This window comes from Amia ocellicauda, chromosome 10, assembly GCF_036373705.1.
Source record: "Amia ocellicauda isolate fAmiCal2 chromosome 10, fAmiCal2.hap1, whole genome shotgun sequence".
Taxonomy (NCBI): Eukaryota; Metazoa; Chordata; class Actinopteri; order Amiiformes; family Amiidae; genus Amia; species Amia ocellicauda.
In genome coordinates, this window is record NC_089859.1 from 40,741,423 (window position 1) to 40,879,591 (window position 138,169).

Here is a 138,169-nt window from a genome sequence, read left to right on the forward strand (position 1 = left end):
ACTATCCCCCGCTGCCTCGACCCCGTCCCCCAGCTGTGCGTCATCGCCTCCGGGCAGCTCTTCCCCCGTCACGGCATCAGTGGTACCATCGGTCCGACCGGCGACTGTCTCCTCCGCCGGGGCTCGATCTCTGTCTGCCCGCTGCATCTGTGGCTGCGGGCCGGTGTCTCTATTCCTCCCCGCGTCGCCCCGCTCCTCCTCCCACTCCCTGTCCTGCTCGGGACAGTTCCTCATGACATGCCCCTCGCTCCCACACCTGAAACACTTCATGGACTCCGAAGTAGCGAACACGACGTAGTCGGTATTGTCGATCTTAAATTTAAAAATGACATTAAGATCCTCATTGATGTTATTGAGGATCATATACAGCTGCCTTCGGAAGGACACGACGTGTTTCAGTTGCGGGGCTTTGCAGCCCAGCGGGACCCTCTTAATGCCGGACATCAGCTGCCCGAGCCGGTGCGGATGAACGGAGGGACGTTAGACAGCGTTACCTTCCGGGCAGGAGCAGCGAGCGGCAACACCGGGGTGAAAGTGTCGTCTAACACTGTGCCATTAGCCACTAGCTGATTGACCAGATCAGTGGTTTTTAAGAAGATAACAATGGCAGCAGACTTGATATTTTCACACCCTGCTACCTCCCCAACCGCTAACACACACTGCTCTAGGGGGCAGAACTGCACCGGAGCGATCTTGACTCCATGGCGTCGGGTCAGTTTTTCAAAAGACGCATTCAGGGGGTCCGACCCCCCGACCCGGGAAGAACTACCGGTACTCCCCCCTCCCCTCCCCTGTTCCCCCACAATAAGAAAAGCACTGAAAACAGAAGACAAAATAAACAAACTGAAAAAAGTAAAGCAACAAAAAAAACGCAGCCAAAGGACAGAGCTCTCAGCAGCACTCCCGCTCACTGCAGACCCCTCCCACACACTCCCAGCTGAGAGAGAGAGAGAGAGAGAGAGAGAGAGTTAGTGTCTGTCTGTCTCTCTCTCTCTCTCTCTGTAGATGCATCATAGGGAACATATGTAACAATCTCTCTTTTTGTTTACCAAAAATGAGAATGAACGTATTTCAAGTGGGTGTTGCCTTGGTTGGAAACGTTTTAAGATTATTTATGAAGTGTAAAGTGGATTTGTCTCAGTTCTCCGTAGTTTTCAATGTATGTGCCATTCAGTAGCGTTCATGTTACAGATGTGCCCTATGCAGTGGTAGGGTCAATAAAATGTCAGTAAAACTTTATTTTAGCAATTATGGAGGGGAAGAACTGCAAATAGCGGGTCCCCACTAATTATCTAACTTACCAACAACGTTTAAAATTAGGTCTTGCGAAGCTGCCAAATAATGCTGTATAATCGTATGTGTCTTCATACACCGGCTGCTATAGTCTGATAGCTTTGATTGTATATATATATATATATATATATATATTTTCTCGTGAACCACAAATGCTATTTGCTTGATTTTTACAGAGTATGTTATAAATACCATTCTTATGAAGCCTGACAAATTGTATGCTGTAATTATGAATATTTTCAAATCATTTGTTTGTTTTTCCTAACATGTTACAAATGTTCCCTATGTGAAAGATGCATTATATCTTAATGACGTCTAAACAATTAAAGATATACAGATTATTATTTTTGGTAAAGTTATAATACATTGCTATTAACTATGTGTGTCAGTAAAAGTTTAAATTTCCTAAAGGATTTTTATTGATCTTGCAAAATAAGTGTTTAGGGAACATTTGTAACATAGAGGTGGGTTAGCCACCGGCTAAGGGCAGCGGCTCCGGCTCCAGCACCGTCACCATGTCGCTGGAAAAGCGCTAAGTGAGCTCACAGTGAGCTCAGTGTAATGTCTGCTCTGGTGAGCTCACAGTGTGACCTAGTCGTGAGTTCACGTCTTCACTGGGTAGTCCTTGACAACTTAATTGACTCAAATCTTGGGCTTAATTGGTCAAAATGACCATTGGTTGAAGGTACTCAGGGACTGATGTGTAGAGAGACTTATTAAACCTGCAGGATTGTGGTTTTCCCAGATCAGAATTAACCAGATCACCACAAAGGAACATGGTAGGTGCTATTGCAACACAGATTACACAAATACATTGAAATCCAAGTTTGCAGTGGTCCTTGGGCCATTGTGTGGTGATCCAGATCACTTCAGCAGGAATTTTGCAGTGGTCTGGACTACAACTCTCTCTCTCTCTCTCTCTCAATTCAGTGCATTTGAATTGTCAAAGCAATTGGACATGCATACATACATACATACATATACACTCACCTAAAGGATTATTAGGAACACCTGTTCAATTTCTCATTAATGCAATTATCTAACCAACCAATCACATGGCAGTTGCTTCAATGCATTTAGGGGTGTGGTCCTGGTCAAGACAATCTCCTGAACTCCAAACTGAATGTCTGAATGGGAATGAAAGGTGATTTAAGCAATTTTGAGCGTGGCATGGTTGTTGGTGCCAGACGGGCCGGTCTGAGTATTTCACAATCTGCTCAATTACTGGGATTTTCACGCACAACCATTTCTAGGGTTTACAAAGAATGGTGTGAAAAGGGAAAAACATCCAGTATGCGGCAGTCCTGTGGGCGAAAATGCCTTGTTGATGCTAGAGCTCAGAGGAGAATGGGCCGACTCGATTCAAGCTGATAGAAGAGCAACTTTGACTGAAATAACCACTCGCTACAACCGAGGTATGCAGCAAGGCATTTGTGATGCCACAACACGTACAACCTTGAGGCGGATGGGCTACAACAGCAGAAGACCCCACTGGGTACCACTCATCTCCACTACAAATAGGAAAAAGAGGCTACAATTTGCACAAGCTCACCAAAATTGGACAGTTGAAGACTGGAAAAATGTTGCCTGGTCTGATGAGTCTCGATTTCAGAGTCAGAATTTGGCGTAAACAGAATGAGAACATGGATCCATCATGCCTTGTTACCACTGTGCAGGCTGGTGGTGGTGGTGTAATGGTGTGGGGGATGTTTTCTTGGCACACTTTAGGCCCCTTAGTGCCAATTGGCCATCGTTTAAATGCCACGGCCCGTTGTTTCTGACCATGTCCATCCCTTTATGACCACCATGTACCCATCCTCTGATGGCTACTTCCAGCAGGATAATGCACCATGTCACAAAGGTCGAATCATTTCAAATTGGTTTCTTGAACATGACAATGAGTTCACTGTACTAAACTGGCCCCCACAGTCACCAGATCTCAACCCAATAGAGCATCTTTGGGATGTGGTGTGTAACGTTATGTTGGGTGTATTTGGATAAGAGTATTTGGGCTCTGAGCTGAAGCACGGATCTAAAGAAGACCTCTCCCCCCCAAAGTTATCAGATTTCCTTAGCTCATCAGCTTGGAACTGGTTTGCATCAAAGTGACAGTTTTGGGGAGGATGGCACCGAGAAGAGGCCAAATAGTTTGTTATTCTGCTATGAGATGTCTGGAGAAAGGGGCCTGTGGGTGATAAAAACTCTTTGAAGTGGATGAGAGCCGAAATCCCGACATAGAGCTACGAACCCAGGCCAACCGGCATTTCCAAAAGATGGCATGGATTGACATCAGTCATAAATCCAAAGTCACAAAAGATTAAGTCTGTTTTAGTTACTTGTGATAAATTGTTGATATCCTATGCGTTGGCATTAGAGTCATTAGGTGATTAATCGAGTACTGTTCTGTTGGGTTGTTACTGAATAGCCAAAACAATGATTACCCAAATGTCCCCATGTGAAGCATTGATTGTTAAGGTACCAGGAACAGAGATTCCTGAATTCCTTGGACGCCTAGGCAGTTTGGACTTTGAAGTAGAGTCGCGTCGAACTCAGTTGGCAAACGACACTACGACGCAACTCGAAAAAGAGTCGATAGAGGTGATGAAAGTTATGGCTAGCTTAGCACTTGCGAGCTCAAGGGTAGTGAACTGGATCATAAGCAAGTTTGAAAAACTGAAAAAGCTAGGAGAAAAGTATGCTAAAGCGAAAGAAGAAAGAGCCAAACGGCATGGAATGGTTTTAGAATTTGAAGGAAAGCTAGATACTTGTGGAAAACAAGTCATTGTGTTGAATGCTGAAAAAGAGGACTTAATTGAACAGAGAGAGCAATTAGGAAATGATTTAAGACAATGTCAAGTTGAATTGGAAACAACTCTGATCCAAGTAAAAGGTCTGCAAAATGACAGATGTAAAGCGGTTGAAAATGAAAGGATAGTTTTGAAGGACCGGGATGTTTTGGAAATGCGTCTTTGCAAAACAGTCAGGGAGAAAGATTTGGGCACTGTAAAAATGGAGATACTCGAAGGCGAGGTCATACATTTAAAAAGGGACAGTGAAGAAATGAGGAGAGTAAATCAGGTGCTTAGGGGAGAACTCAAATCAACTGAAGTTGAAAATGAGCGTCTCAAGCAACAAATAGGGGCCCTGAAAGCTGCCTCTTGGTGGGCTGCAAAGCTGACACCTGACAGCATAAAGGAACAGCCGGAACCGGCCAATGCACGGAGTCGCACACCGTCTCCACATTTAGGCCCCGGGTTGCCTCGTCCTGATCGTACCCCTCCCTGTAGTCTTTCTCCACCCAGGGTAAGAAGCTCGTCGCACAGACGAACTTCCTCTCCCGAGAGTCCAGACCGAAAGGTTAACATGCGCCAGTTGAGAGAACTGGCTAAAGATTGTGAAACCTTTAACCCAGCAGACAAGGAAGGAAATGTGGAAGCGTATATTAAGGACATTAAGTATGCTTTGAGTTTCTATCCTGAGGCTACGGAGAAGGAAAAGGTTCTCCTAATCCGCAAAACTACCTCTCGCCAAGTCCATTCTTGGATGGAGAGGCAAGGGTCCATGGTCTGCGATAGGTTTCAACGCTTGTGCAGAGCATTAGTTAGGGACTATTCCAGGTTCATTGATCCAGTGGCAGCAGTGACTGCCGCACAGCAGATCAAACAGGGTAAGCATGAGTGCCCCCGTGATTACTATGAAAAGCTTAGGAAAACCTATTTTGCGGGTCAAGATCGACCCGGGGCCGAGGAAGAGGTGAGCTTTAAAGGGTTGTTTGTTGCTAATTTGTTCCCAGCGATTAAGGAAATGATCATATTACATGCAGACGCAATGTATATGAACATAGCTGAAATTCGAAAAAATGGCACAGAAAGCTTGTGAAAGCAAGTACAATAGCACTTCTGATCGTAAAGATTCAAGCACCCAAGTACTGGCAAGGCGCTCTGAGAGCCCTATTTCTCCACTGGAGTTAGAGGGGACAGAGATTCAAAGAAGGAAAGAACCTCCCAAGGATGGAATCCAAGACACCCAGGCTTACAATAAAAAAAAGAAATCTGCTCCTAGCCTAGGTGGGTTAACTCAGTCTCTGAGCAATGTTGCAGTTTCTGAGCTACTGCTACGCTTAGCTCTGCTCCCTTTGCCCCCTCTTCCCAAACTGGAAGTTAGTAGCCAGGGTAAAGGGCCGGACTCGCCACCTAAGGAATGACTAGCTCTGGAACCACCCCCTGTCCCCGCCTCTGTGTTTTTGATTGGATGTGAGGAACAGCAGGGGGGTTTCTCTGACACATCAGCCCACTGGGACCTCCCAGTGGGGGAAGTTGCCTGCAGGCAAGCTGAACCTTTGGTGATGTTACTGGGTGATCTGACACAGAGAGGCAGAGCCAAGCAAGTTTACATAGAAGTGACCATTGAGAATGTGTGGGAGTGAGGAGCCTTGTTGGACACTGGGGCTGAAATTTGTTTAATGTCTGCCACCACAATGGGCAACCTGAAACAAATTATGGAAACCTCAGACCAACGACTGAAAGTGGAAGCTTGTAGTGTGAACATTACAAGTTACACAGAGACTAAGGCACAGCTCACTCAAAAGGCATTGTTAGAGTTCACCTTTGGGAAGATTAAGTTGGTTCATCCAGTTTATATTTCCAAATTTGAAACAGAGAAGTTGATCATTGGTCAGAATCTATTGAACAGGTTGTGGGCTCAAGTTGAATCACCAAAGCCGGTGGAATTGAATGACAGATATGATACAGCCACCAAGGTACAACTTCCCAATGAGACCATTTTTTGTGCATGTCCCTAAAGGGGGCACCGGCTTACCATGTAAGCCAACCATTCGAACCCAGGTCCCTACCAACTATTATAGACATAGTGAAGGTCAGGTGCCTGAATAACACCTGAATTCCCAGTCACCTCCCTCTGTTAATCAACTTCCACCTATTGGTTACCGTCAGTAACCATACTCAATACTGAGTAATACCAATTGTTTTTTTGTTTTAATGTACTAGTGTTATAATATGTAACCTGTATATGTGCTAGTATAGGATTGTCAATTTGATTGGAATACATTCTGCTTAAATAATGAACTATTAGTTTGTTTTCTTTGATTTCTCGGGGTCATGAATGGTGAAGTCCACTGTTGAATTCTGTTACATAACTTTGAGATAAATGCTTAACGTCTTATTTTGTCTTGAAGGGGATAACGTCCTAGTCGACCTCAGTCCCATTCAAGAAAGGGGGTATGTAGCGTTATGTTGGGTGTATTTGGATAAGAGTATTTGGGCTCTGAGCTGAAGCACGGATCTAAAGAAGACCTGTCCCCCCCAAAGTTATCAGATTTCCTTAGCTCATCAGCTTGGAACTGGTTTGCATCAAAGTGACAGTTTTGGGGAGGATGGCACCGAGAAGAGGCCAAATAGTTTGTTATTCTGCTATGAGATGTCTGGAGAAAGGGGCCTGTAGGTGATAAAAACTCTTTGAAGTGGATGAGAGCCGAAATCCCGACATAAAGCTACGAACCCAGGCCAACCGGCATTTCCAAAAGATGGCATGGATTGACATCAGTCATAAATCAAGCCCCCCTCCAATAGGACACTGGGGGCTGAAACCGAAATCCAATCTCAAGAACTCAGGAACCAATCACCTATTGATCTGACAGACTATAAAGGACAAACACGGCCTTTCTTTCTCTCTCTCTCTCACCTGAACCAGTAACTCGCTGCCACAGCTCAACCTGTAGCTCTGTTGCCCGAACCGGAACCAGAAACCAACCAAGTCTTTGCCGGCAACAGAAGAGTTAAACTGGGAGAAGGAGATTGAGCCGTACAAAGAATTCTTTTAAAGGACTTTATTAAATAAAGAACTTTACAGACTGCGCTGCCCGCCTGTGCCCACCTGATCAGTGGAGTTTTACAGCTGGACAAATGACTAAGTCGACTGAATACGAAAGTGTCAGTCATTTAAATAGCTATTTGAGTTTTAAGAAACTTGACCCTTGGAACAAACAGGGCCCTGCTTTCCTCAAAGACTTTGTCTTCAAGTAACTACGGTGGAAACCTGCTTACAAAGAAGATTTTGTGCACAACCTTGGAGCCTTCAAACCAGTGGAAAATCTGTTTGGAAACGACTCTACTTTCGCGAAACCCCAACTTCCAGGTGCATCGACTGAGTGGAAGTTCTTGGACAAAGCCGAACCGGACTGCCTTTGTTCCAAACCACACGGACCTCGTGCCGTGTGCTGTTATCTGAGCCCGAAGGCAGAGAGGCATCTCTGCGACGAAGTTCAGATAAGTTTAACAGTTTGGAGTTCATGATTCATGACATTTGAGAAATCAATTAGAAATGTTAATCTGTGATTCATAACTCTAGAATGTGTAATATCATTTAGTTTTCTTAAATATAAATGTGTGTTGCATTAAACTGTTTTGTTGATAATTTTAGAAATAAAATCTGTCAACGCCGAGAAATATCTTCTCATTCCTGTTTAACTGTTTAGTCTGAAATTGACACAAGTTAATAGACATTAGATTATTGGTGGCCCTGCCTATCCTTAATCATTGAATAATAATCAGTTAAGGGAAATTGTGGTAACAAGTAATGATAGGATCTTTCTCTGTACCTAAACGTTAATGAGACTGATATATATATAACGAGAAGTTACCTGACATAAATACTAACCTGCGTAGTTATTTAATGTCTGACTAATAATACTAACAAGAGACTCACCTTCATCTTACTAACTGGTATTGTAGTCAATGTGTTTATAACCTCTTTTGTTTAACGATTTGTGTTATCATATGCGATCCCATGGTCTTTGATTTGGTCACGGAAGTGATTTGTCTTTGATTTGTTGATCTAGAGTTGAATTTTAATTAGTTTTTCCCTTTTGTATAATTAGTGTAGTGCTACATTTAGTCTTTGTTTTGAATAAATTTGACAATTTATATCTTTGGAATTGGTGTCTGCGTCCAATTATTACAGAAATTGAGTTCTACAAGATTCCAGGATTCGTGATAAGGTGATACTATAAATTCACTTCTTTAATTGAAATTTATAAGTGTACCTTACGCTACAGGTGGAACGGGAGCTTCGTGCCCTGGATGTGCATCCCACAAATCTCCATCAACTGCAAGATGCTATCCTATCAATATGGGCCAACATTTCTAAAGAATGCTTTCAGCACCTTGTTGAATCAATGCCACGTAGAATTAAGGCAGTTCTGAAGGCGAAAGGGGGTCAAACACAGTATTAGTATGGTGTTCCTAATAATCCTTTAGGTGAGTGTATATGGAAAAGGAACAATATGTGTACATCTCTGCATATGGTGCCCTAACAGATGTGCAAGTTACATGACAGACAGACACTCACACACACTTTCAAAGACAGACAGACAGACAGACACTCACACACACTTTCACACACTCACTTTCACAGACAGACAGACACAGACACAGACACACTCACTTTCACACAGAGACAGGCACATTTTCACACAGAGACAGACACACAAACACACACAAACAGACACAGACACACATACTTTGACAGACAGACAGACAGACACATGCATATTATGGGTCTTTGTTGGGTAGTGAAATGGGTAGCATCAGTCGCAGTGTGGGTAATGTCAGGGAGCCAATCATAGTCCCCGTTATTTGCATATCGTGGCGCAAAGCATTCTGGGAAAAGCAACTAAACACGTTTAGTCATGTATTTGTCCATAGTTTACACATGAGATGAAAGAGACAGTATGACGTATTGAGCACCTGGGATTCCTCATGTGAATGTGAGGGGCAGAGGAACCGGATCCCAAGTGTGCGTCCCAGGTGCTATAGGTTTCAAAGCATGCAGGGGAATAGGCACCCCACCCTGACACCTATAGAAGACTGGATAGGGAGATATAAATAGCAATGGGGAGACTCTTGTACTTGGTGTGGCTCTATCCATATAGTGGGGCCAGCAGCCACTTAGCAGGTGTAGCAATAGAAGCTCAGCCTGGGGAGACTGGATTTAGCATTTCCTCTCCATTTTGATAACTATCCATAATCATTTCTGCAAAATACTTCTATGATACCTATGTATGTTTTTTACTTGTACTATATTATACTATCAAGTATCAGTGTACACATACAATGTGACCTGTTACATTAATACAGAGGCCACGGAAGGCCAGATCACTAATAGCCACTGTCCCCTGATATTACACTTTTTTACAATCACTTTGGCACTCATTTCAGAACCTTGATGTCATTTTTCAAAACTCTAGACACTAAACTCACACCCGATGATCAAAATGCACATTTTTCAAAACTCTAACACTTTTTTACAATTGCTTGGATACAATACACATCAACCTCAGATCATTTGTTCATTGAACTAAAATGACACAACTTAACATCAAAGTATTATCATTTCAAAATGCAATTCACACATTACATCTGAGATCACTGTCTATTCATTTCATTACAAAGATCTAACTATCAATTGATACAGCTGCTCAAAATGATAAGTGACTGTTGCATTACTCTTAATGCATAGTTTTATGGAAACTGACAAACAGTATTCCATGTTTCGATCATGAAAGTTTCAGGATAATGAGATCCATTGACACCAATAACCGAGGAGCATGGTTTCTTAGGGTTACCATAGACTTGACTGTGTCTTCTTGTTTGTGAAGGAACAGGACTGTGTTTTCCTGTCTGGGTTCCCGCAGGCTTAAGTGTGTTTGTAAACTGCAGCGTAGGTTTGACCTACTATTAGAAAAAAAAAAAAAAAGGAGCGCTAATTAATTGTTCAATATCTGATACGCCGGTGATAATATAAAATAACGTGTTTATAGTTTATAGAAGTTTATAGTGTTTATGGTAAATGAAGAAAAGTCATTAAGTTATATACAAGTTCTATAAATGCAAACATTGAAAAGCATGTTTGTTGTTATTCCTATATAGGATTTAGTATTATTTGTGTTTTCTTGTTTTTTGCTATGTTTTCTCCCCTGTCGTTTATTGTTATTTTGCGGGCTTGCACGCCTTGGTTGTTGTGTACAAAACGATACATAGAAAATGGGAAAACGTGTTACTGTGTGGGAACAGCTCTAGTAAGACGGGCGACCCGCCACTTAAAGGTACACATGTAAGGTACATGTATGATAACTATGGAGTGAAGCGGTGCGTTTGACTGGACAATAGGTGACAGAAAATTAAGGTTTCCAGAAGATGGGACTTTTGATTCAGATAGACTTGAGCACCTAAAAACGGTTTTGCAAAATAGGAATACAAAGCATTAAGAAATGAGAAACCAAAGCTAGCTATCTTAAAACATTTGTTAGAGAAAAGAAAGAAAAGACAACAGGCATAATTCAATCTGAATGCCCCGAAGACAAATTAAAAATATATATATATGTTTTTCAGTATAAATGACAGTCCTCAAGATACTGAAGGAAAATTACTAGATAAGTAATAAATAAGGGTAGTTTGAGACACTGCAGGTCAATATAACATGCCAACCAAAACCATGGTATCTGAATTTACTATGGATATAAATTAATATGTGTCTCTTTGTATGTTTGTACGTTTTCAGTTTGCGCAAGGTAAATGTCCATATTTTGACTTTTTCATGTACTGTATAGTCCAGAATATGACTAAGAGAGTCATAAGTCACAAATAGTTACAGAATGATAGCTAAAAAACGCCAGTTAAATATGTTGTAATAACAGACCTACAAGAAAGTCAGCATTTAACTGTACACAGAATGCTATTGCAAACAGAAATAATAATACAAAATTAAGTTATTTAAATAGGTCTTACGAATACAGAAGTTAAAAGTAACATGTTAGAAATGGAATTAGAGCCAAATTTAGAAATAGGAATCCGAGGCAACCACAAACATTCGGTGAAGGTTTCTTACATATTGATAAATAGATAACCAGATACTCCAGGAAATTAACGATGTGCTCATTTGGAAGCTATGAGTTCCACAATGAAGAGTTTTTAAATCCCTAGAAATAGATCCCTAAATACAATGTGTAGGTAAGAAATTAACTATTGATCAGTTCAATCTGGATTCGGGAACAGTTCTTCTGAACCTGTACTGGTGTAGATTGGACTTCAATAGGAGGAAGTGACACAATAAAGACATGAGCCGCGCAGGAGGACAGTCTTAGTGCCCACGCAGGTTCTTAGTTGGGGAAATCATTGACTGGACACATTTTTTGAAAATGTGCTTTCCTGAAGTACCTGGACATCATTATTGAGATCAATGAAAAGGCTTATTTTCCAAAGATTAAATACATTCATTAACTACAATAATGTAGTGAAATGTATATAAATAGTAATAATACAAATCGATCAAATATAACTTGCATTTTCTTGTAAGAAATTAGGAATAGGAGAAAGAACAGCTGTTGGGATGCAGTGCGATGTTATCCAAAATTGAAAGCGGTTGAGAAAGGAGAGTTTGTTCTGTGTGAGACAAATGTACTGCCACGAGAGACTCTGATGGTGATTGACTGGAATATGAGGGAAAATAATGAAGTTACTACAGGTATAACTAAAGGTGTAACATAACTAATTTAATGAAACATAGTCATGGCAAGTTATAAAACTGTTTGGAAATAGTCCTTTCACAAACAGAAATACCCTATCAATTAGGAAGAGGGGGGCAGGGGGCAAGGGCCGTATGTGCTCCTCTGCTCCCCCTGTTCGCCTGAGCAGACAAGCAGCCTGAGAGAGAGAGAGAGAGAGAGAGAGAGAGAGAGAGAGAGAGAGAGAGAGAGAGAGAGAGAGAGAGAGAGAGAGAGAGAGAGAGTCAGAGACAAGGCCGAGACTGTAAGTACGTGTAAGGGTTCATAACTTATTACAAACAGAGCAAGAGTGTAATGAATGGTAATTTACACTGCTTGTATTAATAATGATAATAATATTGATGTTGATACAGACGAATACATCACATACTAGATGACAACCGCATAAAACTAATAATAATGAAAATAGGAATAATAGGAGTATGGAAATAATTTCAAATTATGGTTTATTGGTAAAAAATGAATTGAGAAACAAAGATTAATAACTGCCATCATTTACCCAACTACTATTAACTATGGTGTTGAAGGAGCTGCTGTAATAGTTATTGTAATGTTCTCAGGTATTTAAGTTAGATAAAAGGACAAAGATAAGCACATTGTTTTGAAACTTTGACAACTCCACACAAAAAGAGTATCTACACTAGGAAGTAAAGCTGATTCAATAAACACAGGAGATATGATGCTGCTGACGACAGCTGAGTGCTGTACTGAAATAATTTGATAAATGAGATAAATTGGAATCAAGATTATTATTATTTTGAATTGTCCCTTTACTAGAAACCTTATAGATTGTGCGAATGTCAACTAATGTGATAGAGATGCATTTTATAAGGACGATTTCTGATGTTGTGTGAACCACACATTGTGTCTTCAGACTGATTTATTCCACATGGCAGATATGCATAATATGAATCGTGTCCTGAAGGAACCGATGTCTGACCCATATGAAGAAGATGCTGGTGTTCTTGTTGAGACACAGTAGGCCGAGGGCGCGGCTTTAAAGACAGCCTCACAGCAACTTGAACAGACCAATGCTGAGGTCCACTACGCTGAAGTGATGCTTGACTCAGTGGAGAAATAAGTTAAAATACTATAATTAAAGGTTTTCCAGATTATAGGAATCTACAATATATTGTGAAACTGCTCAGATGACGTCCGCAGTAGCACATATTCTTCTATTGATAGTTTAATTTATAATGTACTATTAGTGGAGATGTCACATTATTCAAATGAATAGAATGACAGCCATGAAGTCAGAATCAGTCCATTGCCCTTCACTTAAGATTTGTACAATGTATAATGTTTATAAATCAAAACGCAACAAATATATGTACAATACAGTTTACAAACTGAATTTGTAAAAAAGAATGTTTTGCTGACTTTTGTATTCTCTTTGAAGCAACAAAATGTATGTGTTATGTATGTCGTAACTAGGGTTTGACTTTTATGACCTGGGGCTGGATGAAATTTAATTTGAGATGCACTGTAAAAGCTCCAGGAAATTGCAACTGGCCACTGCACCTTCCATAAGAGAGCTCAAACATTTGCTAATGCATTGGTTGCCTCACAGGCACTCTTTCCCTGGTTTGCCCATGTGGCGCATGGTGTTGGCCACACGGGCAAAGGGGGGATGTGTGCATCAGTCTTTTAAATTGGTTTGCCCCAGGTTTTATAGTAACAGCTTAGCAATATTGTAGAACTTGCCACATTTGTCAAGCTCATAATCCTGCAATATGCAAATAGATTGTGTTCAAAAGCTTAAATGTTGTGGATATGAATATATACTTGTAATAATATATAGGTGTTCTAAATGGGTTGAAGCCTATCCCGTAGGAAGGCTGAAGTAGTAAAAGTAGCAAAAATACAGTTAAGGGATGTTATATGTAGATTTCGCATTCCAGGGAAATTTCCAGTGATAGGAACACTCACTTCACTGGGACAATAGTGCAGGAACTATGCAAAGCCCTGCGAGGTAAACAACATTTTCACTGCCCCATCAGGCTCAGTCAGCTGGAGCAGTGGAGAAACAAAATGGGATATTAAAGAATAAGCTGTCTAATATATGCAAACAAACAGGACTCAAACGTCCAGATCCCCTTCCTATAGTCCTAATGACAATGAAATCGTCAGCAAATTGAGAAAAACAGGTCTTTCTCTGTGTGAGATTATTATGGGATGACTTATGAGACTCTCCATCACTCCTCCATTGTCTGTAAGGGAAATGGACATCCACTTGATGGATGATGCTATGTTGTCTTTTTGTATGGGACTAACACGTGCTTTCGAAGCTGTCCATTCACAGATGAAAGCCGCCCAGACTGAACCATCCCAGCAGGTTTACCACCCCTTCCAGCAAGGTGACTGTGTATATCAAAGCACACAAGAGAAAGTCCTCCCAACAGCCCAGGTGGACAGGGCCCTACCAGGTGCTCCTGACCACCCACACAGCTGTGAAGTGCCTAGGAACGACGACATGGATCCACTCCTCACACTGCAAACTTGCCAATCGAGGCGAACAGCACAACCCTGGTGGAGAACAGAGGGATAAAGGAATTGTTCTTCCACATCAGATTTGACATTACTGTATGTATGCAGGCCCTTGTAATTGCTTTTCCAATACTGCCAACTGGTTATTGATGATTGATTTCACATTGTGGTACGAGTATCGAGTGAAATGAGTGCTATCCACCTCAACAACACAGCGATAACATGGAGCCGGCAGGTGATCCAGGTCACAATAGAGGTCAAGCAGTGGGAGGAGGAAGACGTGGTGGTCAAAGGTGTAGCGTAAGGTACACATATAAAATTCAATTAAAGAAGTGAATTTATAGTATCACCTTATCACGAATCCTGGAATCTTGTAGAACTCAATTTCTGTAATAATTGGACGCAGACACCAATTCCAAAGATATAAATTGTCAAATTTATTCAAAAACAAAGACTAAATGTAGCACTACACTAATTATACAAAAGGGAAAAACTAATTAAAATTCAACTCTAGATCAACAAATCAAAGACAAATCACTTCCGTGACCAAATCAAAGACCATGGGATCGCATATGATAACACACAAATCATTAAACAAAAAAGGTTATAAACACATTGACTACAATACCGGTTAGTAAGACGAAGGTGAGTCTCTCATTAGTATTGTTAGTCAGACATTCAATAACTATGCAGGTTAGTATTTATGTCAGGTAACTTCTCGTTATATATATATCAGTCTCATTAACGTTTAGGTGGAGAGAAAGATCCTATCATTACTTGTTACCACAATTTCCCTTAACTGATTATTATTCAATGATTAAGGATAGGCAGGGCCACCTATAATCTGGTGTCTATTAACTTGTGTCAATTTCAGACTAAACAGTTAAACAGGAATGAGAAGATATTTCTCGGCGTTGACAGATTTTATTTCTAAAATTATCAACAAAACAGTTGAATGCAACACACATTTATATTTAAGAAAACTAAATGATATTACACATTCTAGAGTTATGAATCACAGATTAACATTTCTAATTGATTTCTCAAATGTCATGAATCACAAACTCCAAACTGTTAAACTTATGTGAACTTCGTCGCAGAGAGGCCTCTCTGGCTTCGGGCTCAGATAACAGCACACGGCACGAGGTCCGTGTGGTTTGGAACAAAGGCAGTCCGGTTCGGCTTTGTCCAAGAACTTCCACTCAGTCGATGCACCTGGAAGTTGGGGGTTTCGCGAATGTAGAGTCTTTTCCAAACAGATTTTCCACTGGTTTGAAGGCTCCAAGGTTGTGCACAAAATCTTCTTTGTAAGCAGGGTTCCACCGTAGTTACTTGAAGACAAAGTCTTTGAGGAAAGCAGGGCCCTGTTCGTTCCAAGGGTCAAGTTTCTTAAGACTCAAATAGCTATTTAAATGACTTTCGTATTCAGTCGACTTAGTCAATTGTCCAGCTGGATGGCTGGGCACAGGCGGGCAGCGCAGTCTGTAAAGTTCTTTATTTAATAAAGTCCTTTAAAAGAATTCTTCGTACGGCTCAATCTCCTTCTCCCAGTTTAACCCTTCTGTTGCTGGTAAAGACTTAGTTGGTTTCTGGTTCCGGTTCTGGCAACAGAGATACAAGTTGAGCTGTGGCAGCGAGTTACTGGTTTAGGTGAGAGAGAGAGAGAGATGCCGTGCGTTACCCTTTATACGCCTGTCAGATCAATAGGTGATTGGTTCTTTAGTTTGTGAGATTGGATTTCGGCTTCAGCCCCCAGTGTCCTATTGGAGGGGGGCTTGATGTATGACTGATGTCAATCCATGCCATCTTTTGGAAATGCCGGTTGGCACGGGTTCGTAGCTCTGTGTCGGGATTTCGGCTCTCGTCCATTTCAAAGAGTTTTTATTTCCTACAGGCCCCCTTCCCCAGACATCTCACAGCAGGGATTCCAAGCTATTTGGCCCATTCTTGGTGCCATCCTCCCAAGACTGTCACTTTGATGTAAACCAGTTCACATGCTGATGAGTTAAGGAAATCTGATAAATTTGGGGGGGAGAGGTCTTCTTTAGATCAGTGCTTCAGCTCAGAGCTAAAATGCTCTTATCAGAATACACCCAACATAACGCTACACTGGTTAATTCTGTTCTGGGAAAACCACAATCCTGCAGGTTTAATAAGTCTCTCTACACATCAGTCCCTGAGTACCTTCAACCAATGGTCATTTTGACCAATTAAGCCCCAGAATTGAGTCAATTAAGTTGTCATGGACTACCCAGTGAAGACGTGAACTAACGACTAGGTCACACTGTGAGCTCACCAGAGCAGACATTACACTGAGCTCACTGTGAGCTCACTTAGCGCTTTTCCAGCGACATGGTGCCGGTGCTGGAGCCGGAGCTGCTGCTCGGCCTGGGATCCAGCTGATCTTTTTTGAACCGGCCCGCTTTTCCACCGGTTTTGACGTCACTGGATGTGGGCGTTCCCAAGCATGGAGTAGAAGTGGAGAAACACAGCAATAGTAATCAGCACCGAGGCGACTGCGTCTTTAAACCCCATTTAACATCACAATCAAACTCATTCCGCGTCTATGGCAAATCGTAACCCTAATGTTACAAATGTTCCCTAAACACCTATTTTGCAGGATCAATAAAAAATTATTAGGATTTTTTAAACTTTTACTGACACACATAGTTAATAGCAATGTGTTATAACTTTACCGAAAATAATAATCTGTATATCTTTAATTGTTTAGACGTTATTAAGATATAATGCATCTTTCACATAGGGAACATTTGTAACATGTTAGGAAAAACAAACAAATTATTTGAAAATATTCATAATTACAGCATACAATTTGTCAGGCTTCATAACAATGGTATTTATAACATACTCTGTAAAAATCAAGCAAATAGCATTTGTGGTTCACGAGAAAATATGTATATATAATCAAAGCTATCAGACTATAGCAGCCGGTGTATGAAGACACATACGATTATACAGCATTATTTGGCAGCTTCGCAAGACCTAATTTTAAACGTTGTTGGTAAGTTAGATAATTAGTGGGGACCCGCTATTTGCAGTTCTTCCCCTCCATAATTGCTAAAATAAAGTTTTACTGACATTTTATTGACCCTACCACTGCATAGGGCACATCTGTAACATGAACGCTACTGAATGGCACATACATTGAAAACTACGGAGAACTGAGACAAATCCACTTTACACTTCATAAATAATCTTAAAACGTTTCCAACCAAGGCAACACCCACTTGAAATACGTTCATTCTCATTTTTGGTAAACAAAAAGAGAGATTGTTACATATGTTCCCTATGATGCATCTACAGAGAGAGAGAGACAGACAGACACTAACTCTCTCTCTCTCTCAGCTGGGAGTGTGTGGGAGGGGTCTGCAGTGAGCGGGAGTGCTGCTGAGAGCTCTGTCCTTTGGCTGCGTTTTTTTGTTGCTTTACTTTTTTCAGTTTGTTTATTTTGTCTTCTGTTTTCAGTGCTTTTCTTATTGTGGGGGAACAGGGGAGGGGAGGGGGGAGTACCGGTAGTTCTTCCCGGGTCGGGGGGTCGGACCCCCTGAATGCGTCTTTTGAAAAACTGACCCGACGCCATGGAGTCAAGATCGCTCCGGTGCAGTTCTGCCCCCTAGAGCAGTGTGTGTTAGCGGTTGGGGAGGTAGCAGGGTGTGAAAATATCAAGTCTGCTGCCATTGTTATCTTCTTAAAAACCACTGATCTGCTCAATCAGCTAGTGGCTAATGGCACAGTGTTAGACGACACTTTCACCCCGGTGTTGCCGCTCGCTGCTCCTGCCCGGAAGGTAACGCTGTCTAACGTCCCTCCGTTCATCCGCACCGGCTCGGGCAGCTGATGTCCGGCATTAAGAGGGTCCCGCTGGGCTGCAAAACCCCGCAACTGAAACACGTCGTGTCCTTCCGAAGGCAGCTGTATATGATCCTCAATAACATCAATGAGGATCTTAATGTCTCCGAAGTTGGATCTCTCTTGCTGCCACCACCACGAAGATTGCTCTTTAGTAATGTTGGAAAGTCAAAGACAGCAACCGTCAGGGTTCTTGCATATGACGTATTCGTGCTGCACCTCTCTGCAAGGATCCAGGACAGTTTGTCAATGTAAACTCCAGTGCCTGGGAACTTTTCCACCTAAAAGACAATGGTAAATAAAAAACAAGTTTATCCCCAAACTATTCTTATATTATGTTAAGTGGAATACATTATCAGTAAGGCTGTGATTTTGTTACAGAAATGTGTTATTAAAGACCACAGTATGTCTCAATTCTAAGTTTATTAATTTACAGACATAATAAAGTCAGTGAATCTGTGACACCCATAATTCAATTACATTCTTATTATCAACTATAACTATGAATATAACTGATAATGTAGCATCATTAGATTGTTTACAACCAATATTTGTTTTCAATATATATATTTTTACCTTGTCTTTGTAATATTGTAGACCAAGAGTGTTATACCTGTTTTGGTGATTCTTTGTCAGATTCAGAACAATTTGCTGTGGGGCTGTCAGAACCACTTGATGGTGACACACTTTTGTCTTCATTGCTGATAAATGTGGCTTTTGTTACAATTTTTTTCAGATTGTCCAAAAGGTCTGGAATCTCTGGAGAAAAAAACCTTAGTATTAAATGATAATCATTTCTAGTAATATATTTAATGCAAAGTGAAAACAAAACCATCAATGCCTGCAATTATACTTGAGAGACTTGCTCTATGTTATTGGCAAACTGACCTTTTTGTGGGTCATTAACATTAGCTACGAAAAAAATAAAAAAGATAAAATACAAGAATTTCCAGGTCTAATGTAATGCATATAGTCATTAATGTAGGATTATGAAGTTATGTTGAAAAACTTTATTTAATAATCAGTATTATTAAACTATTAGACAGTGCACATTAAGAGTCTGTATTGTGGTTCTAGATTACTTCAGTATGATCAACTATAATACATTACTCTGGAATCTAAATTACTGAAGAATAACATTTATCAAGGTAAGGAATTATTTGCTATAAATAAAAAAACTTACCATCAACCATACGGTTTCGAAGACATTGGTTTTCATTTTTAAGTCTTGTGTTTTCCTTTTCGAGCTGCTTAACGTTTTGCTGTAGCTCAACTTCACTGGACTCTTTAAATGTCTGTAGAATATGACGGGATCTAATTCTTGAAGCTCCATCGGTTTTCTTTCTTATTTTGTGCTGTATTCAGAGAGGAAAAGAGTTTAAAATGAAAATATATATATATATATGAATATGATTAAAAAAAAACAATCCTGCAATACATTTATTTAATATTTGCAGTAATTATCTCACCGGTAACTGTGGTTCATCAAGGTCACTATCATCTGAAATTTGAAGTTTTTTGTTTGGTTTAGGTACTCTCTTCATTTTAGGACAGGGCATTTTTGTTAGGTCATTAAGTTTTCTTCTTAGTTCGCCTTCTTTTCCTAAAATAAAAATAAAATAAATAAAACCCTGCATTATGTCCACAGATATTTGGGGATTATATTTATTTGTCATAAAAATACTGTGCTTTGACCATACAAATTAAGATGAACAGCCAACACTGAATCAAAACTGAAGTTAAATTATATCTGGTTTAATTTATTTTGTGATTTGGGGGATTTTATTGTAAAGCACAACACACAATAAATCGTTCTTACAAATGCCAGTCAAGTATGACGAGTTTTTAGCGCCCTCACCACCACCTACCATGTTATAAGAGTATGTTAGACGTACAACACATTAATAACTTAAACATTCATTTCAAATATACTGTGATTGTATATATCATATAGCATGTAAAGACTTTAATGTTTTTTTTTTTTTAAATAAACATTGTTACCAGTCATAATGATCTGCGCTTCATGGACAGGCCATCCACCTTTTGGAGGTTTGTTCGTGTCTCTCCACTCTGCTCTGAAGTTTCGAGTCGTCTCTTCGTCATCATCAGCAATGCTGAATAAATCAAAATTGCGAAAGCAAGCAGTGGGAATCACGCTGTAAGAGTCTTTGTCGACCCCGCTTTCCCACTTCACCAACGCGTGCATCACCGCCATACTACCTTCACCTTCTCGTCCGTTTTTTCTGCGCGTTTTTCCCCCGACAAGTCACGGCACAAAAAACAGTCCCGCTCTGCATTCTGGTACTTGGCGTTCTTAATAACACCAACAGGGTGTAATCGCATAGACCACTCGAGTATAAAGTACTACATATCCCATCTGTTACAGTTTTTTTTCTTCTTCTGAAACTGCAAGCGCACTACATAAAGTTTGGCAAATGAAGAAATTTGGATGATGAGTTTACAATCTTATAAACAGTATTTAAGTAAACCTAGATATGCAATTCCAAAAAGAACAGCATCGAGATGGAGAAACAGGATACAAAAATAATAATACAATGTTTATACTTTTTGTATTTTAATTACAGTATGTAATTATTGCCTTTTGATTTACATTTACAGAAAAAGAACGGCGGCAAACGTGGACTACCCAACAAGAAGCAACAAAGTTACTAAAATATCAGATTCTCAGGTAAGCTTCATGCAGCCATACATGTATAATTATAAAATCAATCCAAAAAATAGACCTTGTTTACCCTACAACTGATTTGAGTGTTAATTCTATTTAAGATATAAAAAAATATTTTATTTTCTGAACTAATAATCTGTGAACATTCTATTATCTCTATAATTTTAATTAATACATTTATTTTATTATTGGTGGAACATTATATTTTTCAGCTCAGATGATTTCACGTACCATCAATTTTTCTGTTAATAAATGTGCAAAAACAAATCAGATGGATAGGCCCCTACATATGAACATTAAGTTAAAGGCCTAGAGTGAGTGTTCTTCACTTCCAGTCATGGCGGGCCACAATCCAGCTCTTTGTAACTCATCAACAACCAAAGACCTGGGAAAAGGGTTAAATGGCTTCAGTTAAGCCAATTAGGTAATTAAGAGCTCAACTGGAAAAAAAACAGCAGGCATAGGGGTACTTTAGGACCACAGTCACTGATATAACCTACAATGTTGTTGTAATGAAAATCAGCAGACAGTGGGCCTCCTCCAGGACTAAGGTTGAGAAGCACTGGTCTTGAAGACCACAATAACAATCGACCTCAAGGGCTAGGGATATTCGAGGTGATGCTAAACCAGTCCTGAATGTTTAAATATAATGTTATTTTCTTGTAGTGTGCCGTTGCTGTTAATGCAACCAGTTATATTGAGCCATCAAATACAGAAGCTGACGAAAGACATCAACATGTAAATTTAGTTGTAAATTTAAAGTGTGTGTGAAAAGTATTTTGTATATGGAGATTAACCCATAGTTTCACAGATAAATTGTGGACCAGTGATATTCAGGATCTTCAAAACAAGTCCTGAATGCTCAAACTTAACACTTCTTTTTTTAGAGTGTCGTTGCTGTCAATCCAGCCAGTGATGTGGAGCCATCAGATACAGAAGCTGATGAAAAACAACATGTACATTTCCTAAATTAATATGGTGCATCAAAATACTTATTTAGCACTTTCAACTGTTTCTTTGTGATTCCTAAAATTACTTTACAGGCTGGGGCTGGGGGAAGACACTGCGCCCGCCTGGAGAAGCCTGTACAAGCCCCCCTCAATAAGAGAGCTGGCAATCTGCAGTGGAGGGTGTTACACACCATTATTGCTGTCAATTCTTTTATTACTGTTCTTAACCCTGCTGTGTCCGACGCCTGCCCATTCTGTGCTCAGAGAGAGACCGTGTTTCACTGTTTCAGCACTTGCTCTCGGTTGTCACCCATTTTTAGTCTTTTAACTCGTCTTTTTACTGATCTTAACCTGATTTTTAACACAAAGGTTTTTATTTTAGGGGCGCGATACACCAGAAAGACCAAACATGTGGACCAGCAGGTAAACTTCTTGCTGGGCCAGGCTAAAATGGCCGTCTATAAGACTAGGAAGAACAGAGTGTGTGGGGAGGGCAGTGAGGATGCAGTGAGAGTGTTTGCCATGCTGGTCAAGTGCAGAGTCAGACTAGAGTTTAACTATTACAGGCTGATGAATGATTTGGAGAGTTTTGAACAGGTCTGGTGTATTAATGATGCCCTTTGTGAATTGTATGATGGGGAGTTGGTTTTTATTATGTAATTCATTTATAGGGTTTAGTATTTGATGGTTGTTTTGTTGTGTGTATTGGGTTGCTTTCTTTAAAAGTGTACAGATCAGTGGCGGAGTTAATGCGTGTTGGGGGGAGACAAACAAAGGGGAACACTATTTTTTATTTATTTATTTATTTTCTTTTGTATGAATTATTGCGTGTTGCAAACAGGCAATGAAGTCTGATAAAAGTCAAAAAGTCTCTCTCTCTCTCACACACACACACACAGCCAGCAAGACACACAGAGCCAGCCAGCTCAGCGATGACATCACAAACATCTCTCTCAGGTGACTCCTATGACATCACAGAGCACGTACATTCCGTTGCTTGCCGTCTGTCAACCACTCAGTCACTGCCAGCCAGACTGGCTGGCTGACTGGATGGTGGGGCTGCTTGCTGCTGCTGCGTACCTTAGCAAGCTTATTTGCTTGACCGGCCTTCCTCCTCCGCCCACATGCCCACCTATGTCCGATCTGCTGTTCACCTGGATCACAGCTCCGCCCCAACAAGGCAGAGCCTCCCAAGAATGGTACAAACTCACCCACGATCCCCTCCACGGAAAGCTATAGCAAAAGGCAAAAGCATTATACGTAATGAAGAGGAACCCGAGTCCAAGACGCATCCGACCAGCCATACATATTTGTGTGTATTAAAGATCACATTTTATTACATTTAGATTTTCTGTACTTTATTACATATTTTTGTGATTTTTAAATGTATTGTTTCTTTTCCTTATATATGTATGTATGTATGTATGTATGTGTGTGTGTGTCTGTGTGAAAGTGTATGTGTTTGTGTGTCTCTGTGTGAAAGTGATTGTGTGTGTGTCTGTCTCTGTGTTTGTGTGTCTGTCTCTGTGTGAAAGTGAGTGTGTGTGCGTGTGTCTGTCTGTGAAAGTGTGTGTGTGTGTGTGGGTGTGACAGTGTGTATGAGTGTCTGTCTGTCATGTAACTCGCACATCTGTGAGGGCACCATTTTTGCAGAAAGAGATGTACACATTTTGGAGCAACATATGCTGCCATCCAGACATCGTCTTTTCCAGGGACATCCCTGCATTTTTCAGCAGGATAACGCCAAACCACATTCTGCCCAGATTACAAGCGCATGGTTGCGTAGGCAGAGAGTGCGGGTGCTAGCATGGCCTGCCTGCAGTCCTGACCTGTCTCCGAATTGAGAATGTGTGGCGCACTATGAAGTGCAAATTAAGACAACGAAGGCCCTGTGCAGTTGCGCAGCTGAGGAAATGCATAATGGATGAATGGGGGGAAATCCCACTTGCTAAACTTAACCAAGTGGTGTCTTCAGTGCCCAAGTGCTTAATAAGTGTTATTAAAAGAAAAGGTGATGTTACATAGTGGTAAACAGTCGACTGTCCCAACTTTCTTGGTTTCTTTTCACTGCTAATGAGATGCTGTAGAGTGAGTTAGTTATATTGCTTTCAGGAGCTCTAATCGTATTGATGAGTTCATGCAGCATTTGTAATTGAATTTCAAAAAGAAATCCTTGCTGTCTGGCCTGTGTGTATGAGATGTACTCTGTCAATCTTTGGCTAACAACTGAAACATTGGTAGAACAGAAATGGCAACATAAAAAAGAAAAGTACATTTTAAAAGAGCACATTAAATAGGATGAATATACAGTTTTTTACAATCACTTTGTCACTAATTTCAGAACCTTGATGTCATTTTTCAAAACTCTAGACACAAAACTCAAAACGGTCATCACTTGTAACACAGGCTGTCCAATGTTCAAAACATTGCATTGTGCATTCATATCTTTAAAGAAACCTTGCACTTGCAGACTTGTTGGTTCAAATAATTCATTTATCATGAAATACCATAGTAACATTTATTTAGATCACCCACACAGAAGATACCGATAGTTTCACTGTGTAGTTGTTCGTACAATCATTAAATATTGTAGTACAAAATATGTGATACATGTTTCATTATGGTACTACACATAAATACATCACTGTAAAAGGACTAGTAGAGAGAATACTACAGACACAGTGGAATCATTGAACAAAATCTGAAATGTATTGATGCAATACAATCAAATCACACCATAGGTTTCTTTGAAGCCATGCAACAATAATTAGCTACAAAAAAGAACAAAACTACAGTAAAATGTCAACTGCAGTGTTCCTCACCTGGCTTAGTGTAAAACAAAGGATTGATTACTGTACTTCTGAATTTCCATCAGCCCTGTGTTCAGGTTCAGGTTCTCACAACCATTTTTCACAAGAGGCATCTTGAAACTGAACATACCTGAACATACTCAGTCATCAGCTGCTTCACTCTGTCTGCATTTCTTTCAAAAGGCACACTATACTCTGTGCTACACATTGGTATGCAGTATACAGTCATTTGACAATTGAGAGTAGCCTAATGTTTAGTGCATGCTGAAGACTTGCCGCTTCTCAGTACGGAAATTTCTGATGATTGAGGCCACAGTTGATCCTGAGTTGATTCTGAGGTTTGATTGAATCATTGTAGCTGCCTCAGTCATGGTCATGCCATGATTTACAACATGCTCTACAACTATTTCTCGGATTTCACTGGACACTATTTGCTGTTGCTGCCGCTGTCTGGTCCGTGGCCTTGTCCTCTACCACGTTCCCCCAACACCTCTCAAATGAGGCCCATGGCTGCCTCTCTGGTGAGGCCTAAGCCCTCCTCTATGACGAGGCCCACGACCACCTCTCAGAAGGGGTGCATGTCCCCTTCCATTCCTTTGACCACCACGTCTTCCTCCTCCCACTGCTTGACCTCTATTGTGACCTGGATGACTTGCCGGCTCCATGTTATCACTGTGTTGCTGGGGTGGATAGCACTCATTTCACTCGATACTCGTACCACAATGTGAAATCAATCATCAATAACCAGTTGGCAGTATTGGAAAAGCAATTACAAGGGCCTGCATACATACAGTAATGTCAAATCTGATGTGGAAGAACAATCATCTTCAACCAGGTTGGAGCGTTAGTTGCAATGCCTTTAATACACGCAGCGTGGAGAGAAACAGTGACTCAAGTAGATCCCAAAGTCGCTCTGCCTTCATTTTAACAGTCAGAGCTTTTATACACAAAAATCAAAGAGCTGGTTATAATCAGAAAGTCATTACTATGTTATCTTAAAAGTTAGCTAAGCAGAATTTATATCATTATAGGACAGAGTTCATAGATCAACACATGGATTAGGGAGCAGGCACTTCAATCATACTGTTTGACATTGTCTCCAAGATTCTCATCGTAAATAACAAACAGAAATCAAACTACCTTCTGGCCTGACCTTCTAGCTTGACCTTATCTTTCTTAAGTATACAAGAGAGAAAAACAGGTATTAGAGAAAGAATTTCTAACTTTCCTTCCACACTGCAAACATGGTATGGAAAAGTGCTACATGATGATGAATGATGATGAAATATTACATCCATAGATAATGTAGTCCAACTGGTTCATGCTCCTCGTTTATTGATGTCAATGGATCTCATTATCCTGAAACTTTCATGATCGAAACATGGAATATTGTTTGTCAGTTTCCATAAAATTATGCATTAAGAGTAATGCAACAGTCACTTATCATTTTGAGCAGCTGTATCAATTGATAGTTAGATCTTTGTAATGAAATGAATAGACAGTGATCTCAGATGTAATGTGTGAATTGCATTTTGAAATGGTAATACTTTGATGTTAAGTTGTGTCATTTTAGTTCAATGAACAAATGATCTGAGGTTGATGTGTATTGTATCCAAGCAATTGTAAAAAAGTGTTAGAGTTTTGAAAAATGTGCATTTTGATCATCGGGTGTGAGTTTAGTGTCTAGAGTTTTGAAAAATGACATCAAGGTTCTGAAATGAGTGCCAAAGTGATTGTAAAAAAGTGTAATATCAGGGGACAGTGGCTATTAGTGATCTGGCCTTCCGTGGCCTCTGTATTAATGTAACAGGTCACATTGTATGTGTACACTGATACTTGATAGTATAATATAGTACAAGTAAAAAACATACATAGGTATCATAGAAGTATTTTGCAGAAATGATTATGGATAGTTATCAAAATGGAGAGGAAATGCTAAATCCAGTCTCCCCAGGCTGAGCTTCTATTGCTGCACCTGCTGGCCCCACTATATGGATAGAGCCACACCAAGTACAAGAGTCTCCCCATTGCTATTTATATCTCCCTATCCAGTCTTCTATAGGTGTCAGGGTGGGGTGCCTATTCCCCTGCATGCTTTGAAACCTATAGCACCTGGGACGCACACTTGGGATCCGGTTCCTCTGCCCCTCACATACACATGAGGAATCCCAGGTGCTCAATACGTCATACTGTCTCTTTCATCTCATGTGTAAACTATGGACAAATACATGACTAAACGTGTTTAGTTGCTTTTCCCAGAATGCTTTGCGCCACGATATGCAAATAACGGGGACTATGATTGGCTCCCTGACATTACCCACACTGCGACTGATGCTACCCATTTCACTACCCAACAAAGACCCATAATATGCATGTGTCTGTCTGTCTGTCTGTCAAAGTATGTGTGTGTGTTTCTGTGTGTGTCTGAGGCTGAGGAGACACTGTGAGATCCTGTCTGAAAGCAGGAGAGTTAATGATGAGGATGGGGTCTGGACCAGTGCTCGGCGGTGGCAGGTGCGCCTGCAGGTGGAAGTGGCCGCCATCGTCGGAGTACGCCATCTACCAAGCACCGTGGTTTTAGGAGCAAATAGGGGGCTTGTCTTTTATCATGGCATGCCCAAATTATGTAGGAACTGCGGGGCCCTGGGTCATTTAGCCGCAGCCTGTACCGTTGTTAAGTGCAAGGTCTGCGGCGGGGAACATCAGACCAGGGCCTGCAAGCAGGAGAGGGCCTGCAACCTGTGCGGTGGGGGAGGGCACCTCTTTAGGAATTGTCCCTCCTCCTATGCAAATAGGGCGCGGGCCCTCGGGGGTGGTGGAGAGAGAGAAAATCAAGCGGAGGCTCCTCCAAAGGTGATACCCCAAGATGGGGGTAGAGAGGAAACAATCCTCAGGAGCCTCATAGGCTCCCTCTCTGACTCTGGGTCAGAAGTGGAGGCAGAGGGAGAGTGGACAGTGGTAGCGGGGAAGAGAAGGAGGGCTGAGAAGAGGAGCATGGGTAGGGGGGGTATGATGAAAAAAAGGATTCATTCTGCAGATTCTCCCCCCCCTGCCGGCTCCTCCCCCGCTCCAGAGTCCCCTCCCTCAAATTTTTATACGCCCCACTCTGACTCCGGAGAGGAGAGTGGTGGGCCTTCTCCACTGCCCCGAGTGGGCAGCCTGGTAGAGGAGAGGCCCCCTAGAAATAACATTCCTCCTGCCCCACAACTGAGACTCTCCCAGGGGAGGGGTCAGGTATGCCCTCCCGGCAGTAGTGGGAGAGCCGCAGGTCCTCAGGAGACGAGAGTCGGCGCCAGTGTCCTTTCCCAGAAAGACATCAGGGACGTGATGGCAAGGTCACTGGCGCTGGGGGAGGAGGCCTGCGGCGGCAGACAGCCGGGAAGGGAGAGACCACCCCCTCCCCCACCATTAGTTAAAAGAACAACTAGCGGGGTCTACACAGTTTTCTCCCCAGTTGTACATAAAGCCTCTGCCCTGCCATCTGTTCGTCGGGCCTCGGCCGCAAAGGAACCAGGGAGAACCTCCAGCACCACGGGCCCTGAGCCCAGTGGAGTTTTGCCCGCCTTACCGGGTGGCGGGAGCCGAGCCCCCCCCATAGTCTTCCTAGAGGATCAAGCGGTGAGGCAAATGATTGAAATGATGGGTGCTAGCGCTAAGCTAGGTGAGGGAGAAGAGAGGAGTGGGGAAGAGAAAGGTTTCTTTACATGATTGTTACGGAGCGGGTAATTGCCCTCACAGCCATTATGGCATTAACCATTATTTCAATCAATGTGAGGAGCATTGCTGAGGTGAAAAAGAGGACCGATGTTTTAAACTCTCTGGCTGGAATGAAGGCAGACATTATTTGTTTACAGGAGTGCGGCATCCCGTTCCAACAAGAATATAAAGATCTCCGGGACACTTGGACCCTTGGAGAATCCTTCTGGTCGGGGTCCAATGTGTCCCGAGCGGACGGGATTGCCGTACTCCTGAAAAACCCCTTCTTAACAGTTAAAACATTTAAGGTAATAGAGGCGGGCAGACTGGCCAGCCTCGATTTTAAATACAAGGGGGCTGTATTGAGGCTGGTCAATGTCTATGCCCCCACCAGCCAGAGAGAGAGAGTCCTCTTTCTCCCTCAGCTACGCCCGCTCCTGATCGGCACCTTGCCAGTTATCATTTCAGGTGATTTCAACTGTGCTCTGAGGGATGTAGACCGGAGTAAGCCCCGCAACGATAGATCCAGCAGGGACCTCGCTGCGTTCGTGGAGGACTTTGAACTCTGCGACGCAGGTCGGGACCTGGTCCCCTTGTTCACCTGGGTGAGTTCTTCTGGCTCCTCCTTCTCCAGGATAGATCTCGTCCTCCTCAGCAAGCCACTGGAGAGGACCGCCATGTCTTCGGAGGCGGTCTTCTTTTCAGACCACAGGCTCCTGACGACAGAGGTGCTCATTCCGAGCACACGGGAGTCGGGGCCTGGGGTCTGGAAGCTCAACACCTCTCTGCTCGATGACCCTCGTGTGATTAAGACCTTTAGCAGACGCCTCGAGGAGTGGAGGACCCTGAAGGACCTTTTTGATTCTCCCATAGAGTGGTGGGAGATGATGAAGAAAAGAACCAAGGGCTACTTCATTCAGCTGGGGAAACGGAAAGCTCGCGAGAGGCGGGCGAGATATTCCCATCTAAACGCCCGCCTCCAGCGCCTGAGTCTTTTACAGCTCAGAGGCTTCGACCTAGCTGAGGAGGTGGCCCGGGTCAAACTGAGTCTCTCCGCCCTCTATCGGGAGGAGCAAGAAAAGATCAAGGTCCTTTCCAGGGTCCGCATCATGGAGGACGATGAGAAATGCAGCCGCTTCTTCTTCAAGAAAACGAAGGAGAGGCGGCCTGCAATGTCCTCCATGATCGACTCCTCGGGGCAAGAGGTGGAGGGCAGAGAGGCTGTTGAGACAGTGGTGCGGGATTTCTACAGGGAGTTGTACGACCAGAGGGTGGTGGATCAAAATCTGATCCATCACTTTCTGTCCCTGTTGGAGTCCCGCAATGAGGGGGACGAGGAGGAGGAGGAGGATCCAGAGATCACCACCACTGAACTCTCCCAGGTGATAAAGAGTCTTAACTCTGGAAGGACACCGGGTCCCGATGGGATCCCTGCTGAGTTCTATAAGATCTTTTGGGAGGTGCTTAAGGAAGATCTGGGCCAGGTCCTGGGGTCGATGTACAGAGAGGGCAGATTGGCCCCTTCGATGAAGAAAAGTATCCTCTCCCTTCTTCACAAGAAGGGAGACCCAAAAGATCTGAGGAACTGGCGGCCAGTCAGCCTCCTGTGCACCGACTACAAGATACTGGCCAAAGCACTGACGCTCCGGCTGCAGCGGCCACTCCCTCAAGTCGTGGGTCCCGACCAGGTCTGTGGTGCCCGGGGGAGATCGGCGGCCGACAACGCCATGCTGCTCAGGGATGTCGTGGCCTACTCGAACGAGAGAGGGCTTCCCCTGGTCCTAATCAGCTTGGACCAGGAGAAAGCCTTCGACAGAGTGGGCCACGAATACCTGCAGCTCGTTATGGAGAGGAAGGGTCTCGCTCTTGGCCTGAGGAAGTGGGTGAAGATCATCTACAGCGGCCTAAGCAGCAGGGTCCTTGTGAACCGCCACCTGACCGAACCATTTCCGGTCAGGTCGGGGGTCCGGCAGGGTTGTCCCCTGTCGGCCCTGCTGTACGTCCTCTGCTTGGAGCCGTTCATGCAGGCGATCCGCCGGGACGTCCGGGTGACAGGTTTCCATCTCCCGGGTTCCGGCGGAGAGCAACTGAAGGCCCTGGCCTATATGGACGACGTGGCCGTGGTCTGCACGGACGCTCCGTCCGTGTCCAGGGTCGAGGAACTGCTGGACGGCTTCTGCAGGGCGACGGGGGCCGCTGTGAACAAGGCCAAGAGCGAGGTCTACCTCTCCAGGGCATGGCCTGTCGGCCGGGGCCCGCCGACCGTGTTCCCTGTGAAGCCGTTTATCAAGGTTCTGGGGATCACGATCGACGGGACCAACACGGGCACCCGGAGCTGGGAGGAGGCCATAGCAAAGGTCCAAAGGAAGATCCACGGCTGGAGCACAAGGACCTTGACGATGGCTGGTAAGGTGCTGGTCGTAAAGGCCATCCTCTTCCCGATACTCCTCTACGTAGGAATGATCTTCCCCCCAGACAAGGTTATCGCAAAACTAGTGACCCGAATTATATTTCGGTTTGTCTGGGGGAGCAAAATGGAGAGGCTGAAAAGAGTGCAGATGGTGAAGGGTACCCTGGATGGAGGCAGGGGGGTCCCGGACGTTGTGCGGCTGATAAAGGCGCAGGGGCTTGCCTATGTGGTCAAGAACATCCAGGCTGCTGGCAAGAAAGTGAGTTTCATGAACCGCTTTTATTTTGCCAGCAGCCTGAGACCATTCGGCCTCTGCGCCATGGACAACACCAGGCCGCACTCGTGGGATCCCCCGCCGTTCTACAGGGCGCTCCGAGCCTTCGCGCTCGAAGTAGGCCTCCACAAAGTCGTGCTGGCCTCCTGGGATTATAAGACCATCTGTAGTCAGATGAGATCTGCCCAGGAGACCAGCCGGATAGAAGATTTCCCTCCCGAAACCTGCCGGTTTATCTGGGCTAACGCTACGCACGTTTGCCTCACGAACACGCAGAAAGATGTCTCCTGGATGGCTGTGAGTCGGTGTCTCCCCACCCGAGTGTTCATGCACAGAAGGGGCATAGCTCCTTATGACACCTGCCCCTATAAGGGTTGCTTGGGGAAGGAGACGGAGGCTCACATCTTTAGTGAGTGCCCCTCCGCCCACAGGGTCTGGCTCCTGTTTTCTCCGTTCCTCCACAGGTTCGCCGTTCCTGCGCGGGCGACCGCCCAGCAGATCCTATACGGTCCGGCAAGGGGAATTTCAACATCAACCCTGAGGTGCTGGTGGCGTGTCGTCTGCGCAGTGAAGCAGGCACTGTGGGAGGGACGGAACATCTGTTTGTTCAATAAGCAGGAGCTGGACCCGATCGTCATCGCGCGGAGGGGCATGGTGTTTGTAAAAGACTACGTCAATCTGGAGGTCCATCAGAGGGGCAAGGAGGAAGCCTTTAAGAACTGGCGCATACAAGATCTGGGGGAGCTCAGGATCCCATGATGGGACCCACCTCCGGGGACGGTTAGTTCCCCCTGCTGGAGCCCGAGTCCAAGATCTTTTAAAGATCTTTTAAAGATTTTATGAATGATTGTTTTTAAAAGAAGATTTTAAATAATGAATCTTAATTGTTTTTAAAGATTTAGTTGTTTTTAAATCACACTGTTTAGGGTTTTTTAGGTATAGTTTTGTTATATTTTGTTGTCAGATACATTGACCGTTTTGGGTTTAATTTAAAATGCATTGGACCTTTTTTGTTTGTTTTTTATTTTTTCCTTTTTAATTGTTTTTTTAATTTGTTCAATGCATTTTCAGTTATTTTCAATGTATCTGACTCTTTTGTTGGTGTGCAATTTTTTGCTTTTATCACGTTTTGTTTATTTGATTTGAGCACGTTTATTTTAAAGTTAATTGTTTTAGTTTGGTTAAAAATCACAAGATTTTAAAATTTTTAAGTGATTTTAAGAACTGATATTTTAAACGATTTTAATCATAAGTATTAAAATTGGAATTGTTTTTATTTATGTAAAATGTGAAATACTCAACCTAATAAACAGTATCCAGTCTTCTATAGGTGTCAGGGTGGGGTGCCTATTCCCCTGCATGCTTTGAAACCTATAGCACCTGGGACGCACACTTGGGATCCGGTTCCTCTGCCCCTCACATACACATGAGGAATCCCAGGTGCTCAATACGTCATACTGTCTCTTTCATGTCATGTGTAAACTATGGACAAATACATGACTAAACGTGTTTAGTTGCTTTTCCCAGAATGCTTTGCGCCACGATATGCAAATAACGGGGACTATGATTGGCTCCCTGACATTACCCACACTGCGACTGATGCTACCCATTTCACTACCCAACAAAGACCCATAATATGCGTGTGTCTGTCTGTCTGTCTGTCAAAGTATGTGTGTGTGTTTCTGTGTGTGTCTGTGTCTGTCTGTCTGTGTGTGAAAGTGTGTGTGTGTCTGTCTGTCTGTCTGTCATGTAACTTGCACATCTGTGAGGGCACCACTAATGCAGAAAGAGATGTACACATATTGTTTATTTTCCATATATATGTATGTATGTATGTATGCATGTCCAATTGCTTTGACAATACAAATGAATTGAATTGAGAGGGAGAGAGAGAGAGTAAGAGAGAGAGAGAGAGACAGACAGACAGACAGACAGAGAGACACACACACACACACACACACACACACACACACAGAGAGCCAGCCAGCCAGCTCAGCGATGACATGACGAGCCTCTCTCAGCTTACTGCTATGACATCACAGAGCACGTACATTCCGTTTAACAAATCGTTAAACAAAAAAGGTTATAAACACATTGACTACAATACCGGTTAGTAAGACGAAGGTGAGTCTCTCGTTAGTATTATTAGTCAGACATTAAATAACTACGCAGGTTAGTATTTATGTCAGGTAACTTCTCGTTATATATATATCAGTCTCATTTACATTTAGGTGCCGAGAAAGATCCTATTTGTTACCACAATTTCCCTTAACTGATTATTATTCAATGATTAAGGATAGGCAGGGCCACCAATAATCTAATGTCTATTAACTTGTGTCAATTTCAGACTAAACAGTTAAACAGGAATGAGAAGATATTTCTCGGCGTTGACAGATTTTATTTCTAAAATTATCAACAAAACAGTTTAATGCAACTCACATTTATATTTAAGAAAACTAAATGATATTACACATTCTAGAGTTATGAATCACAGATTAACATTTCTAATTGATTTCTCAAATGTCATGAATCACAAACTCCAAACTGTTAAAGTTATGTGAACTTCATCGCAGAGAGGCCTCTCTGGCTTCGGGCTCAGATAACAGCACACGGCACGAGGTCCGTGTGGTTTGGAACAAAGGCAGTCCGGTTCGGCTTTGTCCAAGAACTTCCACTCAGTCGATGCACCTGGAAGTTGGGGTTTCGCGAATGTAGAGTCTTTTCCAAACAGATTTTCCATTGGTTTGAAGGCTCCAAGGTTGTGCACAAAATCTTCTTTGTAAGCATGGTTCCACCGTAGTTACTTGAAGACGAAGTCTTTGAGGAAAGCAGGGCCCTGTTTGTTCCAAGGGTCAAGTTTCTTAAGACTCAAATAGCTATTTAAGTGACTGACACTTTCGTATTCAGTCGACTTAGTCAATTGTCCAGCTGTAAAACTCCACTGATCAGGTGGGTCTGTGAAGTTATTTATTTAATAAAGTCCTTTAAAATAATTCTTCGCTCAATCTCCTTCTCATAGTTTAACTCTTCTGTTGCCGGCAAAGACTTGGTTGGTTTCTGATTCCGGTTCTGGCAACAGAGCTACAGGTTGAGCTGTGGCAGCGAGTTTCTGGTTCAGGTGAGAGAGAGAGAGAGAGAAAGACTGTCCGCTGTTCCTTATAGTCTGTCAGATCAGTAGGTGATTGGTCCCTGAGTTCTTGAGATTGGATTTCGGTTTCAGCCCCCAGTGTCCTATTGGAGGGAGGCTTTATTTATGACTGATGTCAATCCATGCCATCTTTTGGAAATGCCGGTTGGCCTGGGTTCGTAGCTCTATGTCGGGATTTCGGCTCTCATCCACTTCAAAGAGTTTTTATCACCTACAGGCCCCTTTCTCCAGACATCTCATAGCAGAATTCCAAACTATTTGGCCTCTTCTCGGTGCCATCCTCCCCAAAACTGTCACTTTGATGCAAACCAGTTCCAAGCTGATGAGCTAAGGAAATCTGATAACTTTGGGGGGGGAGAGGTCTTCTTTAGATCAGTGCTTCAGCTCAGAGCCCAAATGCTCTTATCCAAATACACCCAACATAACGCTACATATGTATGTATGTATGTATATATGTGTAGAAGGAAAATTAGAAATTATTTTCTTACACCTGTTTTTCTCTCTTGTATACTTAAGAAAGATACGGTCAAGCTAGAAGGTCAGCCCAGAAGATAGTTTGATTTCTGTTTGTTATTTACGATGAGAACCTTGGAGACATTGTCAAACGGTATGACCTACGTGCCTGTTCCCTAAAACCATGTGTTGACCTATGAACTCTGTTCTATAATGATATATGTTCTGCTTAGTTAGCCTTTAAGATAACATAGTAATGACTTTCTAGCATGTATGGATGTATGTATGTATGTATATATATATATATATATATATATATATGTATGTATGTCCAATTGCTTTGACAATACAAATGAATTGAATTCAGAGGAAGAGAGAGAGAGAGAGAGAGAGACAGACAGACAGACAGACAGCTCAGCGATGACATCACGAGCCTCTCTCAGCTGACTGCTATGACATCACAGTGCACGTACATTCCATTGCTTGTCGTCTGTCAACCACTCAGTCACTGCTAGCCAGACTGTCCCTAAGACAAAGTGTACAATACTTCAATTATATCTCCTCCAGACAGATAAAGAGTATTAAGAGCTACGATGAAGTTACCCAGGAGACGTAAAAAGCTTGCATCACCTTGTATTTCCTGGAGGTCACCCATCCAAGTACTAACCAGGCCCTGGCCCGTTTAGTTTCCAAGGTCTGACGAGATCGGGCACGTTCAGGACGGTGTGGCCGCAAGCCGAGATGCCTGGCTGCATGATGTCTCTTAAAGGCTGGCGGGTATTGACGGAATTTCCAGCAAAAAATAAAAAATAAAAAAATAAAAAAATGGAGGGAAAAATAACAGTGCAGGAAAGGGTGTTGAAAGTAGCCGGGAACGTGTACAATTCTTCAATTATATCTCCTCCAGACAGAAAGAGAGTATTAAGAGCTACGATGAAGTTACCCAGGAGACGTAAAAAGCTTGCAGCACCTGGTATTTCTAGGAGATCTCCCATCCAAGTACTGACCAGGCCATGCCCCGTTTAGCTTCCGAGATCTGACGAGACGGGGTGCGTCCAGGACAGTGTAGCCGCAAGCCGAGAGGCCTGGCTGCATGATGTCTCTTAAAGGCTGACGGGTGTTGACGGAACTTCCAGCAAATAAAAAAAGAAAAATGGAGGGAAAAATATCAGTGCAGCAAAGGGTGTTGAAAGTTGCCGGGTACGTGTACATTTCTTCAATTGTATCTTCTCCTGACAGAAAGAGAGTATTAAGAGCTACGATGAAGTTACCCAGGAGACGTAAAAAGTTTGCAGTACCTAGTTTTTCCAGGAGGTCACCAATCCAAATACTGACCAGGTCCTGCCACGTTTTGCTTCCTAGATCTGACAAGATCGGGCGCGTTCAGGACGGTGTGGCCGCAAGCCAAAAAGCCTGGCTGCATGATGTCTCTTAAAGGCTGGCGGGTATTGACGGAACTTCCAGCAAAAAAAAGAAAAATGGAGGGAAAAATACCAGTGCAGCAAATGGTGTTGAAAGTAGCCGGGTACGTGTACAAATCCTCAATTATAACACCTCCAGACAGAAAGAGAGTATTAAGAGCTACAATGAAGTTACTCAGGAGACTAAAAAGCTTGCAGCACCAGGTATTTCCTGGAGGTCTCCCATCCAAGTACTGACCAGGTCTTGCCCCGTTTAGCTTCCAAGATCTGATGAGATCGGGCGCGTTCAGGACGGTGTGGCCGCAAACCTAGAGGCCTGGCTGCATGATGTCTCTAAAAGGCTGGCGGGTATTGACGGAACATCCAAGAAATTTTTTTAAAAAAAAAATAGAAAAATGGAGGGAAAAATATCAGTGCAGGAAAGGGTGTTGAATGTAGCCGGGTACGTGTACAATACTTCAATTATATCTCCTCCAGACAGAAAGAGAGTATTAAGAGCTACGATGAAGTTACCCAAGTGACGAAAAAAGCTTGCAGCACCTGGTATTTCCAGGAGGTCACCCATCCAAGTACTGACCAGGCTCTGCCCCGTTCAGCTTCCGAGATCTGACGAGATCGGGCGCGTTCAGGACGGTGTGGCCGCAAGCCAAGAGGCCTGGATGTATGAAGTCTCTTAAAGGCTGGCGGGTATTGACGGAAGTTCCAGCAAAAAAAAAAGAAATAAGAAAAATGGAGGGAAAAATATCAGTGCAGCAAAGGGTGTTAAATGTAGCCGGGTACGTGTACAATTCTTCAATTATATCTCCTCCAGACAGAAAGAGAGTATTAAGAGCTATGATGAAGTTACCCAGGAGACGTAAGAAGCTTGTAGCACCTGGTATTTCCAGGAGGTCTCCCATCCAAGTACAGAATAGACACTGCCCCGTTTAGCTTCCGAGATCTGATGAGATTGGGCGCGTTCAGGACGGTGTGGCCGCAAACCAAGAGGCCTGGCTGCATGATGTCTCTTAAAGGCTGGCGGGTATTGACGGAACTGCCAGCAAAAAAAAAAGAAATAAGAAAAATGGAGTGAAAAATTTCAGTGCAGCAAAGGGAGTTGAAAGAAGCCGGGTACGTGTACAATTCTTCAATTATATCTCCTGCAGACAGAAAGAGAGTATTAAGAGCTACGATGAAGTTACCCAGGAGACGTAAAAAGCTTGCAGCACCTGGTATTTCTAGGAGGTCAGCCATCCAAGTACTGACCAGGCCCTGCCCCGTTTAGCTTCCGAGATCTTACGAGATCGGGCGCATTCAGGACGGTGTGGCCACAAGCCGAGAGGCCTGGCTGCATGATGTCTCTTAAAGGTTGGCGGGTATTGACGGAACTTCCAGCAAAAAAAAAAAAAAAAAAAAAAAAAAGAAAAATGGATGGAAAAATATCAGTGCAGCAAAGGGTGTTGACAGTAGCTGGGTACGTGTACAATACTTCAATTATGTCTCCTCCAGACAGAAAGAGAGTATTAAGAGCTACGATGAAGTTACCCAGGAGACGTAAAAAGCTTGCAGCACCTGGTATTTCTAGGAGGTCAGCCATCCAAGTACTGACCAGGCCCTGCCCCGTTTAGCTTCCGAGATCTTACGAGATCGGGCGCATTCAGGACGGTGTGGCCACAAGCCGAGAGGCCTGGCTGCATGATGTCTCTTAAAGGTTGGCGGATATTGACGAACTTCCAGCAAAAAAAAAAAAGAAAAATGGAGGGAAAAATATCAGTGCAGCAAAGGCTGTTGAAAGTAGCCGGGTACGTGTACAATTCTTCAATAATATCTCCTCCAGACTGAAAGAGAGTATTAAGAGCTACGATGAAGTTACCCAGGAGACGTAAAAAGCTTGCAGCACCTGGTATTTCCAGGAGGTCACCCAACCAAGTACTGACCAGACCCTGCCCCGTTTAGCTTCCGAGATATGATGAGATCAGGCGCGTTCAGGACGGTGTGGCCGCAAGCCAAGAGGACTGGCTGCATGATGTCTCTTAAAGGCTGGCAAGTATTGACGGAACTTCCAGCAAAAAAAAAAAAAAAAAAAATAGAAAAAGGGAGGGAAAAATATCAGTGCAGCAAAGGGTGTTGAAAGTAGCCGGGTACGTGTACAATTCTTCAATTATATCTCCTCCAGACAGAAAGAGAGAATTAAGAGCTACGATAAAGTTACCCAGGAGACGTAAAAGCTTGCTGCACCAGGTATTTCCAGGAGGTCTCCCATCCAAGTACTGACCAGGTCCTGGCCCGTTTAGCTTCCGAGATCTTACGAGATCGGGCGCGTTCAGGACGGTGTGGCCACAAGCCGAGAGGCCTGGCTGCATGATGTCTCTTAAAGGTTGGCGGGTATTGACGGAACTTCCAGCACAAAAAAAAAAAAAAAAAAGAAAAATGGATGGAAAAATATCAGTGCAAGAAAGGATGTTGACAGTAGCTGGGTACGTGTACAATACTTCAATTATATCTCCTCCAGACAGAAAGAGAGTACTAAGAGCTACGATGAAGTTACGCAGGAGACAAAAAAGCTTGCAGCACCAGGTATTTCCAGGAGGTCACCCATCCAAGTACTGACCAGGCCGTGCCCCTTTTACCTTCCGAGATCTGACGAGATCAGGCGCGTTCAGGACGGTGTGACCGCAAGCCAAGAGGCCTGGCTGCATGATGTCTCTTAAAGGCTGGCGGGTATTGACGGAACTGCCAGCGAAAAAAAAAAAGAAAAATAGAGGGAAAAATACCAGTGCAGCAAAGGGTGTTGAAAGTAGCCGGGTACGTGTACAATACTTCAATTATATCTCCTCCAGACAGATAGAGAGTATTAAGAGCTACGATGAAGTTACCCAGGAGACGTAAAAGCTAGCAGCACCAGGTATTTCCAGGAGGTCTCACATTCATGTACTGTCCAGGTCCTGCCCCATTTAGCTTCCGAGATCTGACGAGATCGGGCGCGTTCAGGATGGTGTGGCCGCAAGCCGAGATGCCTGGCTGCATGATGTCTCTTAAAGGCTGGCGGGTATTGACGGAACTGCCAGCAAAAAAAAAAAAGAAAAGTAGAGGGAAAATAACCAGTGCAGCAAAGGGTGTTGAAAGTAGCTGGGTACGTGTACAATTCTTCAATTATATCTCCTGGAGACAGAAAGAGAGTATTAAGAGCTACGATGAAGTTACCCAGGAGACGTAAAAAGCTTGCAGCACCTGGTATATCTAGGAGGTCTCCCATCCAAGTACTGACCAGGCCCTGCCCCGTTTAGCTTCCGAGATCTGACGAGATCGGGCGCATTCAGGACGGTGTGGCCACAAGCCGAAAGGCCTGGCTGCATGATGTCTCTTAAAGGTTGGCGGGTATTGACGGAACTTCCAGCAAAAAAAAAAAAAAAAAAAAAAAGAAAAATGGAGGGAAAAATATCAGTGCAGGAAAGGGTGTTGAAAGTAGCCGGGTACGTGTACAATTCTTCAATTATATCTCCTGCAGACTGAAAGAGAGTATTAAGAGCTACGACAAAGTTACCCAGGAGACGTAAAAGCTTGCAGCACCTGGTATTTCCAGGAGGTCTCACATTCAAGTACTGACCAGGTCCTGCCCCGTTTAGCTTCCGAGATCTGACGATATCATGCGCATTCAGGACGGTGTGGCCGAAAGCCGAGAGGCCCGGCTGCATGATGTCTCTTTAAGGCTGGCGGGTATTGACAGAACTTCCAGCCAAAAAAAAAAAAAAAAAGAAAAATGGAGGGAAAAATATCAGTGCAGCAAAGGGTTTTGAAAGTAGCCGGGTACGTGTACAATTCTTCAATAATATCTCCTACAGACTGAAAGAGAGTATTAAGAGCTATGATGAAGTTACACAGGAGACGTAAAAAGCTTGCAGCACCTGGTATTTCCAGGAGGTCACCCATCCAAGTACTGACCAGGCCCTGCACCGTTAGCTTCCGAGATCTGATGAGATCGGGCGCGTTCAGGACGGTGTGGCCGCAAGCCAAAAGGCCTGGCTGCATGATGTCTCTTAAAGGCTGGCGGGTATTGACGGAACTTCCAGCAAAAAAAAAAAAATGGAAAATGGAGGGAAAAATATCAGTGCAGCAATGGCTGTTGAAAGTAGCCGGGTACGTGTACAATACTTCAATTATATCTCCTCCAGACAGATAGAGAGTATTAAGAGCTACGATGAAGTTTCCCAGGAGACGTAAAAAGCTTGCAGCACCAGGTATTTCCAGGAGGTCTCCCATCCAAGTACTGACGAGGCCCTGCCCCGTTTAGCTTCCGAGATCTGACGAGATCGGGCGTGATCAGGACGGTGTGGCCGCAAGACAAGAGGCCGGGCTGCATGATGTCTCTTAAAGGCTGGCGGGTATTGACGGAACTTCCAGCAAAAAATAAAAAATAAATAAATAGAAAAATGGAGGGAAAAATATCAGTGCAGCAAAGGGTGTTGACAGTAGCCGGGTACATGTACAATTCTTCAATTATATCTCCTCCAGACTGAATGAGAGTATTAAGAGCTATGCTGAAGTTACCCAGGAGATGTAAAAAGCTTTCAGCACCTGATACTTATAGGAGGTCTCCCACCCAAGTACTGACCAGGCCCTGCCCCGTTTAGCTTCCGAGATCTGACGAGATCGGGCGCATTCAGGACGGTGTGGCCGCAAGCCAAGAGGCCTGCCTGCATGATGTCTCTTAAAGGTTGGCGGGTATTGACGGAACTTCCAGCAAAAAAAAAAAAAAAAAAAGAAAAAAGAAAAATGGATGGAAAAATATCAGTGCAGCAAAGGGTGTTGACAGTAGCTGGATACGTGTATAATACTTCAATTATATCTCCTGGAGACAGAAAGAGAGTATTAAGAGCTACGATGAAGTTACCCAGGAGACGTAAAAAGCTTGCAGCACCTGGTATTTCTAGGAGGTCTCCCATCCAAGTACTGACCAGGCCCTGCCCCGTTAAGCTTCCGAGATCTGACGAGATTGGGCGCATTCAGGACGGTGTGGCCACAAGCCTAAAGGCCTGGCTGCATGATGTCTCTTAAAGGTTGGCGGGTATTGACGGAACTTCCAGCAAAAAAAAAAAAAAAAAAGAAAAATGGATGGAAAAATATCAGTGCAGCAAAGGGTGTTGACAGTAGCTGGGTACGTGTACAATACTTCAATTATATCTCCTCCAGACAGATAGAGAGTATTAAGAGCTACGATAAAGTTACCCAGGAGACGTAAAAGCTTGCAGCACCAGGTATTTCCAGGAGGTCTCGCATTCATGTACTGACCAGGTCCTGCCCTGTTTAGCTTCCAAGATCTGACGAGATCGGGCGAGTTCAGGATGGTGTGGCCGCAAGCCGAGATTCCTGGCTGCATGATGTCTCTTAAAGGTTGGCGGGTATTGACGGAACTTCCAGCAAAAAAAAAAAAAAAAATGGATGGAAAAATATCAGTGCAGCAAAGCGTGTTGACAGTAGCTGGGTACGTGTACAATACTTCAATTATATCTCCTCCAGACAGAGAGAGAGTATTAAGAGCTACGATAAAGTTACCCAGGAGACGTAAAAGCTTGCAGCACTAGGTATTTCCAGGAGGTCTCACTTTCATGTACTGACCAGGTCCTGCCCCGTTTAGCTTCCGAGATCTGACGAGATCGGGCGCGTTCAGGATGGTGTGGCCGCAAGCCGAGATGCCTGGCTGCATGATGTCTCTTAAAGGCTGGCAGGTATTGACGGAACTGCCAGCAAAAAAAAAAAGAAAAATAGAGGGAAATATACCAGTGCAGCAAAGGGTGTTGAAAGTAGCCGGGTATGTGTACAATTCTTCAATTATATCTCCTGGAGACAGAAAGAGAGTATTAAGAGCTACGATGAAGTTACCCAGGAGACGTAAAAAGCTTGCAGCACCTGGTATTTCTAGGAGGTCTCCCATCCAAGTACTGACCAGGCCCTGCCCCGTTTAGCTTCCGAGATCTGACGAGATCGGGCGCGTTCAGGATGGTGTGGCCGCAAGCCAAGATGCCTGGCTGCATCATGTCTCTTAAAGGCTGGCGGGTATTGACGGAACTGCCAGCAAAAAAAAAAAGAAAAATAGAGGGAAATATACCAGTGCAGCAAAGGGTGTTGAAAGTAGCCGGGTACGTGTACAATTCTTCAATTATATCTCCTGGAGACAGAAAGAGAGTATTAAGAGCTACGATGAAGTTACCCAGGAGACGTAAAAAGCTTGCAGCACCTGGTATTTCTAGGAGGTCTCCCATCCAAGTACTGACCAGGCCCTGCCCCGTTTAGCTTCCGAGATCTGACGAGATCGGGCGCATTCAGGACGGTGTGGCCACAAGCCGAAAGGCCTGGCTGCATGATGTCTCTTAAAGGTTGGCGGGTATTGACGGAACTTCCAGCAAAAAAAAAAAAAAAAAAGAAAAATGGATGGAAAAATATCAGTGCAGCAAATGGTGTCGACAGTAGCTGGGTACGTGTACAATACTTCAATTATATCTCCTCCAGACAGATAGAGAGTATTAAGAGCTACGATGAAGTTCCCCAGGAGACGTAAGAAGCTGGCAGCACCTGGTATTTCCAGGAGGTCTCACATTTAAGTACTGACCAGGTCCTGCCCCGTTTAGCTTCCGAGATCTGACAAGATCGGGCGCGTTCAGGACGGTGTGGCCGCAAGCCGAGATTTCTGGCTGCATGATGTCTCTTAAAGGCTAACGGGTATTGACGGAACTTCCAGCAAAAAAAAAAAAAAAAATAAATAAAAATGGAGGGAAATATACCAGTGCAGCAAAGGGTGTTGAAAGTAGCCGGGTACGTGTACAATTCTTCAATTATATTTCCTGGAGACAGAAAGAGAGTATTAAGAGCTACGATGAAGTTACCCAGGAGACGTAAAAAGCTTGCAGCACCTGGTATTTCTAGGAGGTCTCCCATCCAAGTACTGACCAGGCCCTGCCCCGTTTAGCTTCCGAGATCTGACGAGATCGGGCGCATTCAGGACGGTGTGGCCACAAGCCGAAAGGCCTGGCTGCATGATGTCTCTTAAAGGTTGGCGGGTATTGACGGAACTTCCAGCAAAAAAAAAAAAGAAAAAAGAAAAAAGAAAAATGGATGGAAAAATATCAGTGCAGCAAAGGGTGTTGACAGTAGCTGGGTACGTGTACAATACTTCAATTATATCTCCTCCAGACAGATAGAGAGTATTAAGAGCTACGATAAAGTTACCCAGGAGACGTAAAAGCTTGCAGCACCAGGTATTTCCAGGAGGTCTCGCATTCATGTACTGACCAGGTCCTGCCCTCTTTAGCTTCCAAGATCTGACGAGATCGGGCGAGTTCAGGATGGTGTGGCCGCAAGCCGAGATTCCTGGCTGCATGATGTCTCTTAAAGGTTGGCGGGTATTGACGGAACTTCCAGCAAAAAAAAAAAAAAAAATGGATGGAAAAATATCAGTGCAGCAAAGCGTGTTGACAGTAGCTGGGTACGTGTACAATACTTCAATTATATCTCCTCCAGACAGAGAGAGAGTATTAAGAGCTACGATAAAGTTACCCAGGAGACGTAAAAGCTTGCAGCACTAGGTATTTCCAGGAGGTCTCACTTTCATGTACTGACCAGGTCCTGCCCCGTTTAGCTTCCGAGATCTGACGAGATCGGGCGCGTTCAGGATGGTGTGGCCGCAAGCCGAGATGCCTGGCTGCATGATGTCTCTTAAAGGCTGGCAGGTATTGACGGAACTGCCAGCAAAAAAAAAAAGAAAAATAGAGGGAAATATACCAGTGCAGCAAAGGGTGTTGAAAGTAGCCGGGTACGTGTACAATTCTTCAATTATATCTCCTGGAGACAGAAAGAGAGTATTAAGAGCTACGATGAAGTTACCCAGGAGACGTAAAAAGCTTGCAGCACCTGGTATTTCTAGGAGGTCTCCCATCCAAGTACTGACCAGGCCCTGCCCCGTTTAGCTTCCGAGATCTGACGAGATCGGGCGCATTCAGGACGGTGTGGCCACAAGCCGAAAGGCCTGGCTGCATGATGTCTCTTAAAGGTTGGCGGGTATTGACGGAACTTCCAGCAAAAAAAAAAAAGAAAAAAAGAAAAAAGAAAAATGGATGGAAAAATATCAGTGCAGCAAAGGGTGTTGACAGTAGCTGGATACGTGTACAATACTTCAATTATATCTCCTCCAGACAGAGAGAGAGTATTAAGAGCTACGATGAAGTTACCCAGGAGACGTAAAAAGCTTGCAGCACCTGGTATTTCTAGGAGGTCTCCCATCCAAGTACTGACCAGGCCCTGCCCCGTTTAGCTTCTGAGATCTGACGAGATCGGGCGCGTTCAGGACGGTGTGGCCGCAAGCCAAGATGCCTGGCTGCATGATGTCTCTTAAAGGCTGGCGGGTATTGACGGAACTGCCAGCAAAAAAAAAAAGAAAAATAGAGGGAAATATACCAGTGCAGCAATGGGTGTTGAAAGTAGGCGGGTACGTGTACAATTCTTCAATTATATCTCCTGGAGACAGAAAGAGAGTATTAAGAGCTACGATGAAGTTACCCAGGAGACGTAAAAAGCTTGCAGCACCTGGTATTTCTAGGAGGTCTCCCATCCAAGTACTGACCAGGCCCTGCCCCGTTTAGCTTCCGAGATCTGACGAGATCGGGCGCGTTCAGGATGGTGTGGCCGCAAGCCAAGATGCCTGGCTGCATCATGTCTCTTAAAGGCTGGCGGGTATTGACGGAACTGCCAGCAAAAAAAAAAAGAAAAATAGAGGGAAATATACCAGTGCAGCAAAGGGTGTTGAAAGTAGCCGGGTACGTGTACAATTCTTCAATTATATCTCCTGGAGACAGAAAGAGAGTATTAAGAGCTACGATGAAGTTACCCAGGAGACGTAAAAAGCTTGCAGCACCTGGTATTTCTAGGAGGTCTCCCATCCAAGTACTGACCAGGCCCTGCCCCGTTTAGCTTCCGAGATCTGACGAGATCGGGCGCATTCAGGACGGTGTGGCCACAAGCCGAAAGGCCTGGCTGCATGATGTCTCTTAAAGGTTGGCGGGTATTGACGGAACTTCCAGCAAAAAAAAAAAAAAAAAAGAAAAATGGATGGAAAAATATCAGTGCAGCAAATGGTGTCGACAGTAGCTGGGTACGTGTACAATACTTCAATTATATCTCCTCCAGACAGATAGAGAGTATTAAGAGCTACGATGAAGTTCCCCAGGAGACGTAAGAAGCTGGCAGCACCTGGTATTTCCAGGAGGTCTCACATTTAAGTACTGACCAGGTCCTGCCCCGTTTAGCTTCCGAGATCTGACAAGATCGGGCGCGTTCAGGACGGTGTGGCCGCAAGCCGAGATGTCTGGCTGCATGATGTCTCTTAAAGGCTAACGGGTATTGACGGAATTTCCAGCAAAAAAAAAAAAAAAAGAAAAGAAAAATGGAGGGAAATATACCAGTGCAGCAAAGGGTGTTGAAAGTAGCCGGGTACGTGTACAATTCTTCAATTATATTTCCTGGAGACAGAAAGAGAGTATTAAGAGCTACGATGAAGTTACCCAGGAGACGTAAAAAGCTTGCAGCACCTGGTATTTCTAGGAGGTCTCCCATCCAAGTACTGACCAGGCCCTGCCCCGTTTAGCTTCCGAGATCTGACGAGATCGGGCGCATTCAGGACGGTGTGGCCACAAGCCGAAAGGCCTGGCTGCATGATGTCTCTTAAAGGTTGGCGGGTATTGACGGAACTTCCAGCAAAAAAAAAAAAGAAAAAAAGAAAAAAGAAAAATGGATGGAAAAATATCAGTGCAGCAAAGGGTGTTGACAGTAGCTGGATACGTGTACAATACTTCAATTATATCTCCTCCAGACAGAGAGAGAGTATTAAGAGCTACGATGAAGTTACCCAGGAGACGTAAAAAGCTTGCAGCACCTGGTATTTCTAGGAGGTCTCCCATCCAAGTACTGACCAGGCCCTGCCCCGTTTAGCTTCTGAGATCTGACGAGATCGGGCGCGTTCAGGACGGTGTGGCCGCAAGCCGAGATGCCTGGCTGCATGATGTCTCTTAAAGGCTGGCGGGTATTGACGGAACTGCCAGCAAAAAAAAAAAGAAAAATAGAGGGAAATATACCAGTGCAGCAAAGGGTGTTGAAAGTAGCCGGGTACGTGTACAATTCTTCAATTATATCTCCTGGAGACAGAAAGAGAGTATTAAGAGCTACGATGAAGTTACCCAGGAGACGTAAAAAGCTTGCAGCACCTGGTATTTCTAGGAGGTCTCCCATCCAAGTACTGACGAGGCCCTGCCCCGTTTAGCTTCCGAGATCTGACGAGATCGGGCGTGTTCAGGACGGTGTGGCCGCAAGACAAGAGGCCGGGCTGCATGATGTCTCTTAAAGGCTGGCGGGTATTGACGGAACTTCCAGCAAAAAATAAAAAATAAATAAATAGAAAAATGGAGGGAAAAATATCAGTGCAGCAAAGGGTGTTGACAGTAGCCGGGTACATGTACAATTCTTCAATTATATCTCCTCCAGACTGAATGAGAGTATTAAGAGCTATGCTGAAGTTACCCAGGAGATGTAAAAAGCTTTCAGCACCTGATACTTCTAGGAGGTCTCCCATCCAAGTACTGACCAGGCCCTGCCCCGTTTAGCTTCCGAGATCTGACGAGATCGGGCGCATTCAGGACGGTGTGGCCGCAAGCCAAGAGGCCTGGCTGCATGATGTCTCTTAAAGGTTGGCGGGTATTGATGGAACTTCCAGCAAAAAAAAAAAAAAAAAAAAGAAAAAAGAAAAATGGATGGAAAAATATCAGTGCAGCAAAGGGTGTTGACAGTAGCTGGATACGTGTATAATACTTCAATTATATCTCCTGGAGACAGAAAGAGAGTATTAAGAGCTACGATGAAGTTACCCAGGAGACGTAAAAAGCTTGCAGCACCTGGTATTTCTAGGAGGTCTCCCATCCAAGTACTGACCAGGCCCTGCCCCATTGAGCTTCCGAGATCTGACGAGATTGGGCGCATTCAGGACGGTGTGGCCACAAGCCTAAAGGCCTGGCTGCATGATGTATCTTAAAGGTTGGCGGGTATTGACGGAACTTCCAGCAAAAAAAAAAAAAAAAAAGAAAAATGGATGGAAAAATATCAGTGCAGCAAAGGGTGTTGACAGTAGCTGGGTACGTGTACAATACTTCAATTATATCTCCTCCAGACAGATAGAGAGTATTAAGAGCTACGATAAAGTTACCCAGGAGACGTAAAAGCTTGCAGCACCAGGTATTTCCAGGAGGTCTCGCATTCATGTACTGACCAGGTCCTGCCCTGTTTAGCTTCCAAGATCTGACGAGATCGGGCGAGTTCAGGATGGTGTGGCCGCAAGCCGAGATTCCTGGCTGCATGATGTCTCTTAAAGGTTAGCGGGTATTGACGGAACTTCCAGCAAAAAAAAAAAAAAAAATGGATGGAAAAATATCAGTGCAGCAAAGCGTGTTGACAGTAGCTGGGTACGTGTACAATACTTCAATTATATCTCCTCCAGACAGAGAGAGAGTATTAAGAGCTACGATAAAGTTACCCAGGAGACGTAAAAGCTTGCAGCACTAGGTATTTCCAGGAGGTCTCACTTTCATGTACTGACCAGGTCCTGCCCCGTTTAGCTTCCGAGATCTGACGAGATCGGGCGCGTTCAGGATGGTGTGGCCGCAAGCCGAGATGCCTGGCTGCATGATGTCTCTTAAAGGCTGGCAGGTATTGACGGAACTGCCAGCAAAAAAAAAAAGAAAAATAGAGGGAAATATACCAGTGCAGCAAAGGGTGTTGAAAGTAGCCGGGTACGTGTACAATTCTTCAATTATATCTCCTGGAGACAGAAAGAGAGTATTAAGAGCTACGATGAAGTTACCCAGGAGACGTAAAAAGCTTGCAGCACCTGGTATTTCTAGGAGGTCTCCCATCCAAGTACTGACCAGGCCCTGCCCCGTTTAGCTTCCGAGATCTGACGAGATCGGGCGCGTTCAGGATGGTGTGGCCGCAAGCCAAGATGCCTGGCTGCATCATGTCTCTTAAAGGCTGGCGGGTATTGACGGAACTGCCAGCAAAAAAAAAAAGAAAAATAGAGGGAAATATACCAGTGCAGCAAAGGGTGTTGAAAGTAGCCGGGTACGTGTACAATTCTTCAATTATATCTCCTGGAGACAGAAAGAGAGTATTAAGAGCTACGATGAAGTTACCCAGGAGACGTAAAAAGCTTGCAGCACCGGGTATTTCTAGGAGGTCTCCCATCCAAGTACTGACCAGGCCCTGCCCCGTTTAGCTTCCGAGATCTGACGAGATCGGGCGCATTCAGGACGGTGTGGCCACAAGCCGAAAGGCCTGGCTGCATGATGTCTCTTAAAGGTTGGCGGGTATTGACGGAACTTCCAGCAAAAAAAAAAAAAAAAAAGAAAAATGGATGGAAAAATATCAGTGCAGCAAATGGTGTTGACAGTAGCTGGGTACGTGTACAATACTTCAATTATATCTCCTCCAGACAGATAGAGAGTATTAAGAGCTACGATGAAGTTCCCCAGGAGACGTAAGAAGCTGGCAGCACCTGGTATTTCCAGGAGGTCTCACATTTAAGTACTGACCAGGTCCTGCCCCGTTTAGCTTCCGAGATCTGACAAGATCGGGCGCGTTCAGGACGGTGTGGCCGCAAGCCGAGATGTCTGGCTGCATGATGTCTCTTAAAGGCTAACGGGTATTGACGGAATTTCCAGCAAAAAAAAAAAAAAAAAAAAGAAAAATGGAGGGAAATATACCAGTGCAGCAAAGGGTGTTGAAAGTAGCCGGGTACGTGTACAATTCTTCAATTATATCTCCTCCAGACAGAGAGAGAGTATTAAGAGCTACGATGAAGTTACCCAGGAGACGTAAAAAGCTTGCAGCACCTGGTATTTCTAGGAGGTCTCCCATCCAAGTACTGACCAGGCCCTGCCCTGTTTAGTTTCTGAGATCTGACGAGATCGGGCGCGTTCAGGACGGTGTGGCCGCAAGCCGAGATGCCTGGCTGCATGATGTCTCTTAAAGGCTGGCGGGTATTGACGGAACTGCCAGCAAAAAAAAAAAGAAAAATAGAGGGAAATATACCAGTGCAGCAAAGGGTGTTGAAAGTAGCCGGGTACGTGTACAATTCTTCAATTATATCTCCTGGAGACAGAAAGAGAGTATTAAGAGCTACGATGAAGTTACCCAGGAGACGTAAAAAGCTTGCAGCACCTGGTATTTCTAGGAGGTCTCCCATCCAAGTACTGACCAGGCCCTGCCCTGTTTAGCTTCCAAGATCTGACGAGATCGGGCGCATTCAGGACGGTGTGGCCACAAGCCGAAAGGCCTGGCTGCATGATGTCTCTTAAAGGTTGGCGGGTATTGACGGAACTTCCAGCAAAAAAAAAAAAAAAAAAAAGAAAAAAGAAAAATGGATGGAAAAATATCAGTGCAGCAAAGGGTGTTGACAGTAGCTGGATACGTGTACAATACTTCAATTATATCTCCTCCAGACAGAGAGAGAGTATTAAGAGCTACGATAAAGTTACCCAGGAGACGTAAAAGCTTGCAGCACTAGGTATTTCCAGGAGGTCTCACTTTCATGTACTGACCAGGTTCTGCCCCGTTTAGCTTCCGAGATCTGACGAGATCGGGCGCATTCAGGACGGTGTGGCCACAAGCCGAAAGGCCTGGCTGCATGATGTCTCTTAAAGGTTGGCGGGTATTGACGGAACTTCCAGCAAAAAAAAAAAAAAGAAAAATGGATGGAAAAATATCAGTGCAGCAAAGGGTGTTGACAGTAGCTGGGTACGTGTACAATACTTCAATTATATCTCTTCCAGACAGATAGAGAGTATTAAGAGCTACGATAAAGTTACCCAGGAGACGTAAAAGCTTGCAGCACCAGGTATTTCCAGGAGGTCTCACATTCAAGTACTGACCAGGTCCTGCCCCGTTTAGCTTCCGAGATCTGACGAGATCGGGCGCGTTCAGGATGGTGTGGCCGCAAGCCGAGACGCCTGGCTGCATGATGTCTCTTAAAGGCTGGCGGGTATTGACGGAACTGCCAGCAAATAAATAAAAGAAAAATAGAGGGAAAAATACCAGTGCAGCAAAGGCTGTTGAATGTAGCCGGGTACGTGTACAATTCCTCAATTATATATTCTCCAGACAGAAAGAGAGTATTAAGAGCTACGATGAAGTTCCCCAGGAGACGTAAAAAGCTGGCAGCACCTGGTATTTCCAGAAGATCTCCCATCCAAGTACTGACCAGGTCCTGCCCCGTTTAGTTTCCGAGATCTTCCGAGATCGGGCGCGTTCAGGACTGTGTGCTCGCAAGCCAAGAGGCCTGTCTGCATGATGTCTCTTAATGGCTGGCGGGTATTGACGGAACTTCCAGCAAAAAAAAATAAAAAAATAAAATGAAAAAGAAAAATGGTGGGAAAAATATCAGTGCAGCAAAGGGTGTTGAAAGTAGACGGGTACGTGTACAATACTTCAATTATATCTCCTCCAGACAGATAGAGAGTATAAAGAGCAACGATAAAGTTACCCAGGAGACGTAAAAGCTTGCAGCACCAGGTATTTCCAGGAGGTCTCGCATTCATGTACTGACCAGGTCCTGCCCCGTTTAGCTTCCGAGATCTGACGAGATCGGGCGCGTTCAGGATGGTGTGGCCGCAAGCCGAGATGCCTGGCTGCATGATGTCTCTTAAAGGCTGGCAAGTATTGACGGAACTTCCAGCAAAAAAAAAAAAAAAAAAATAGAAAAAGGGAGGGAAAAATATCAGTGCAGCAAAGGGTGTTGAAAGTAGCCGGGTACGTGTACAATTCTTCAATTACATCTCCTCCAGACAGAAAGAGAGAATTAAGAGCTACGATAAAGTTACCCAGGAGACGTAAAAGCTTGCAGCACGAGGTATTTCCAGGAGGTCTCACTTTCATGTACTGACCAGGTCCTGCCCCGTTTAGCTTCCGAGATCTGACGAGATCGGGCGCGTTCAGGATGGTGTGGCCGCATGCCGAGATGCCTGGCTGCATGATGTCTCTTAAAGGCTGGCGGGTATTGACGGAACTGCCAGCAAAAAAAAAAAAGAAAAATAGAGGGAAATATACCAGTGCTGCAAAGGGTGTTGAAAGTAGCCGGGTACGTGTACAATTCTTCAATTATATCTCCTCCAGACAGAAAGAGAGTACTAAGAGCTACGATGAAGTTACCCAGGAGACAAAAAAGCTTGCAGCACCAGGTATTTCCAGGAGGTCACCCATCCAAGTACTGACCAGGCCGTGCCCCTTTTACCTTCTGAGATCTGACGAGATCGGGCGCGTTCAGGACGGTGTGGCCGCAAGCCAAGAGGCCTGGCTGCATGATGTCTCTTAAAGGCTGGTGGGTATTGACGGAACTTCCAGCAAAAAAAAAACAAAAAAAAAAGAAAAATGGATGGAAAAATATCAGTGCAGCAAAGGGTGTTGACAGTAGCTGGGTACGTGTACAATACTTCAATTATATCTCCTCCAGACAGATAGAGAGTATTAAGAGCTACGATAAAGTTACCAAGGAGACGTAAAAGCTTGCAGCACCAGGTATTTCCAGGAGGTCTCGCATTCATGTACTGACCAGGTCCTGCCCCGTTTAGCTTCCAAGATCTGACGAGATCGGGCGAGTTCAGGATGGTGTGGCCGCAAGCCGAGATTCCTGGCTGCATGATGTCTCTTAAAGGTTGGCGGGTATTGACGGAACTTCCAGCAAAAAAAAAAAAGAAACATAGAGGGAAATATACCAGTGCTGCAAAGGGTGTTGAAAGTAGCCGGGTACGTGTACAATTCTTCAATTATATCTCCTCCAGACAGAAAGAGAGTACTAAGAGCTACGATGAAGTTACCCAGGAGACAAAAAAGCTTGCAGCACCAGGTATTTCCAGGAGGTCACCCATCCAAGTACTGACCAGGCCGTGCCCCTTTTACCTTCTGAGATCTGACGAGATCGGGCGCGTTCAGGACGGTGTGGCCGCAAGCCAAGTGGCCTGGCTGCATGATGTCTCTTAAAGGCTGGTGGGTATTGACGGAACTTCCAGCAAAAAAAAAACAAAAAAAAAAGAAAAATGGATGGAAAAATATCAGTGCAGCAAAGGGTGTTGACAGTAGCTGGGTACGTGTACAATACTTCAATTATATCTCCTCCAGACAGATAGAGAGTATTAAGAGCTACGATAAAGTTACCAAGGAGACGTAAAAGCTTGCAGCACCAGGTATTTCCAGGAGGTCTCGCATTCATGTACTGACCAGGTCCTGCCCCGTTTAGCTTCCAAGATCTGACGAGATCGGGCGAGTTCAGGATGGTGTGGCCGCAAGCCGAGATTCCTGGCTGCATGATGTCTCTTAAAGGTTGGCGGGTATTGACGGAACTTCCAGCAAAAAAAAAAAAAAAAATGGATGGAAAAATATCAGTGCAGCAAAGCGTGTTGACAGTAGCTGGGTACGTGTACAATACTTCAATTATATCTCCTCCAGACAGAGAGAGAGTATTAAGAGCTACGATAAAGTTACCCAGGAGACGTAAAAGCTTGCAGCACTAGGTATTTCCAGGAGGTCTCACTTTCATGTACTGACCAGGTCCTGCCCCGTTTAGCTTCCGAGATCTGACGAGATCGGGCGCGTTCAGGATGGTGTGGCCGCAAGCCGAGATGCCTGGCTGCATGATGTCTCTTAAAGGCTGGCGGGTATTGACGGAACTGCCAGCAAAAAAAAAAAGAAAAATAGAGGGAAATATACCAGTGCAGCAAAGGGTGTTGAAAGTAGCCGGGTACGTGTACAATTCTTCAATTATATCTCCTGGAGACAGAAAGAGAGTATTAAGAGCTACGATGAAGTTACCCAGGAGACGTAAAAAGCTTGCAGCACCTGGTATTTCTAGGAGGTCTCCCATCCAAGTACTGACCAGGCCCTGCCCCGTTTAGCTTCCGAGATCTGACGAGATCGGGCGCGTTCAGGATGGTGTGGCCGCAAGCCAAGATGCCTGGCTGCATGATGTCTCTTAAAGGCTGGCGGGTATTGACGGAACTGCCAGCAAAAAAAAAAAGAAAAATAGAGGGAAATATACCAGTGCAGCAAAGGGTGTTGAAAGTAGCCGGGTACGTGTACAATTCTTCAATTATATCTCCTGGAGAGAGAAAGAGAGTATTAAGAGCTACGATGAAGTTACCCAGGAGACGTAAAAAGCTTGCAGCACCTGGTATTTCTAGGAGGTCTCCCATCCAAGTACTGACCAGGCCCTGCCCCGTTTAGCTTCCGAGATCTGACGAGATCGGGCGCATTCAGGACGGTGTGGCCACAAGCCGAAAGGCCTGGCTGCATGATGTCTCTTAAAGGTTGGCGGGTATTGACGGAACTTCCAGCAAAAAAAAAAAAGAATAAAAGAAAAAAGAAAAATGGATGGAAAAATATCAGTGCAGCAAAGGGTGTTGACAGTAGCTGGATACGTGTACAATACTTCAATTATATCTCCTCCAGACAGAGAGAGAGTATTAAGAGCTACGATAAAGTTACCCAGGAGACGTAAAAGCTTGCAGCACTAGGTATTTCCAGGAGGTCTCACTTTCATGTACTGACCAGGTCCTGCCCCGTTTAGCTTCCGAGATCTGACGAGATCGGGCGCGTTCAGGATGGTGTGGCCGCAAGCCGAGATGCCTGGCTGCATGATGTCTCTTAAAGGCTGGCGGGTATTAACGGAACTGCCAGCAAAAAAAAAAAAGAAAAATAGAGGGAAAAATACCAGTGCAGCAAAGGGTGTTGAAAGTAGCCGGGTAAGTGTACAATTCTTCAATTATATCTTCTCCAGAGAGAAAGAGAGTATTAAGAGCTACGATGAAGTTCCCCAGGAGACGTAAGAAGCTGGCAGCACCTGGTATTTCCAGGAGGTCTCACATTTAAGTACTGACCAGGTCCTGCCCCGTTTAGCTTCCGAGATCTGACAAGATCGGGCGCGTTCAGGACGGTGTGGCCGCAAGCCGAGATGTCTGGCTGCATGATGTCTCTTAAAGGCTAGCGGGTATTGACGGAATTTCCAGCAAAAAAAAAAAAAAAAAAAAAGAAAAATGGAGGGAAAAATATCAGTGCAGGAAAAGGTGTTGAAAGTAGCCGGGTACGTGTACAATTCTTCAATTATATCTCCTGGAGACAGAAAGAGAGAATTAAGAGCTACGATAAAGTTACCCAGGAGACGTAAAAGCTTGCAGCACCAGGTATTTCCAGGAGGTCTCCCATCCAAGTACTGACCAGGTCCTGCCCCGTTTAGCTTCCGAGATCTTACGAGATCGGGCACGTTCAGGACGGTGTGGCCGCAAGCCGAGAGGCCTGGCTGCATGATGTCTCTTAAAGGTTAGCGGGTATTGACGGAACTTCCAGCAAAAAAAAAAAAAAAAATAATAAAAATAAAAGAAAAATGGATGGAAAAATATCAGTGCAGCAAAGGGTGTTGACAGTAGCTGGGTACGTGTACAATACTTGAATTATATCTTCTGGAGACAGAAAGAGAGTATTAAGAGCTACGATGAAGTTACCCAGGAGACGTAAAAAGCTTGCAGCACCTGGTATTTCTAGGAGGTCTCCCATCCAAGTACTGACCAGGCCCTGCCCCGTTTAGCTTCCGAGATCTGACGAGATCGGTCGCATTCAGGACGGTGTGGCCACAAGCCGAAAGGCCTGGCTGCATGATGTCTCTTAAAGGTTGGCGGGTATTGACGGAACTTCCAGCAAAAAAAAAAAAAAAAAATAGAAAAAAGAAAAATGGATGGAAAAATATCAGTGCAGCAAAGGGTGTTGACAGTAGCTGGATACGTGTACAATACTTCAATTATATCTCCTCCAGACAGAGAGAGAGTATTAAGAGCTACGATAAAGTTACCCAGGAGACGTAAAAGCTTGCAGCACTAGGTATTTCCAGGAGGTCTCACTTTCATGTACTGACCAGGTCCTGCCCCGTTTAGCTTCCGAGATCTGACGAGATCGGGCGCGTTCAGGATGGTGTGGCCGCAAGCCGAGATGCCTGGCTGCATGATGTCTCTTAAAGGCTGGCGGGTATTGACGGAACTGCCAGCAAAAAAAAAAAGAAAAATAGAGGGAAATATACCAGTGCAGCAAAGGGTGTTGAAAGTAGCCGGGTACGTGTACAATTCTTCAATTATATCTCCTGGAGACAGAAAGAGAGTATTAAGAGCTACGATGAAGTTACCCAGGAGACGTAAAAAGCTTGCAGCACCTGGTATTTCTAGGAGGTCTCCCATCCAAGTACTGACCAGGCCCTGCCCCGTTTAGCTTCCGAGATCTGACGAGATCGGGCGCGTTCAGGATGGTGTGGCCGCAAGCCAAGATGCCTGGCTGCATGATGTCTCTTAAAGGCTGGCGGGTATTGACGGAACTGCCAGCAAAAAAAAAAAGAAAAATAGAGGGAAATATACCAGTGCAGCAAAGGGTGTTGAAAGTAGCCGGGTACGTGTACAATTCTTCAATTATATCTCCTGGAGAGAGAAAGAGAGTATTAAGAGCTACGATGAAGTTACCCAGGAGACGTAAAAAGCTTGCAGCACCTGGTATTTCTAGGAGGTCTCCCATCCAAGTACTGACCAGGCCCTGCCCCGTTTAGCTTCCGAGATCTGACGAGATCGGGCGCATTCAGGACGGTGTGGCCACAAGCCGAAAGGCCTGGCTGCATGATGTCTCTTAAAGGTTGGCGGGTATTGACGGAACTTCCAGCAAAAAAAAAAAAAAAGAAAAGAAAAAAGAAAAATGGATGGAAAAATATCAGTGCAGCAAAGGGTGTTGACAGTAGCTGGATACGTGTACAATACTTCAATTATATCTCCTCCAGACAGAGAGAGAGTATTAAGAGCTACGATAAAGTTACCCAGGAGACGTAAAAGCTTGCAGCACTAGGTATTTCCAGGAGGTCTCACTTTCATGTACTGACCAGGTCCTGCCCCGTTTAGCTTCCGAGATCTGACGAGATCGGGCGCGTTCAGGATGGTGTGGCCGCAAGCCGAGATGCCTGGCTGCATGATGTCTCTTAAAGGTTGGCGGGTATTGACGGAACTTCCAGCAAAAAAAAAAAAAAAAAAGAAAAATGGATGGAAAAATATCAGTGCAGCAAATGGTGTTGACAGTAGCTGGGTACGTGTACAATACTTCAATTATATCTCCTCCAGACAGATAGAGAGTATTAAGAGCTACGATGAAGTTCCCCAGGAGACGTAAGAAGCTGGCAGCACCTGGTATTTCCAGGAGGTCTCACATTTAAGTACTGACCAGGTCCTGCCCCGTTTAGCTTCCGAGATCTGACAAGATCGGGCGCGTTCAGGACGGTGTGGCCGCAAGCCGAGATGTCTGGCTGCATGATGTCTCTTAAAGGCTAACGGGTATTGACGGAATTTCCAGCAAAAAAAAAAAAAAAAAAAAAGAAAAATGGAGGGAAATATACCAGTGCAGCAAAGGGTGTTGAAAGTAGCCGGGTACGTGTACAATTCTTCAATTATATCTCCTGGAGACAGAAAGAGAGTATTAAGAGCTACGATGAAGTTACCCAGGTGACGTAAAAAGCTTGCAGCACCTGGTATTTCTAGGAGGTCTCCCATCCAAGTACTGACCAGGCCCTGCCCGGTTTAGCTTCCGAGATCTGACGAGATCGGGCGCATTCAGGACGGTGTGGCCACAAGCCGAAAGACCTGGCTGCATGATGTCTCTTAAAGGTTGGCGGGTATTGACGGAACTTCCTGCAAAAAAAAAAAAAAAAAAAAGAAAAAAGAAAAATGGATGGAAAAATATCAGTGCAGCAAAGGGTGTTGACAGTAGCTGGATACGTGTACAATACTTCAATTATATCTCCTCCAGACAGAGAGAGAGTATTAAGAGCTACGATAAAGTTACCCAGGAGACGTAAAAGCTTGCAGCACTAGGTAATTCCAGGAGGTCTCACTTTCATGTACTGACCAGGTTCTGCCCCGTTTAGCTTCCGAGATCTGACGAGATCGGGCGCATTCAGGACGGTGTGGCCACAAGCCGAAAGGCCTGGCTGCATGATGTCTCTTAAAGGTTGGCGGGTATTGACGGAACTTCCACCAAAAAAAAAAAGAAAAATAGAGGGAAAAATACCAGTGCAGCAAAGGCTGTTGAATGTAGCCGGGTACGTGTACAATTCCTCAATTATATATTCTCCAGACAGAAAGAGAGTATTAAGAGCTACGATGAAGTTCCCCAGGAGACGTAAAAAGCTGGCAGCACCTGGTATTTCCAGACGATCTCCCATCCAAGTACTGATCAGGTCCTGCCCCGTTTAGCTTCCGAGATCTGACGAGATCAGGCGCGTTCAGGACAATGTGGCCGCAAGCCAAGAGGCCTGGCTGCATGATGTCTGTTAAAGGCTGGCGGGTATTGACGGAACTTCCAGCAAAAAAATAAAATTAAAAGAAAAATGGAGGGAAAAATATCAGTGCAGCAAAGGGTGTTGAAAGTAGCCTAGTACGTGTACAATTCTTCAATTTTATCTCCTCCAGACAGAAAGAGAGTATTAAGAGCTACGATGAAGTTACCCAGGAGACGTAAAAGGCTTGCAGCACCTGGTATTTCTCGGAGGTCTCCCATCCAAGTACTGACCAGGCCCTGCCCCGTTTAGCTTCCGAGATCTGACGAGATCTGGCGCATTCAGGACGCTGTGGCCGCAAGCCGAGAGGCCTGGCTGCATGATGTCTCTTAAAGGTTGGCGGGTATTGACGGAACTTCCAGCAAAAAAAAAAAAAAAAAAAGAAAAATGGATGGAAAAATATCAGTGCAGCAAAGGGTGTTGACAGTAGCTGGATACGTGTACAATACTTCAATTATATCTCCTCCAGACAGAGAGAGAGTATTAAGAGCTACGATAAAGTTACCCAGGAGACGTAAAAGCTTGCAGCACTAGGTATTTCCAGGAGGTCTCTCATTCATGTACTGACCAGGTCCTGCCCCGTTTAGCTTCCGAGATCTGACGAGATCGGGCGCGTTCAGGATGGTGTGGCCGCAAGCCGAGATGCCTGGCTGCATGATGTCTCTTAAAGGCTGGCGGGTATTGACGGAACTGCCAGCAAAAAAAAGAAGAAAAATAGAGGGAAATATACCAGTGCAGCAAAGGGTGTTGAAAGTAGCCGGGTACGTGTACAATTCTTCAATTATATCTCCTGGAGACAGAAAGAGAGTCTTAAGAGCTACGATGAAGTTTCCCAGGAGACGTAAAAAGCTTGCAGCACCAGGTATTTCCAGGAGGTCTCCCATCCAAGTACTGACGAGGCCCTGCCCCGTTTAGCTTCCGAGATCTGACGAGATCGGGCGTGTTCAGGACGGTGTGGCCGCAAGCCAAGAGGCCGGGCTGCATGATGTCTCTTAAAGGCTGGCGGGTATTGACGGAACTTCCAGCAAAAAATAAAAAAGAAATAAATAGAAAAATGGAGGGAAAAATATCAGTGCAGGACAGGGTGTTGAAAGTAGCCGGGTACATGTACAATTCTTCAATTATATCTCCTCCAGACAGATAGAGAGTATTAAGAGCTACGATAAAGTTACCCAGGAGTCGTAAAAGCTTGCAGCACCAGGTATTTCCAGGAGGTCTCACATTCAAGTACTGACCAGGTCCTGCCCCGTTTAGCTTCCGAGATCTGACGAGATCGGGCGCGTTCAGGACGGTGTGGCCGCAAGCCGAGATGTCTGGCTGCATGATGTCTCTTAAAGGCTGGCGGGTATTGACGGAATTTCCAGCAAAAAAAAAAAAAAAAAAAATAGAAAAATGGAGGGAAAAATATCAGTGCAGGAAAGGGTGTTGAAAGTAGCCGGGTACGTGTACAATTCTTCAATTATATCTCCTGGAGACAGAAAGAGAGTATTAAGAGCTACGATGAAGTTACCCAGGAGACGTAAAAGGCTTGCAGCACCTGGTATTTCTAGGAGGTCTCCCATCCAAGTACTGACCAGGCCCTGCGCCGTTTAACTTCCGAGATCTGACGAGATCGGGCGCATTCAGGACGGTGTGGCCGCAAGCCAAGAGGCCTGGCTGCATGATGTCTCTTAAAGGTTGGCGGGTATTGACGGAACTTCCAGCAAAAAAAAAAAAAAAAAGAAAAATGGATGGAAAAATATCAGTGCAGCAAATGGTGTTGACAGTAGCTGGGTACGTGTACAATACTTCAATTATATCTCCTCCAGACAGATAGAGAGTATTAAGAGCTACGATAAAGTTACCCAGGAGACGTGAAAGCTTGCAGCACCAGGTATTTCCAGGAGGTCTCACATTCATGTACTGACCAGGTCCTGCCCCGTTTAGCTTCCAAGATCTGACGAGATCGGGCGAGTTCAGGATGGTGTGGCCGCAAGCCGAAAGTCCTGGCTGCATGATGTCTCTTAAAGGTTGGCGGGTATTGACGGAACTTCCAGCTAAAAAAAAAAAAAAAAATGGATGGAAAAATATCAGTGCAGCAAAGGGTGTTGACAGTAGCTGGGTACGTGTACAATACTTCAATTAAATCTCCTCCAGACAGATAGAGAGTATTAAGAGCTACGATAAAGTTACCCAGGAGACGTAAAAGCTTGCAGCACGAGGTATTTCCAGGAGGTCTCACATTCATGTACTGACCAGGTCCTGCCCCGTTTAGCTTCCGAGATCTGACGAGATCGGGCGCGTTCAGGATGGTGTGGCCGCAAGCCGAGATGCCTGGCTGCATGATGTCTCTTAAAGGCTGGCGGGTATTGACGGAACTGCCAGCCAAAAAAAAAAAGAAAAATAGAGGGAAATATACCAGTGCAGCAAAGGGTGTTGAAAGTAGCCGGGTACGTGTACAATTCTTCAATTATATATTCTCCAGACAGAAAGAGAGTATTAAGAGCTACGATGAAGTTCCCCAGGAGACGTAAAAAGCTGGCAGCACCTGGTATTTCCAGAAGATCTCCCATCCAAGTACTGACCAGGTCCTGCCCCATTTAGTTTTTGAGATCTTCCGAGATCGGGCGCGTTCAGGACTGTGTGTCCGCAAACCGAGAGGCCTGGTAGCATGATGTCTCTTAAAGGCTGGCGGGTATTGACGGAACGTCCAGCAAAAAAATAAAAAAAAATAAAAAAAAAATAGAAAAATGGAGGGAAATATATCAGTGCAGGAAAGGGTGTTGAAAGTAGCCGGGTACGTGTACAATTCTTCAATTATATCTCCTGCAGACTGAAAGAGAGTATTAAGAGCTACGATAAAGTTACCCAGGAGACGTAAAAGCTTGCAGCACCTGTTATTTCCAGGAGGTCTCACATTCAAGTACAGACCAGGTCCTGCCCCGTTTAGCTTCCGAGATCTGACGATATCATGCGCATTCAGGACGGTGTGGCCGAAAGCCGAGAGGCCCGGCTGCATGATGTCTCTTTAAGGCTGGCGGGTATTGACGGAACTTCCAGCAAAAAAAAAAAGAAAAAAGAAAAATGGAGGGAAAAATATCAGTGCAGCAAAGGGTTTTGAAAGTAGCCGGGTACGTGTACAATTCTTCAATAATATCTCCTACAGACTGAAAGAGAGTATTAAGAGCTATGATGAAGTTACCCAGGAGACGTAAAAAGCTTGCAGCACCTGGTATTTCCAGGAGGTCACCCATCCAAGTACTGACCAGGCCCTGCCCCGTTAGCTTCCGAGATCTGATGAGATCGGGCGCGTTCAGGACGGTGTGGCCGCAAGCCAAGAGGCCTGGCTGCATGATGTCTCTTAAAGGCTGGCGGGTATTGACGGAACTTCCAGCAAAAAAAAAAAATGGAAAATGGAGGAAAAATATCAGTGCAGCAAAGGCTGTTGAAAGTAGCCGGGTAAGTGTACAATTCTTCAATTATATCTCCTGCAGACTGAAAGAGAGTATTAAGAGCTACGATAAAGTTACCCAGGAGACGTAAAAGCTTGCAGCACCTGTTATTTCCAGGAGGTCTCACATTCAAGTACTGACCAGGTCCTGCCCCGTTTAGCTTCCGAGATCTGACGATATCATGCGCATTCACGACGGTGTGGCCGAAAGCCGAGAGGCGCGGCTGCATGATGTCTCTTTAAGGCTGGCGGGTATTGACGGAACTTCCAGCAAAAAAAAAAAGAAAAAAGAAAAATGGAGGGAAAAATATCAGTGCAGCAACGGGTTTTGAAAGTAGCCGGGTACGTGTACAATTCTTCAATAATATCTCCTACAGACTGAAAGAGAGTATTAAGAGCTATGATGAAGTTACCCAGGAGACGTAAAAAGCTTGCAGCACCTGGTATTTCCAGGAGGTCACCCATCCCAGTACTGACCAGGCCCTGCCCCGTTAGCTTCCGAGATCTGATGAGATCGGGCGCGTTCAGGACGGTGTGGCCGCAAGCCAAGAGGCCTGGCTGCATGATGTCTCTTAAAGGCTGGCGGGTATTGACGGAACTTCCAGCAAAAAATAAAAAAGAAATAAATAGAAAAATGGAGGGAAAAATATCAGTGCAGGACAGGGTGTTGAAAGTAGCCGGGTACATGTACAATTCTTCAATTATATCTCCTCCAGACAGATAGAGAGTATTAAGAGCTACGATAAAGTTACCCAGGAGACGTAAAAGCTTGCAGCACCAGGTATTTCCAGGAGGTCTCACATTCAAGTACTGACCAGGTCCTGCCCCGTTTAGCTTCCGAGATCTGACGAGATCGGGCGCGTTCAGGACGGTGTGGCCGCAAGCCGAGATGTCTGGCTGCATGATGTCTCTTAAAGGCTGGCGGGTATTGACGGAATTTCCAGCAAAAAAAAAAAAAAAAAAAATAGAAAAATGGAGGGAAAAATATCAGTGCCGGAAAGGGTGTTGAAAGTAGCCGGGTACGTGTACAATTCTTCAATTATATCTCCTGGAGACAGAAAGAGAGTATTAAGAGCTACGATGAAGTTACCCAGGAGACGTAAAAGGCTTGCAGCACCTGGTATTTCTAGGAGGTCTCCCATCCAAGTACTGACCAGGCCCTGCGCCGTTTAGCTTCCGAGATCTGACGAGATCGGGCGCATTCAGGACGGTGTGGCCGAAAGCCGAGAGGCCCGGCTGCATGATGTCTCTTTAAGGCTGGCGGGTATTGACGGAACTTCCAGCAAAAAAAAAAAGAAAAAAGAAAAATGGAGGGAAAAATATCAGTGCAGCAAATGGTGTTGACAGTAGCTGGGTACGTGTACAATACTTCAATTATATCTCCTCCAGACAGATAGAGAGTATTAAGAGCTACGATAAAGTTACCCAGGAGACGTGAAAGCTTGCAGCACCAGGTATTTCCAGGAGGTCTCACATTCATGTACTGACCAGGTCCTGCCCCGTTTAGCTTCCAAGATCTGACGAGATGGGGCGAGTTCAGGATGGTGTGGCCGCAAGCCGAAAGTCCTGGCTGCATGATGTCTCTTAAAGGTTGGCGGGTATTGACGGAACTTCCAGCAAAAAAAAAAAAAAAAAAATGGATGGAAAAATATCAGTGCAGCAAAGGGTGTTGACAGTAGCTGGGTACGTGTACAATACTTCAATTAAATCTCCTCCAGACAGATAGAGAGTATTAAGAGCTACGATAAAGTTACCCAGGAGACGTAAAAGCTTGTAGCACGAGGTATTTCCAGGAGGTCTCACATTCATGTACTGACCAGGTCCTGCCCCGTTTAGCTTCCGAGATCTGACGAGATCGGGCGCGTTCAGGATGGTGTGGCCGCAAGCCGAGATGCCTGGCTGCATGATGTCTCTTAAAGGCTGGCGGGTATTGACGGAACTGCCAGCCAAAAAAAAAAAGAAAAATAGAGGGAAATATACCAGTGCAGCAAAGGGTGTTGAAAGTAGCCGGGTACGTGTACAATTCTTCAATTATATATTCTCCAGACAGAAAGAGAGTATTAAGAGCTACGATGAAGTTCCCCAGGAGACGTAAAAAGCTGGCAGCACCTGGTATTTCCAGAAGATCTCCCATCCAAGTACTGACCAGGTCCTGCCCCATTTAGTTTTTGAGATCTTCCGAGATCGGGCGCGTTCAGGACTGTGTGTCCGCAAACCGAGAGGCCTGGTAGCATGATGTCTCTTAAAGGCTGGCGGGTATTGACGGAACGTCCAGCAAAAAAATAAAAAAAAATTAAAAAAAAATAGAAAAATGGAGGGAAATATATCAGTGCAGGAAAGGGTGTTGAAAGTAGCCGGGTACGTGTACAATTCTTCAATTATATCTCCTGCAGACTGAAAGAGAGTATTAAGAGCTACGATAAAGTTACCCAGGAGACGTAAAAGCTTGCAGCACCTGTTATTTCCAGGAGGTCTCACATTCAAGTACAGACCAGGTCCTGCCCCGTTTAGCTTCCGAGATCTGACGATATCATGCGCATTCAGGACGGTGTGGCCGAAAGCCGAGAGGCCCGGCTGCATGATGTCTCTTTAAGGCTGGCGGGTATTGACGGAACTTCCAGCAAAAAAAAAAAGAAAAAAGAAAAATGGAGGGAAAAATATCAGTGCAGCAAAGGGTTTTGAAAGTAGCCGGGTACGTGTACAATTCTTCAATAATATCTCCTACAGACTGAAAGAGAGTATTAAGAGCTATGATGAAGTTACCCAGGAGACGTAAAAAGCTTGCAGCACCTGGTATTTCCAGGAGGTCACCCATCCAAGTACTGACCAGGCCCTGCCCCGTTAGCTTCCGAGATCTGATGAGATCGGGCGCGTTCAGGACGGTGTGGCCGCAAGCCAAGAGGCCTGGCTGCATGATGTCTCTTAAAGGCTGGCGGGTATTGACGGAACTTCCAGCAAAAAATAAAAAAGAAATAAATAGAAAAATGGAGGGAAAAATATCAGTGCAGGACAGGGTGTTGAAAGTAGCCGGGTACATGTACAATTCTTCAATTATATCTCCTCCAGACAGATAGAGAGTATTAAGAGCTACGATAAAGTTACCCAGGAGACGTAAAAGCTTGCAGCACCAGGTATTTCCAGGAGGTCTCACATTCAAGTACTGACCAGGTCCTGCCCCGTTTAGCTTCCGAGATCTGACGAGATCGGGCGCGTTCAGGACGGTGTGGCCGCAAGCCGAGATGTCTGGCTGCATGATGTCTCTTAAAGGCTGGCGGGTATTGACGGAATTTCCAGCAAAAAAAAAAAAAAAAAAAATAGAAAAATGGAGGGAAAAATATCAGTGCCGGAAAGGGTGTTGAAAGTAGCCGGGTACGTGTACAATTCTTCAATTATATCTCCTGGAGACAGAAAGAGAGTATTAAGAGCTACGATGAAGTTACCCAGGAGACGTAAAAGGCTTGCAGCACCTGGTATTTCTAGGAGGTCTCCCATCCAAGTACTGACCAGGCCCTGCGCCGTTTAGCTTCCGAGATCTGACGAGATCGGGCGCATTCAGGACGGTGTGGCCGCAAGCCAAGAGGCCTGGCTGCATGATGTCTCTTAAAGGTTGGCGGGTATTGACGGAACTTCCAGCAAAAAAAAAAAAAAAAAGAAAAATGGATGGAAAAATATCAGTGCAGCAAATGGTGTTGACAGTAGCTGGGTACGTGTACAATACTTCAATTATATCTCCTCCAGACAGATAGAGAGTATTAAGAGCTACGATAAAGTTACCCAGGAGACGTGAAAGCTTGCAGCACCAGGTATTTCCAGGAGGTCTCACATTCATGTACTGACCAGGTCCTGCCCCGTTTAGCTTCCAAGATCTGACGAGATGGGGCGAGTTCAGGATGGTGTGGCCGCAAGCCGAAAGTCCTGGCTGCATGATGTCTCTTAAAGGTTGGCGGGTATTGACGGAACTTCCAGCAAAAAAAAAAAAAAAAAAATGGATGGAAAAATATCAGTGCAGCAAAGGGTGTTGACAGTAGCTGGGTACGTGTACAATACTTCAATTAAATCTCCTCCAGACAGATAGAGAGTATTAAGAGCTACGATAAAGTTACCCAGGAGACGTAAAAGCTTGCAGCACGAGGTATTTCCAGGAGGTCTCACATTCATGTACTGACCAGGTCCTGCCCCGTTTAGCTTCCGAGATCTGACGAGATCGGGCGCGTTCAGGATGGTGTGGCCGCAAGCCGAGATGCCTGGCTGCATGATGTCTCTTAAAGGCTGGCGGGTATTGACGGAACTGCCAGCCAAAAAAAAAAAGAAAAATAGAGGGAAATATACCAGTGCAGCAAAGGGTGTTGAAAGTAGCCGGGTACGTGTACAATTCTTCAATTATATATTCTCCAGACAGAAAGAGAGTATTAAGAGCTACGATGAAGTTCCCCAGGAGACGTAAAAAGCTGGCAGCACCTGGTATTTCCAGAAGATCTCCCATCCAAGTACTGACCAGGTCCTGCCCCATTTAGTTTTTGAGATCTTCCGAGATCGGGCGCGTTCAGGACTGTGTGTCCGCAAACCGAGAGGCCTGGTAGCATGATGTCTCTTAAAGGCTGGCGGGTATTGACGGAACGTCCAGCAAAAAAATAAAAAAAAATAAAAAAAAAATAGAAAAATGGAGGGAAATATATCAGTGCAGGAAAGGGTGTTGAAAGTAGCCGGGTACGTGTACAATTCTTCAATTATATCTCCTGCAGACTGAAAGAGAGTATTAAGAGCTACGATAAAGTTACCCAGGAGACGTAAAAGCTTGCAGCACCTGTTATTTCCAGGAGGTCTCACATTCAAGTACAGACCAGGTCCTGCCCCGTTTAGCTTCCGAGATCTGACGATATCATGCGCATTCAGGACGGTGTGGCCGAAAGCCGAGAGGCCCGGCTGCATGATGTCTCTTTAAGGCTGGCGGGTATTGACGGAACTTCCAGCAAAAAAAAAAAGAAAAAAGAAAAATGGAGGGAAAAATATCAGTGCAGCAAAGGGTTTTGAAAGTAGCCGGGTACGTGTACAATTCTTCAATAATATCTCCTACAGACTGAAAGAGAGTATTAAGAGCTATGATGAAGTTACCCAGGAGACGTAAAAAGCTTGCAGCACCTGGTATTTCCAGGAGGTCACCCATCCAAGTACTGACCAGGCCCTGCCCCGTTAGCTTCCGAGATCTGATGAGATCGGGCGCGTTCAGGACGGTGTGGCCGCAAGCCAAGAGGCCTGGCTGCATGATGTCTCTTAAAGGCTGGCGGGTATTGACGGAACTTCCAGCAAAAAAAAAAAATGGAAAATGGAGGAAAAATATCAGTGCAGCAAAGGCTGTTGAAAGTATCCGGGTACGTGTACAATTCTTCAATTATATCTCCTGCAGACTGAAAGAGAGTATTAAGAGCTACGATAAAGTTACCCAGGAGACGTAAAAGCTTGCAGCACCTGTTATTTCCAGGAGGTCTCACATTCAAGTACTGACCAGGTCCTGCCCCGTTTAGCTTCCGAGATCTGACGATATCATGCGCATTCAGGACGGTGTGGCCGAAAGCCAAGAGGCCCGGCTGCATGATGTCTCTTTAAGGCTGGCGGGTATTGACGGAACTTCCAGCAAAAAAAAAAAGAAAAAAGAAAAATGGAGGGAAAAATATCAGTGCAGCAACGGGTTTTGAAAGTAGCCGGGTACGTGTACAATTCTTCAATAATATCTCCTACAGACTGAAAGAGAGTATTAAGAGCTATGATGAAGTTACCCAGGAGACGTAAAAAGCTTGCAGCACCTGGTATTTCCAGGAGGTCACCCATCCAAGTACTGACCAGGCCCTGCCCCGTTAGCTTCCGAGATCTGATGAGATCGGGCGCGTTCAGGACGGTGTGGCCGCAAGCCAAGAGGCCTGGCTGCATGATGTCTCTTAAAGGCTGGCGGGTATTGACGGCACTTCCAGCAAAAAATAAAAAAGAAATAAATAGAAAAATGGAGGGAAAAATATCAGTGCAGGACAGGGTGTTGAAAGTAGCCGGGTACATGTACAATTCTTCAATTATATCTCCTCCAGACAGATAGAGAGTATTAAGAGCTACGATAAAGTTACCCAGGAGACGTAAAAGCTTGCAGCACCAGGTATTTCCAGGAGGTCTCACATTCAAGTACTGACCAGGTCCTGCCCCGTTTAGCTTCCGAGATCTGACGAGATCGGGCGCGTTCAGGACGGTGTGGCCGCAAGCCGAGATGTCTGGCTGCATGATGTCTCTTAAAGGCTGGCGGGTATTGACGGAATTTCCAGCAAAAAAAAAAAAAAAAAAAATAGAAAAATGGAGGGAAAAATATCAGTGCCGGAAAGGGTGTTGAAAGTAGCCGGGTACGTGTACAATTCTTCAATTATATCTCCTGGAGACAGAAAGAGAGTATTAAGAGCTACGATGAAGTTACCCAGGAGACGTAAAAGGCTTGGAGCACCTGGTATTTCTAGGAGGTCTCCCATCCAAGTACTGACCAGGCCCTGCGCCGTTTAGCTTCCGAGATCTGACGAGATCGGGCGCATTCAGGACGGTGTGGCCGCAAGCCAAGAGGCCTGGCTGCATGATGTCTCTTAAAGGTTGGCGGGTATTGACGGAACTTCCAGCAAAAAAAAAAAAAAAATGAAAAATGGATGGAAAAATATCAGTGCAGCAAAGGGTGTTGACAGTAGCTGGGTACGTGTACAATACTTCAATTAAATCTCCTCCAGACAGATAGAGAGTATTAAGAGCTACGATAAAGTTACCCAGGAGACGTAAAAGCTTGCAGCACGAGGTATTTCCAGGAGGTCTCACATTCATGTACTGACCAGGTCCTGCCCCGTTTAGCTTCCGAGATCTGACGAGATCGGGCGCGTTCAGGATGGTGTGGCCGCAAGCCGAGATTCCTGGCTGCATGATGTCTCTTAAAGGCTGGCGGGTATTGACGGAACTGCCAGCCAAAAAAAAAAAGAAAAATAGAGGGAAATATACCAGTGCAGCAAAGGGTGTTGAAAGTAGCCGGGTACGTGTACAATTCTTCAATTATATATTCTCCAGACAGAAAGAGATTATTAAGAGCTACGATGAAGTTCCCCAGGAGACGTAAAAAGCTGGCAGCACCTGGTATTTCCAGAAGATCTCCCATCCAAGTACTGACCAGGTCCTGCCCCATTTAGTTTTTGAGATCTTCCGAGATCGGGCGCGTTCAGGACTGTGTGTCCGCAAACCGAGAGGCCTGGTAGCATGATGTCTCTTAAAGGCTGGCGGGTATTGACGGAACGTCCAGCAAAAAAATAAAAAAAAATAAAAAAAAAATAGAAAAATGGAGGAAAAATATCAGTGCAGCAAAGGCTGTTGAAAGTAGCCGGGTACGTGTACAATTCTTCAATTATATCTCCTGCAGACTGAAAGAGAGTATTAAGAGCTACGATAAAGTTACCCAGGAGACGTAAAAGCTTGCAGCACCTGTTATTTCCAGGAGGTCTCACATTCAAGTACAGACCAGGTCCTGCCCCGTTTAGCTTCCGAGATCTGACGATATCATGCGCATTCAGGACGGTGTGGCCGAAAGCCGAGAGGCCCGGCTGCATGATGTCTCTTTAAGGCTGGCGGGTATTGACGGAACTTCCAGCAAAAAAAAAAAGAAAAAAGAAAAATGGAGGGAAAAATATCAGTGCAGCAACGGGTTTTGAAAGTAGCCGGGTACGTGTACAATTCTTCAATAATATCTCCTACAGACTGAAAGAGAGTATTAAGAGCTATGATGAAGTTACCCAGGAGACGTAAAAAGCTTGCAGCACCTGGTATTTCCATTAGGTCACCCATCCAAGTACTGACCAGGCCCTGCCCCGTTAGCTTCCGAGATCTGATGAGATCGGGCGCGTTTAGGACGGTGTGGCCGCAAGCCAAGAGGCCTGGCTGCATGATGTCTCTTAAAGGCTGGCGGGTATTGACGGAACTTCCAGCAAAAAATAAAAAATAAATAAATAGAAAAATGGAGGGAAAAATATCAGTGCAGGACAGGGTGTTGAAAGTAGCCGGGTACATGTACAATTCTTCAATTATATCTCCTCCAGACAGATAGAGAGTATTAAGAGCTACGATAAAGTTACCCAGGAGACGTAAAAGCTTGCAGCACCAGGTATTTCCAGGAGGTCTCACATTCAAGTACTGACCAGGTCCTGCCCCGTTTAGCTTCCGAGATCTGACGAGAACGGGCGCGTTCAGGACGGTGTGGCCGCAAGCCGAGATGTCTGGCTGCATGATGTCTCTTAAAGGCTGGCGGGTATTGACGGAATTTCCAGCAAAAAAAAAAAAAAAAAACATAGAAAAATGGAGGGAAAAATATCAGTGCAGGAAAGGGTGTTGAAAGTAGCCGTGTACGTGTACAATTCTTCAATTATATCTCCTGGAGACAGAAAGAGAGTATTAAGAGCTACGATGAAGTTACCCAGGAGACGTAAAAGGCTTGCAGCACCTGGTATTTCTAGGAGGTCTCCCATCCAAGTACTGACCAGGCCCTGCGCCGTTTAGCTTCCGAGATCTGACGAGATCGGCCGCGTTCAGGACGGTGTGGCCACAAGCCGAAAGGCCTGGCTGCATGATGTCTCTTAAAGGTTGGCGGGTATTGACGGAACTTCCAGCAAAAAAAAAAAAGAAAAAAAGAAAAAAGAAAAATGGATGGAAAAATATCAGTGCAGCAAAGGGTGTTGACAGTAGCTGGATACGTGTACAATACTTCAATTATATCTCCTCCAGACAAAGAGAGAGTATTAAGAGCTACGATAAAGTTACCCAGGAGACGTAAAAGCTTGCAGCACTAGGTATTTCCAGGAGGTCTCACTTTCATGTACTGACCAGGCCCTGCCCCGTTTAGCTTCCGAGATCTGACGAGATCAGGCGCATTCAGGATGGTGTGGCCGCAAGCCGAGAGGCCTGGCTGCATGATGTCTCTTAAAGGTTGGCGGGTATTGACGGAACTTCCAGCAAAAAAAAAAAAAAAAAAGAAAAATGGATGGAAAAATATCAGTGCAGCAAATGGTGTTGACAGTAGCTGGGTACGTGTACAATACTTCAATTATATCTCCTCCAGACATATAGAGAGTATTAAGAGCTACGATAAAGTTACCCAGGAGACGTAAAAGCTTGCAGCACCAGGTATTTCCAGGAGGTCTCACATTCATGTACTGACCAGGTCCTGCCCCGTTTAGCTTCCGAGATCTGACGAGATCGGGCGCATTCAGGACGGTGTGGCCACAAGCCGAAAGGCCTGGCTGCATGATGTCTCTTAAAGGTTGGCGGGTATTGACGGAACTTCCAGCAAAAAAAAAATAAAAAAATAGAAAAATGGAGGGAAAAATATCAGTGCTGGAAAGGGTGTTGAAAGTAGCCGGGTACGTGTACAATTCTTCAATTATATCTCCTGCAGACTGAAAGAGAGTATTAAGAGCTACGATGAAGTTACCCAGGAGACGAAAAAGCTAGCAGCACCTGGTATTTCCAGAAGGTCACCCATCCAAGTACTGACCAGGTCCTGCCCCGTTTTGCTTCCGAGATCTGACGAGATCGGGCGCGTTCAGGACGGTGTGGCCTCAAGCCAAGAGGCCTGGCTGCATGATGTCTCTTAAAGGCTGGAGGGTATTGACGGAACTTCCAGCAAAAAAAAATGGATAAAGAAAAATGGAGGGAAAAATATCAGTGCAGCAATGGGTGTTGAAAGTAGCCGGGTACGTGTACAATACTTCAAATATATCTCCTCCAGACAGAAAGAGAGTATTAAGAGCTACGATGAACTCACCTAAAGGATTATTAGGAACACCATACTAATACTGTGTTTGACCCCCTTTCGCCTTCAGAACTGCTTTAATTCTACGTGGCATTGCTTCAACAAGGTGCTGAAAGCATTCTTTAGAAATGTTGGCCCATATTGATAGGATAGCATCTTGCAGTTGATGGAGATTTGTGGGATGCACATCCAGGGCACGAAGCTCCCGTTCCACCACATCCCAAAGATGCTCCATTGGGTTGAGATCTGGTGACTGTGGGGGCCAGTTTAGTACAGTGAACTCATTGTCATGTTCAAGAAACCAATTTGAAATGATTCGACCTTTGTGACATGGTGCATTATCCTGCTGGAAGTAGCCATCAGAGGACGGGTACATGGTGGTCAAAAAGGGATGGACATGGTCAGAAACAATGCTCAGGTAGGCCGTAGCATTTAAATGATGCCCAATTGGTACTAAGGGGCCTAAAGTGTGCCAAGAAGACATCCCCCACACCATTACACCACCACCACCAGCCTGCACAGTGGTAACAAGACATGATGGATCCATGTTCTCATTCTGTTTACGCCAAATTCTGACTCTACCATCTGAATGTCTCACCTCTTTTTCCTATTTGTAGTGGAGATGAGTGGTACCCGGTGGGGTCTTCTGCTGTTGTAGCCCATCCGCCTCAAGGTTGTACGTGTTGTGGCTTCACAAATGCTTTGCTGCATACCTCGTTTGTAACGAGTGGTTATTTCAGTCAAAGTTGCTCTTCTATCAGCTTGAATCAGTCGGCCCATTCTCCTCTGACCTCTAGCATCAACAAGGCATTTTCGCCCACAGGACTGCCGCATACTGGATGTTTTTCCCTTTTCACACCATTCTTTGTAAACCCTAGAAATGGTTGTGCGTGAAAATCCCAGTAACTGAGCAGATTGTGAAATACTCAGACCGGCCCGTCTGGCACCAACAACCATGCCACGCTCAAAATTGCTTAAATCACCTTTCATTCCCATTCAGACATTCAGTTTGGAGTTCAGGAGATTGTCTTGACCAGGACCACACCCCTAAATGCATTGAAGCAACTGCCATGTGATTGGTTGATTAGATAATTGCATTAATGAGAAATTGAACAGGTGTTCCTAATAATCCTTTAGGTGAGTGTATATGTATGTATGTGTATGTATGTCCAATTGCTTTGACAATACAAATGAAATGAATTGAGAGAGAGAGAGAGAGAGAGAGAGAGAGAGAGAGAGAGAGAGAGAGAGAGAGAGAGGAATATGAGCTCCTAAAAAACATTTGTTTTTATACATAAGCGGATTTAATTTGTGATTTACAAATGAATATATAGCACTATAAACATACACAGAAGACATGGAATAGAAATTCAGAAGAAAAAGTATTCAAAAAATAATAATTTTAAGAGAAACACAAAAAGAAGAAAGCAGAGAGACAGTTCAGGAAGAAAAGTCAGAAAAGAAAAGCTGAAGACAAGAATTGGAGGTAAGAGACAAATAATTAAACAAAAAAATATGTATTAATAAAATAAATAAGCATTCTCAGTAGTTGACTCAGCCAATGAAAATGCAGAGCTCCGATTTGAATAGAGTGACAGTAGGAGAGAGCCCAACTGCCACTGAGACTGATAGAAATCTATCGAACAGCAGTCTGACTGCAGAGCTGCCTTTTGAAATCCGATACCCTGAAGACATTCGCTCTGCACAGGCTAAGAAGGACTACAAACAAGCTGTGATGAGAGCATCTCCTGAGACCCTCATCCTAGACTACACCGGTAAAGGAGAAAACAGGGTCAAGAACAATCTACTGTTCTACACCGCCTTTCACAAAACCCTGTGCCAGACATACCCCAATAACAACAAGAAGGGCATTAGCAGAGGCAGGCAGATCTCAGTGCTGGTAGAGAAAGACACAGACAGTGTGATGCTCACTTTTAATGTATACCACAACGGGACCATCATGGTGCAGGGCAGCGAGAGCAGCCTGGACCAATTAGCTCTCGGCTTCCACACCTCAAAGCAGCAGACTGAGGTAGAGAAACAAGAGCCAGAGCCGGCCACCCTGCAGTCTGCCCCCAGCCACACGGAGCCAGACAGTGCCCCATCTCCCACAGACTGCCCCCCTGTCTCCCCAAAACTCTCCAGCAACATTAAAACACTAAAGGAATGCCTATCAGTGCTGGAGCTGGAGTTTGCGGAGTTCAGGGAGCAGACCTTGAGCACCCTGGCCCAGACCTCCTTGTGTGATCAGCTCCGGGATGAGATGCACAGACTAAAGATGCAGCACAAGGCTGAGATCCATGAGCTGAGAGCAGCAGTGAGAGACCTGGAGGAGCAGAGCCAAACCCTGAGGACGGAGCTGCGCAGAGCGAGGGAGGAGCTGACCTGGACACCCCAGCACAGCTAGCTGAGGAGCCTGCAGAGCCAGCTGGAGGAGCTAAGAGAGGAGCTACACATCACTGGAGCACAGAGACTGCACTGCACTGACCCCACAACACCTCCAACCCCTGACGCACCCACTGATCCACCCACACTCCCCACCACTCCTGACACACCCACTATCACCAGACCTGCCACTAATACACAACCCCCTGAAACGCCACTCCCCCAAAACACACCCGCTGCCCCCACCACTCCCGACGCAAACCCGGAGTGGCAGGTCAATGCAGAGGTGGTCATTCTGAGCGAATCCAATGGGAAGTTCCTGGTTGAGAGGCGCCTCTTCCCTGGGCGAAAAGTGAAAAAGCTTTGGTGCTCCACAGCACAGAGAGCCCTGGAGCTGCTCTCCAAGAGGAGGCTTTGCCAAGTCAAACACATCCTCATCCACACCGGCACTAACGACCTGAGTGCCCGCAGGGGCGATGTGGCCTCAGCCCTGAGACAGGTAGCAACGAAAGCCACAGAGGAATTCCCAACTGCCAAAATTTCCATCTCCACACTGCTGCCCCGCACAGACGTGCCCCTGCACATCATCCAGGCCATCAACGCAGAAGTGTCCCGAAGATGTGCCCTCCTCCCCAACGTCCACCTGGCACACCACTGAGACATCCAGCCACATCACCTGTATGACCACGTCCACCTCAACAAGACGGGTGTGAGGATCATCTCAAAGGTCCTCAAGGACACAACCCTGGGCCGAAACCCCACACACCCCCACCTCGAGACCAGGAGCAAACCCCCCAGCCCCCGGCCACATCCCCAGCCACCGGCTCCACCCCAGCCCCAGCCCCTGAGACCCCGCGGCCCCATTCCCCACCCCCCCATCCCCAGAGGGCCCGTCCAGCACAGCAGAGCGGACAGCCGGGGACCAGCACAGCCACACAGCCACGCAGCAGCGGCTTCCAGAGCCTGGAGGCCCGATGCTGCCCAGCTGGCCCAGATAAGGCAACTCCTCAGTGTCATCTGTTCCACACTGCTGAGTTAACTGAGCCTCAACACACATATATATGGTTGTGGAGATGGAGAGTAAGAAAAAATGTGATTTAATTATTCTGATATTTTGATGCAAAGATAAAATCTTTGAGTGATTATTATGTATATCCATATATAATTATTAATAGTAATATAATATCAGTTGTAGACCACAAATTAAACTTTCTTATGTAGAAGAGACAAGTATAATAAAATATATTAACATGTCCTTTAAAATAAGCAGTTGGAATATGCAGGGTTTACGCTCCTCAACTTTTGGAATGAAGAGCACAGGCCCTGAACTGATCAACACTGTAAATAGTTCAGATGTTTTCATTCTTGTAGAGACTTGGTGCTGTGCAGATATGTCTATACACTGGATGGATACAATGGATACAGGGAGCTGATTGTGCCCTCCTATAAAAAACCCAAAGTCAGGTGTGGCAGGGCCTCGTGGGGGATTATCGTGTGGTACAGGGAGGAGCTCCGAGCAGCCCTATGCCCAGTACAGAGAGGAGACACACACCTGTGGATGAAAATCAGAAAAGACACCCTACAAAATAACACAGATATATACCTATGTGCAATTTATATGCCACCCGCAGACTCCCCCTACTATAATGAGGAAGGCTTTCATGAGCTTCAAAACGAAATCTGCCACTTCCAGACCCTGGGCTCTGTACTGCTGTGTGGCGATCTCAATGCCAGGACTGGCAGAGAGATGGACTACATCAATACAGAGGGGAACACACACCTGTTCGGAGACTCCCCGCTGTGCCACACACACACCTCCACACTGACACAGCCACGACAGCGTGGTAAACAAGAGCAGGAAGCAGGTAGTGCGCCTATGTAAAAGCCTGGGTCTATATATCATCAATGGCAGGACCAGGGGGTACTCTCTGGGGAGATTCACATACTGCTCGGCTCTGGGCAGCAGTGTGGTGGACTACGCCATAACTGACCTGGACCCACAAGCCAACAATGCGTTTATAGTCAGACAACAATCTCCACTATCAGACCACAGCCAAATAACACTTTACCTAAAAAGATCAGCGCAGCCACAAGTCAGAGCCAAACTTCCCACAAAACTGGTCTCCCTGCCACCCAGTTAGAGATGGTCAGAGCCCAGCACAGAGAACTACACAAGAGCCCTGAATAGTGATGAGATTGAAAACATGTTAGACAGATATCAATCCTCACACTATCAAATAAACCAAAACGGAATAAACTCAGCCACCAAAACACTGAATGAAATATTTGAGAGACTGGCTTTAAAATCAAACATTAAAACAATTAAAAACCAAAATATGAAATCGTCTAAAAGAAAAAAAGAACAGTGGTGTGACCAGGAGTGTGAAACTTCTAGGAAACACCTGAGACATCTCTCCAACACTAAACACAGAGAGCCCGACAACCAGGAGGCTCGCCTCAGCTACTGCCAGGCCCTGCGGCACTACAAGCAACTCCTCAGTAAGAAAAAAGACCACTATATGGGCAGAATAAATACCCCAAAAACAAAAAATGAAATACCAATTCAAAATGGAGAAATCTGGAAAACACACTTTGAAAAACTTTACCAAAATGTTGAAAACAATCCAAAGCCAGAACAGGTTAAAATATTAAAAAACCTAAATAAATTGGAAGAAATCATTAAGAATAACCAAAATCCCTTAGATAACCCATTTACAATACAGGAACTAAAACATCAACTCAAAATCCTCAAACCCAGGAAAGCCAGCGGCCCCGACAGCATCAGCCCTGAGATGCTGAAGCACAGCAGCCCGCAGCTGCAGGAGGCTCTGCTCAAACTCTTTAACCTGGTGCTGAGAGCCGGGTGTTTCCCTGAGGTCGGGAATCAAGGATTGATCACCCCGATTTTTAAAAGTGGAGACAAATTAGACCCCAATAACTACTGGGGCAGCTGTGTGAGCAGTAACCTGGGGAAGGTGTTCTGCAGTATCATCAACGCCCAGATACTGGCCTTCCTTACCAAGCACAGTGTCCTGAATAAGAGTCAGATTGGCTTCCTACCAAAACACAGCACAACCGATCATATTTACACTCTACACACCCTCATAAATAAATATACCCAAAACAATAAAGGAAAAATATTTGCCTGTTTTGTAGACTTTAGAAAGGCATTTGACTCAATCTGGCACAAGGGATTATTTTATAAACTTCTACAGAGTGGTGTAGGGGGTAAAGTTTATGACATCATTAAATCAATGTATTCTGAAAACAAATGCGGAGTTCAAATTGGCAACTCAAGAACAGAGTTCTTCACTCAGGGGCGGGGAGTGAGACAGGGCTGCAGTCTGAGTCCAACACTGTTCAACATCTACATCATCGAGTTGGCCACAGTGTTGGAGCAGTCTGACGCCCGCAGCCTAACTCTCCATGACACAGAGATCAAGTTCCTGCTCTATGCAGACGACCTGGTGCTGCTGTCGCCCACAGAGCAGGGGCTTCAGCAGAACCTGGCGCTGCTAGAGCAGTACTGTCAGAAATGGGCCCTGGCAGTCAATCTGGACAAGACCAGAGTTATGGTTTTCCAGAAAAAAGCCCCATCTCAGGGAAACAGGTACCGCTTCACTCTGGGCAGCACTGGATTAGAGCACTGCACCAGATACAACTACCTTGGCCTGACCATCAGTGCGTCAGGGAGCTTCAGCCTGGCTATAAACGCATTAAAAGACAAGGCACGCTGGGCATTTTATGCCATAAAGACACAATTTGGGAAAACAACAATACCAATAACTATTTGGATTAAAATATTAAACTCCATCATCCAACCAATCCTGCTATATGGGAGCGAAGTGTGGGGTCCCCTCATGAACCTCAATAACAACAATTGGGACAAAAGCCCCATGGAAATATTCCACCTAGAATTTAATAAAAACATCTTACACGTACACAGAAACGCCCCCACGGCTCTGAGGCTCACAGAGCCCGAACACACAATGACCAAAACAACAACAATTGGGAAAATTGACATGTACCTGAAAAGCAAATACACAAAAGATTAGAGACACGAATTAGAATTACAAAACAAATTGGAATGCTACCGGGCCCTGAATAGAAACATTACATTGGCTGAATACTTAAAAATCCAAAATATAAAAGAGAGACAAAATCTAACTAAATACAGGCTCAGTGACCACAGCCTCGCCATTGAAAAAGGCCGCTACAGAAAATTCTGGGTTGCCAGAGAAGAGCGGCTGTGCAGCCAGTGTGACCTAGGGGAGGTCGAAACACAGGCGCATTTCCTGCTGTCCTGCCCTAAATACACAAAAATCAGGGAGACATACTTTAAAATATTAAAAATGCATATCCCTGAGTTCAGCATGATCCCCGATTGCTGCAAACTCCCCGTCCTGCTGGGAGAGGAGGAGCGCACTGCCTTCTTAGCAGCGCAATATGTATCCACCTGCCACAGCCTGCGAGACAGTGTGTAGACACCAGCCTGTGGCACTCCATTTGCAAAACAAAATAAAAACAGTGATTTTTCTGATGTCATGACACAAATTTTGATACAAACAACAAATATGGTTTATATCCTACTTAATTTTATTTCAATGTGTACTATATTTGTTCCACTGAATCTTGTATTGCAATGTTTTGTCTTGATTGATAGAACATTTGTATCTGCTTTGGCAATATTGTGATAGATCATGCCAATAAAGCACCTTTGAATTGAATTGAAATGAATTGACAGACAGACAGACACACGCACACACACACACACACACACACACACACACACACACACAGAGCCTGCCAGCCAGACAGCCAGCCAGCTCAGCCATGACATCACGAGCCTCTCTCAGCTGACAGCTATGACATCACAGAGCACGTACATTCCGTTGCTTGCCGTCTGTCAACCACTCAGTCACTGCCAGCCAGACTGGCTGGCTGGCTGGATGGGGGGGCTGCTTGCTGCTGCTGCGTATCTTAGCAAGCTAATTTGCCTGACCGGCCTTCCTACTCCTATGCCCAAATGCCCACCTAAGCCCGATCTGCTGTTCACCTGGATCACAGCTCCGCCCCAACAAGGCAGATCCTCCCAAAAATGGTACAAACTGATCCATGTTCCCCTCCACGGAAAGCTTTAGCCCAAAATAAGGGACACATTCTGTAACAACATAACGAATGCCCACCCAACCTGTGACAAAACTGAGAAAAAAGAAAAACGCTCAGTCCTCCTGGTGGAGGGACACACAGCCACCCTGGCTGCCCAATATGTCAGCGCCTACCACAGCCTGAGGGACACAGTGACACACGAGCACCGGCTGTAAATATAATGTAAATACTCGTTTGTAATGCATGTCATTGTATTTCAAAAAGGAATCTGGAAATAGTAAACCTATTTTCTTTATTTGAATGTATTAAAGATCACATTTTATTACATTTTCATTTTCTGTACTTCATTACATTATATTGAGATTCATAATTCTATTATTTATTTTCCGTATGTATGTATGTATGTATTATTGTATGGAAGGAAAGTTAGAAATTATTTTCTCAAACCTGTTTTTCTCTCTTGTATACTTAAGAAAGATAAGGTCAAGCTAGAAGGTCAGGAGGCCATAAGGTAGTTTGATTTCTGTTTGTTATTTACAATGAGAACCTTGGAGACAATGTCAAACGGTATGACCTACGTGCCTGTTCCTTAAAACCATGTGTAGATCTATGAACTCTGTTCTATAATGAAATATGTTCTGCTTAGTTAGCCTTTAAGATAACATAGTAATGATTTTCTAGCATGTATGTATGTATGTATGTATGTCCAATTGCTTTGACAATACAAATGAATTGAATTGAGAGGGAGAGAGAGAGAGAGAGAGAGAGAGAGAGAGAGAGAGAGAGACAGACAGACAGACAGACTGACAAACACAAACAGACACACACACACACACACACACACACACACACACAGACACACACACAGCCAGCCAGCCAGCCAGCCAGCCAGCTCAGCGATGACATCACAAGCCTCTCTCAGCTGACTGCTATGACATCACAGAGCATGAACATTCCGTTGCTTGCCGTCTGTCAACCACTCAGTCACTGCCAGCCAGACTGGCTGGCTGGCTGGATGGGGGGGCTGCTTGCTGCTGCTGTGTACCTTAGCAAGCTTATTTGCTTGACCGGCCTTCCTACTCCTCTGCCCACATGCCCACCTATGCCCGATCTGCTGTTCACCTGGATCACAGCTCCGCCCCAACAAGGCAGATCCTCCCAAAAATGGTACAAACTGATCCACGTTCCCCTCCACAGAAAGCTTTAGCCCAAAATAAGGGACACATTCTGCCCAATATGTCAGCGCCAACCACAGCCTGAGGGACACAGTGACACACGAGCACCGGCTGTAAATATAATGTAAATACTCGTTTGTAATGCATGTCATTGTATTTCAAAAAAGGAATCTGGAAATGGTATACCTATTTTCTTTATTTGTATGTATTAAAGATCACATTTTATTACATTTTCTTTTTCTGTACTTCATTACATCTTATTGTGATTCATAATTCTATTATTTATTTTCCGTGTATATGTATGTATGTATGTATTGTGACAAACCAAGGGGCAGGGTCATACATGGCAGATATGTCAGGCCAGGTCTGCTGCAAGGTGTGTACTCTAGGGTAGAATACCGACCCTAGGCAACTACACTCCCCAGAAACCCTCAGGCAGCCATTCTAGCACCTAATGTGGTCACTTGGTGTTACTTCCTCAATTATTCACCAGGTATATAAGGCGGGCCTGAGAGAGAGAGAAGTGAGAGACAATAGGGTGAGTTATCTGGAAAACAGAGGTAGCTCATAAGGAGAAAGCCAAGACTTATTTATTCCAGACTTTGTTTAAAATAGAATGATTATGTAAGATTAGTTACAACTCCAGTGTGAGTTAGGTTTTGTTTTCAGATTTGTTTTGTTTGAAGTAAACATACAGGCACAGCCCTGTATTTGCAACCTCCTCCCTGGGTCATGACTGGTTTTTACTCCTAAGAAGATCACAGAGAAGACCCGCACATGTGTACAGCCAAGGCGTTTTGTCACATTTGGTGTAGAATGCGGGCAGCACCTCATGAAACCCAGACTGGCTGAGTGAATTTTTTTATCCAAAAAAAAAAAAACTACAGGCTGTAATAGCCCAACAGGAAGCGACCAGGGTGCAGCAGGTGGCTCACCAGGATGCTATGCGGATGCATCAGGAAGCACTGCAGGTCCAGCATGATACAAATAAAATGTTTAGAGAAGAGCAGGAAAAGGTGACTAAAGAGCTGAAAGAGAGTGTTGAAGCACTTGCAACCAGGATTGGGCCACAGGGGGCTGCAACCCATTCCACTCCCCGCACCAATCACTTTCTGCAGAAAATGACAAAACAGGACGATGTTGAGGCCTTCCTTATGACCTTTGAGAGGACAGCGGAGAGAGGGATGGCCAAAAGATTCCTGGGCAGGGCTTGTGGCACCTTATCTGGCAGGGGATGCACAGAAAGCGTACTTTGATCTGGAGCTGAAGGACGCCCAGGACTATGATAAATTGAAAGCGGAGATAATGACCCGATTGGGCGTGACCACCGCAGTGAGGGCACATCGGTTTCAGCAGTGGGCCTACCAACCAGGACAACCAATCCGAACGCAGATGTTTGATCTGATCCATCTGGCCAGGAAATGGCTACAGCCAGAGGTCCATTCATCAGCCGAGGTGGTGGAGGCCATAGTCCTTGACAACTACCAACGCTGTTTGCCCAAGGACGTTCGACGCTGGGTTGGCCAGAATGAGGTGCTGTCCGCTGACACCTTGGTGGCCATTGTAGAGCGGTTCTATACAGCCGGAGCAGCAGAGCATGTACCGGAGGTTAAAAACTCGTTCCCCAGGCCATGACGAACCAGCGGACCGGGTAAGATGGTTCCAAAGTACTCTGGGAAACATGACGCGCTGGGTTGGAAGAAAAGAGCAAGACTGGGGGGGGCAAAGGTGGGGCCTAAAGCCGAGACTAAGGGTTATAGGGGGTCACCATCACAACCAATTGTCTGCTACAATTGTGACAAAGTAGGACATATTGCGGCCCACTGCCCAGGTAGAGAGGAACCAATGCAATGTAATGTGTGTGATATGGGGAAAGAGAAACCGGTATTTTATGCCTGCCCTGTTGGGACGGATGTTTTCATAGGCGGAGTACCTAATCCAAAACACATGTGTACAGTGATAGTCGATGAGAAAGAAGTGGCTGCTCTACTCGACTCTGGCAGTATGGTTACACTGGTCACAGAAAAATTAGTAGCGACCAACAAGCTGGATAGACATCAGGAGCTCAGTATCACATGCACACATGGTTACACACGACCCTATCCCACAGCCCTTGTAAACATACAGACAGAGGCCGGGAAACTAGATTACGAAGTCGGTGTGGTACCCAACATGCCATATGATGTGATACTGGGACGATATTTTCCTAATTTTGGAAAACTAGATAGAAAACATAGTAAATTGGAAATGCACACTGAAAACTGTAAGCCAGAAGTTGCCTCGATCCCACAACTAGAGCTAAAAGTAGACCTGGTTCCAGTTGAGTCGACAGTGAAGGTTTTGGTTGGGGAAAATTAAACTGAAAACATAGGGGTGGAATGTAGTGACGTAGATGACCCTATGGAGGGTGAGGAACCCAGCACTAGCAGGGTGGGTGAGAATCCATTCATAGAGACCCCTGAAGCTGACAATGTAGAAGTGTCAGTGTTAGAGGGACTCCCCACTGATTTTGGCAGCGCACAGGTGCGAGATCTCACTCTACACTATGCTAAAGAAAATGTGAAGGTAGTAAATGGGACCCCTATGACTACTGCAGACCCGCCAACAGCTTATCCTTATTTTATGGTAAAAAATGACCTATTGTACCGTGTAAATAAGATAGGGGTGGACATTGTGGAGCAATTGCTAGTTCCCACCCCATTCAGACGAACAGTTCTCAATCTGGCACATGGGCATATCCTGGGGGGACATCTGGGGATGGACAAAACCAAGGATAGACTCCTGAGGAGGTTTTACTGGCCAGGCGTACATGCAGACGTGACAGAACATTGTAGCTCATGTCCTGAATGTCAACTACATGCTCCTAAACCAGCCTTCAGAAGCCCACTGGTCCCTTTGCCCATCATAGAGACCCCCTTTGCTAGGATAGCTATGGATGTGGTGGGACCTCTCCCGAAATCAGCCAGAGGGCATCAGTATATACTGGTTATTTTGGATTATGCCACCAGGTACCCAGAAGCCATTCCACTGCGGACCATGGCTTCAAAAGGTATTGCAAAAGAGCTAATGTTGATGTGTAGTAGGGTGGGGATACCGAGGGAGATATTAACAGATCAGGGCACACCCTTTATGTCTAAGGTTATGACCGATCTGTGTAAATTGTTGCAGGTTAAGCAGTTGAGAACATCAGTCTACCACCCACAAACAGATGGGTTGGTTGAGAGATTTAATAGGACCCTGAAGTCCATGCTAAGAAAGGTAATCGATAAGGATGGGAAAAATTGGGAATTCATGCTGCCCTACTTGATGTCTGCCATTAGGGAAGTCCCACAGGCTTCCCTGGGCTTTTCGCCTTTTGAACTGTTATATGGGAGGCACCCCAGGGGGATATTAGACATAGCCCGTGAAACGTGGGAACACGAGTCCACTCCTTTCCGGAGTGTAGTCGAGCACATCAATGCTATGCAAGAGAGAATAGCCACAGTCACTCCCATTGTGAGAGAGCACCTAAGGCAGGCACAGGAACACCAACAATTCGCCTATAATCGTCAGGCTACACTGAGGGTGTTCCAGCCTGGTGATAGGGTGTTGGTGTTGGTTCCCACTGTAGAATGTAAATTTCTGGCTACGTGGATGGGACCTTATGAGATTATAGAGCGAATACGGGAAGTGAACTATAAGGTTCAGCAACCCGGCCGCCGACCCCCAGAACAAATATATCATGTCAACTTAATAAAAGCCTGGAAGGACAGGGAAGTGTTGATGTTGACTTACCCCCCTCAGCCACTAGGGACACCGAAGGTGAATATTGCAGCTGCCTTGTCACCTGACCAGTTGAAGGAGGTGAACGACTTGATAATACGTAATAGGGAAGTTTTCTCAGGCATACCGGGGCGTACCCATTTAGTCTCTCACAACATTGTGTCTCTCCCAGGAAAGAAGGTAAATATGAGGCCTTACAGGGTACCAGAAGCTCGCAGGAACACTATTAGAAATGAGGTTAAGGAAATGCTGGAGGCAGGGGTTATTGAAGAATCCCACAGTGAGTGGTCCAGCCCTATAGTCATGGTTTCCAAACCTGATGGCTCCTGGAGATTCTGTAATGATTTTAGAAAGGTTAATGAAATTTCAAAGTTTGATGCATACCCAATGCCCTGAGTAGATGAATTGTTAGAGAATATTGGGAATGCTCACTATATTTCAACTATTGACTTAGCCAAGGGCTACTGGCAGATTCCCTTGACCCCGGGTGCCAAAGAAAAAACAGCCTTTGCAACCCCAGATGGTCTGTTTCACTACACAGTGATGCCCTTTGGCCTGCATGGTGCTCCTGCCACCTTTCAAAGGTTGATGGACCACATACTTAGACCACACAGGACGTATGCGGCAGCATATTTAGATGATGTGGTCATTCACAGTCCAGATTGGGAATCACATTTGTCTCAGCTCCAAGCGGTATTGGATTCAATACATGCAGCAGGCCTGATGGCTAATCCAACCAAATGCAATTTGGGGTTGGAAGAGGCCAAATACTTGGGCTATACAGTAGGGAGGGGTATGGTGAAACCCCAAATATCCAAGGTTGAAGCCATAAACTCTTGGCCTAGGCCTGTCAATAAAAAGCAGGTTAGGGCATTTTTAGGGTTAACTGGGTATTACCGGAGGTTTATTCCCAACTATGCTACCTTAGCGGCCCCTCTGACTGATATGACTAAGGCTACAGAACCCAATATGGTTAGATGGGGTGATACAGCAAACCGGGCTTTCCGGAGCCTACAGGAGGCGCTCTGCCGCAACCCCGTTTTAATGGTACCAGACTTTCAGAAAGAATTTATAGTCCAGACGGACGCCTCTGAGGTGGGGATCGGAGTGGTTTTGTCCCAAAGAATGGGTGATCACGAACACCCGGTGTTGTTCCTTAGCAGAGAGTTGGAATCCAATGAAATAAATTATTTGGTAGTTGAAGAAGAATGTTTGGCAGTGAAGTGGGCTTTGGACAGTCTTCGATACTATTTGTTGGGCAGGCACTTCACCCTGATCACTGACCATGCCCCCCTCACTTGGATGCATCGTTCGAAAGACAGGAATGCCCGTGTGATGAGGTGGTTTTTGAGTCTCCAACATTTTCATTTCACCCTGCAGCACAGGCCAGGGAAGGCCATGGGGAATGTTGATGGGCTGTCCCGGGTGCATGCTTTTTTGCGGCTGTCGCTCGACCTATGGGGTCGCAGCTGGGGGGGAGGATGTGGGACAAACCAAGGGGCAGGGTCATACATGGCAGACATGTCAGGCCAGGTCTGCTGCAAGGTCTGCACTCTAGGGAAGAAAACCGACCCTAGACAACTACACTCCCCAGAAACCCTCAGGCAGCCTAATGTGGTCACTTGGTGCTACTTCCTCAATTATTCACCAAGTATATAAGGCGGAAAGATAGAGTCAAGCTAGAAGGTCAGGCCAGAAGCTAGTTTGATTTCTGTTTGTTATTTACGATGAGAACCTTGGAAACAATGTCAAACGGAATGACCTACGTGCCTGTTCCCTAAAACCATGTGTAGACCTATGGACTCTGTTCTATAATGATATATGTTCTGCTTAGTTAGCCTTTAAGATAACATAGTAATGACTTTCTAGCATGTATGCATGTATGTATGTATATATATATATATATATATATATATATATATATATATATATATATATATATATATATATATATATATATGTATGTATGAATGTATGTATGTCCAATTGCTTTGACAATACAAATGAATTGAATTGAGAGGGAGAGAGAGAGAGAGAGAGAGAGAGAGAGAGAGACAGACAGACTGAAAAACAGACAAACAGACACACACACACACACACACAGACATACACACACACACACAGAGCCAGCCAGCCAGCCAGCTCAGCGATGACATCACGAGCCTCTCTCAGCTGACTGCTATGACATCACAGAGCACGTACATTCCGTTGCTTGCCGTCTGACAACCACTCAGTCACTGCCAGCCAGACTGGCTGGCTGGCTGGATGTGGGGGATGCTTGCTGCTGCTGCGTACCTTAGCAAGCTTATTTGCTTGACCGGCCTTCCAACTCCTCTGCCCACATGCCCACCTATGCCCGATCTGCTGTTCACCTGGTCACAGCTCCGCCCCAACAAGGCAGATTCTCCCAAAAATGGTACAAACTGATCCACGTTCCCCTCCACGGAAAGCTTTAGCCCAAAATAAGGGACAAATTCTGTAACAACATAATGGATGCCCACCCAACCTGTGACAAAACTGAGAAAAAAGAAAAACGCCAGTCCTCCTGGGGGAGGGACACACAGCCACCCTGGCTGCCCAATATGTCAGCGCCTACCACAGCCTGAGGGACACAGTGACACACGAGCACCGGCTGTAAATATAATGTAAATACTTGTTTGTTATGCATGTCATTGTATTTCAAAAAAGGAATCTGGAAATAGTAAACCTATTTTCTTTATTTGTATGTATTAAAGATCACATTTTTTTACATTTTCATTTTCTGTACTTCATTACATCTTATTGTGATTCATAATTCTATTATTTATTTTCCGTGTAGATGTATGTATGTATTTATGTATGTATGTATGTATATGTATGTATGTCCAATTGCTTTGACAATACAAATGAATTGAATTGAGAGGGAGAGAGAGAAAGAGAGAGAGAGAGAGAGAGAGAGGAATATGAGCTCCTAAAAAACATTTGTTTTTATACATAAGCGGATTTAATTTGTCATTTACAAATGAATATATAGCACTATAAACATACACAGAAGACATGGAATAGAAATTCAGAAGAAAAAGTATTCAAAAAATAATAATTTTAAGAGAAACACAAAAAGAAGAAAGCAGAGAGACAGTTCAGGAAGAAAAGTCAGAAAAGAAAAGCTGAAGACAAGAATTGGAGGTAAGAGACAAATAATTAAACAAAAAAATATGTATTAATAAAATAAATAAGCATTCTCAGTAGTTGACTCAGCCAATGAAAATGCAGAGCTCCGATTTGAATAGAGTGACAGTAGGAGAGAGCCCAACTGCCACTGAGACTGATACAAATCTATCGAACAGCAGTCTGACTGCAGAGCTGCCTTTTGAAATCCGATACCCTGAAGACATTCGCTCTGCACAGGCTAAGAAGGACTACAAACAAGCTGTGATGAGAGCATCTCCTGAGACCCTCATCCTAGACTACACTGGTAAAGGAGAAAACAGGGTCAAGAACAATCTACTGTTCTACACCGCCTTTCACAAAACCCTGTGCCAGACATACAGCATATCTCAGTGCTGGTAGAGAAAGACACAGACAGTGTGATGCTCACTTTTAATGTATACCACAACGGGACCATCATGGTGCAGGGCAGCGAGAGCAGCCTGGACCAATTAGCTCTCGGCTTCCACACCTCAAAGCAGCAGACTGAGGTAGAGAAACAAGAGCCAGAGCCGGCCACCCTGCAGTCTGCCCCCAGCCACACGGAGCCAGACAGTGCCCCATCTCCCACAGACTGCCCCCCTGTCTCCCCAAAACTCTCCAGCAACATTAAAACACTAAAGGAATGCCTATCAGTGCTGGAGCTGGAGTTTGCGGAGTTCAGGGAGCAGACCTTGAGCACCCTGGCCCAGACCTCCTTGTGTGATCAGCTCCGGGATGAGATGCACAGACTAAAGATGCAGCACAAGGCTGAGATCCATGAGCTGAGAGCAGCAGTGAGAGACCTGGAGGAGCAGAGCCAAACCCTGAGGACGGAGCTGCGCAGAGCGAGGGAGGAGCTGACCTGGACACCCCAGCACAGCTAGCTGAGGAGCCTGCAGAGCCAGCTGGAGGAGCTAAGAGAGGAGCTACACATCACTGGAGCACAGAGACTGCACTGCACTGACCCCACAACACCTCCAACCCCTGACGCACCCACTGATCCACCCACACTCCCCACCACTCCTGACACACCCACTATCACCAGACCTGCCACTAATACACAACCCCCTGAAACGCCACTCCCCCAAAACACACCCGCTGCCCCCACCACTCCCGACGCAAACCCGGAGTGGCAGGTCAATGCAGAGGTGGTCATTCTGAGCGAATCCAATGGGAAGTTCCTGGTTGAGAGGCGCCTCTTCCCTGGGCGAAAAGTGAAAAAGCTTTGGTGCTCCACAGCACAGAGAGCCCTGGAGCTGCTCTCCAAGAGGAGGCTTTGCCAAGTCAAACACATCCTCATCCACACCGGCACTAACGACCTGAGTGCCCGCAGGGGCGATGTGGCCTCAGCCCTGAGACAGGTAGCAACGAAAGCCACAGAGGAATTCCCAACTGCCAAAATTTCCATCTCCACACTGCTGCCCCGCACAGACGTGCCCCTGCACATCATCCAGGCCATCAACGCAGAAGTGTCCCGAAGATGTGCCCTCCTCCCCAACGTCCACCTGGCACACCACTGAGACATCCAGCCACATCACCTGTATGACCACGTCCACCTCAACAAGACGGGTGTGAGGATCATCTCAAAGGTCCTCAAGGACACAACCCTGGGCCGAAACCCCACACACCCCCACCTCGAGACCAGGAGCAAACCCCCCAGCCCCCGGCCACATCCCCAGCCACCGGCTCCACCCCAGCCCCAGCCCCTGAGACCCCGCGGCCCCATTCCCCACCCCCCCATCCCCAGAGGGCCCGTCCAGCACAGCAGAGCGGACAGCCGGGGACCAGCACAGCCACACAGCCACGCAGCAGCGGCTTCCAGAGCCTGGAGGCCCGATGCTGCCCAGCTGGCCCAGATAAGGCAACTCCTCAGTGTCATCTGTTCCACACTGCTGAGTTAACTGAGCCTCAACACACATATATATGGTTGTGGAGATGGAGAGTAAGAAAAAATGTGATTTAATTATTCTGATATTTTGATGCAAAGATAAAATCTTTGAGTGATTATTATGTATATCCATATATAATTATTAATAGTAATATAATATCAGTTGTAGACCACAAATTAAACTTTCTTATGTAGAAGAGACAAGTATAATAAAATATATTAACATGTCCTTTAAAATAAGCAGTTGGAATATGCAGGGTTTACGCTCCTCAACTTTTGGAATGAAGAGCACAGGCCCTGAACTGATCAACACTGTAAATAGTTCAGATGTTTTCATTCTTGTAGAGACTTGGTGCTGTGCAGATATGTCTATACACTGGATGGATACAATGGATACAGGGAGCTGATTGTGCCCTCCTATAAAAAACCCAAAGTCAGGTGTGGCAGGGCCTCGTGGGGGATTATCGTGTGGTACAGGGAGGAGCTCCGAGCAGCCCTATGCCCAGTACAGAGAGGAGACACACACCTGTGGATGAAAATCAGAAAAGACACCCTACAAAATAACACAGATATATACCTATGTGCAATTTATATGCCACCCGCAGACTCCCCCTACTATAATGAGGAAGGCTTTCATGAGCTTCAAAACGAAATCTGCCACTTCCAGACCCTGGGCTCTGTACTGTTGTGTGGCGATCTCAATGCCAGGACTGGCAGAGAGATGGACTACATCAATACAGAGGGGAACACACACCTGTTCGGAGACTCCCCGCTGTGCCACACACACACCTCCACACTGACACAGCCACGACAGCGTGGTAAACAAGAGCAGGAAGCAGGTAGTGCGCCTATGTAAAAGCCTGGGTCTATATATCATCAATGGCAGGACCAGGGGGTACTCTCTGGGGAGATTCACATACTGCTCGGCTCTGGGCAGCAGTGTGGTGGACTACGCCATAACTGACCTGGACCCATAAGTCAACAATGCGTTTATAGTCAGACAACAATCTCCACTATCAGACCACAGCCAAATAACACTTTACCTAAAAAGATCAGCGCAGCCACAAGTCAGAGCCAAACTTCCCACAAAACTGGTCTCCCTGCCACCCAGTTAGAGATGGTCAGAGCCCAGCACAGAGAACTACACAAGAGCCCTGAATAGTGATGAGATTGAAAACATGTTAGACAGATATCAATCCTCACACTATCAAATAAACCAAAACGGAATAAACTCAGCCACCAAAACACTGAATGAAATATTTGAGAGACTGGCTTTAAAATCAAACATTAAAACAATTAAAAACCAAAATATGAAATCGTCTAAAAGAAAAAAAGAACAGTGGTGTGACCAGGAGTGTGAAACTTCTAGGAAACACCTGAGACATCTCTCCAACACTAAACACAGAGAGCCCGACAACCAGGAGGCTCGCCTACTGCCAGGCCCTGCGGCACTACAAGCAACTCCTCAGTAAGAAAAAAGACCACTATATGGGCAGAATAAATACCCCAAAAACAAAAAATGAAATACCAATTCAAAATGGAGAAATCTGGAAAACACACTTTGAAAAACTTTACCAAAATGTTGAAAACAATCCAAAGCCAGAACAGGTTAAAATATTAAAAAACCTAAATAAATTGGAAGAAATCATTAAGAATAACCAAAATCCCTTAGATAACCCATTTACAATACAGGAACTAAAACATCAACTCAAAATCCTCAAACCCAGGAAAGCCAGCGGCCCCGACAGCATCAGCCCTGAGATGCTGAAGCACAGCAGCCCGCAGCTGCAGGAGGCTCTGCTCAAACTCTTTAACCTGGTACTGAGAGCCGGGTGTTTCCCTGAGGTCGGGAATCAAGGATTGATCACCCCGATTTTTAAAAGTGGAGACAAATTAGACCCCAATAACTACTGGGGCAGCTGTGTGAGCAGTAACCTGGGGAAGGTGTTCTGCAGTATCATCAACGCCCAGATACTGGCCTTCCTTACCAAGCACAGTGTCCTGAATAAGAGTCAGATTGGCTTCCTACCAAAACACAGCACAACCGATCATATTTACACTCTACACACCCTCATAAATAAATATACCCAAAACAATAAAGGAAAAATATTTGCCTGTTTTGTAGACTTTAGAAAGGCATTTGACTCAATCTGGCACAAGGGATTATTTTATAAACTTCTACAGAGTGGTGTAGGGGGTAAAGTTTATGACATCATTAAATCAATGTATTCTGAAAACAAATGCGGAGTTCAAATTGGCAACTCAAGAACAGAGTTCTTCACTCAGGGGCGGGGAGTGAGACAGGGCTGCAGTCTGAGTCCAACACTGTTCAACATCTACATCATCGAGTTGGCCACAGTGTTGGAGCAGTCTGACGCCCGCAGCCTAACTCTCCATGACACAGAGATCAAGTTCCTGCTCTACGCAGACGACCTGGTGCTGCTGTCGCCCACAGAGCAGGGGCTTCAGCAGAACCTGGCGCTGCTAGAGCAGTACTGTCAGAAATGGGCCCTGGCAGTCAATCTGGACAAGACCAGAGTTATGGTTTTCCAGAAAAAAGCCCCATCTCAGGGAAACAGGTACCGCTTCACTCTGGGCAGCACTGGATTAGAGCACTGCACCAGATACAACTACCTTGGCCTGACCATCAGTGCGTCAGGGAGCTTCAGCCTGGCTATAAACGCATTAAAAGACAAGGCACGCTGGGCATTTTATGCCATAAAGACACAATTTGGGAAAACAACAATACCAATAACTATTTGGATTAAAATATTAAACTCCATCATCCAACCAATCCTGCTATATGGGAGCGAAGTGTGGGGTCCCCTCATGAACCTCAATAACAACAATTGGGACAAAAGCCCCATGGAAATATTCCACCTAGAATTTAATAAAAACATCTTACACGTACACAGAAACGCCCCCACGGCTCTGAGGCTCACAGAGCCCGAACACACAATGACCAAAACAACAACAATTGGGAAAATTGACATGTACCTGAAAAGCAAATACACAAAAGATTAGAGACACGAATTAGAATTACAAAACAAATTGGAATGCTACCGGGCCCTGAATAGAAACATTACATTGGCTGAATACTTAAAAATCCAAAATATAAAAGAGAGACAAAATCTAACTAAATACAGGCTCAGTGACCACAGCCTCGCCATTGAAAAAGGCCGCTACAGAAAATTCTGGGTTGCCAGAGAAGAGCGGCTGTGCAGCCAGTGTGACCTAGGGGAGGTCGAAACACAGGCGCATTTCCTGCTGTCCTGCCCTAAATACACAAAAATCAGGGAGACATACTTTAAAATATTAAAAATGCATATCCCTGAGTTCAGCATGATCCCCGATTGCTGCAAACTCCCCGTCCTGCTGGGAGAGGAGGAGCGCACTGCCTTCTTAGCAGCGCAATATGTATCCACCTGCCACAGCCTGCGAGACAGTGTGTAGACACCAGCCTGTGGCACTCCATTTGCAAAACAAAATAAAAACAGTGATTTTTCTGATGTCATGACACAAATTTTGATACAAACAACAAATATGGTTTATATCCTACTTAATTTTATTTCAATGTGTACTATATTTGTTCCACTGAATCTTGTATTGCAATGTTTTGTCTTGATTGATAGAACATTTGTATCTGCTTTGGCAATATTGTGATAGATCATGCCAATAAAGCACCTTTGAATTGAATTGAAATGAATTGACAGACAGACAGACACACGCACACACACACACACACACACACAGACACACACACAGCCAGCCAGCCAGCCAGCCAGCCAGCTCAGCCATGACATCACAAGCCTCTCTCAGCTGACTGCTATGACATCACAGAGCATGAACATTCCGTTGCTTGCCGTCTGTCAACCACTCAGTCACTGCTAGCCAGACTGGCTGGCTGGCTGGATGTGGGGGCTGCTTGCTGCTGCTGTGTACCTTAGCAAGCTTATTTGCTTGACCGGCCTTCCTACTCCTCTGCCCACATGCCCACCTATGCCCGATCTGCTGTTCACCTGGATCACAGCTCCGCCCCAACAAGGCAGATCCTCCCAAAAATGGTACAAACTGATCCACGTTCCCCTCCACAGAAAGCTTTAGCCCAAAATAAGGGACACATTCTGCCCAATATGTCAGCGCCAACCACAGCCTGAGGGACACAGTGACACACGAGCACCGGCTGTAAATATAATGTAAATACTCGTTTGTAATGCATGTCATTGTATTTCAAAAAAGGAATCTGGAAATGGTATACCTATTTTCTTTATTTGTATGTATTAAAGATCACATTTTATTACATTTTCTTTTTCTGTACTTCATTACATCTTATTGTGATTCATAATTCTATTATTTATTTTCCGTGTATATGTATGTATGTATGTATTGTGACAAACCAAGGGGCAGGGTCATACATGGCAGATATGTCAGGCCAGGTCTGCTGCAAGGTGTGTACTCTAGGGTAGAATACCGACCCTAGGCAACTACACTCCCCAGAAACCCTCAGGCAGCCATTCTAGCACCTAATGTGGTCACTTGGTGTTACTTCCTCAATTATTCACCAGGTATATAAGGCGGGCCTGAGAGAGAGAGAAGTGAGAGACAATAGGGTGAGTTATCTGGAAAACAGAGGTAGCTCATAAGGAGAAAGCCAAGACTTATTTATTCCAGACTTTGTTTAAAATAGAATGATTATGTAAGATTAGTTACAACTCCAGTGTGAGTTAGGTTTTGTTTTCAGATTTGTTTTGTTTGAAGTAAACATACAGGCACAGCCCTGTATTTGCAACCTCCTCCCTGGGTCATGACTGGTTTTTACTCCTAAGAAGATCACAGAGAAGACCCGCACATGTGTACAGCCAAGGCGTTTTGTCACATTTGGTGTAGAATGCGGGCAGCACCTCATGAAACCCAGACTGGCTGAGTGAATTTTTTTATCCAAAAAAAAAAAAACTACAGGCTGTAATAGCCCAACAGGAAGCGACCAGGGTGCAGCAGGTGGCTCACCAGGATGCTATGCGGATGCATCAGGAAGCACTGCAGGTCCAGCATGATACAAATAAAATGTTTAGAGAAGAGCAGGAAAAGGTGACTAAAGAGCTGAAAGAGAGTGTTGAAGCACTTGCAACCAGGATTGGGCCACAGGGGGCTGCAACCCATTCCACTCCCCGCACCAATCACTTTCTGCAGAAAATGACAAAACAGGACGATGTTGAGGCCTTCCTTATGACCTTTGAGAGGACAGCAGAGAGAGGGATGGCCAAAAGATTCCTGGGCAGGGCTTGTGGCACCTTATCTGGCAGGGGATGCACAGAAAGCGTACTTTGATCTGGAGCTGAAGGACGCCCAGGACTATGATAAATTGAAAGCGGAGATAATGACCCGATTGGGCGTGACCACCGCAGTGAGGGCACATCGGTTTCAGCAGTGGGCCTACCAACCAGGACAACCAATCCGAACGCAGATGTTTGATCTGATCCATCTGGCCAGGAAATGGCTACAGCCAGAGGTCCATTCATCAGCCGAGGTGGTGGAGGCCATAGTCCTTGACAACTACCAACGCTGTTTGCCCAAGGACGTTCGACGCTGGGTTGGCCAGAATGAGGTGCTGTCCGCTGACACCTTGGTGGCCATTGTAGAGCGGTTCTATACAGCCGGAGCAGCAGAGCATGTACCGGAGGTTAAAAACTCGTTCCCCAGGCCATGACGAACCAGCGGACCGGGTAAGATGGTTCCAAAGTACTCTGGGAAACATGACGCGCTGGATTGGAAGAAAAGAGCAAGACTGGGGGGGGCAAAGGTGGGGCCTAAAGCCGAGACTAAGGGTTATAGGGGGTCACCATCACAACCAATTGTCTGCTACAATTGTGACAAAGTAGGACATATTGCGGCCCACTGCCCAGGTAGAGAGGAACCAATGCAATGTAATGTGTGTGATATGGGGAAAGAGAAACCGGTATTTTATGCCTGCCCTGTTGGGACGGATGTTTTCATAGGCGGAGTACCTAATCCAAAACACATGTGTACAGTGATAGTCGATGAGAAAGAAGTGGCTGCTCTACTCGACTCTGGCAGTATGGTTACACTGGTCACAGAAAAATTAGTAGCGACCAACAAGCTGGATAGACATCAGGAGCTCAGTATCACATGCACACATGGTGACACACGCCCCTATCCCACAGCCCTTGTAAACATACAGACAGAGGCCGGGAAACTAGATTACGAAGTCGGTGTGGTACCCAACATGCCATATGATGTGATACTGGGACGATATTTTCCTAATTTTGGAAAACTAGATAGAAAACATAGTAAATTGGAAATGCACACTGAAAACTGTAAGCCAGAAGTTGCCTCGATCCCACAACTAGAGCTAAAAGTAGACCTGGTTCCAGTTGAGTCGACAGTGAAGGTTTTGGTTGGGGAAAATTAAACTGAAAACATAGGGGTGGAATGTAGTGACGTAGATGACCCTATGGAGGGTGAGGAACCCAGCACTAGCAGGGTGGGTGAGAATCCATTCATAGAGACCCCTGAAGCTGACAATGTAGAAGTGTCAGTGTTAGAGGGACTCCCCACTGATTTTGGCAGCGCACAGGTGCGAGATCTCACTCTACACTATGCTAAAGAAAATGTGAAGGTAGTAAATGGGACCCCTATGACTACTGCAGACCCGCCAACAGCTTATCCTTATTTTATGGTAAAAAATGACCTATTGTACCGTGTAAATAAGATAGGGGTGGACATTGTGGAGCAATTGCTAGTTCCCACCCCATTCAGACGAACAGTTCTCAATCTGGCACATGGGCATATCCTGGGGGGACATCTGGGGATGGACAAAACCAAGGATAGACTCCTGAGGAGGTTTTACTGGCCAGGCGTACATGCAGACGTGACAGAACATTGTAGCTCATGTCCTGAATGTCAACTACATGCTCCTAAACCAGCCTTCAGAAGCCCACTGGTCCCTTTGCCCATCATAGAGACCCCCTTTGCTAGGATAGCTATGGATGTGGTGGGACCTCTCCCGAAATCAGCCAGAGGGCATCAGTATATACTGGTTATTTTGGATTATGCCACCAGGTACCCAGAAGCCATTCCACTGCGGACCATGGCTTCAAAAGGTATTGCAAAAGAGCTAATGTTGATGTGTAGTAGGGTGGGGATACCGAGGGAGATATTAACAGATCAGGGCACACCCTTTATGTCTAAGGTTATGACCGATCTGTGTAAATTGTTGCAGGTTAAGCAGTTGAGAACATCAGTCTACCACCCACAAACAGATGGGTTGGTTGAGAGATTTAATAGGACCCTGAAGTCCATGCTAAGAAAGGTAATCGATAAGGATGGGAAAAATTGGGAATTCATGCTGCCCTACTTGATGTCTGCCATTAGGGAAGTCCCACAGGCTTCCCTGGGCTTTTCGCCTTTTGAACTGTTATATGGGAGGCACCCCAGGGGGATATTAGACATAGCCCGTGAAACGTGGGAACACGAGTCCACTCCTTTCCGGAGTGTAGTCGAGCACATCAATGCTATGCAAGAGAGAATAGCCACAGTCACTCCCATTGTGAGAGAGCACCTAAGGCAGGCACAGGAACACCAACAATTCGCCTATAATCGTCAGGCTACACTGAGGGTGTTCCAGCCTGGTGATAGGGTGTTGGTGTTGGTTCCCACTGTAGAATGTAAATTTCTGGCTACGTGGATGGGACCTTATGAGATTATAGAGCGAATACGGGAAGTGAACTATAAGGTTCAGCAACCCGGCCGCCGACCCCCAGAACAAATATATCATGTCAACTTAATAAAAGCCTGGAAGGACAGGGAAGTGTTGATGTTGACTTACCCCCCTCAGCCACTAGGGACACCGAAGGTGAATATTGCAGCTGCCTTGTCACCTGACCAGTTGAAGGAGGTGAACGACTTGATAATACGTAATAGGGAAGTTTTCTCAGGCATACCGGGGCGTACCCATTTAGTCTCTCACAACATTGTGTCTCTCCCAGGAAAGAAGGTAAATATGAGGCCTTACAGGGTACCAGAAGCTCGCAGGAACACTATTAGAAATGAGGTTAAGGAAATGCTGGAGGCAGGGGTTATTGAAGAATCCCACAGTGAGTGGTCCAGCCCTATAGTCATGGTTTCCAAACCTGATGGCTCCTGGAGATTCTGTAATGATTTTAGAAAGGTTAATGAAATTTCAAAGTTTGATGCATACCCAATGCCCCGAGTAGATGAATTGTTAGAGAATATTGGGAATGCTCGCTATATTTCAACTATTGACTTAGCCAAGGGCTACTGGCAGATTCCCTTGACCCCGGGTGCCAAAGAAAAAACAGCCTTTGCAACCCCAGATGGTCTGTTTCACTACACAGTGATGCCCTTTGGCCTGCATGGTGCTCCTGCCACCTTTCAAAGGTTGATGGACCACATACTTAGACCACACAGGACGTATGCGGCAGCATATTTAGATGATGTGGTCATTCACAGTCCAGATTGGGAATCACATTTGTCTCAGCTCCAAGCGGTATTGGATTCAATACATGCAGCAGGCCTGATGGCTAATCCAACCAAATGCAATTTGGGGTTGGAAGAGGCCAAATACTTGGGCTATACAGTAGGGAGGGGTATGGTGAAACCCCAAATATCCAAGGTTGAAGCCATAAACTCTTGGCCTAGGCCTGTCAATAAAAAGCAGGTTAGGGCATTTTTAGGGTTAACTGGGTATTACCGGAGGTTTATTCCCAACTATGCTACCTTAGCGGCCCCTCTGACTGATATGACTAAGGCTACAGAACCCAATATGGTTAGATGGGGTGATACAGCAAACCGGGCTTTCCGGAGCCTACAGGAGGCGCTCTGCCGCAACCCCGTTTTAATGGTACCAGACTTTCAGAAAGAATTTATAGTCCAGACGGACGCCTCTGAGGTGGGGATCGGAGTGGTTTTGTCCCAAAGAATGGGTGATCACGAACACCCGGTGTTGTTCCTTAGCAGAAAGTTGGAATCCAATGAAATAAATTATTTGGTAGTTGAAGAAGAATGTTTGGCAGTGAAGTGGGCTTTGGACAGTCTTCGATACTATTTGTTGGGCAGGCACTTCACCCTGATCACTGACCATGCCCCCCTCACTTGGATGCATCGTTCGAAAGACAGGAATGCCCGTGTGATGAGGTGGTTTTTGAGTCTCCAACATTTTCATTTCACCCTGCAGCACAGGCCAGGGAAGGCCATGGGGAATGTTGATGGGCTGTCCCGGGTGCATGCTTTTTTGCGGCTGTCGCTCGACCTATGGGGTCGCAGCTGGGGGGGAGGATGTGGGACAAACCAAGGGGCAGGGTCATACATGGCAGACATGTCAGGCCAGGTCTGCTGCAAGGTCTGCACTCTAGGGAAGAAAACCGACCCTAGACAACTACACTCCCCAGAAACCCTCAGGCAGCCTAATGTGGTCACTTGGTGCTACTTCCTCAATTATTCACCAAGTATATAAGGCGGAAAGATAGAGTCAAGCTAGAAGGTCAGGCCAGAAGCTAGTTTGATTTCTGTTTGTTATTTACGATGAGAACCTTGGAAACAATGTCAAACGGAATGACCTACGTGCCTGTTCCCTAAAACCATGTGTAGACCTATGGACTCTGTTCTATAATGATATATGTTCTGCTTAGTTAGCCTTTAAGATAACATAGTAATGACTTTCTAGCATGTATGCATGTATGTATGTATATATATATATATATATATATATATGTATGTATGAATGTATGTATGTCCAATTGCTTTGACAATACAAATGAATTGAATTGAGAGGGAGAGAGAGAGAGAGAGAGAGAGAGAGAGAGACAGACAGACTGAAAAACAGACAAACAGACACACACACACACACACAGACATACACACACACACACAGAGCCAGCCAGCCAGCCAGCTCAGCGATGACATCACGAGCCTCTCTCAGCTGACTGCTATGACATCACAGAGCACGTACATTCCGTTGCTTGCCGTCTGACAACCACTCAGTCACCGCCAGCCAGACTGGCTGACTGGCTGGATGTGGGGGATGCTTGCTGCTGCTGCGTACCTTAGCAAGCTTATTTGCTTGACCGGCCTTCCAACTCCTCTGCCCACATGCCCACCTATGCCCGATCTGCTGTTCACCTGGTCACAGCTCCGCCCCAACAAGGCAGATTCTCCCAAAAATGGTACAAACTGATCCACGTTCCCCTCCACGGAAAGCTTTAGCCCAAAATAAGGGACAAATTCTGTAACAACATAATGGATGCCCACCCAACCTGTGACAAAACTGAGAAAAAAGAAAAACGCCAGTCCTCCTGGGGGAGGGACACACAGCCACCCTGGCTGCCCAATATGTCAGCGCCTACCACAGCCTGAGGGAAACAGTGACACACGAGCACCGGCTGTAAATATAATGTAAATACTTGTTTGTTATGCATGTCATTGTATTTCAAAAAAGGAATCTGGAAATAGTAAACCTATTTTCTTTATTTGTATGTATTAAAGATCACATTTTTTTACATTTTCATTTTCTGTACTTCATTACATCTTATTGTGATTCATAATTCTATTATTTATTTTCCGTGTAGATGTATGTATGTATGTATGTATGTATGTATGTATATGTATGTATGTCCAATTGCTTTGACAATACAAATGAATTGAATTGAGAGGGAGAGAGAGAAAGAGAGAGAGAGAGAGAGAGAGAGAGAGAGAGAGAGAGAGAGGAATATGAGCTCCTAAAAAACATTTGTTTTTATACATAAGCGGATTTAATTTGTCATTTACAAATGAATATATAGCACTATAAACATACACAGAAGACATGGAATAGAAATTCAGAAGAAAAAGTATTCAAAAAATAATAATTTTAAGAGAAACACAAAAAGAAGAAAGCAGAGAGACAGTTCAGGAAGAAAAGTCAGAAAAGAAAAGCTGAAGACAAGAATTGGAGGTAAGACCTTTCACCTATAGAGACAAATAATTAAACAAAAAAATATGTATTAATAAAATAAATAAGCATTCTCAGTAGTTGACTCAGCCAATGAAAATGCAGAGCTCCAATTTGAATAGAGTGACAGTAGGAGAGAGCCCAACTGCCACTGAGACGGATACAAATCTATCGAACAGCAGTCTGACTGCAGAGCTGCCTTTTGAAATCCGATACCCTGAAGACATTCGCTCTGCACAGGCTAAGAAGGACTACAAACAAGCTGTGATGAGAGCATCTCCTGAGACCCTCATCCTAGACTACACCGGTAAAGGAGAAAACAGGGTCAAGAACAATCTACTGTTCTACACTCAGTACCCCACCGCCTTTCACAAAACCCTGTGCCAGACATACCCCAATAACAACAAGAGGGGCATTAGCAGAGGCAGGCAGATCTCAGTGCTGGTAGAGAAAGACACAGACAGTGTGATGCTCACTTTTAATGTATACCACAACGGGACCATCATGGTGCAGGACAGCGAGAGCAGCCTGGACCAATTATCTCTCGGCTTCCACACCTCAAAGCAGCAGACTGAGGTAGAGAAACACGAGCCAGAGCCGGCCACCCTGCAGTCTGCCCCCAGCCACACGGAGCCAGACAGTGCCCCATCTCCCACAGACTGCCCCCCTGTCTCCCCAAAACTCTCCAGCAACATTAAAACACTAAAGGAATGCCTATCAGTGCTGGAGCTGAAGTTTGCGGAGTTCAGGGACTAAAGATGCACCACAAGGCTGAGATCCATAAGCTGAGAGCAGCAGTGAGAGACCAGGAGGAGCAGAGCCAAACCCTGAGGACGGAGCTGCACAGAGCGAGGGAGGAGCTGACCAGGACACCCCAGCACAGCCAGCTGAGGAGCCTGCAGAGCCAGCTGGAGAAGCTAAGAGAGGAGCACAGAGACTGCACTGCACTGACCCCACAACACCTCCAACCCCTGACGCACCCACTGACGCACCCACTGATCCACCCACACTCCCCACCACTCCTGACACCCCCACTATCACCAGACCTGCCACTAATACACAAACCCCTGAAACGCCACTCCCCTAAAACACACCCGCTGCCCCCACCACTCCCGACGCAAAACCCGGAGTGGCAGGTCAACACAGAGGTGGTCATTCTGAGCGACTCCAATGGGAAGTTCCTGGATGAGAGGCGCCTCTTCCCTGGGCGAAAAGTGAAAAAGCTTTGGTGCTCCACAGCACAGAGAGCCCTGGAGCTGCTCTCCAAGAGGAGGCTGTGCCAGGTCAAACACATCCTCATCCACACCGGCACTAACGACCTGAGTGCCCGCAGGGGCGATGTGGCCTCAGCCCTGAGACAGGTGGCAAAGAAAGCCACAGAGGAATTCCAAACTGCCAAAATCACCATCTCCACACTGCTGCCCCGCACAGACGTGCCCCTGCACATCATCCAGGCCATCAACGCAGAAGTATCCCGAAGATGTGCCCTCCTCCCCAACGTCCACCTGGCACACCACTGAGACATCCAGCCACATCACCTGTATGACCACGTCCACCTCAACAAGACGGGTGTGAGGAAGGTCCGTTTTTAGTGTTTCTCTGAACACATCCAAGCTTACCTAGGCGCTACATATTATTTTCAATTACCCGTAATTCTGATCTGTATTTTGGCTTGTTAATAGAAGTTATTGAAGTTGGACTCCTAATTCAAAATAACCAATATGTATCTCAACGTAATTTACTGACAGACATCACTCTTTATCACTTTCACTTTTGAAGGAACTGCTTTGTATTCTGTGTATTGTTTTATTGTAGTGCTGCTTCCTTTCTTGGCCAGGTTTTACTTGCAAAAGTGATTTTATTCTCAATGTAAGCTCAAAGTCAAATAGTTTAAATAAGAAAACAATGTATTGAAATGAGAACATCATGAACCTGTGTAATTGTGCTGAAGGACAAGCACTGAAAGCAGAGAGAAGTTTGTGTTTGGCATTGAATAGCCTTAAAGAAAACTATGCCGTTTTTGGAAACTTTCATATTTAAGTTGAATGTAGGCAAAAACATTCCAGTCACTCTGAAGAGAGAATACAGTTTACTGTTCGAATAAGTAGCCCCTGAATTGAAGATAAAAATCAAAAGTGCTGTTCGTAATTAGTTTACACTTTTACATCAGATGTCTTGTTTTTGCGTTCCAAATTGAGGAGTTGTGGCATATAATGTAAATGAAGTTACTTCACTAGTAGTGCGATTTCTACGTTGTGTATGTGTGTTTGTATATATGAACTCATACATTTTTTAAAGATTGTATTTGGAAAACAAATTCAGGTATAGCACGTGTCCCCCTTTTGAATGGGTTCTATATATAACATTTTAAAACGAATGGTTCTGTGTAGAACGCTATGTTTGGGGGTTCTTCATGTAACCCCTTTGAAGGGGTTCTACATAGAACCATAAAGGGATCCACCAGAGCGATTACTCGAGGAACCCTTTATGGTTCTGTGCAGAACAATTTCTTCTAAGAGTGTGGAGTGTCGCCACACAATTTCTCTCAGAGGGCTTTTGACCAATGGCAATCCAATCCTGAATGACGTCACCACTATCCTGTTGTACTTTATGGGAGAGATGTATTAAGTAGTTTATAATGAGAAGAATAACAATAATCACCTGTTTTTCATAGGTTTTGTATCCATGGTCTCCTTCATATTAGGAAAGGAAGTTGATCCATAGCCTACTCAGAGACAACTGAGAGTTGGTCTCTGAGCAGCAGCACAAAGGGGTCGAGTCTCTCAATGTCCGTGTGTTGGAGATATTCCACCATATTGGTCCCAGCCTTTAAAACAATGTTAAAGAAGATGTTAAAGATATTGTAGAAATATATTGCAGAAGAGCAGAACTACAATCACACTTTTTCAATGCTATTGCTGTTTTCTACCTCCCTGGTGAGGTACCAATGCGGGAAGTTTGAGAGAGTATTTCTAAAATGTGTATGATCCAATACACACAGTTATTTAAAAAGCTGACGTCTTGTACATGCTCACCAGAACCAAGCCTAATTAAATAACACATTTAATATTAAATAAGTACATGTGCAGTAGCCACTTGGACAATTACAGATCCCCAGGTCAAAACACAACAGAAAGACATGGAAGATCGTATTTTCAAATCACATCTGTGGCCCCCATAACTGTAATTTGGTATTAGTGGGTCAAAGGATTTATTTGGTTCAAGTGATAATAAGATCATATTTTGAAATGAAACACTACAGGATGTCATATTTAAAATGACTGTGAGTACCTTTCTTTAGTGACGGTTCTGAGGGGGGCAGGGATTAGTTGTGCTAATTGGAGCTGTGAAGTGTGCAGAGAAAATACAAATGTTTTCTTTTAATATGAAAACAAAGAACTTTTTTTTAACACCGACCTGGGATTGTGTTTCTTTCCAAGTTTCCTTATTGTTTCTGAGAAGAGACTGTTCACTTGCAAAGTGAACTGGACCCGTGTGACTCGCAGGTAAGGAGAGCCCGTGTTGAACTAAGATGGCTACAGTGAGTTTTCCTGGACAAAGCTCGGGCAAAGGATAGCGCAGAGTGCACCTGCACCTGAGATTGTGTTGAGAAGCTTTGTGATAAGAGCAGGTAAAGAGGGAAAAGAAACACAAGTATTTTCTTTGTTTGAAGAACACATTTTGTTTTAACTGAAACAGGACTACAACTTTTGAAAGGGAAATAGTTGCTAGTGCACTGTATTTTTATTGAGTTTATTAGAAGAAAAAAGCTTATATTTTGGACAGAACGAACTCGTTTGGCATGCAACTAGCAGCAAACGATGTGAAGCAAACAAAACAGTTAGCAAGTTAGCAAGTTAGCAAGTTAGCAAGTTACAGTCTGTCCTAGGTCCGGGGGTGCTTATGGTTGTTTATGGGTTCCCTTACCTTAGCCAGTGTCATGTACAGGTGTCCGTACCTTACTGGAGTGTTTGTTTTTATTATAATATATATACATAATATAATATATAATAATGTAATATTTCAGATAAATCGTCACAGTGAGTGACACCAGCATTATTGGTTTTTTGAGAAATAAAAAAACAGAATGTAGAGAAGAAAATGTTGGAAGGAAGTTGGGAGAAAGACTGGTCTCCGAAGGAGCACCGGGACTGGTGGAAGCAACAACAACCAGATAAGACAGAGAAAGGAATTGTGATATTGTGTCAGGTTGGTGAGAATCAAGAAAAGAAAATAACAGAAATGGAAGATCATCATAAACAGTAATGTGAATTGAGAGCAGAAGTTGTGAAAAATACGATAGAATTAATAGAACTACAAGGCAAATTAGAAGGGCAAGAAAAGTGGTCAGAAAAGGTGAAGGTGTAGGTGCGCGATGTGCTGCCGTGTTAGGAGCGCGTCGCGACACAGATCACTCCGAGGACGACAGGCCCGATTGGGATGATTTAGATCGCAAAGCATGGGAATATGAAAAAGGAGGTTTTGCTAGCGCTCCTCCCCCATATAATCCGGAATATAAATCAATCACTGATTTTGGTTATAATAATACATTGTATCCAGATCTGACCGCTCTGAAAACGGTCCCAGCTGCACCCATGCAAGTCAAAACTAGACAGAGTAAAGAGGAAGGTCAATCAATAGTCTATACGACTAAAACCCATGTCCCCTTCTCCCCAGGAGAAAAAGAAATGATATGGGTGTCCCTCCCAAAATTAAAACCAAACCAGGGTAACACAACTTTTTGGGATATTCTAGATGAAAAGATGGTTATTCACCTCCTTCACCCGCACGATGTACACATCATCGTGAAGGCTAAATGTCCGCCCAACATTTGGATACAGTTACTACGAGAATATCAGACCGGGGAGTGGGCTAATGTAGCCTCTACAGATGAGGAGGAAATAACAGAACTTTTTCACAATGGATCAAGAAAACTGAGATAGTGAAATAATGAAATAATCGAGTGGGATTATTTGACATTTTATTCTAAATAATCATAAGCTTAAATAATAAGTTATAAGGGCTGTTTGAGACACTGCAGGGTCAATAAAACATGCCACAGATCGGATATCTGAATTATCTTTAGATATCAATGTGTATGTGCTTTGTGTGTTTATGAATATGTATAGTTTGAAGGTGATATAAGGTAAATGTCTATGTTTTGGCAATCATTTTAGAATTATATTTAAAAATGTAACAACAGATTTATCATATTCATGAGGATCTTTGGCTCTATACAGAGTGCCTCAAGCATCAGAAATCAGAAAGAAAGACTATTATAAGAAAAGTAATCCAAAATATACATTGAATAAACAGATGGATAATAATAGTAATACATAAATAGTCATGGTGTCTCCACAAGAAGAACCAGAATTTGTTTGTTAAACATCATGTTATGGACAAGCTCTGTCAAAAGTCAAATTCAAGGAAACGAAAGGCTAGAAGAGAGCCTGGTGCAGCCCTGACAGCCTGTGAAAGCAGGAGAATGTAAACAGTCTGGTGACATGTTACAGTCTTTCAGAAAATGTTTGGTTATTGGTGCCTAGCATATAATACCTGAAATGAAAGTCAAAGTAGACCATGGTTTTAAGATGAGTGATGTAGGAAAAGGGTAAGATACCGCAGAAGTATAAGATTACAACTATAGAATAAGTAAGCTCAAGTAATATAAAATGCTTTACAGGAGAAAAGTAAGAATGGAAAGGAAGAGTAAAAGAGAAGGTGTCCTAGGATTATGGGAATCATTATTGAGATCAATGGCCTATTGGCTAATATTTTGTTAGGTACATATATGACTTCAATAAACGAATAATGGAGTGACATCTGTATAAATATAAATAAAACATATTGATAAAAAAACCTGAATACATTTCTTGTAAGAAATTAAGAATAGGAGAAAGAATAGCTGTTAGAATGCAGAGCAATGTTAACCAAAGTTGAAGAGGGTTTGAGTAAGTTGACGAGGGTCTGAGTAAGTTGATAAGGCTTGGGAAGCAGGAAAAGGTGAGTTTGATGTGTGTGAGACAAATGTGCTGCCACTTTTAGCACAGAGAGCTTCTGATGGTGATTGAATGAAACGTGGGAAAATAAATAAACTTGATGTAGGATAAATGAATAAATAATTGAATGAGATATGAGCCGCAGAGACCTCCCACATTGGAAAGTGGACTACAGCAGATAATCCTCTCCTCTCCCAGGGCAGGGTGATTAAGTGGGGACGCGTGTGAAGAGTGCAGGTGGACCCAGGTGAGTTGTGAAAGAAAGAAGAAACAAAAATAATAAGGCACGCGTGCAAACAATCAAAATAATACTAAGTGAATAACAAATTAAACAATAAAGTGAAAGATAATCAACACACAAAATAATGGCAATATAGAACCAAACAAAATACACAAGCCATATTGCATAAAGTGAAGTGAAATATAAATATAATAAGTAATGGTGATTAAGGAGCTAATTAACACCGTCCGTGACATTTACATTGGTTGGGTGTGTGGATACCAGTAATAATTTTTGTTTTATTGAAATACAAAATAATTCTATTTTTCCGAAGTGCTGAACTTTAATACAGTCTAGAAAGATTAATATTTTTTGTCTTGGGCTATATTATTATTACCATAGTTTTTCTATTGTATAAGTATCTTGGAGTAGAGGCATAGGTGGGCATGTGGGCAGAGGAGTAGGAAGGCCGGTCAAGCAAATAAGCTTGCTAAGGTACGCAGCAGCAGCAAGCAGCCCCCACATCCAGCCAGCCAGCCAGTCTGGCTGGCAGTGACTGAGTGGTTGACAGACGGCAAGCAACAGAATGTACGTGCTCTGTGATGTCATAGCAGTCAGCTGAGAGAGGCTCGTGATGTCATCGCTGAGCTGGCTGGCTGGCTGGCTGGCTGGCGGGCTGGCTGGCTCTGTGTGTGTGTGTGTTTGTGTGTGTGTCTGTTTTTCTGTTTGTCAGTCTGTCTGTCTGTCTCTCTCTCTCTCTCTCTCCCTCTCAATTCATTTGTATTGTCAAAAGCAATTGGACATACATACATTCATACATATGTATATATATATATATATATATATATATATATATATATATATATACATACATACATACATGCTAGAAAGTCATTACTATGTTATCTTAAAGGCTAACTAAGCAGAACATATATCATTATCGAACAGAGTTCATAGGTCTATACATGGTATTAGGGAACAGGCACGTAGGTCATTCTGTTTGACATTGTCTCCAAGGTTCTCATTGTAAATAACAAAGAGAAATCAAACTACCTTATGGCCTCCTGACCTTCTAGCTTGACCTTATCTTTCTTAAGTATACAAGAGAGAAAAACAGTTGTGAGAAAAGAATTTCTAACTTTCCTTCCACACATACATACATACATACATACATACATACATACAAACCAGAGGCATGCAAAAAAATATAAAGAGGAAGAAAATGTTGTATAGCACATACAAAAGGGATGGTGATGAAACAAAATACATAGAATATGTTGAGCTGCAAAGAGATCTTAAGAAAGGGATCAGGAAAGCAAAGAGGGAAATAGAAAGAAACATAGCTCTTGGAGCTACAACCAATGCAATGAGCTTTTTTCAAAATTACAACAGCAAGCGGTCAATTAAGGAGGAGGTGAAACAGATAAAGGGCAAAAATGGAGGTATCTTGGAAAACGAACAAGATGTGGCAAATATTCTAAATGAGTATTTCACAGAGGTTTTTACAAAAGAAAAAACAGATGACATGCCACAGGTTGACAATCAATCCAGTCAAACCCTAAGAGAGATCAGGATAAATGAGGAGGAGGTACTAAAGGGACTAGCAGAATTAAAATCAAACAAATCACCTGGGCCAGATGGGATATTTCCAACAGTACTTAAAGAAATGAGGGAAATTATGTATAGGCCGTTAACTCGATTATTTCAAATGACACTTAGAACAGGGGATGTTCCCACTGACTGGAAGACAGCAAATTTCATACCAATCCACAAGAAAGGGGACAAAACTGAGCCAGGAAATTACAGACCAATCAGTCTCACCTGCATCACCTGTAAAATGTTGGAAAAAATGATTAGACAGAAAATAGAGGAGCATCTCAATGAAAACCATATTCTTGGAGATAGTCAACATGGGTTTAGACGAGGCAGATCATGTCTTACTAACTTAATAATTTTTTTTGAACATGCAACTGCAGCTGTAGATCACGTGAAAGCATATGATATGATATACTTAGATTTCCAAAAAGCTTTTGATAAGGTTCCACACCAAAGACTGATCCTCAAATTGGAAGCTGTAGGCATTCAGGGTCATGTAAGTAGATGGATTATGAACTGGTTGATGTATAGGAAACAGATTAGAGGAGTCACTTCTAACTGGAGTGAGGTTGTTAGTGGAGTTCCACAGGGATCAGTACTAGGGCCTTTGCTTTTTCTAATCTATATTAATGATCTGGACTCTGGGATACTTAGCAACCTTGTCAAATTTGCAGATGATACTAAAATAGGTGGCTTAGCAGATACAATCTTGGCAGCACATGCTATTCAGAGGAACTTAGATAAATTCAGTTGTGGGCTGACACCTGGCAAATGAAATTCAATGTGGACAAGTGCAAGGTAATACATGCAGTAAAACAAAAATGTCCACTATAATTACACTATGGGAGGTACAGATCTAGATGAAGTAATGCATGAGAAAGACCTAGGAATCTATGTGGATTCACTTTCTCCATCCAAACAATGTGGGGAAGCAATACAAAAGGCATACAGAATGCTAGGGTATATCGTCAAAAGTGTAGAATTTAAGTAATGTTAAGACAGTACAATGCGCTAGACCTCATCTGGAATACTGTGTACAGTTCTGGGCACCACACTTCAAGAAGGATATTGCTGCTTTAGAGACAGTTCAGAGGAGAGCAACCAGACTTATTCCAGGTCTGAAGGGAAAGTCCTACTCGGAGAGACTGAGGGAACTGAACCTTTTCACCCTGGAACAGAGGAGATTACGTGGGTACTTGATCCAAGTCTTAAAAATCATGAAAGGTTCCTCAAACCAGAGGAGCTTTTCCAGATCAGCAGGGACACACGCACCAGGGGACAACAAATGGAAATTGGGCTTCAAGGCATTCAAGATGGAAAGTGGTAGAAGCTGAAAGTTTGGGAACATTTCAAAATAGACTGGATAGGATCCATGGATCACTTAGATATTAATGGACACCAAACGAGCATGATGGGTCGAATGGCCTCCTCTCGTTTGTAAACTTTCTTATGTTCTTATGTTCTTATGTTCTTATGAATGTTCCCTAAGCATGTTTCAAATGTTCCCTAATTTATGTTACAAATGTGCCTTAGCACCTCTCTCTCTCTCTCTCTCTCTCTCTCTCTGTCTCAATTCAGTGCATTTGTATTGTCAAAGCAATTGGACATGCATACATACATACATACATATATATGGAAAATAAACAATATGTGTACATCTCTGCATTAATGGTGCCCTAACAGATGTGCAAGTTACATGACAGACAGACAGACAGACACTCACACACACTTTCACACACACACACACACACACACACTTTCACAGACAGACAGACAGACAGACACACACACACACACACACACACACTTGTATACCTGACACGTATAGAAGACTGGATAGGGAGATATAAATAGCAATGGGGAGACTCTTGTACTTGGTGTGGCTCTATCCATATAGTGGGGCCAGCAGCCACTTAGCAGGTGTAGCAATAGAAGCTCAGCCTGGGGAGACTGGATTTAGCATTTCCTCTCCATTTTGATAAGTATCCTTAATCATTTCTGCAAAATACTTCTATGATACCTATGTATGTTTTTTACTTGTACTATATTATACTATCAAGTATCAGTGTACACATACAATGTGACCTGTTACATTAATACAGAGGCCACGGAAGGCCAGATCAGTAATAGCCACTGTCCCCTGATATTACACTTTTTTACAATCACTTTGGCACTCATTTCAGAACCTTGATGTCATTTTTCAAAACTCTAGACACTAAACTCACACCCGATGATCAAAATGCACATTTTTCAATTGCTTGGATACAATACACATCAACCTCAGATCATTTGTTCATTGAACTAAAATGATACAACTTAACGTCAAAGTATTACCATTTCAAAATGCAATTCACACATTACATCTGAGATCACTGTCTATTCATTTCATTACAAAGATCTAACTATCAATTGATACAGCTGCTCAAAATGATAAGTGACTGTTGCATTACTCTTAATTCATAGTTTTATGGAAACTGACGAACAGTATTCCATGTTTCGATCATGAAAGTTTCAGGATAATGAGATCCATTGACACCAATAACCGAGGAGCATGAACCAGTTGGACTACATTATCTATGGATGTAATATTTCATCATCATTCATCATCATGTAGCACTTTTCCACACCATGTTTTCAGTGTGGAAGGAAAGTTAGAAATTCTTTCTCTAATACCTGTTTTTCTCTCTTGTATACTTAAGAAAGATAAGGTCAAGCTAGAAGGTCAGGCCAGAAGGTAGTTTGATTTCTGCTTGTTATTTACGATGAGAATCTTGGAGACAATGTCAAACAGTATGATTGAAGTGCCTGCTCCCTAATCCATGTGTTGATCTATGAACTCTGTCCTATAATGATATAAATTCTGCTTAGCTAACTTTTAAGATAACATAGTAATGACTTTCTGATTATAACCAGCTCTTTGATTTTTGTGTATAAAAGCTCTGACTGTTAAAATGAAGGCAGAGCGACTTTGGGATCTTCTTGAGTCACTGTTCCTCTCCACGCTGCGTGTATTAAAGGCATTGCAACTAACGCTCCAACCTGGTTGAAGATGATTGTTCTTCCACATCAGATTTGACATTACTGTATGTATGCAGGCCCTTGTAATTGCTTTTCCAATACTGCCAACTGGTTATTGATGATTGATTTCACATTGTGGTACGAGTATCGAGTGAAATGAGTGCTATCCACCCGAGCAACACAGTGATAACATGGAGCCGGCAGGTCATCCAGGTCACAATAGAGGTCAAGCAGTGGGAGGAGGAAGACGTGGTGGTCAAAGGAATGGAAGGGGACATGCACCCCTTCTGAGAGGTGGTCGTGGGCCTCGTCATAGAGGAGGGCTTAGGCCTCACCAGAGAGGCAGCCATGGGCCTCATTTGAGAGGTGTTGGGGGAACGTGGTAGAGGACAAGGCCACGGACCAGACAGCGGCAGCAACAGCAAATAGTGTCCAGTGAAATCCGAGAAATAGTTGTAGAACATGTTGTAAATCATGGCATGACCATGACTGAGGCAGCTACAATGATTCAATCAAACCTCAGAATCAACTCAGGATCAACTGTGGCCTCAATCATCAGAAATGTCCGTACTGAGAAGCGGCAAGTCTTCAGCATGCACTAAACATTAGGCTACTCTCAATTGTCAAATGACTGTATACTGCATACCAATGTGTAGCACAGAGTATAGTGTGCCTTTTGAAAGAAATGCAGACAGAGTGAAGCAGCTGATGACTGAGTATGTTCAGGTATGTTCAGTTTCAAGATGCCTCTTGTGAAAAATGGTTGTGAGAACCTGAACCTGAACACAGGGCTGATGGAAATTTAGAAGTACAGTAATCAATCCTTTGTTTTGCTTTTTACACTAAGCCAGGTGAGGAACACTGCAGTTGACATTTTACTGTAGTTTTGTTCGTTTTTGTAGCTAATTATTTTTGCATGGATTCAAAGAAACCTATGGTGTGATTTGATTGTATTGCATCAATACATTTCAGATTTTGTTCAATGATTCCACTGTGTCTGTAGTATTCTCTCTACTAGTCCTTTTACAGTGATGTATTTATGTGTAGTACCATAATGAAACATGTATCACATATTTTGTACTACAATATTTAATGATTGTACGAACAACTACACAGTGAAACTATCGGTATCTTCTGTGTTACTATGTTACTATGGTATTTCATGATAAATGAGTTATTTGAACCAACAAGTCTGCAAGTGCTAGGTTTCTTTAAAGATATGAATGCACAATGCAATGTTTTGAACATTGGACAGCCTGTGTTACAAGTGATGACCGTTTTGAGTTTTGTGTCTAGAGTTTTGAAAAATGACATCAAGGTTCTGAAATTAGTGACAAAGTGATTGTAAAAAACTGTATATTCATCCTATTTAATGTGCTCTTTTAAAATGTACTTTTCTTTTTTATGTTGCCATTTCTGTTCTACCAATGTTTCAGTTGTTAGCCAAAGATTGACAGAGTACATCTCATACACACAGGCCAGACAGCAAAGATTTCTTTTTGAAATTCAATTACAAATGCTGCATGAACTCATCAATACGATTAGAGCTCCTGAAAGCAATATAACTAACTCACTCTACAGCATCTCATTAGCAGTGAAAAGAAACCAAGAAAGTTGGGACAGTCGACTGTTTACCACTATGTAACATCACCTTTTCTTTTAATAACACTTATTAAGCACTTGGGCACTGAAGACACCACTTGGTTAAGTTTAGCAAGCGGGATTTTCCCCCATTCATCCATTATGCATTTCCTCAGCTGCGCAACTGCACAGGGCCTTCGTTGTCTTAATTTGCACTTCATAGTGCGCCACACATTCTCAATTCGGAGACAGGTCAGGACTGCAGGCAGGCCATGCTAGCACCCGCACTCTCTGCCTATGCAACCATGCGCTTGAAATCTGGGCAGAATGTGGTTTGGCGTTATCCTGCTGAAAAATGCAGGTACGTCCCTGGAAAAGATGATGTCTGGATGGCAGCATATGTTGCTCCAAAATGTGTACATCTCTTTCTGCAAAAATGGTGCCCTCACAGATGTGCGAGTTACATGACAGACACTCATACACACTGTCACACCCATACACACACAAACACACACTTTCACAGACAGACACACGCACACACACACACACACACACACACTTTCACAGACAGACAGACAGACACACACACTTTCACACACAATCACTTTCACAGACAGACACACACACACACTTTCACACAGAGACAGACACACACACACTTACATACATACATACATACATACATACAGTGAGGGAAAAAAGTATTTGATCCCCTGCTGATTTTGTACGTTTGCCCACTGACAAAGAAATGATCAGTCTATAATTTTAATGGTAGGTGTATTTTAGCAGTGAGAGACAGAATAACAACAAGAAAATCCAGAAAAACGCATTTCAAAAAAGTTATAAATTGATTTGCATGTTAATGAGGGAAATAAGTATTTGATCCCCTATCAATCAGCAAGATTTCTGGCTCCCAGGTGTCTTTCATACAGGTAACGAGCTGAGATTAGGAGCACTCTCTTAAAGGGAGTGCTCCTAATCTCAGCTCGTTACCTGTATAAAAGACACCTGTCCACAGAAGCAATCAATCAATCAGATTCCAAACTCTCCACCATGGCCAAAGAGCTGTCCAAGGATGTCAGGGACAAGATTGTAGACCTACACAAGGCTGGAATGGGCTACAAGACCATCACCAAGCAGCTTGGTGAGAAGGTGACAACAGTTGGTGCGATTATTCGCAAATGGAAGAAACACAAAATAACTGTCAGTCTCCCTCAGTCTGGGGCTCCATGCAAGATCTCACCTCGTGGAGTTTCAATGATCATGAGAACGGTGAGGAATCAGCCCAGAACTACATGGGAGGATCTTGTTAATGATCTCAAGGTAGCTGGGACCATAGTCACCAAGAAAACAATTGGTAACACACTATGCCGTGAAGGACTGAAATCCTGCAGCGCCCGCAAGGTCCCCCTGCTCAAGAAAGCACATGTACAGACCCGTCTGAAGTTTGCCAATGAACATCTGAATGATTCAGAGGAGAACTGGGTGAAAGTGGTCTCAGATGAGACCAAAATCAAGCTCTTTGCCATCAACTCAACTCGCCGTGTTTGGAGGAGGAGGAATGACCCCAAGAACACCATTCCCACCATCAAACATGGAGGTGGAAACATTATGCTTTGGGGCTGTTTTTCTGCTAAGGGGACAGGACAACTGCACCGCATCAAAGGGACGATGGACGGGGCCATGTACCGTCAAATCATGGGTGAGAACCCTAAGCCAGGGCATTGAAAATGGGTCAAATACTTATTTCCCTCATTAACATGCAAATCAATTTATAACTTTTTTGAAATGCATTTTTCTGGATTTTCTTGTTGTTATTCTGTCTCTCACTGCTAAAATACACCTACCATTAAAATTATAGACTGATCATTTCTTTGTCAGTGGGCAAACGTACAAAATCAGCAGGGGATCAATTACTTTTTTCCCCCACTGTACATACATATATATGGAAAAGAAACATTACAAGTATAAATCACAATAAGATGTAATAAAGTACAGATAAACAAAGTGTAATAAAATGTGATCTGTTTGAAAATGCAGGGACGTCACTGGAAAAGATGATGTCTGGATGGCAGCATATGTTGCTCCAAAATGTGTACATCTCTTCTGCAAAAATGGTGCCCTCACAGATGTGCGAGTTACATGACAGACAGACAGACACACTCACACACACTGTCACACCCACACACACACTTTCACAGAGAGACATATACACACACACACACACACACACTTTCACACAGAGACAGGCACACACACGTACAGACACACACACTAACTTTCACACAGAGACAGACACACACACACACACACACACACACACATACATACATACATATGGAAAAGAAACAATACTTTTATAAATCACAATAAGATGTAATAAAGTACAGAAAAACTAAATTTAAGAAAATGTGATCTTTAATACACACAAATATGTATGGCTGGTCGGATGCGTCTTGGACTCGGGTTCCTCTTCATTACGTATAATGCTTTTGCCTTTTGCTAAAGCTTTCCGTGGAGGGGATCGTGGGTGAGTTTGTACCATTCTTGGGGGGCTCTGCCTTGTTGGGGCGGAGCTGTGATCCAGGTGAACAGCAGATCGGGCATAGGTGGGCATGTGGGCAGAGGAGTAGGAAGGCCGGTCAAGCAAATAAGCTTGCTAAGGTACGCAGCAGCAGCAAGCAGCCCCCCCATCCAGCCAGCCAGCCAGTCTGGCTGGCAGTGACTGAGTGGTTGACAGACGGCAAGCAACGGAATGTACGTGCTCTGTGATGTCATAGCAGTCAGCTGAGAGAGGCTCGTGATGTCATCGCTGAGCTGGCTGGCTGGCTGGCTCTGTGTGTGTGTGTGTCTGTGTCTGTCTGTTTTTCTGTTTGTCAGTCTGTCTGTCTGTCTCTCTCTCTCTCTCTCTCTCTCTCTCTATCCCTCTCAATTCAATTCATTTGTATTGTCAAAGCAATTGGACATACATACATACATACATACATATATGTAGCGTAAGGTACACTTATACATTTCAATTAAAGAAGTGAATTCATAGTATCACCTTATCACGAATCCTGGAGTCTTGTAGAACTCAATTTCTGTAATAATTGGACGCAGACACCAATTCCAAAGATATAAATTGTCAAATTTATTTAAAAACAAAGACTAAATGTAGCACTACACTAATTATACAAAAGGGAAAAACTAATTAAAATTCAACTCTAGATCAACAAATCAAAGACAAATCACTTCCGTGACCAAATCAAAGACCATGGGATCCCATAGGATAACACACAAATCGTTAAACAAAAAAGGTTATAAACACATTGACTACAATACCGGTTAGTAATTCTAGGAATCACTAAGAAACAGTTGAAAGTGCTAAATTGCAGTTTCAGAAGATGAAAAAAAACTGTAACAGATGGGATATGTAGTACTTTATGCTCGAGTGGTCTATGCGATTACACCCTGTTGGTGTTATTAAGAACGCCAAGTACCAGAATGCAGAGCGGGACTGTTTTTTGTGCCGTGACTTGTCTGGGGAAAAAGGCGCAGAAAAAACGGACGAGAAGGTGAAGGTAGTATGGCGGTGATGCACGCGTTGGTGAAGTGGGAAAGCGGGGTCGACAAAGACTCTTACAGCGTGATTCCCACTGCTTGCTTTCGCAATTTTGATTTATTCAGCATTGCTGATGATGACGAAGAGACGACTCGAAACTTCAGAGCAGAGTGGAGAGACACGAACAAACCTCCAAAAGGTGGATGGCCTGTCCATGAAGCGCAGATCATTATGACTGGTAACAATGTTTATTTAAAAAAAAAACATTAAAGTCTTTACATGCTATTTGATATATACAATCACAGTATATTTGAAATGAATGTTTAAGTTATTAATGTGTTGTACTTCTAACATACTCTTATAACATGGTAGGTGGTGGTGAGGGCGCTAAAAACTCGTCATACTTGACTGGCATTTGTAAGAACGATTTATTGTGTGTTGTGCTTTACAATAAAATCCCCCAAATCACAAAATAAATTAAACCAGATATAATTTAACTTCAGTTTTGATTCAGTGTTGGCTGTTCATCTTAATTTGTATGGTCAAAGCACAGTATTTTTATGACAAATAAATATAATCCCCAAATATCTGTGGACATAATGCAGGGTTTTATTTATTTTATTTTTATTTTAGGAAAAGAAGGCGAACTAAGAAGAAAACTTAATGACCTAACAAAAATGCCCTGTCCTAAAATGAAGAGAGTACCTAAACCAAACAAAAAACTTCAAATTTCAGATGATAGTGACCTTGATGAACCACAGTTACCGGTGAGATAATTACTGCAAATATTAAATAAATGTATTGCAGGATTGTTTTTTTTTAATCATATTCATATATATATATATATTTTCATTTTAAACTCTTTTCCTCTCTGAATACAGCACAAAATAAGAAAGAAAACCGATGGAGCTTCAAGAATTAGATCCCGTCATATTCTACAGACATTTAAAGAGTCCAGTGAAGTTGAGCTACAGCAAAAAGTTAAGCAGCTCGAAAAGGAAAACACTTAAAAAGACTTAAAAATGAAAACCAATGTCTTCGAAACCGTATGGTTGATGGTAAGTTTTTTTATTTATAGCAAATAATTCCTTACCTTGATAAATGTTATTCTTCAGTAATTTAGATTCCAGAGTAATGTATTATAGTTGATCATACTGAAGTAATCTAGAACCACAATACAGACTCTTAATGTGCACTGTCTAATAGTTTAATAATACTGATTATTAAATAAAGTTTTTCAACATAACTTCATAATCCTACATTAATGACTATATGCATTACATTAGACCTGGTAATTCTTGTATTTTATCTCTTCTATTTTTTTCGTAGCTAATGTTAATGACCCACAAAAAGGTCAGTTTGCCAATAACATAGAGCAAGTCTCTCAAGTATAATTGCAGGCATTGATGGTTTTGTTTTCACTTTGTATTAAATATATTACTAGAAATGATTATCATTTAATACTAAGGTTTTTTTCTCCAGAGATTCCAGACCTTTTGGACAATCTGAAAAAAATTGTAACAAAAGCCACATTTATCAGCAATGAAGACAAAAGTGTGTCACCATCAAGTGGTTCTGACAGCCCCACAGCAAATTGTTCTGAATCTGACAAAGAATCACCAAAACAGGTATAACACTCTTGGTCTACAATATTACAAAGACAAGGTAAAAATATATATATTGAAAACAAATATTGGTTGTAAACAATCTAATGATGCTACATTATCAGTTATATTCATAGTTATAGTTGATAATAAGAATGTAATTGAATTATGGGTGTCACAGATTCACTGACTTTATTATGTCTGTGAATTAATAAACTTAGAATTGAGACATACTGTGGTCTTTAATAACACATTTCTGTAACAAAATCACAGCCTTACTGATAATGTATTCCACTTAACATAATATAAGAATAGTTTGGGGATAAACTTGTTTTTTATTTACCATTGTCTTTTAGGTGGAAATATTCCCAGGCACTGGAGTTTACATTGACAAACTGTCCTGGATCCTTGCAGAGAGGTGCAGCACGAATACGTCATATGCAAGAACCCTGACGGTTGCTGTCTTTGACTTTCCAACATTATTAAAGAGCAATCTTCGTGGTGGTGGCAGCAAGAGAGATCCAACTTCGGAGAAAAAGACACCTCTGGATCGCTTAAAGGTGGAAGCCATATATGGTATGTAAATGCTGTTGTACAAAATTTCTAACTCTCCTTTTTAACTGTATAGAACACAAAGGGTTAGCATTTGAAATGTTCCTTTGGCCTTTGTTTTAGTTTCAGAGACTAGAGTTAATTTATTAATAAATAATAATACCTTACATGTAGCAGCTGGAAAGATCCCGAAGTGCTCTACAGACTCACTTCACCCACCACCCTCTGGGGTGCAGCCATTTTGTACCAGCAGATTACTACACAGCAGTAAAGGTGGAGTCATAACAAATTTGTTAGACCTGATTGAGGGAAGCCTGACTTAGAATTCAGCCACGTCACTCTTTCAACAACACCTTGTAAATCACCTTGGATTAATGCTTCAGACATATTAATACATAATAATAATGAATAGTGCCATGGGATCCTTGACAATATAAACTTTCATGTCTCATTTAAATTTGACTTTTGAGCAAATACTTCACATTTCAGTCCAGTTGTGCCACATCAATGTAATGCTTAAGCAAGGTATTAATGGAGAAAAGACTGCCTTTGCATAGCTGCTTCGCCAAGTACAGATTTTACTATGAACTAGTGTAAGACAAGTTTAAGAGCATACACCAAAACGTTTAAATACACCCACACACAAAAATGTTGATTTACTGTGGCAATATGTAACTAATGAACCCTTCTCAAAGGTATGTGGTATGTTTATTAAAAGATTTTTATATATCTATGTGCAAGTCATTAAATCTATGTGATACATGTTTTTTAGGGGCTACCTTGAAAAAATTGCCCAGTACCCCAAAGAGTGTAATTGGTGGTGCAATTAACAGCAAGATAAATGAACTACGACACAGAATGAAACCAGAGTGAAGATTTGAAGAACCAGATCTGTATTTTTTGTTTTGTTTTCAACAGGGTTGGGGTCAATTCCAATTCAATTTTTAATTCCCTTTTCAATTCAATTCCAATAAAGAATATTCTGTGAATGCAAAAAGTAATTGCAATTTTGAATTGATTTGTAGGAGGAATTGGAATTGAAAAACAGGAATTGACCCCAACCATGGTTTTCAGTGAGTGTTGTACAAATTGATAGGTCAGGGTTTCTGTAAAAACTTAATAGAGGCCAGCAGGCGTGCACGATCTGGGAAAAACTGCTCCACTACAACAGACCTCTTTCCCTTCGTTTTCTCTAAAAACCTCCTGATATCCTTCACTGCAGCTCTGACTCACCGAGGACGAGGAGGCGAGAGAGGAATCCGTGAAGCCGCCCTCACTGTCACTCCGAGCCGCGATGCTCCAGCGTGTAGCCGGACCTTTCCCCACCAAGCCGCTCGCTACCCCAGCTTCACTACTGTGCCACCACTTCTTTTACTGCCACTATTTACCAACACCGTCCGTGCTCCCTCCCAGCACCTTCTTAGTGCGTTTTTTCCACCCGGCGCCTCGGCTTGTACCGCCGAGCCTGGCCCTGCCTCCTCCTCGGCTACACCCTGTGTGTCTGTCCGCCCGTCTGCTGGCTGCTGAGGTTGTTCCTCGTCACTAACCAGCGCCCCGTGCACCGCCTCAACACCATCTCCCCCCGGCGTCTCGGTCGTCACTATCCCCCGCTGCCTCGACCCCGTCCCCCAGCTGTGCGTCATCGCCTCCGGGCAGCTCTTCCCCCGTCACGGCATCAGTGGTACCATCGGTCCGACCGGCGACTGTCTCCTCCGCCGGGGCTCGATCTCTGTCTGCCCGCTGCATCTGTGGCTGCGGGCCGGTGTCTCTATTCCTCCCCGCGTCGCCCCGCTCCTCCTCCCGCTCCCTGTCCTGCTCGGGACAGTTCCTCACGACATGCCCCTCGCTCCCACACCTGAAACACTTCATGGACTCCGAAGTAGCGAACACGACGTAGTCGGTATTGTCGATCTTAAATTTAAAAATGACATTAAGATCCTCATTGATGTTATTGAGGATCATATACAGCTGCCTTCGGAAGGACACGACGTGTTTCAGTTGCGGGGCTTTGCAGCCCAGCGGGACCCTCTTAATGCCGGACATCAGCTGCCCGAGCCGGTGCGGATGAACGGAGGGACGTTAGACAGCGTTACCTTCCGGGCAGGAGCAGCGAGCGGCAACACCGGGGTGAAAGTGTCGTCTAACACTGTGCCATTAGCCACTAGCTGATTGACCAGATCAGTGGTTTTTAAGAAGATAACAATGGCAGCAGACTTGATATTTTCACACCCTGCTACCTCCCCAACCGCTAACACACACTGCTCTAGGGGGCAGAACTGCACCGGAGCGATCTTGACTCCATGGCGTCGGGTCAGTTTTTCAAAAGACGCATTCAGGGGGTCCGACCCCCCGACCCGGGAAGAACTACCGGTACTCCCCCCTCCCCTCCCCTGTTCCCCCACAATAAGAAAAGCACTGAAAACAGAAGACAAAATAAACAAACTGAAAAAAGTAAAGCAACAAAAAAACACAGCCAAAGGACAGAGCTCTCAGCAGCACTCCCGCTCACTGCAGACCCCTCCCACACACTCCCAGCTGAGAGAGAGAGAGAGAGAGAGAGAGAGAGAGAGAGAGAGAGAGAGTGTGTTAGTGTCTGTCTGTCTCTCTCTCTCTGTAGATGCATCATAGGGAACATATGTAACAATCTCTCTTTTTGTTTACCAAAAATGAGAATGAACGTATTTCAAGTGGGTGTTGCCTTGGTTGGAAACGTTTTAAGATTATTTATGAAGTGTAAAGTGGATTTGTCTCAGTTCTCCGTAGTTTTCAATGTATGTGCCATTCAGTAGCGTTCATGTTACAGATGTGCCCTATGCAGTGGTAGGGTCAATAAAATGTCAGTAAAACTTTATTTTAGCAATTATGGAGGGGAAGAACTGCAAATAGCGGGTCCCCACTAATTATCTAACTTACCAACAACGTTTCAAATTAGGTCTTGCGAAGCTGCCAAATAATGCTGTATAATCGTATGTGTCTTCATACACCGGCTGCTATAGTCTGATAGCTTTGATTATATATATATATATTTTCTCGTGAACCACAAATGCTCTTTGCTTGATTTTTACAGAGTATGTTATAAATACCATTCTTATGAAGCCTGACAAATTGTATGCTGTAATTATGAATATTTTCAAATCATTTGTTTGTTTTTCCTAACATGTTACAAATGTTCCCTATGTGAAAGATGCATTATATCTTAATAACGTCTAAACAATTAAAGATATACAGATTATTATTTTCGGTAAAGTTATAACACATTGCTATTAACTATGTGTGTCAGTAAAAGTTTAAAAAATCCTAACAATTTTTTATTGATCCTGCAAAATAAGTGTTTAGGGAACATTTGTAACATAGTTAGGGTTAGCCACTGGGTAAGGGTTACATCTTCAGCAGTAAGTTTATTCATGTTAATTATTCTCATCAATGTTAAAGAACAATAAGTTCTATCATGTGTGTCGATAAAATGCTGATATTCCATAACGTTTGCTTGTGTATTCTGCAAAACACATATTTAGGGAACATTTATAACATTAGGGTTACGATTTGCCATAGACGCGGAATGAGCTTGATTGTGATGTTAAATGGGGTTTAAAGACGCAATCGCCTCGGTGCTGATTACTATTGCTGTGTTTCTCCACTTCTACTCCATGCTTGGGAACGCCCACATCCAGTGACGTCAAAACCGGTGGAAAAGCGGGCCGGTTCAAAAAAGATCAGCTGGATCCCAGGCCGAGCAGCAGCTCCGGCTCCAGCACCGGCACCATGTCGCTGGAAAAGCGCTAAGTGAGCTCACAGTGAGCTCAGTGTAATGTCTGCTCTGGTGAGCTCACAGTGTGACCTAGTCGTGAGTTCACGTCTTCACTGGGTAGTCCTTGACAACTTAATTGACTTAATTCTTGGGCTTAATTGGTCAAAATGACCATTGGTTGAAGGTACTCAGGGACTGATGTGTAGAGAGACTTATTAAACCTGCAGGATTGTGGTTTTCCCAGAACAGAATTAACCAGTGTAGCGTTATGTTGGGTGTATTCTGATAAGAGCATTTTAGCTCTGAGCTGAAGCACTGATCTAAAGAAGACCTCTCCCCCCCAAATTTATCAGATTTCCTTAACTCATCAGCATGTGAACTGGTTTACATCAAAGTGACAGTCTTGGGAGGATGGCACCGAGAATGGGCCAAATAGCTTGGAATCCCTGCTGTGAGATGTCTGGGGAAGGGGGCCTGTAGGAAATAAAAACTCTTTGAAATGGACGAGAGCCGAAATCCCGACACAGAGCTACGAACCCGTGCCAACCGGCATTTCCAAAAGATGGCATGGATTGACATCAGTCATAAATCAAGCCCCCCTCCAATAGGACACTGGGCGCTGAAACCGAAATCCAATCTCACAAACTAAAGAACCAATCACCTATTGATCTGACAGGCCTATAAAGGATAACGCACGGCATCTCTATCTCTCTCTCACCTAAACCAGTAACTCGCTGCCACAGCTGAACTTGTATCTCTGTTGCCAGAACCGGAACCAGAAACCAACTAAGTCTTTGCCAGCAACAGAAGGGTTAAACTGGGAGAAGGAGATTGAGCCGTAGGAAGAATTCTTTTAAAGGACTTTATTAAATAAAGAACTTTACAGACTGCACATGCCCACCTGTGCCCAGCCATCCAGCTGGACAATTGACTAAGTCGACTGAATACGAAAGTCATTTAAATAGCTATTTGAGTCTTAAGAAACTTGACCCTTGGAACGAACAGGGCCCTGCTTTCCTCAAAGACTTTGTCTTCAAGTTTGTGGTTAAAATACTTAATTTAATCCCTGTATTGTATGGAATAATAATAACAACTGTAAAACATAAGAGAAGGGCCTAATAATAAACACAATACACAATAGACTAGAACCCTTAGAATATAATAATACGAACATCTTCATGATTAGTATGATTGTACTTTGGATAATATATTAATGCAAGTTGATAACATATTTTACAGAAAATGGGTTTTAGGAATTGTGACCAAAAAACTAAAATAATTGCTTCAGGGACCACTGCTCCTTTTATCAAGACCAATGTATAGCCCACTTTTCTTTTAAATTATGTTTAAAACAAAATTGAAGAAGCAGTGGTTAGTTCTGAATCAAACATATTGACCCCCTCACTCAATCTGTAAGTCCTGCAGCAAACATTGGAATATGCATAGATATTTGCACAGACTGGTATAAATGTCCCTTATAACTAACCAAATGCCATTTTTGTTGTTTGAAAAGTGCCCAACATCTTACCAGTATGTCCTTTTAGTATGTCACAAAGGTTCCCTAAGGCACAGAAACTTAGAATACAGAGCAAACACAAGTTTCAACCATTGAAATACTTACTAATTTGATTGTCCAGATATTGATGTCCGTGAAACAATCATAAATATCAAGACTGGCCGTTTCTGGTGCACCTCCAAGCAGCACATGGATCATTGCAGGACTTCCGATATGGAGGGAATTAAGTGGTCAGGTTCTCCTTCAAATAACAATGTTTTATCAGTGATTCCTGAGGAGGGAGGAAATCAAATAAGAATACACATCAAATCACATATATATATATATATATATATATATACAGTGAGGTAAAAAAGTATTTGATCCCCTGCTGATTTAGTATGTTTGCCCACTCACAAAGAAATGATCAGTCTATAATTGTAATGGTAGGTGTATTTTAACAGTGAGAGACAGAATAACAACAAAAAAATCAAGAAAAACGCATTTCAAAAAAGTTATACATTGATTTGCATGTTAATGAGGGAAATAAGTATTTGACCCCTTCGACTTAGTACTTGGTGGCAAAACCCTTGTTGGCAATCACAGAGGTCAGACGTTTCTTGTAGTTGGCCACCAGGTTTGCACACATCTCAGGAGGGATTTTGTCCCACTCCTCTTTGCAGATCCTCTCCAAGTCATTAAGGTTTCGAGGCTGACGTTTGGCAACTCGAACCTTCAGCTCCCTCCACAGATTTTCTATGGGATTAAGGTCTGGAGACTGGCTCTCACCCAAGATTTGATGCTACATGGCCCCGTCAATCGTCCCTTTGATGTGGTGCAGTTGTCCTGTCCCCTTAGCAGAAAAACACCCCCAAAGCATAATGTTTCCACCTCCATGATTGACGGTGGGGATGGTGTTCTTGGGGTCATAGGCAGCATTCCTCCTCCTCCAAACACGGCGAGTTGAGTTGATGCCAAAGAGCTCGATTTTGATCTCATCTGACCACAACACTTTCACCCAGTTCTCCTCTGAATCATTCAGATGTTCATTGGCAAACTTCAGACGGGCCTCTACATGTGCTTTCTTGAGCAGGGGGACCTTGCAGGCGCTGCAGGATTTCAGTCCTTCACTGCATAGTGTTACTAATTGTTTTCTTGGTGACTATGGTCCAAGCTGCCTTGAGATCATTAACAAGATCCTCCCATGTAGTTCTGGGCTGATTCCTCACCGTTCTCATGATCACTGAAACTCCACGAGGTGAGATCTTGCATGGAGCTCCAGACCGAGGGAGACTGACAGTTATTTTGTGTTTCTTCCATTTGCGAATAATCGCACCAACTGTTGTCACCTTCTCACCAAGCTGCTTGGTGATGGTCTTGTAGCCCATTCCAGCCTTGTGTAGGTCTACAATCTTGTCCCTGACATCCTTGGACAGCTCTTTGGCCATGGTGGAGAGTTTGGAATCTGATTGATTGATTGCTTCTGTGGACAGGTGTCTTTTATACAGGTAATGATCTGAGATTAGGAGCACTCTCTTAAAGGGAGTGCTCCTAATCTCAGCTCGTTACCTGTATAAAAGGGGACAATATTAGGTACAGATATCCTTAGAGAAGCCGGCGCACTAGTGGATGCTAATAATAATTGCATAATATGGACCAATACACACGGGAATAAAAAGAATACACAAAGATACGCAACAAATTGTGCTAGTATCTCACTCACACCGTCAACACCTCATATATGGCCAGACACACCACTTGGACACGTATGTCAGGAATTTCCTGATGTTTGGGCAACACATAAACTAGATTGTGGTCTGGCACAAATTGAACCTATAGTAATCCCAGGTCCAGTACACAAAGCACATAAACAGTATCCTATTAAACCAGAAGCTTTTACAGCAGTTCAGACAATTATTCAAACATTGCAAAATGAAGGAATAATACGCGAAACGCATTCAACCACTAATTCTCCAATCTGACCAGTGGCAAAACCAGACGGCTCATGGTGACTCACAATTGATTACACACAATTGAATAAAGTTACACCCCGGTTACACCCGATTGTAGCCAATCCCAACACTATATTAAATGATTTGAAACCTGAACACTCTATTTTTACCGTCCTGGATATTAGCAATGGATTTTGGAGCCTGCCACTCCACTCTGATTCCCAAGATAAATTTGCGTTTACTGTATGTGACAAACAGTACACATGGACTAGAGTGCCACAGGGATTTCACAACAGTCCGACACTCTTTCACCAGGCAATGGCCAAGACCTTAGAAGGAATGGATCTGACACCCTGGAATAGTTTAATCATCCAGTACGTGGATGATCTTTTGATTGCGTCTCCTGATGAGTCCTCGGTGTCTTACAAAAGGCAGGATTTAAAGCAAGCCCTAAGAAAGCACAAATAGGCTTAACTAAGGTTCAATATCTCGGACACAACATTTCACAAGGACAAAAATCTATGACGCATAATAGGCAAGAAGCCATTCTAAATATGCCAAAACCACATAATGTTAGGGCTGTGCGTAAAGTTATGGGGCTCCTTAATGATTGCCGCACTTTCATCCCTAATTTCACACAAGCCACAGGTCCGATACAGGCGTTAATCAAAGGGAGCCCGGCTCCCTTGGACCCCATAGACTGGGGACATGAACAGGAAATAGCCTATCGTGTAATAAAACAGGCTCTCAGCAATGCCCCCGCCCTCGGGTTACCAGATCATACTAAACCATTTCACCTCTACTGTTCCCAAGATGGGATCTATTATACAGCAGTTCCGACACGTCCCGTCGCCTATTACTCCACAAAGCAACCTACGGTAGCAGCAGGCATGCATCGCTGTATGGCAGCAGTAGACTGCGCCTCTTGGGCAGTGCAGGCATGCGATTCGATTGTAATGAACACACAGTTGATTCTGCACACAGGACACACGTTAGTTGAATTATTACACACCGGCAAATTGCGTTCAGTCTCCGATAGTAGACGAGCTAGATGGGAAGCTGTTTTGCTCCCCAGAGATAAATCCATACAAATAATAAAAGACACACGAGTAAACCCAGCAGATGGGATGTTAGGGGAGGGAGAAGAGCATACATGCTCTGAGCTGGTTCTCCAGGAGGACCACAGTCGCTTCCTAGAAAACCCCCTCACAGACCCTGACTTGGAACTATATGTTGATGGATCCAGGAAAATAAAAGATGGAATTCCCCACACTGGGTGGGCGGTGGTATTGGATGATAGCACCGTCGTAAAAACAGGATCCCTGCCAGGACACTGTTCAGCCCAAGTGGCAGAACTCGTGGCGCTGACTGAGTCATTAAAAATAGCGAAAGACATTAAAGTTAACATTTTCACTGACAGTCACTATGCATTTGGAGTAGTACACGACTATATGGCAACCTGGGAACGTAGAGGGTTTATAACAACAGCAGGAGAAGTAATCAAAAATTATGAGTATGTCCTTAGTTGAATCATGGACAGATAACAAATGTATCCAAATGACACGCACCTATGCAAATGCCCTTAATAAAACAAAATGTTGGGTTTGTTCCCACATTCCACACGACACTAAGAAAGGGGTTCCAATGATCCCCATTCCAATTCCAGGATTTTCTGATTATTCACAACTTAGAGTTGCCTCTAATGTACGGTATGCATATGATTATGCCTTAGGCATCACAGGAGAATGGTACTTTAGACCGAAGATGGATCAGAATAATCAAAGCAACTACAAAGATACACCAGTCCTCCGGAGGAAAAACCCTCTGGGGATGGCTTGCTGATACCTTTGGTAATCTGGGTATGATTGTGTTACATGGATTGATATCGGTAGTTACTATTCTGCTATGTCTGTATGTTTCTTTTTTATGTCTTAAATACACTGTTCAAAGAGCATCTCAACAACTTTGTAAACCTCATAATGTATCTACTATGGTTACAGCTGCAATTAAAACACCCTCGTTGGCAGACTTTCTCTAAATTTCTACTAAACGACACCGTCCCTCACTCGGGAGGAGCAAAACTCACACACCCATTGACACAAATCTTATTCTATCCCCTTGGTTCTGGAGGCTCCATGTGACTGAGGACAAATGGATTTAGTATCAAAGGCAATAAACCTCATGACTCAAGGAAAACCAAAGGATGCATTGGAAAGATACTATTACAAAGGTCACTCTGCTCCATGAGACACCTTCAGGACATTCTGTACATTCACATTTAGGGACACACACTTATCGCTCTCCCAGACAGCAGGGACACCCTTACACTCGCCGTACACACATATACACCCCACGGGGAAGGGTTGGGATGAAGGAGCTGAAAACGCAGCGTCAAATCTTCCTAACCCCTAAGGGGATTTGCTTGTAACTGACAAACATAACTTTTTGGCTTCTTTCTGCTTTGCTCTATTGCCAAACAGCAGAGAATGAAGACTCTGTATAGGAAGTTGAAGAAAGTGTTTTGTGATAACTATATCATGTTTTATATTAATACTAGCATTAGAAGTAGTTTGTATACAGACTGAGCAGATTAGATTTAGCAGCACAAGTAAAGGGTCAACAAGGTTGGTTTGTTAGAAACTCCTGTCAGTAATGAAAGATCACACAGTGCCGAAATAGCCTACAGATGTCTGCTGAGAATTTGTTTATGACTTAATCGTTTCTCCAGATAGGCAGGAATTGTTTCTGTTAACGAGCGATTGACACTAGGTAAATGACGACCGTGGGATCGCATCTTCCTAGTGCACATCAAAGACGGACATCTGCTTTGGATCCATCACCTCTTCACGGGAGGACAGATCATAAAACGGACCCAGACCTGTATCTTCTGATTGGATGAACGGCCATAAGATGTTACGTCATTTTCCTATAAAGCTGCACTCATGTTGGTAAACATTAAGTTCTCACTGAAGGAATTATTCCTGACGTGGGGCTTCCGAGCGGCTCGATTAAAGTTCTATTTGCTTTATCTCCACGATTTCTCCACTTATTTCCCACACGGTTCTACACCATATAATCACAGTTTAAACGATATTAAATCAAATCGCAGCCAATCAGCTTTTCTTCATTTTGAAATCATTTAATGAGAGCATTACATTTATTTTGGTAAGACTAAATTAGAATGCATATTTCCTGTAACCAACTAAACACATTTATACATTTTGCTACAAGTAAGACTTTAAAAATAGATCATGTAGTACTGTATACCCGCTGCTACAGCCATCACTGTGATTCTCTCTCCGTCACAAAAGAGGCACGTCATCAGGGGCCCAGTTGATAAGGACAGTACAGGAACCTAAAACATGCACTGCAGCAGTCACATGATTCACAGCAAAAAAAATGTTACAATACAGCTTCATGTGAAACCCTCAAAACCCAGCACAGAAGACTGGTGAATAATCATGTACTGGCACTAGGAAACACATGAAAACAAAAAACAATAAGCTCGTACCTTATCCATATTAAGATCTCTTTGTAGTGGCCTTACATAGATCATGGCAGAGCCAATGTGGATTTCTGGGTCCCTTCAATATTTCATGAGTACCCCTCATCAGGGCAAGGAATAACATCCAAGATCCTGAAATCTTCATGAGTTCAAATCCAGCCCCTCACTCAGTTTAGGATACGATTCCAAGAACTGATTTCTGAATCCTTCACAACTGCGCTCACATCCTGACATGAAATACAACTCAAATGTGAATCTAATGAACATCTTACTCACTAATAGACAACCTTGGATTCACAATAGGTTTCTATTCTTTTCATTTGTATAGCATGTGCACGTAGAACAAGCGAATGGATCACAAACGGGCAAATATTCCCGATCTGAATTCCACACATTTCATTAGGAGAGGCATCTGAAAGGATTTGGGGAGCTTTCAAATTGTAATAGTTGATGATATTTCAGTAGCACAGGACAGTGCTTTAATAAAACGTCTAAAATATCCAAGGTACATATAACATTACATGTCACTCATATAGCTTGTTATAGTCTTGTTTTCCCAATGTTTCTTGTGCTGTGCAGTATATGTACAACTAAATAACACTTTATAAGATCTGTCTTCTAGATGTTTTACGGTGCTGCTCCGGTGGCGCTGCGGGTTAAACGCCCAGAGCATCAGAGCGGCGGCGTCAGAGCAGCACTGGGCCCCCAAACAGCGCGGCTCTAAACCTACATAGAGCCAAACATTTTAACCTTTTGACTTGTCCATTATAACCCCAATTAAATCATTAATATCATATAGAACTCTTTTAATAATCATTATTGTAATCATCGCTTCACTGCACCGGCTCTTTTCATGCTGTATTACAGCAGTGCTCTGTTCACACAATCTCTCTCTCTCTCTCTCAATTCAATTCAATTCAATTCAAGGGTGCTTTATTAGCATGACAAACAGTTTCGTAGTGTTGCCAAAGCAGTTAATATTATATACATAAATTGAAAAATAATAAAAGGTAAGAAAAATAATGTATAAATAAAATCTTAATAGACATGTACATTTACTTTATTTATACTTAACAAGTTTACAGCTGGTGCTCCTGTATGTTTTCACAGTGAGCCCCTCAGGCTGTGGCAGGCGGCTACATATTGGGCGGCCAGGGGGGCAGTGTGTCCCTCCCCCAGGAGGATAGCTATTTGTTTTTCATGTATCAATTCAGAAAATGATTTTACAATATTTATGAATTTATTAAAGAATGTGTCCCTTATTTTGGCATATTTATTGCAGTGGAGGAGGAAGTGCATCTCTGTCTGGACCTCTCCTGTCTCGCAGTGACCACAGCGCCGCTCCTCTCTGGGCAGCCAGCTCTGCCTGTGTCGGCCTGTCTCTATGGCCAGGCTGTGGTCACTGAGCCTGTACTTGGTCAGGATGCGTCTCTGCTTCGTATCTCTGACAGTGAAGAGATACTCTGTCAGGGTGTTTTCTCTGTTTAGGGCCCGATAGCAATCCAGTTTACTTTGGGAATTTGGTTTCATTGTTCCAATGTTCCAGATAGGAGGTTTTGATTATCTTTATGATTTGGTTGACTCTAATTGGGGGCAGGTAAGCAGTGCTGACCTGAAGCTGGTCTCTGTTCGCAGTATTAGCGGGGGTCAGTGCCGTGAGCTTCAGGGCCAGCTGACTCAGGGGACTCTTTTCAGGGCTGAACTCTTGGGTTTGGAGGACCTTGTACTGCAGTGAGTCTGACTCACTTTTCTTCAGGTGCACCAGAATTGCAGTGCTCTTTTCTTTATATTAATGAGAGTTGGGTAGCGGCCTTATTCTGCCCTGCATGCGTGGTTTGGTGTGTTCTTCTTCTGATTGTGTAGAAAGCTCTTCTTGTTTTGTCTTTGAGTGCCTTCACTGCCAGGTTAAAGTCAGGGGTGCTGAGGACCATGTTGAACAATTTAAGCTCAGCCTCCTGCAGTTGTGCGCTGCTGTGTTTGAGCATCTCAGTGCTGATGCTGTCCGGGATGCAGGCTTTTCTGGGTGGAAGTGCCTGGAGCTTTTTAGATATTTCCTGTAGGGTGATTGGAGCATCAGTTGGGTTTTGATTATTTTTAATTGATTGTTCGAGTAATTTCAGTTTTTCCCTGGGTTCAATTTGTTTGTGTGTCAGATCATTTTGTTGGATATCTTTATAAAGCTTTTCAAAGTATTTTTTCCAAATGGTTCCATTTTGTATTGCCAATTCTTGTTGTTTTGTTGAATTTAAATTGTTCCACATTTCCCAGAACTGGATGTTTTTGATTGGATAGGTGCCTTAAATTTGTTCGTATTGATTTACACTCATCATCAAACCATGTCTGTGTGTGTGTGTGATTCTGGTTTATCTTTTTCTTTGTCTTTTTAAGATTTGCCATTGTGGCTGCAATTTGAAATATTTGATTGATATCATTTATGGCCAGATTTAGTCCTGAGATGTCAGGCTGATACTGTGAGGTGAGGAAAGAGTTGATGATGTTGGTTATTTCTGTAGAACTGATTGCTTTGTTAAATTCCTCTGTGCTGTTTGGAGCCCATCTGTATGTTTAATTAAGGTTGTACAGCTTACCGGGCTGTGTCTGTGTGTTGCTGGCCTGACTTCTGCTTTTCAGAATTGATTTGCAATGGTCATTTTGACCAATTAAGCCCAAGAATTGAGTCAATTAAGTTGTCAAGGACTACCCAGTGAAGACGTGAACTCACGACTAGGTCACACTGTGAGCTCACCAGAGCAGACATTACACTGAGCTCACTGTGAGCTCACTTAGCGCTTTTGCAGCGACATGGTGCCGGTGCTGGAGCCGGAGCTGCTGCTCGGCCTGGGATCCAGCTGATCTTTTTTGAACCGGCCCGCTTTTCCACCGGTTTTGACGTCACTGGATGTGGGCGTTCCCAAGCATGGAGTAGAAGTGGAGAAACACAGCAATAGTAATCAGCACTGAGGCGACTGCGTCTTTAAACCCCATTTAACATCACAATCAAACTCATTCCACGTCTATGGCAAATCGTAACCCTAATGTTACAAATGTTCCCTAAATATGTGTTTTGCAGAATACACAAGCAAACGTTATGGAATATCAGCATTTTATCGACACACATGATAGAACTTATTGTTCTTTAACATTGATGAGAATAATTAACATGAATAAACTTACTGCTGAAGATGTAACCCTTACCCAGTGGCTAACCCTAACTATGTTACAAATGTTCCCTAAACACTTATTTTGCAGGATCAATAAAAAATTGTTAGGATTTTTTAAACTTTTACTGACACACATAGTTAATAGCAATGTGTTATAACTTTACCGAAAATAATAATCTGTATATCTTTAATTGTTTAGACGTTATTAAGATATAATGCATCTTTCACATAGGGAACATTTGTAACATGTTAGGAAAAACAAACAAATGATTTGAAAATATTCATAATCATACAATTTGTCAGGCTTCATAAGAATGGTATTTATAACATACTCTGTAAAAATCAAGCAAATAGCATTTGTGGTTCACGAGAAAATATATATATATAATCAAAGCTATCAGACTATAGCAGCCGGTGTATGAAGACACATACGATTATACAGCATTATTTGGCAGCTTCGCAAGACCTAATTTGAAACGTTGTTGGTAAGTTAGATAATTAGTGGGGACCCTCTATTTGCAGTTCTTCCCCTCCATAATTGCTAAAATAAAGTTTTACTGACATTTTATTGACCCTACCACTGCATAGGGCACATCTGTAACATGAACGCTACTGAATGGCACATACATTGAAAACTACGGAGAACTGAGACAAATCCACTTTACACTTCGTAAATAATCTTAAAACGTTTCCAACCAAGGCAACACCCACTTGAAATACGTTCACTCTCATTTTCGGTAAACAAAAAGAGAGACTGTTACATATGTTCCCTATGATGCATCTACAGAGAGAGAGAGAGAGAGAGAGAGAGAGAGAGAGAGGTGCTAAGGCACATTTGTAACATAAATTAGGGAACATTTGAAACATGCTTAGGGAACATTCATAAGAACATAAGAACATAAGAACATAAGAAAGTTTACAAACGAGAGGAGGCCATTCGACCCATCATGCTCGTTTGGTGTCCATTAATATCTAAGTGATCCATGGATCCTATCCAGTCTATTTTTAAATGTTCCCAAACTTTCAGCTTCTACCACTTTCCATCTTGAATGCCTTGAAGCCCAATTTCCATTTGTGTCCCCTGGTTCGTGTGTCCCTGCTGATCTGGAAAAGCTCCTCTGGTTTGAGGAACCTTTCATGATTTTGAAGACTTGGATCAAGTCCCCACGTAATCTCCTCTGTTCCAGGGTGAAAAGGTTCAGTTCCCTCAGTCTCTCCGAGTAGGACTTTCCCTTCAGACCTGGAATAAGTCTGGTTGCTCTCCTCTGAACTGCCTCTAGAGCAGCAATATCCTTCTTGAAGTGTGGTGCCCAGAACTGTACACAGTATTCCAGATGAGGTCTAGCGCATTGTACAGTCTTAACATTACTTCCCTTGTTTTAAATTCTACACTTTTGACGATATACCCTAGCATTCTGTATGCCTTTTGTATTGCTTCCCCACATTGTTTGGATGGAGAAAGTGAATCCACATAGATTCCTAGGTCTTTCTCATGCATTACTTCATCTAGATCTGTACCTCCCATAGTGTAATTATAGTGGACATTTTTGTTTTACTGCATGTATTACCTTGCACTTGTCCACATTGAATTTCATTTGCCAGGTGTCAGCCCACAACTGAATTTATCTAAGTTCCTCTGAATAGCATGTGCTGCCAAGATTGTATCTGCTAAGCCACCTATTTTAGTATCATCTGCAAATTTGACAAGGTTGCTAAGTATCCCAGAGTCCAGATCATTAATATAGATTAGAAAAAGCAAAGGCCCTAGTACTGATCCCTGTGGAACTCCACTAACAACCTCACTCCAGTTAGAAGTGACTCCTCTAATCTGTTTCCTATACATCAACCAGTTCATAATCCATCTACTTACATGACCCTGAATGCCTACAGCTTCCAATTTGAGGATCAGTCTTTGGTGTGGAACCTTATCAAAAGCTTTTTGGAAATCTAAGTATATCATATCATATGCTTTCACGTGATCTACAGCTGCAGTTGCATGTTCAAAAAAATTTATTAAGTTAGTAAGACATGATCTGCCTCGTCTAAACCCATGTTGACTATCTCCAAGAATATGTTTTTCATTGAGATGCTCCTCTATTTTCTCCACTTTCTTGTGGATTGGTATGAAATTTGCTGTCTTCCAGTCAGTGGGAACATCCCCTGTTCTAAGTGTCATTTGGAATAATCGAGTTAGCGGCCTATACATAATTTCCCTCATTTAATTAAGTACTGTTGGAAATATCCCATCTGGCCCAGGTGATTTGTTTGATTTTAATTCTGCTAGTCCCTTTAGTACCTCCTCCTTATTTATCCTCATCTCTCTTAGGGTTTGACTGGACTGATTGTCAACCTGTGGCATGTCATCTGTTTTTTCTTTTGTAAAAACCTCTGTGAAATACTCATTTAGAATATTTGCCACATCTTGTTCGTTTTCCAAGATACCTCCATTTTTGCCCTTTATCTGTTTCACCTCCTCCTTAATTGACCGCTTGCTGTTGTAATTTTGAAAAAAGCTCATTGCATTGGTTGTAGCTCCAAGAGCTATGTTTCTTTCTATTTCCCTCTTTGCTTTCCTGATCCCTTTCTTAAGATCTCTTTGCAGCTCAACATATTCTATGTATTTTGTTTCATCACCATCCCTTTTGTATGTGCTATACAACATTTTCTTCCTCTTTATATTTTTTTGCATGCCTCTGGTTTGTATGTATGTATGTATGTATGTATGTATGTGTGGAAGGAAAGTTAGAAATTCTTTTCTCACAACTGTTTTTCTTTCTTGTATACTTAAGAAAGATAAGGTCAAGCTAGAAGGTCAGGACAATGTCAAACAGAATGACCTATGTGCCTGTTCCCTAATACCATGTGTAGACCTATGAACTCTGTTCTATAATGATATATGTTCTGCTTAGTTAGCCTTTAAGATAACATAGTAATGACTTTCTAGCATGTATGTATATATATATATATGTATGAATGTATGTATGTCCAATTGCTTTGACAATACAAATGAATTGAGAGGGAGAGAGAGAGAGAGAGAGACAGACAGACAGACTGACAAACAGAAAAACAGACACACACACAAACACACACACACACAGAGCCAGCCAGCCCGCCAGCCAGCCAGCCAGCCAGCTCAGCCATGACATCACGAGCCTCTCTCAGCTGACTGCTATGACATCACAGAGCACGTACATTCCGTTGCTTGCCGTCTGTCAACCACTCAGTCACTGCCAGCCAGACTGGCTGGCTGTCTGGATGGGGGGGCTGCTTGCTGCTGCTGCGTACCTTAGCTAGCTTATTTGCTTGACCGGCCTTCCTACTCCTCTGCCCACATGCCCACCTATGCCCGATCTGCTGTTCACCTGGATCACAGATCCGCCCCAACAAGGCAGATCCTCCCAAAAATGGTACAAACTGATCCACGTTCCCCTCCACGGAAAACTTTAGCCCAAAATAAGGGACACATTCTGTAACAACATAATGGATGCCCACCCAACCTGTGACAAAACTGAGAAAAAAGAAAAACACTCAGTCCTCCTGGGGGAGGGACACACAGTCACCCTGGCTGCCCAATATGTCAGCGCCTACCACAGCCTGAGGGACACAGTGACACACGAGCACCGGCTGTAAATATAATGTAAATACTCGTTTGTAATGCATGTCGTTGTATTTCAAAAAAGGAATCTGGAAATAGTAAACCTATTTTCTTTATTTGTATGTATTAAAGATATTAAAGAATAAAGATTAAAGATCACATTTTATTACATTTTCTTTTTCTGTACTTGATTACATGATTCATAATTCTATTATTCATTTTCCGTGTATATGTATATATGTATGTATGTGTGTGTGTATATATATATATATATATATATATATATATATATATATGTATATGTATGTATGTCCAAATGCTTTGACAATACAAATGAATTGAATTGAGAGGGAGAGAGAGAAATAGAGAGAGAGAGAGAGGAATATGAGCTCCTAAAAACATTTGTTTTTATACATAAGCAGATTTAATTTGTCATTTACAAATGAATATATAGCACTATAAACATACACAGAAGACATGGAATAGAAATTCAGAAGAAAAAGTATTCAAAAAATAATAATTTTAAGAAAAACACAAAAAGAAGAAAGCAGAGAGACAGTTCTGGAAGAAAATTGAGAAAAGAAAAGCTGAAGACAAGAATTGGAGGTAAGACCTTTCACCTATAGAGACAAATTATTAAACAAAACAATATATATTAATAAAATAAATAAGCATTCTCAGTAGTTGACTCAGCCAATGAAAATGCAGAGCTCCGATTTGAATAGAGTGACAGTAGGAGAGAGCCCAACTGCCACTGAGACTGATACAAATCTATCGAACAGCAGTCTGACTGCAGAGCTGCCTTTTGAAATCCGATACCCTGAAGACATTCGCTCTGCACAGGCTAAGAAGGACTACAAACAAGCTGTGATGAGAGCATCTCCTGAGACCCTCATCCTAGACTACACCGGTAAAGGAGAAAACAGGGTCAAGAACAATCTACTGTTCTACAGCGCCTTTCACAAAACCCTGTGCCAGACATACCCCAATAACAACAAGAGGGGCATTAGCAGAGGCAGGCAGATCTCAGTGCTGGTAGAGAAAGACACAGACAGTGTGATGCTCACTTTTAATGTATACCACAACGGGACCATCATGGTGCAGGGCAGCGAGAGTAGCCTGGACCAATTATCTCTCGGCTTCCACACCTCAAAGCAGCAGACTGAGGTAGAGAAACGTGCCAGAGCCAGCCACCCTGCAGTCTGCCCCCAGCCTCACGGAGCCAGACAGTGCCCCATCTCCCACAGACTGCCCCCCTGTCTCCCCAAAACTCTCCAGCAACATTAAAACACTTAAGGAATGCCTATCAGTGCTGGAGCTGGAGTTTGCGGAGTTCAGGGACTAAAGATGCAGCACAAGGCTGAGATCCATGAGCTGAGAGCAGCAGTGAGAGACCTGGAGGAGCAGAGACAAACCCTGAGGACGGAGCTGCGCAGAGCGAGGGAGGAGCTGACCAGGACACCCCAGCACAGCCAGCTAAGGAGCCTGCAGAGCCAGCTGGAGGAGCTAAGAGAGGAGCTACACATCACTGGAGCACAGAGACTGCACTGCACTGAACCCACAACACCTCCAACCCCTGACACCTCCAACACTGATGCACCCACTGATCCACCCACACTCCCCACCACTCCTGACACCCCCACTATCACCAGACCTGCCACTAATACACAAACCCCTGAAACGCCACTCCCCCAAAACACACCCGCTGCCCCCACCACTCCCGACGCAAACCCGGAGTGGCAGGTCAACACAGAGGTGGTCATTCTGAGCGACTCCAATGGGAAGTTCCTGGATGAGAGGCGCCTCTTCCCTGGGTGAAAAGTGAAAAAGCTTTGGTGCCCGACAGCACAGAGAGCCCTGGAGCTGCTCTCCAAGAGGAGGCTGTGCCAGGTCAAACACATCCTCATCCACACCGGCACTAACGACCTGAGTGCCCGCAGGGGCGATGTGGCCTCAGCCCTGAGACAGGTGGCAACGAAAGCCACAGAGGAATTCCCAACTGCCAAAATCACCATCTCCACACTGCTGCCCCGCACAGACGTGCCCCTGCACATCATCCAGGCCATCAACGCAGAAGTGTCCCGAAGATGTGCCCTCCTCCCCAACGTACACCTGGCACACCACTGAGACATCCAGCCACATCACCTGTATGACCACGTCCACCTCAACAAGACGGGTGTGAGGATCTTCGCAAAGGTCCTCAAGGACACAACCCTGGGCCGAAACCCCACACACCCCCACCCCATATCTTGTTCATTTTCCAAAATACTTCAATTTTTGCCCTCTATCTGTTTCACTTCATCCTTTATTGACCTCTTGCTGTTGTAGTATTGAAAAAAGCTCTTTGCATTCGTTATAGAGCTATGTTTCTTTCTATTTCCCTCTTTGCTTTCCTGATCCCTTTCTTAAGATCTATTTGCAGTTCACCATATTCTTTGTATTTTGTTTAGTCTCTATCCCTTTTGTATGCGCTATACCACATTTTCTCTCTCTTCAAATTTTTTTGCATACTTCCATTAAACCATTTTGGCCAATGTTTTTTGGTCCTCAATTTGCTAAGTTTTGGTATAAATTTCTCCTGAGCCTCAAGTAGTATATTCTTAAATATACCCATCCATTTTCAACTGAATCTGATCCAGTGTGCTCCAGTCTACCTCTTCCAAGTGTCGCCTCATACCTTCAAGGTTTGCTTTTCTAAAATTGTAGACCATTGCTTTAGACTTGGGCCTTGTTTCTAGAAAGAATGCCTCAAAGATGACCATATTGTGATCACAGTTTGCTATTGATTCTATAACTAATGTCCCTCTGACTCTATCTAACATCTCGGTTATTTGAAGGGAAATCTGTCAAGGTCACTGTTAAGGTACAACGCTTCAGTTGAAGCAGCCCTTCGGATCCCAGTGAATCGGGCAGTCAGGCCAGTCAGCGTTTCAGCTACAGGGGAGACTTTTCAGCAGGAGACGAGCGCTCGGGAAGAAAAATGCACAGACACAGAAGTAGTCCGTTCGTTTATCTTCAGTTTATTTAAAGTTTCACACAGCCTTTATACAGTCTAACAAACATCTTCAGTGATAGTTACGGGGCAGTCCCGATATGTAGTTACACACCATAATAGTACTGATTTTGCAGTGTTCCCACAAGCAGGTACACATGTCATGCCTCGTGGGAATGTTATTGTCCGAGGATGTGTGTAACCCATAATATATTTGTGTTTCGGGAAGGGGAAAATGTAGCACATACTGTACGAACAACATGTTTTGTGTCTGCCACAGCTGCTTGGATTACAAGCAGTTCTGCAAGCTATTTCAGCAGTGTGCATAAGACATAGATAATAAGTAAAGTTATGAATAACTCACAGTTCCTAACTAGTAACTTACTGGAAAGTTTCCTATATTTTCTAACAGTTATACAGTGGGTATATACAA

At 43.9% G+C, this 138,169-nt stretch overlaps 30 non-coding genes and 67 pseudogenes across 30 annotated transcripts; 1 reads left to right on the top strand and 96 right to left on the bottom strand.

Moving 5' to 3' along the window:
- Positions 1–23,033: 23,033 nt before the first annotated feature.
- Positions 23,034–23,148, bottom strand: LOC136762305 (U5 spliceosomal RNA). The gene has a single exon (XR_010820509.1). It is a non-coding gene; the product is annotated as a U5 spliceosomal RNA (small nuclear RNA).
- A 12,126-nt stretch (positions 23,149–35,274) lies between these two features.
- On the bottom strand, positions 35,275–35,393 carry LOC136761575 (uncharacterized; annotated as a pseudogene).
- A 221-nt stretch (positions 35,394–35,614) lies between these two features.
- On the bottom strand, positions 35,615–35,733 carry LOC136761753 (uncharacterized; annotated as a pseudogene).
- Positions 35,734–35,942: 209 nt separating this feature from the next.
- LOC136762222 (uncharacterized) lies at positions 35,943–36,061 on the bottom strand (annotated as a pseudogene).
- A 205-nt stretch (positions 36,062–36,266) lies between these two features.
- On the bottom strand, positions 36,267–36,385 carry LOC136761141 (uncharacterized; annotated as a pseudogene).
- A 220-nt stretch (positions 36,386–36,605) lies between these two features.
- LOC136760733 (uncharacterized) lies at positions 36,606–36,724 on the bottom strand (annotated as a pseudogene).
- A 215-nt stretch (positions 36,725–36,939) lies between these two features.
- On the bottom strand, positions 36,940–37,058 carry LOC136762102 (uncharacterized; annotated as a pseudogene).
- Positions 37,059–37,273: 215 nt separating this feature from the next.
- LOC136760685 (uncharacterized) lies at positions 37,274–37,392 on the bottom strand (annotated as a pseudogene).
- A 224-nt stretch (positions 37,393–37,616) lies between these two features.
- On the bottom strand, positions 37,617–37,735 carry LOC136760686 (uncharacterized; annotated as a pseudogene).
- Positions 37,736–37,944: 209 nt separating this feature from the next.
- Positions 37,945–38,063, bottom strand: LOC136761108 (uncharacterized; annotated as a pseudogene).
- Positions 38,064–38,282: 219 nt separating this feature from the next.
- Positions 38,283–38,401, bottom strand: LOC136761045 (uncharacterized; annotated as a pseudogene).
- A 217-nt stretch (positions 38,402–38,618) lies between these two features.
- On the bottom strand, positions 38,619–38,737 carry LOC136761435 (uncharacterized; annotated as a pseudogene).
- A 209-nt stretch (positions 38,738–38,946) lies between these two features.
- On the bottom strand, positions 38,947–39,065 carry LOC136761732 (uncharacterized; annotated as a pseudogene).
- A 210-nt stretch (positions 39,066–39,275) lies between these two features.
- LOC136762687 (5S ribosomal RNA) lies at positions 39,276–39,394 on the bottom strand. The gene has a single exon (XR_010820879.1). It is a non-coding gene; the product is annotated as a 5S ribosomal RNA (ribosomal RNA).
- A 220-nt stretch (positions 39,395–39,614) lies between these two features.
- On the bottom strand, positions 39,615–39,733 carry LOC136762163 (uncharacterized; annotated as a pseudogene).
- A 216-nt stretch (positions 39,734–39,949) lies between these two features.
- LOC136760665 (uncharacterized) lies at positions 39,950–40,067 on the bottom strand (annotated as a pseudogene).
- A 212-nt stretch (positions 40,068–40,279) lies between these two features.
- On the bottom strand, positions 40,280–40,398 carry LOC136760955 (uncharacterized; annotated as a pseudogene).
- Positions 40,399–40,619: 221 nt separating this feature from the next.
- On the bottom strand, positions 40,620–40,738 carry LOC136761290 (uncharacterized; annotated as a pseudogene).
- A 224-nt stretch (positions 40,739–40,962) lies between these two features.
- On the bottom strand, positions 40,963–41,081 carry LOC136761259 (uncharacterized; annotated as a pseudogene).
- Positions 41,082–41,296: 215 nt separating this feature from the next.
- Positions 41,297–41,415, bottom strand: LOC136761647 (uncharacterized; annotated as a pseudogene).
- Positions 41,416–41,623: 208 nt separating this feature from the next.
- LOC136761805 (uncharacterized) lies at positions 41,624–41,742 on the bottom strand (annotated as a pseudogene).
- A 209-nt stretch (positions 41,743–41,951) lies between these two features.
- On the bottom strand, positions 41,952–42,070 carry LOC136761099 (5S ribosomal RNA). Its single transcript, XR_010820321.1, has one exon. It is a non-coding gene; the product is annotated as a 5S ribosomal RNA (ribosomal RNA).
- A 209-nt stretch (positions 42,071–42,279) lies between these two features.
- On the bottom strand, positions 42,280–42,398 carry LOC136761784 (5S ribosomal RNA). The gene has a single exon (XR_010820393.1). It is a non-coding gene; the product is annotated as a 5S ribosomal RNA (ribosomal RNA).
- Positions 42,399–42,614: 216 nt separating this feature from the next.
- LOC136761583 (uncharacterized) lies at positions 42,615–42,733 on the bottom strand (annotated as a pseudogene).
- Positions 42,734–42,952: 219 nt separating this feature from the next.
- On the bottom strand, positions 42,953–43,071 carry LOC136761796 (5S ribosomal RNA). Its single transcript, XR_010820394.1, has one exon. It is a non-coding gene; the product is annotated as a 5S ribosomal RNA (ribosomal RNA).
- A 223-nt stretch (positions 43,072–43,294) lies between these two features.
- Positions 43,295–43,413, bottom strand: LOC136762011 (uncharacterized; annotated as a pseudogene).
- Positions 43,414–43,621: 208 nt separating this feature from the next.
- On the bottom strand, positions 43,622–43,740 carry LOC136761806 (uncharacterized; annotated as a pseudogene).
- Positions 43,741–43,949: 209 nt separating this feature from the next.
- LOC136761808 (5S ribosomal RNA) lies at positions 43,950–44,068 on the bottom strand. The gene has a single exon (XR_010820395.1). It is a non-coding gene; the product is annotated as a 5S ribosomal RNA (ribosomal RNA).
- Positions 44,069–44,293: 225 nt separating this feature from the next.
- On the bottom strand, positions 44,294–44,412 carry LOC136762610 (5S ribosomal RNA). Its single transcript, XR_010820804.1, has one exon. It is a non-coding gene; the product is annotated as a 5S ribosomal RNA (ribosomal RNA).
- Positions 44,413–44,621: 209 nt separating this feature from the next.
- On the bottom strand, positions 44,622–44,740 carry LOC136761111 (5S ribosomal RNA). The gene has a single exon (XR_010820322.1). It is a non-coding gene; the product is annotated as a 5S ribosomal RNA (ribosomal RNA).
- A 209-nt stretch (positions 44,741–44,949) lies between these two features.
- Positions 44,950–45,068, bottom strand: LOC136761819 (5S ribosomal RNA). The gene has a single exon (XR_010820396.1). It is a non-coding gene; the product is annotated as a 5S ribosomal RNA (ribosomal RNA).
- A 216-nt stretch (positions 45,069–45,284) lies between these two features.
- On the bottom strand, positions 45,285–45,403 carry LOC136761584 (uncharacterized; annotated as a pseudogene).
- A 219-nt stretch (positions 45,404–45,622) lies between these two features.
- Positions 45,623–45,741, bottom strand: LOC136761832 (5S ribosomal RNA). Its single transcript, XR_010820398.1, has one exon. It is a non-coding gene; the product is annotated as a 5S ribosomal RNA (ribosomal RNA).
- A 225-nt stretch (positions 45,742–45,966) lies between these two features.
- On the bottom strand, positions 45,967–46,085 carry LOC136762611 (5S ribosomal RNA). The gene has a single exon (XR_010820805.1). It is a non-coding gene; the product is annotated as a 5S ribosomal RNA (ribosomal RNA).
- Positions 46,086–46,294: 209 nt separating this feature from the next.
- On the bottom strand, positions 46,295–46,413 carry LOC136761075 (uncharacterized; annotated as a pseudogene).
- Positions 46,414–46,634: 221 nt separating this feature from the next.
- LOC136760980 (uncharacterized) lies at positions 46,635–46,753 on the bottom strand (annotated as a pseudogene).
- Positions 46,754–46,978: 225 nt separating this feature from the next.
- LOC136761491 (uncharacterized) lies at positions 46,979–47,097 on the bottom strand (annotated as a pseudogene).
- A 215-nt stretch (positions 47,098–47,312) lies between these two features.
- Positions 47,313–47,431, bottom strand: LOC136761648 (uncharacterized; annotated as a pseudogene).
- A 208-nt stretch (positions 47,432–47,639) lies between these two features.
- LOC136761807 (uncharacterized) lies at positions 47,640–47,758 on the bottom strand (annotated as a pseudogene).
- Positions 47,759–47,967: 209 nt separating this feature from the next.
- Positions 47,968–48,086, bottom strand: LOC136761122 (5S ribosomal RNA). The gene has a single exon (XR_010820323.1). It is a non-coding gene; the product is annotated as a 5S ribosomal RNA (ribosomal RNA).
- Positions 48,087–48,295: 209 nt separating this feature from the next.
- LOC136762432 (5S ribosomal RNA) lies at positions 48,296–48,414 on the bottom strand. Its single transcript, XR_010820631.1, has one exon. It is a non-coding gene; the product is annotated as a 5S ribosomal RNA (ribosomal RNA).
- A 216-nt stretch (positions 48,415–48,630) lies between these two features.
- LOC136761585 (uncharacterized) lies at positions 48,631–48,749 on the bottom strand (annotated as a pseudogene).
- Positions 48,750–48,967: 218 nt separating this feature from the next.
- Positions 48,968–49,086, bottom strand: LOC136760872 (uncharacterized; annotated as a pseudogene).
- Positions 49,087–49,295: 209 nt separating this feature from the next.
- On the bottom strand, positions 49,296–49,414 carry LOC136762511 (5S ribosomal RNA). The gene has a single exon (XR_010820708.1). It is a non-coding gene; the product is annotated as a 5S ribosomal RNA (ribosomal RNA).
- Positions 49,415–49,638: 224 nt separating this feature from the next.
- On the bottom strand, positions 49,639–49,757 carry LOC136762111 (uncharacterized; annotated as a pseudogene).
- A 211-nt stretch (positions 49,758–49,968) lies between these two features.
- On the bottom strand, positions 49,969–50,087 carry LOC136760792 (uncharacterized; annotated as a pseudogene).
- A 555-nt stretch (positions 50,088–50,642) lies between these two features.
- LOC136761272 (uncharacterized) lies at positions 50,643–50,761 on the bottom strand (annotated as a pseudogene).
- A 218-nt stretch (positions 50,762–50,979) lies between these two features.
- Positions 50,980–51,098, bottom strand: LOC136762053 (uncharacterized; annotated as a pseudogene).
- A 209-nt stretch (positions 51,099–51,307) lies between these two features.
- LOC136761497 (uncharacterized) lies at positions 51,308–51,426 on the bottom strand (annotated as a pseudogene).
- A 218-nt stretch (positions 51,427–51,644) lies between these two features.
- On the bottom strand, positions 51,645–51,763 carry LOC136761749 (uncharacterized; annotated as a pseudogene).
- Positions 51,764–51,972: 209 nt separating this feature from the next.
- LOC136761498 (uncharacterized) lies at positions 51,973–52,091 on the bottom strand (annotated as a pseudogene).
- Positions 52,092–52,309: 218 nt separating this feature from the next.
- On the bottom strand, positions 52,310–52,428 carry LOC136761750 (uncharacterized; annotated as a pseudogene).
- A 208-nt stretch (positions 52,429–52,636) lies between these two features.
- Positions 52,637–52,755, bottom strand: LOC136761809 (uncharacterized; annotated as a pseudogene).
- A 209-nt stretch (positions 52,756–52,964) lies between these two features.
- On the bottom strand, positions 52,965–53,083 carry LOC136761134 (5S ribosomal RNA). The gene has a single exon (XR_010820325.1). It is a non-coding gene; the product is annotated as a 5S ribosomal RNA (ribosomal RNA).
- A 209-nt stretch (positions 53,084–53,292) lies between these two features.
- Positions 53,293–53,411, bottom strand: LOC136761843 (5S ribosomal RNA). Its single transcript, XR_010820399.1, has one exon. It is a non-coding gene; the product is annotated as a 5S ribosomal RNA (ribosomal RNA).
- A 224-nt stretch (positions 53,412–53,635) lies between these two features.
- LOC136761810 (uncharacterized) lies at positions 53,636–53,754 on the bottom strand (annotated as a pseudogene).
- A 210-nt stretch (positions 53,755–53,964) lies between these two features.
- Positions 53,965–54,083, bottom strand: LOC136761586 (uncharacterized; annotated as a pseudogene).
- A 218-nt stretch (positions 54,084–54,301) lies between these two features.
- Positions 54,302–54,420, bottom strand: LOC136762583 (5S ribosomal RNA). Its single transcript, XR_010820778.1, has one exon. It is a non-coding gene; the product is annotated as a 5S ribosomal RNA (ribosomal RNA).
- Positions 54,421–54,649: 229 nt separating this feature from the next.
- Positions 54,650–54,768, bottom strand: LOC136762690 (5S ribosomal RNA). Its single transcript, XR_010820882.1, has one exon. It is a non-coding gene; the product is annotated as a 5S ribosomal RNA (ribosomal RNA).
- Positions 54,769–54,992: 224 nt separating this feature from the next.
- Positions 54,993–55,111, bottom strand: LOC136761811 (uncharacterized; annotated as a pseudogene).
- A 209-nt stretch (positions 55,112–55,320) lies between these two features.
- Positions 55,321–55,439, bottom strand: LOC136761146 (5S ribosomal RNA). Its single transcript, XR_010820326.1, has one exon. It is a non-coding gene; the product is annotated as a 5S ribosomal RNA (ribosomal RNA).
- A 209-nt stretch (positions 55,440–55,648) lies between these two features.
- Positions 55,649–55,767, bottom strand: LOC136761855 (5S ribosomal RNA). The gene has a single exon (XR_010820401.1). It is a non-coding gene; the product is annotated as a 5S ribosomal RNA (ribosomal RNA).
- A 224-nt stretch (positions 55,768–55,991) lies between these two features.
- Positions 55,992–56,110, bottom strand: LOC136761812 (uncharacterized; annotated as a pseudogene).
- A 216-nt stretch (positions 56,111–56,326) lies between these two features.
- LOC136761588 (uncharacterized) lies at positions 56,327–56,445 on the bottom strand (annotated as a pseudogene).
- A 219-nt stretch (positions 56,446–56,664) lies between these two features.
- Positions 56,665–56,783, bottom strand: LOC136762572 (5S ribosomal RNA). The gene has a single exon (XR_010820768.1). It is a non-coding gene; the product is annotated as a 5S ribosomal RNA (ribosomal RNA).
- A 552-nt stretch (positions 56,784–57,335) lies between these two features.
- LOC136761709 (uncharacterized) lies at positions 57,336–57,454 on the bottom strand (annotated as a pseudogene).
- Positions 57,455–57,670: 216 nt separating this feature from the next.
- LOC136761263 (uncharacterized) lies at positions 57,671–57,789 on the bottom strand (annotated as a pseudogene).
- Positions 57,790–58,005: 216 nt separating this feature from the next.
- On the bottom strand, positions 58,006–58,124 carry LOC136761522 (uncharacterized; annotated as a pseudogene).
- Positions 58,125–58,333: 209 nt separating this feature from the next.
- LOC136762646 (5S ribosomal RNA) lies at positions 58,334–58,452 on the bottom strand. The gene has a single exon (XR_010820840.1). It is a non-coding gene; the product is annotated as a 5S ribosomal RNA (ribosomal RNA).
- Positions 58,453–58,672: 220 nt separating this feature from the next.
- LOC136760840 (uncharacterized) lies at positions 58,673–58,791 on the bottom strand (annotated as a pseudogene).
- A 220-nt stretch (positions 58,792–59,011) lies between these two features.
- Positions 59,012–59,130, bottom strand: LOC136762477 (5S ribosomal RNA). Its single transcript, XR_010820675.1, has one exon. It is a non-coding gene; the product is annotated as a 5S ribosomal RNA (ribosomal RNA).
- Positions 59,131–59,344: 214 nt separating this feature from the next.
- Positions 59,345–59,463, bottom strand: LOC136761723 (uncharacterized; annotated as a pseudogene).
- Positions 59,464–59,672: 209 nt separating this feature from the next.
- Positions 59,673–59,791, bottom strand: LOC136761665 (uncharacterized; annotated as a pseudogene).
- An 891-nt stretch (positions 59,792–60,682) lies between these two features.
- LOC136762370 (5S ribosomal RNA) lies at positions 60,683–60,800 on the bottom strand. The gene has a single exon (XR_010820571.1). It is a non-coding gene; the product is annotated as a 5S ribosomal RNA (ribosomal RNA).
- Positions 60,801–61,344: 544 nt separating this feature from the next.
- LOC136762310 (5S ribosomal RNA) lies at positions 61,345–61,462 on the bottom strand. Its single transcript, XR_010820514.1, has one exon. It is a non-coding gene; the product is annotated as a 5S ribosomal RNA (ribosomal RNA).
- A 220-nt stretch (positions 61,463–61,682) lies between these two features.
- Positions 61,683–61,801, bottom strand: LOC136760841 (uncharacterized; annotated as a pseudogene).
- A 220-nt stretch (positions 61,802–62,021) lies between these two features.
- On the bottom strand, positions 62,022–62,140 carry LOC136761095 (uncharacterized; annotated as a pseudogene).
- A 215-nt stretch (positions 62,141–62,355) lies between these two features.
- On the bottom strand, positions 62,356–62,474 carry LOC136761967 (uncharacterized; annotated as a pseudogene).
- Positions 62,475–62,684: 210 nt separating this feature from the next.
- Positions 62,685–62,803, bottom strand: LOC136761938 (uncharacterized; annotated as a pseudogene).
- Positions 62,804–63,694: 891 nt separating this feature from the next.
- On the bottom strand, positions 63,695–63,812 carry LOC136762371 (5S ribosomal RNA). The gene has a single exon (XR_010820572.1). It is a non-coding gene; the product is annotated as a 5S ribosomal RNA (ribosomal RNA).
- Positions 63,813–64,032: 220 nt separating this feature from the next.
- LOC136760842 (uncharacterized) lies at positions 64,033–64,151 on the bottom strand (annotated as a pseudogene).
- Positions 64,152–64,371: 220 nt separating this feature from the next.
- LOC136762568 (5S ribosomal RNA) lies at positions 64,372–64,490 on the bottom strand. Its single transcript, XR_010820764.1, has one exon. It is a non-coding gene; the product is annotated as a 5S ribosomal RNA (ribosomal RNA).
- A 214-nt stretch (positions 64,491–64,704) lies between these two features.
- Positions 64,705–64,823, bottom strand: LOC136761968 (uncharacterized; annotated as a pseudogene).
- A 210-nt stretch (positions 64,824–65,033) lies between these two features.
- LOC136761666 (uncharacterized) lies at positions 65,034–65,152 on the bottom strand (annotated as a pseudogene).
- Positions 65,153–66,043: 891 nt separating this feature from the next.
- On the bottom strand, positions 66,044–66,161 carry LOC136762372 (5S ribosomal RNA). The gene has a single exon (XR_010820573.1). It is a non-coding gene; the product is annotated as a 5S ribosomal RNA (ribosomal RNA).
- Positions 66,162–66,370: 209 nt separating this feature from the next.
- Positions 66,371–66,489, bottom strand: LOC136762235 (uncharacterized; annotated as a pseudogene).
- Positions 66,490–66,705: 216 nt separating this feature from the next.
- Positions 66,706–66,823, bottom strand: LOC136762373 (5S ribosomal RNA). Its single transcript, XR_010820574.1, has one exon. It is a non-coding gene; the product is annotated as a 5S ribosomal RNA (ribosomal RNA).
- A 220-nt stretch (positions 66,824–67,043) lies between these two features.
- Positions 67,044–67,162, bottom strand: LOC136760843 (uncharacterized; annotated as a pseudogene).
- Positions 67,163–67,382: 220 nt separating this feature from the next.
- On the bottom strand, positions 67,383–67,501 carry LOC136761084 (uncharacterized; annotated as a pseudogene).
- A 214-nt stretch (positions 67,502–67,715) lies between these two features.
- Positions 67,716–67,834, bottom strand: LOC136761668 (uncharacterized; annotated as a pseudogene).
- An 890-nt stretch (positions 67,835–68,724) lies between these two features.
- Positions 68,725–68,842, bottom strand: LOC136760901 (uncharacterized; annotated as a pseudogene).
- A 220-nt stretch (positions 68,843–69,062) lies between these two features.
- LOC136761304 (uncharacterized) lies at positions 69,063–69,181 on the bottom strand (annotated as a pseudogene).
- A 220-nt stretch (positions 69,182–69,401) lies between these two features.
- On the bottom strand, positions 69,402–69,520 carry LOC136761136 (uncharacterized; annotated as a pseudogene).
- Positions 69,521–69,744: 224 nt separating this feature from the next.
- LOC136761800 (uncharacterized) lies at positions 69,745–69,863 on the bottom strand (annotated as a pseudogene).
- Positions 69,864–70,078: 215 nt separating this feature from the next.
- On the bottom strand, positions 70,079–70,197 carry LOC136761332 (uncharacterized; annotated as a pseudogene).
- A 217-nt stretch (positions 70,198–70,414) lies between these two features.
- LOC136761174 (uncharacterized) lies at positions 70,415–70,533 on the bottom strand (annotated as a pseudogene).
- A 43,513-nt stretch (positions 70,534–114,046) lies between these two features.
- Positions 114,047–114,161, top strand: LOC136762252 (U5 spliceosomal RNA). The gene has a single exon (XR_010820459.1). It is a non-coding gene; the product is annotated as a U5 spliceosomal RNA (small nuclear RNA).
- The last annotated feature ends 24,008 nt before the right edge of the window (positions 114,162–138,169 follow it).